At 48.0% G+C, this 116304-nt stretch overlaps 1 protein-coding gene across 1 annotated transcript; it reads left to right on the plus strand.

Annotated features, from left to right (window-relative positions):
- The first annotated feature begins 13644 nt into the window (after positions 1-13644).
- On the plus strand, positions 13645-110049 carry LOC115947376 (collagen alpha-1(VII) chain-like). The gene is made up of 86 exons (XM_034062895.1): positions 13645-13711; positions 17816-17996; positions 19144-19303; positions 19939-20032; positions 21061-21234; positions 22812-22972; positions 24082-24211; positions 25631-25747; positions 26258-26413; positions 26666-26782; positions 29836-29982; positions 30160-30279; positions 30894-31052; positions 31932-32060; positions 32784-32933; positions 33347-33484; positions 33927-34073; positions 35005-35124; positions 38439-38585; positions 38781-38975; positions 39302-39441; positions 40637-40760; positions 41608-41751; positions 42048-42238; positions 42725-42856; positions 43998-44072; positions 44370-44450; positions 44539-44565; positions 44850-44894; positions 45573-45641; positions 45758-45844; positions 46513-46539; positions 46969-47040; positions 47416-47475; positions 47660-47695; positions 50241-50276; positions 51415-51447; positions 52537-52608; positions 53853-53912; positions 54933-54968; positions 56049-56129; positions 56876-56911; positions 57829-57873; positions 58075-58146; positions 58794-58829; positions 58939-58974; positions 59255-59296; positions 59808-59861; positions 61154-61192; positions 61366-61401; positions 61795-61929; positions 64230-64358; positions 64632-64748; positions 70775-70855; positions 70956-71006; positions 71946-71981; positions 72100-72144; positions 72898-72942; positions 73507-73542; positions 74339-74374; positions 74971-75030; positions 75757-75882; positions 76883-76954; positions 77134-77169; positions 77410-77469; positions 79279-79323; positions 80262-80297; positions 81188-81223; positions 84166-84222; positions 84371-84442; positions 86541-86612; positions 87123-87158; positions 93359-93439; positions 94575-94628; positions 95293-95346; positions 96056-96118; positions 96545-96607; positions 98036-98152; positions 100595-100672; positions 101837-101890; positions 103217-103265; positions 104096-104134; positions 105871-106057; positions 108315-108364; positions 109370-109540; positions 110024-110049. The coding sequence occupies exons 1-86, from the start codon at positions 13645-13647 to the stop codon at positions 110047-110049; spliced, it is 7338 nt and encodes a 2445-aa protein (XP_033918786.1).
- Positions 110050-116304: the final 6255 nt, after the last annotated feature.

Raw genomic sequence — 116304 nt, forward strand, 5'->3', positions numbered from 1 at the left:
AGGGGTGATGGCAGAATGGGAAAATTCAATAAGGAAAACAACTGGGAACTTGATTTTGGACAAGAGGAAAAGTGGCTCCATCAATTTTGGGGCTGGGCTTATCAAATGAGAGCATTTATCTTGGAGTAGGAGTGATAAGAACCATCATGGCACAACTGATCTGAATGAGACCTCATGCAGCATCTTTATCCAAGCTCTCCTTTGCTCCAGGGACCATACCCAACCTCTCAGCCCCATGATAGCTCTGCTGTGTCTCTGCACCAGCCCCATCTCTGCTTTCTAGGCCTCAGGCTAATGAAGGACAAAGGTATGAACAGCAAGGGCTGGTTTCCTTTCAATGGTTTCTGAAGGCAGAGGTGGTTGAGGATCAGCAAACACTGCTGAACCTCTCCCTGCTTTTATCTGATGAATTATGTGTTGGGACCCAGACATTTTGCTAAATATTAAGCCTGAAGTTTAGAAAATGGAAAGTCTTTACTCCCCAGGAAGGTTGGCATTGAGGCAAGTGACGACTGCCCATGAATGCTCCTCTTTGTTTGCCTCCCCTTACTCTCCCTTGATTGCTTTAAAGTATTGCTGATTGCTTGAGTAGCTGAGAAGCCTCTCTTGGATAGGTCCCAAATATGCTTCAGCACAGTTTATTTCTATGCTTTGCACTTGGCCTTGTTTGATATTCCCCCCTTTTCTTGGTTGACAATTAAAGAACCAATTTCATTCCCCAGCCCTGCTCCGTCCCTTTGATGGAGGCTGTTTGGCTCTAGGGTTTGGTTAGAACATACAGGGTTGTTCAGCCCCAGGTGTTCCCATCTACTGCTCAACAACTGAGTATAAAACTGCTACGTGAACTGAGAACAGTTCCTTGGGGAAGGATGGCACACAAACAAGTCAGCAGCTAGATGGGTCCCATCTCTATATCCCCACACTGAGAGGGAGATGCTGGACACTTTTGGTTTCTTATTGCTCAGCATGGTCATCCTTGCAGATCAGGACAGAAGAGCTGGATGTGGTCATGATGTAGGTACCTGTAGATATCCCTGAGCTAATGCCAAGCAAATTAGGCTTGAGAATGGGAAATTTCATTTCAGCTGCATTGGCACAGTGCTGTGCTGGGTTATTAACTGAGCAGCACTGCTCTGCCACCCCAGCTAGCTCACTTCTGTACCACATAATCAGGTGTTAAAGGTTTATCACAGAATCCCAGACTGGTTTGTGTTGGAAGGGAGCTTAAAGCTCCTCCAGCTCCAACCCCTGCCACAGGCAGGGACCCCTTCCACTGGAGCAGCTGCTCCAAGCCCCTGTGTCCAACCTGGCCTTGAACACTGCCAGGGATGGGGCAGCCACAGCTTCTCTGGGCACCCTGTGCCAGTGCCTCAGCACCCTCACAGGGAACAGCTTCTGCCTAAGAGCTCAGCTCAGTCTCCCCTCTCTTGGGCAGGTTCAAGCCATTCCCCTTGGCCTGTCCCTACAGGCCCTTGTCCCAAGCCCCTCTCCAGCTTTCCTGCAGCCCCTTTAGGCACTGAGAAGCCAACCAGGATGTCTGGACACATAGGACAGGCAGCCTCATCATCGCTGTGACTCTTGATGCAGGCTGTAGATGAGACTGACCCCCATCATGCTGTGAACTTCCTTATCATTAGTGACCCTAGAGACAGAAAAGGGCAACAGAGCCCCTTGGGTTCCTTCTTGTATTCCTTCAGAATACAGCAAGAAGCCACATATGCCCAGGAGGAGCTCCAGTGGACCTGGATTAAAACCACAACTCCTGACATAGCTTTGGGCACCTCCAAATGGCAATTGCAGCCCTGCTCTGCTGGAAATGCACTTGAGCTGCATGGCACAAGCATCTCCTGATTGCCCCACTCAGGGCTTGTGAAAAGATTCAATTGCTGAATGCAGATACAATTGCAATTAAGCCTATTCAGCCTGATAACGAGGCATTCAGGGCTTTAGGGAGCTTTATATGGTTCAATTAGATTCAGTTGTTAAGCCTGAGCTTTAAGGAGTGCTCCTCTGAAGCCTGGGATCTGCAGGCAATCCTGCTGCTTAAATCCTGGAGAGCTTTGGGTGATGTTTTCAGCCAGGAATGGTCTGAGTAGAGGGAAGAAAATGTGAGTATATATGGTCAGGAAGCAGTTAATTCCTGGGATACTTTGCTGGAGTGGGAAAACATCAGCCTAAGTGTTCTCCCTGCGGGCTCAAGCTGGTGGGGAGGGATGGGAAGAGCTGCACTGCTCTATCCTTACTGTTAAACCTACACACCTGGAAGCAGACACTGATTTATGTCTTCTAGCAGCCGTTTGAGGTTACTCTTATTTACTGATGGGGCTGTGATGGTCCCAGAAGCAGTAATAAAACCTGGAGCCCTGGGGATGCTTTGTACCTCCTCTTCATCTCCCCATCCCCTTTGGCTTCACCAGCACCTCCAGGGTCAGGATTGGGCTGGGATTTCCTCCTGCTTCATATCTCAACCCACTCTGTTCCTGCTCACCCTGGGGGCTCCTGTCTTTCACCCTTCCCTTATGTCTTTGACCTCTTTGGCCTGTTTATTATCACTTGGCCGGAGGCTGGGATGGATAGGACCTCCTGTGATGTGACCTGTTCTTCACTGGATCTGGAGTTCTCAGGACCCCTGGCACTGCAAAACAGCTGCTGGTGTGGGGAACAGCCCCTATTTTGAGCACCAAAATCAGGATTTGGGGATGTGGAGTGCCTGGTTCTTCCTTTGGGTCTTTTCCTGAGCTGAAATCTCTGTGTGGTGTAAGCTCAAGGGGTGGCTGAAGGGGGTTTCACCCCACCACTGGACTGCCGTGGGGTGTATCTGGCTTTGATAGATGTGGGAGGTGGTTGTGGATGGGAATCCCTTATGCTCCATGAAGGTGATATGTTGCATGTGCTCCTCAGGCCCTCTTCATCACTGATCTTCTTCCTAGTAGCATGGAGCTTCATCTTCCAGTCTCGCCCATTTTCAGCCCTGCAAAAAGAGCCTACCCACCTCATCTAGAGCTCTGTGGTCACTGCACCATCCCCATGTGGCACTGGTGTCCTTTTGGGGGTCATTTCTCATATATGGTGAATGTTATGGGGTCATTTCCCATATATCCACCAGGGTTTGCATATCAAATACACCTGCATCCCCTTCACCACCCTGTGCCTCAGTTTCTTAATATCACTGCTAACATCCTCCATCTAAGAGACCATCCCTAAAAAGCTCTTTGCTGTTGTGAGATGAGACAGGTAAAATGAAATCATGATTTACTGTGAGACATCTTCACTCAGGCCCCTCCATATCCTCCCAGCAATGTCAGACCCCTGAATCAGACCCATATACCAGTTTTGCACCCCACTTCTGGCATTTCCCATCCTTTCCTGCTGCTCATATCAACCTGAGCTCTTTGACCTCCTGGAAATAGGGACTTTCCCTCCCCTCCTCCCAACCTTTTCCCCACACTGGCCCCTTCCTCTGCAAACATCCCAGTTATTTTATTACTATCTTGTGCCCACAAGGTAAGGATTTGTATTTTCCCTCCCCTCCTCTTCACTCCAGCATTCCTATGGGGTGGCATCCCCTATCCCAGCCTCCCCTCCACTGCTTCCATCCCAGCTGCTGGCCCTCGGAGAAGGAGTCGGAGGTGGAAGGGGGGGAATGCCCGGAGCAGCCCCTCCTCCTGCCTCATAACTTCTTCTTCCAAGCGTGCAGGGAGTTTCACTGCAGCCCAGCCGATGCTGGTGCCTGTTCCTGGGGCTGTTGGACCCTCTCATCCATAGGGAGAAGCCAACGGCCGGTGGTGTGGGCCAGGTAAGCAGTGCTGTCTGTCTGTCCCTCGCTGTCTGTGTGTCCATCTGCCCTGTTACTGGGTTTTCTATGCTCTGTTGTGTGTGTTTCTGCTCTCCCCATTCTCAGGTTGCAGTGAAATGAACCGTGGCATCAAAGGCGTGAGAATGGGATGGGGGTGATGGGGAGGATGCAAAAAGCTTCCCAGCTTCCCTGTGCATGGCACAAACCCCTCGCTGCTGTTTCAGAAGTGTCTGAGATGCCCCAAACTTGTCTGAAATCTGGATTTCTGGGGTGAATTTGCACTTCCCATGATGGGGGGTGGCTCGGGGCATCAGCTGGTTGTGGAGGCAGGGAGAGAGGTGGTGAAGTGCTGTTGTGTGCAGCACATGGTGGGTTGGTTTGGGGGGGTTGATGTGTTGTGGGAGGAATTGGGTTCCTGTTGCTTTCTTTGATGCACACATGATGTCTGAGCATTGCAATGGGCAGAATCTGGCCCCAGTGAATTTCCCACCAGTGGAATAAGGAGCTATTCCTTAATAAGGAGTTAGTTTTCTTCTAATCTTGTTCAGTTGGATTTTGAGAGGTGGATGGTGGTGAATAGCAAGGGCTGGAAGCAAATCCTGGATCAAAGCTTTAATGGGAATGGAACAGACCCCACTGGGACTGGTTATAACTCCAGACAGAATGGATATTTCAGTAGTTTATGGGAGAAACAGCAGTAAGGGATGGTCTGGGACCATTCCTGTCTGGGGATGAAGGATGATTTCAGGGATGGGATTCTGCTTGCCTATATCTGGCCCAGACTAATGGAGCTTTGCAGTGAATGCAGTGATTGCTTGGGTGCAACCACATGTGTGTAGCTCCTGATTTGAGGGTCTTTACTGACCCAGCATCAAGTCACATAACCCCGGTTTTCCTGCCTCAGTAGTGGTTATGGTGCCTGAGATCCTTCAGCACCACCCCCCCTACATCCCTCTGTAGATGCTGACATGATGTCTCGCAGGGAGCAGCAGTGATTACCAATTCCACTTGGCTGCTCTCCATCATAGGCCCAAAATAATGTGATTTCTGCTTGCAATCAGGGATTACAAGAAAGTGCCTTTCTTCCGGGCAGAGGAAAAAATTGGCCACCAGGCAGATGATTCATGGGGTGTCTGCAGAGTCTTTGTGGCTCTAATAAAGTGATGGAGTCTACAGAAATCGCTCCATTGCATGGATCAGGAGGAGCAGGAACGGAATGGATGATGCTGTTTGGGCTCCCCAATGCTTTGCATGCATCTCTTCTCCTGAATCTAGTTGAAGATGTCCCTGCTCATTGCAGGGGGGTTGGACTAGATGAGCTTTGAAGGTCCCCTCCAACCCAAACCATTCGATGATCATATGATTCAATGATTCCAGTGCCCCAAACAGCATCATGTGCATGGGGAGATGCATTGGGCCAGGTTGTGTTTGTGAATATGAAGTTGGCACATGAATATGGGGCCGTGTCCCCACCTGCAGGTCCTGGCACTGCCCTCAGCCTGGTTTGTACAGTGGGAACTGGTGGGGTGGTATCTCCTCTCCAGAAGCTATTTGGAGCAGCAGCTACTCAGGGCTTTCTCACTGGAACAGCTCTGTCAGCTCTCCCTGGTCTTAAACATCAGTGCACTGGGGCTCATGACTGGAAGTGGGTTTATGTGCATGGAAGTTGGTCTGATTTTTCCACCCAGCTTTCCCAAACATTGCTTATGTTTCAGCAATCCTCAGATCTTCCTGTCCCCAATAGTGTCTCCACACCAGATTTATTCCTCTGACCCTGATAGTGGATAAGGGAAAAAGAGAAGAAAAGCAGCAGGCATCTCCAATTCCTTTGTCTGGCTGCCTGGACCCTTGCTCCTGTTCATGATGTCCCATTTCCCATAGGAAAGGTCACCCTGCCATGGTAGGGAGCAGACCTGCAACCACTGCTGGAGGGAGCCAGAACTAAGATTTGGGGACCTTTCACACCTGTGCTTTGGAATAGAACTTCCCCTGGGGAGACCATTTCATGGCTGGCAGGGACCAGGGCTGCTCAAACAGGGAGCAGTGGTCTGTGTAAATGGGAAAGCTGGGAAAGGATGGCTGAGTGTGACTGTTTGCTGGGATAAATGGTGTTTTGAGCTTGCTGCAGCACCAGGAGGTGGTGCAGGTGGTGGTGAAAGGTGGGTGATGTGTTCCTTGCAGGCTCACCTTCAAATGGAAGGAAGGCAATAAGGAAATGCATGTAAAAAGTGGGAGACATGGGCTAAAACCCTTCCACAGACCCCACTGGCTGGCTCCAGCTCATGGACTGGTTGCTCTTGCCCTGGCTGGGAAGTGGATGCTTCTTTCCAGCTCACTGTCCATAAGTCCTTATTCCCTGTGTCTCGGGGGAGCACAGACCCAGCAGCAACTTGAGAGGAGTGTTCAAAATGGGTTTAGCTGCATCCAAGGGAGCTTTGACTGGAGCATCCTGATGAACAGGATGGACAGTTGGTCCATAAAACCCTGTCTAGATGGATACAGGGAGCTAGTTCTCAGTTCCTCAACCATTAGCACCAGTTTATAGTGGGTATAAAATGTGATTGCATGGAACAGCGAGTTTGTAGAGAGGTAAAATAATGATGTATAGTAAAAAGGGAAAGTTATGCCAGTGCTGTATGATCAGGAAGATGTCAGCCTGTCACAACACACTTGCTTCAATGCCCAGCAACTCAGCCAGCGCTGAACATGAGACCTGGGAGACCAAAATAGTCCAACTCAAGATGTAAATCTAGTGGCACCATCTCAGCAGGATGCAAATGCCAAGGAAATATGGGAAGGTGCATTTGGGAAGGGTTTCACTTGCTTAATAGAAACTGAAGCTGAGATTTTGTGGTGCTTCCATCCCTTTCAGCAGAGACTGTTAACACAGGAGCAGCTGGTACTTGCATTGTGACCATGTCAGGAGACAACAGGGAACATTCAGGGCCCATCCTCATCCTAGGAGGCTTTGTCAAACATAGTCTGTAGGGGTCATCTGTTATGGTGGGTTTGTGGTACCCCACTGAGGTTGTCTCCTGATCAGGGTGTAGATTTAGGCTGTAGGTCCTGCAGGGTGTCTGTGAGGTTGGATGGGGTTGAAAGAGTAGATTGGCAGGGTTAGGCTGCCTGCAGTGGGTCCTGAGCAGAAGATGGGACATGCAAGTCCCATGCACAAGCCCTTCTTCCCTTGCTTGCTCTGACATGGTCCTTGTTGCAGCAAGATGGAATTGAATAGCCTGGAGGCAGTGAAATGGCATCAGCCCAGAGGCAACAGTGATCTGCTTGTGGAATTTATCCAGCCACAAAACCAAGAGGCTCACAGGAGATGCAGGACCTCAGGCTGGGATCTGTGTTTTCTTTGTCCCAGCTCCTAGTCCCCTTGATCCTGCTCAGGAGCACTTTGCAATGTGAATACCATGGAAAAGATCCAGACTAAGTGAGTAACATGAGGAATGCTGCCTGGCTGGCAGCCCAGCAGTCAATCCCTTCATCAATTGACTTCCCAAGCCTTTTTTTCCACCAACATCCCCACCACCATCTATTGATCTCCTTGTCTGGAAGTATTGCCTTTGACTCCATCAATACATAATCCCATGAGACCTTTCACCTTCTTTATGGGAAGACAGAAGCATCATCTCATGAATACCCCTGATGACAACAGGGTGAAAACCCCACAAATACACTTAAAACTGTGATACCCATTCAATGGGCAGCTCCTGTCTCCCACCCACACGTGCTGAGGGGTCTCCCATCACCTCACAGCCAAAAGAAGGGTGTTTCATTTGAAAGCTGAGCATTAAACTGAATGGAGACAGCAGAAAGAAGCTGAAGTTGGTTTCAAGGTGTTCCCCATGTCTGGGAATGCACTCAAGTACTGTTTAACCACCATCACTTACTTCTCTTTCAGGTTTTTCCCTTCCCAGTGTATCACTCGTTTTTAAGTAGGATTCACATTGTGATGCTTCTCAGCTTGTGGATGCCCAGGTGATGCTATTAAAGGCTGTATTAGGATCAGAAGCCCAGTGGGGAGGCCCATGGGGTTGAAGCAGAGCCATTTGTTCCATGTAGACCCCTGATGAGCAGTAAAAACCTTCCTTCAGAGTTACCCATCCCAAACCTTCACTGTGCTCTTGGCATTGCTTGCAAGAAGGGGTGAGCAGCAAACCCTCCATTGCTGTTTCCAAGCAAAACCATCAATCCTCTCCAAAACTGGGTCTCTGGGAGAGGAAGGAAGAAACTTGCTGGAGATGATCTTCACAACCACCATCCAATTGTAACATTCAGCTTGGAAAGGTTTCCAAGTTTAGCTAACAAGGTATTTTTCCTATTGTTAATGTGAAAACCTGACATGTGGGGAGTCACCATGGTGTGGAGGAAAGGAGAGGAGGGTCCAGCTTTCATTTACAGGACTCATAAGGTATTTCTGTGCTTTTCCCCTTGGTGCTTCTAAGCTCCAATGCTCCTGGATGCTGCTTGGATAACTTCTGCAGGAGGAAGATGGCAAAACCAGCCCCAGTTGGACACTACTCTGCAAGTTGTCCCATACTGGGGGAAGAGAACCTGCCAGTTATCTCCACCTGTTTGTCACCTTTCCACTGGCCTCCAGCAACCAACAAGTCAATGCATTCATGTTTCTTTGGAAACAGCTTAAACTTTGTATTAAAGGGATTTAGAGAAAAATCAATTACCATAAAAATCTATTAACTCCATTAAAAAGGAGACTCACAACTTTTGAATCCCTGAGGCCTATTGCGATCAAGCCAGAAACAGCCTGTGTTTAACCAGGCTTCTTCTGCCCTTCAAATCTACCATTGTCCGTGAGGTTCGGAAATGGCTTTAAATCCCCTGGTACCTAATCCCAGGAGAGGAGCTGCAGAGATGCCCTGACCAGGCTTTTCCATGGGAATGTTTCAGAGTGAAAGGAGAGAACCAGCATTTTGTTGGCAGCAAATTGTGATCATATTTGCTTGGACAGACCCTCTAATTGACATCAGCTATTACATCTGCATCCTGCCTCCTGGATTTTCCTTACATTGGGGACAATGTGCTGCTTTTGGATGTGCTGTTGGTACCATTTGGGAGCTGACAGTTATGATCTTTGCTCTCCATCTCTATGAACATCCGTTGCATTTTTGCTGGTGTTTTAAGCCTCAAGCCCTTGGTTTTATACTTCATCTTGCCATCAAAATTCAATGGTTTCAATGTGTCCTCTGTGTCAATCAGTGCAGTCTGTGCCCTGATTTTCCCCATCTAAATGCCATGGAAAATTACATGTAGATGTGCTGGGATCTCGGTGACCTCTTAATGCTGATACCATCAATACCTGGACCATCTCCATACCCTTCTCCTGCCAATCTCTTTGATGTTTCCACATCCTGAAGCTCCCATTAATTCTCCATTCAGGCCAATCTCTAAATTTCAATTATAGATCTTTGCAGGGCTGCTGGGGTCTGTCTCCATAGGGTTAACCATCAAACCCCAGAGTGGTTTGGGTTGAAGGGAGCTTAAAGCTCCTCCAGCTCCAACCCCTGCCACAGGCAGGGACCCCTTCCACTGGAGCAGCTGCTCCAAGCCCCCGTGTCCAACCTGGCCTTGAACACTGCCAGGGATGGGGCAGCCACAGCTTCTCTGGGCACCCTGTGCCAGCGCCTCAGCACCCTCACAGGGAACAGCTTCTGCCTTATCTCCAACCTTACATCTGGTCTTATTTAGTGATGGAGCACAGCAGTGCTCCATGAGCAGGAGCCCTGTGGTGCTAGGTATAGTAAGTTGAGATGTAGCTGTAGCCTTGGCATCAGCTGGAATGTTCATAAGGAGGTGCCCTGTTTATTCTCTGCTGGCTAATATAGGGCTGTGCTCAGCCTGCAGTCTTTCAGAGGGAGCTGCAAACAGGATATCTGTCCAGTCCATCTGTCTGCTTTCAGGAGACTCGTATGAACTCATCTGAGACCTGCTTCCCTATGCCAGATTTAGCTGATATTGCCAAGAACTTGTGCGGCAAAGGAGCTGTCTGCTTGTGCGACGTGCAACATATGGGACAGTGGTGGGACATGGATCTGCACAGATCCTCTAGGAAAGCTCCGCATGCCCAGATGCATCTCTGAAGTGTAGTTCTTGTGTCTGTATGCAACAGGAATAGTATAGTTATTTGGTAGATGGACTTAGCAGCACCTGGTGTGGTGATGCTGGGCAGGAGATGTGTGAGATACAACTGGACCCACAGGCAAATGGGAGGCAGGCACCAGCCAGATGAGGCTGCAAATCCCTTTTAGACAGAGCTTGCTGACAGGGGGTAGTTTTTTTATCCCAAAAGGGTTATTTATTTATCCCAAAATTTGTTGGGAAAATTAAAGGAAGAAGAGTTTATTGCAGACATATGCCTAGGAAGAAGAGATGGAGGGGAACAGCCCAGCTGCTGGCATTACCACAACTGTGTAAGGGCTGATTTTCTTCTCTTACCCTCTTCCATCTTGCCAGCTCTGTCGTCTGATCCAGATGGGGTAAAGGGAGAACCTGGTCCATCAACTTTATGGGATTTGGAGGCAATTTGTTCAGGGAACTGTAAAACCCAGAGAAGTTGCCCTATAAATTATTTACCAGGGACAGTAAAAGATCAAGGGAATTGCTGGGATTCCTTGCAAAACCCTGAGGTTTATGGGGTCATTTCCCTGCCCCTACCAGGTTTCTCTGAAGATCTCTGTAGAGGTCTAAGATGTCTTTGATAGGGACTGATGGCAGCCAGTGTCTGCAAAGAGCAGTTAAGAGCTTCTGGAATGAAGGTTGCCTATGTTTAATGTATAAAGTGAGCATCATGGTGGTACCAATGATGTGAACTGAGCTGTCCCAAGTTGGACAACAATGGTAGAGCAAATGATAGCCCTCCATCAGCCTTATATGCAAGGCTATACCCAAAATATATCCTGAAAAGTGGAAGGAGCAAGCCCGAGTATGATCTTGGCTCACTTGTAGGCTGTGGATGAAGGGCGGTGTTGGAACAAGTATTGGAAGCTGCAGAGGTTATATACCTGTCTCACCTAGGGATATGTCCTCATCTAGGACTGGTGTTTGATATCCAGGTGAACACTTAAATGCAGTGGAATTTGGGAAAGAATAGGGAACAGCTGCGCTCACAGCCCAGAAAGCAACCGTATCCTGGGCTGCATCAAAAGGAACGTGACCAGCAGGTCAAAGGAGGTGATCCTGCCCCTCTACTCTGCTCTCGTGAGACCTCACCTGGAGCATTGTGTGCAGTTCTGGTGTCCTCAACATCAGAAGGACATGGAGCTGTTGGAGCAGTTCCAGAGGAGGCCACGAGGATGATCAGGGGCTGGAGCAGCTCCTGTATGGAGATGGGCTGAGAAAGTCGGGGCTGTTGAGCCTGGAGAAGAGAAGCTGCGTGGAGATCTCAGAGCAGCTTCCAGTGTCTGAAGGGGCCTACAAGGATGCTGGAGAGGGGCTCTTCATTAGGGACTGGGGTGACAGAACAAGCGATAATGAGTTAAAACTTAAGCAGGAGAAGTTCAGATTGGATATAAGGTTCAATATAACCTCTTCCCTGTGATGGTGCTGAGGCCAGGTTGGACACAGGGGCTTGGAGCAGCTGCTCCAGTGGAAGGTGTCCCTGCCCATGGCAGGGGGTTGGAACTGGATGAGCTTTAAGGTCCCTTCCAACACAAACCATTCTATGATTCTAAGGGGAAAAACAAGAGACTCATTTTCAGTTCAGAGCATAGCACCCTTGAATTTGGGATCATCTGTAACACTGATGTGCTGCAGTCATCCATTAAGGACCCACCCTGCCAGCACAGCAGCTGGAGCTGGGTGGGTTTTCACCCAAAGCAAGCATCTGTGCTCAGTGCCAGGAGGCAGAGCCCAGCTCTAACTATACTTTGTAAAGTGCATGTAATAAACAGGAAAACTCAAGATGCTCAAAAATTGAACACGCAGAAGTTCAGCATCCACACACATCCGTCCATGTCTGCCAGGAAATGTGTCGTTTGTGGCATCCAGATTACAAACCCCTTTTGAGTCCTCATCCTCATCTTTGCAATGTGAATTCAAGGGGTGACTGGTTCTGAGCTCCAGCCTTTCTGCATCCACATGGTCTTTGCTTTTTTGTGACTGTTAACACTTACTCACTGATGGCCTGGGGCTACTCTGCTTTCTCTTTGCCTCTTCAGAGCCTTCTAGGATTTATTCCTTATGTGACCATTTTCCTGTTGCCTTCTTAATGTACATTTTGCACTGTAGTTAGACTCATAGAATAAACTAGGGTGGAAAAGACCTTTCAGATCATCAGTTTTCCGTGCTGGAGAGTTGAACAATATGAGAGCTTTTAACCCATTGTTCAGATACCCATTCAAAGGGTTTGCTGCCTTCCTGTTTCATGAAGGGTCAGTTATGGTGCAGGACAGACTCTGCCCTATGGAGCTGAGGATCAGAGTTAGGGAAAAGGATTAGGAAGTAAAAAGGGATGCTGGCAGGTTGGTATTGAAGGATGCTGGGATCTGAGGGGCAATGGGGTCATCTTCCCAAAGCTTTGTAATACAATTCCTGTGAGGGAGGTGGAGGTAAAACCTAGTTTTCTTCAGCTACACACTTTTCCATTACTTTTATTCCTGGAATCATGTTTACTCCTGTTGTTTAAAAGCCTGAATTTGTTTAGTTTGGGGGGAATGGGCTGTTTTTGCTTTGAAGCCATCTCCACAGCAGCTACTAGCAGCACCACATGGAGATCTGGATAGGAGTTATGAGGGAAGGACACAGCACAGGTTCACCACTGCACAGCAGAGATTCTGACTGCATCCAGCAATTAGGAGAAGAGAGAGGGAAAATCAGGATCAGGAAACACATTCAGAGAACTGAAGTCCCGAGGGTCTCAGATGGATGTAGGTCCATGATGGGCAAGGTGACCACAGCCCTGGTGTTCCTGCAGGCTAGGTGCACACAGGCTCCCTTTATTTGTTTGAGGATTCAGTTAGATGTGGTTATTCCAAGCTGTGCACAGGAACTCAGCTTTGTTTTCCAAAGAGGATCTGACCTGTAACACAATGCTATTTCAAGGTTGCATGTTGTTAGCTGGAAGGAGCAACCCAACCCTGGCAAAGAACTGGTTTGGGTGAAGTGAAGCTCCTCTTTTCCCCACATCTGTAATTTCCAGCCTGGAAGCAGTCCATGACTCCCTGAGCAATGTGCTCAGCCCAAGATGAGCAGGGGAACATTTTAATGACCATTAAAAAGGATAAAGCCCCTTCTGGCAATGCCACTTCTGTTACTGTTGTTGCTTCACAGATGTTAATCCCTTCTCCACAGATGGGGACTTATGTAGCAATCTGGGGAAGTCACTAAACCATCCATAGGTGACAACCAGAGCTTTCAGCTCCCTTTGCTCCATGATGGTGGGGTGGACTTCCAAGGGGAGCAGGTATAAGGCAGTTAATCCTGCAGATTAGTTGCAGAACAGGGTAATAAAGACTTGAGTGCAGTGATTGCTGTCTGCAGTGATGATCCTTCCTTCCTGCATCACTGAGGCAGCAGATGCTTCCCTCTTCCCTCACACCACTAGTATTCACACTGAGGTGGTTGTTGCCTGAAGAAGGGTGCTGTTAGGGAAAGGTGCTCTCCCCTGTAGCATCAGCAAAGGGATGAAGGAATTAGTGGGTTTATGGACTTCAGTGCTAATAGTCTAAGCCAAGATGAGCCTTTATAGCTGGAGAAAAGCTTCTCTTGCCTCTGTAGGCAAATGGGATTATCATACTCAGCCTCTCTTCTCCTGCAGATGAATGACTCTCCAGGCTGTGTGCTGACTCCAGGAACCAAGAAGGAACTTCTTCCCAAGGAAAAGGAAAATGTATGCCCACATCCTTGTCCTGGCAGCAGCTGCGGTGCAGTACAGAGCTGTGGCCATCCATGAAGGTATGTGACAAACGGGTTACCATGAATACTGCATCTAGGGGTGATGGTGAGACACATCAGGGAGAAAAAGACCTTTTCCAAGCAGCACTTTCTGCTCATGTCGTGGATACACACACACAAATACTGTAGTGCTGATGCCTTTGACTTCTGCTTAGGGTGCTTTTAGGTTGGGATCATCTGGCTAACAGAGCATCTCATCTGGCCCCAAAAGGCAGGCAGGACCTGACTTGCTGCAGCAGGGTTTATGAGGAAATGAGGGCTTTGTTCAGTGTCCTGCCTTTAATCCTGTTCCACCTCAGCTGCTGCAGAGGAAGGTGGGGAGAAAGGGAAAATGTGTCCCCTCCTGACTCCTCTTCTGATCTCCAAGGCCTGGTACAAGCCACCACACAAAGGATACAAGAGTAAAGACCTCAAGGAAGCCTTGAAACCTCCTGCTACTGTTTAGAGATGGTACCAAGGTTCATTTCCTCCCTGAGAAGCTCATAAGAGTTTTTGGGGAGGAGAGACCAGAGCCAAAAGGCAGAAGGACCCCAGAGAAGAGCCTCATAGAGTTAAAGCATGATCCATGGCTTATCTCTAGCCTTAGGATGGGGAAGATCCTTGTGAGCATCCTATAGAGCTAATCCAGAGCTCCCAGGACTGAGTATGAGCCAGTGGATCTTCCCTTTTCATACTGTTCTGCAGCAAGAAGCCTCCAGGTTTTGAAGGTGTAAATTCACCTGGACTAAGCACAGTCAATGCACCAAGGAGTTAATGGAAGCTGTGGTGTCAGCTACAAAATTAACTTGATTAAGTTCCTGTCCATCAATTAAGCTGATATACTCGACTATAATGCTCTTTAATTCCAAGCTGGGAACAGGGCAATAAATCACCATTTACAGATGTCTCTGGCAAAACTGTGATTGATGGAACTTGGTAATTTGGGAGATGTCTGGAAAACTTCAAATCAAGTCATATCCCTCTGTGATGAATAGAGCTGTCTGTGGTGGTGTTCTCTCCAGAAGGTACCAATCCAAATATGCTTAACATCACATGTTTCCAATGACAGCTTCAGGTACCACATCCAAGCAGCAAACACTCTCAGGGTTCATTGCTAAGCTGGAAAGATGCTGAGCTCCTGACTCAGTATCTTGCAGAATGGGCTCTGGTTTTCCTGGGGTAATTGTTGGACTTGATCATAGAATCAGATTGGTTTGTGTTGGAAGGGACCTTAAGATCATCCAGCTCCAACCCCTGCCACAGGCAGGGACCCCTTCCACTAGAGCAGTTTGCTCCAAGCCCCTGTGTCCAACCTGGCCTTGAACACTGCCAGGGATGGGGCAGCCACAGCTTCTCTGGGCACCCTGTGCCAGTGCCTCAGCACCCTCACAGGGAACAGCTTCTGCCTTATCTCCAACCTGAACTTCCCGTTTCAGTTTGAACCCATCACCCCTTGACCTATCACTACAATCCAAGATCTTAAAGGTCTTTTCCAATCTAGATGATTCTGTGATTTGATGGTTGCCCCTTTATGGAGAAAGGAAACCATCCTGCCCTTCTTAATCCCATGGAGCTCCTGTGTGTTGTCATCTTTCCTCTCATTATCCCTGGGTGCAGATGAGGGTGGGAGCATTGTACATGGTGAGTAAGACTCAGGGGCCAGGCACAGCTGGAGGAGGTTCTCTAGGGATTTGGGATATGGAGAGGAAGGTGTAGCAAAGGTCTTTTGATATCCATGGCATTTTGTGCATGTTCTCCAGAACAGGGCCAGAAATGCAGGTGTTGCATAAAAGCTTTGAGTATCTCCAAGAAATGGGTGATTTGGAATGATCTGAGTGATTTGTACTTGGCAGTGCTAGGTTCATGGCTGGAGGTCAGCAAATTGCTCTCAGCCTTAATGGTTGTATGGTTCTGTGATTTTGGGAGGACTGGTGGATGGTCTTCTCCAACTTATTGAACCTTTATTGGGATTTTCTTGTGGGGATACAGGTTGTGGTTACTCTGAGAAGCTTTTGGATGCTTTACACCAGTTCTGAGCTCAGAGCCAAGAACTGGCATTGCCTCTGTTCCAAGTCCTTCTAAGGGAACAAGGAGATCAAGGTCTAACCTAGGGAAAAGGAGTAGATGCAAAATTGATTTGGCAGTTGGGAAAAGAGCTTGTGCTCTGCTATTAGCAGCTGAGGTGCCTCCAACACATCCTGACAGGGAGATCTCAATAGAGAGCTTTAGGAAGGGCAATTTAAATCATTGTCTCCCATTTTTGTCAAGGGAAAGTGCTTTCTATTCCCAGCTGGGTACGGGTTACACCAAAGTCAGTACCATGGGTTAGTGGTGGTCTTGGCAGCCCTTGAGTAATGGTTGGACTTGATGATCTTAAAGGTCTTTTCCAACCTGGTTGATTCTATGATTCAAAAAGAGCCCAGTCATTATTTTTGTGCAGTAACTGGATTGGTTGAGTCTTCAGGAGTTCAGTGTGAAGAGGCACAAAGAAAGATGAAGAAACCAAAAGCCTTGGGTATAACAAAGACACTTGAACTGCCATCAATCTGCACCCAGCAAATTATCCTCTGCCCCACTGTGTGCCCATAGGGGATTGATCAGGGACACAGCAATGAACAAGAGCACAAAACCTGCGTCTTTCCAAGCACTTTGGGAATCCTGCTTATAGGAGTAGGGTAAGTGTCAGGTAAATTGAAGGGTCAAGCTAAAACAGGCTTTCCATTTGCAGCAGAAGCATTAGAAACCCACCCAACATGTCAGCATAGCAAACTGGAACAAATGCTGCAGCCCAGTTGGGTGCCAGCTGGGTCTCCAGACCTGCAGCTGAAGGTAAAGGCAAGGGCTGGGTAAAACCCAAAGCAACAGTGGCACAAAATGTGAAGGGATTGAGCCCATTCCTGGTGAGCAAGATACAAAAAGCCCTTCTCTAGCAGTCTACGTTTTATCAGCCCTATGGTAATAACTCAGCATCTATCTGCAAAGGAGAGAAACACCAAAGATAATACACATTTTGAACATCCCTGTGGAGCTTTCATCAATTTAAGGTCCCTAAAAATCATCAGATTTCTGACCATGAAATGTATTTCAAAACTAAGGAAAATTACTTTCAATTGAGCCTGAGCACTGTAAAGGGGAATATGCCTTGATGTTTGTTAAGCTCATTTCCAGGTACCTGCCTAATGTCTCTTCCCTGCCAGAAGTCATCAGATAGCACTACTTGTATAGAAAAACACTCAAATTGTTCATTCTTTGCACAAGATACAGGTGATCCTCATGTTTCCAGCATGTCCTACAGACCTGCGTGTTTTGATGGCCGAGTGCAAGGTCCTGCACATGGGTCAGGGCAATCCCAAGCACAACTACAAACTGGGGAGACTGGATGGAGCAGTGCTGAGGAGAAGGACTTGGGGGTGTTGGCTGATGAGAAGCTCCCCATGACCCAGCTTCAGTGTGTGCTTGAGCCCAGAACCCCCCCATGTGCTGGGCTGCACCCCTGGAGAAGAGAAGGCTCCTGAAGGGGAGGCCCCAGAGCAGCTCCAGTGCCTAAAGGGGCTGCAGGAAAGCTGGAGAGGGGCTTGGGACAAGGGCCTGTAGGGACAGGCCAAGGGGAATGGCTTGAACCTGCCCAAGAGAGGGGAGACTGAGCTGAGCTCTTAGGCAGAAGCTGTTCCCTGTGAGGGTGCTGAGGCGCTGGCACAGGGTGCCCAGAGAAGCTGTGGCTGCCCCATCCCTGGCAGTGTTCAAGGCCAGGTTGGACACAGGGGCTTGGAGCAGCTGCTCCAGTGGAAGGTGTCCCTGCCTGTGGCAGGGATTGGAACTGGAGGAGCTTTAAGGTCCCTTCCAACACAAACCAGGCTGTGATAGATCTGGATCTCAGTGTTTGTGCTTCAAATGGGAAACTTCCCCTGAGTGAGAACTACAACATGGGGAATGAGGAGGAAAATAAAGAGACCAAAGCAGCCCGTTGCTCTGGGAAGCCCATCATTACCCACTTCATTGCGCCTAAGCATGGTCTCACTTCTTTAGCTGCTCTATCTTGCGTGTTTACATGACCCATAGGGGTTTATCTCCTGCCTGGCTTGTGGCATGGTTGGGATGAGCCTTCCTGCCCCTCTTCTCCCTCAGCATGCAGGACAGCGGAGGTGGCTGACGTTTTGTTCCTCGTGGGACAGTCACAGGGCACAGGGAAGGAGAGCTCCCAGCTGCTCAAGGACTTCATCAGCAGCGTGGCCCATTCCTTTGAGAACGTGGTGATGGGCAAAGGAGGTGTCCGGCTGGCAGTGGCACTCTATGGGGAGAAACCAAGGTAGGTCCACCAACAGCACCAAGGTTTCTATAGCCCTTTAGTTCTATATGGGCAACCATATCCCTTTGTTAAGGAGCTCTTGCTGCTTTAGTGAACCACTGCAAGAGCAGAGCAAGAGTCTAACCTTCAGCAGTGTCACCAGAACCAAGAGTGCTCAGCCATGGGGAGCAGTTTCAGGACAGGGAGGGTGAGATTTGACACTGCTAACAAGAATTTCCCCCCACCACCCAATGTTTGATGGCAACAGGGAGCTGGGGCTCATACCCTGGACTCCCCTGACCACTCTTGCATCTGGGGAAGAACAACCCCATGTACCAGTACAGGTTGGGGGTTGACCTGCTGGAAAGGAGTGAAGGGGAAAGGGACCTGGGGGTCCTGGTGGACAGGAGGATGACCATGATCCATCAATGTGCCCTTGTGGCCAAGAAGGCAAATGGCACCTAGGGTGCATTAGAAAGGGAGTGGTTAGTAATGCAAGAGTGGTTCTCCTCCCCCTCTACTCTGCCTTGGTGAGGCCGCATCTGGAATATTGCATCCAGTTCTGGGCCCCTCAGTTCAAGAGGGACAGGGAGTTTCTTGAAAGAGTCCAGTGCAGAGCCACAAAGATGATGAAGGGAGTGGAACACCTCCCTTATGAGGAGAGGCTGAGGGAGCTGGGTCTCTTTAGCTTGGAGAAGAGGAGACTGAGGGGTGACCTCATCAGTGTTCACAAATATGTAAAGGGTGGGTGTCAGGATGATGGAGCTAGGCTTTTTTCAGTGATATCCTGCGGTAGGACAAGGGGCAATGGGTGTAAACTGGAGCATAGGAGGTTCCACGTTAACATCAGGAAGAACTTTACTGTAAGAGTGACAGAGCACTGGAACAGGTTGCCCAGGGGGGTTGTGGAGTCTCCTACGTTGGAGATATTCAAGGCTCACCTGGACAAGTTCCTGTGTGATGTACTCTAGGTTACCCTGCTCTTGCAGGGGGGTTGGACTAGATCTTTCAAGGTCCCTTCCAACCCTTGGGATTCTGTGATTCTTACCTATATACAAGCCTAGAGTAACCAGCTGAATTATTGCTGGTTGTTGGCATTACCAGTGCATCCTTCTTGTAATTAAAGTGTTTTCTTGCTCTTCATTCACCCATATTCCCCCATTCCCAGGATGATCATTGAGCTCACAGATTACGTGACCACTGAGGAAATGCTGGTGGCAATTCAGGATATCTCCTTCAAATGCAACACCTTAAAAACAGGGTCAGCCCTGGCATTTGCAGCTCATGCCATGTCTCACCTGGACACAATGAGAGAGGATGCAGCAAAGGTAAGTGACCTTCTGTGGTTGATTCCCCTGGTGTCATCCTCAGTAGAGACCAGACCTCTAACTTATTTCCCCAAAGGCATAAGGAGGCCATAAGGATGATCAGGGCCTGGAGCATCTCCTGTATGGAGACAGGCTGAGAACATTGGGGCTGTTGAGCCTGGAGAAGAGAAGCTGCGTGGAGACCTCAGAGCAGCTTCCAGTGTCTGAAGGGGCTACAAGGATGCTGGAGAGGGGCTCTTCATCAGGGACTGGAGTGATAGGACAAGGGGTGATGGGTTCAAACTGAAACAGGGGAAGTTCAGGTTGGAGATAAGGCAGAAGCTGTTCCCTGTGAGGGTGCTGAGGCGCTGGCACAGGGTGCCCAGAGAAGCTGTGGCTGCCCCATCCCTGGCAGTGTTCAAGGCCAGGTTGGACACAGGGGCTTGGAGCAGCTGCTCCAGTGGAAGGGGTCCCTGCCTGTGGCAGGGGTTGGAACTGGAGGAGCTTTAAGTTCCCTTCCAACCCAATCCTCTGGCCACACTCCTCCCGAGAGGGACTCATCCAAGTTCTGGCTTCTCAGTGTGAATATCCTGCAACTCTTTGTGACCTTCTCGTGTTGTTCTCTTTCATTCTCTGCCTCACATTCATTCGTGTAGGTGGTTGTTTTGATCACGGATGGGAAATCCAGGGACTCATTTGAAGATGAAGCCCAGGTCCTGCAGGATGGAGGGGTGACAGTGTTTGCTGTAGGTATGTATAGACACAGTAAGTTGCATAAAGCATTCCACCAACACACAGTCTATGCACTGGGGATGATTTCTGATGGACAACACCCCCCTCTTCTAAAACTACACCATCCCCAGGCTCAAACAGTAGCAACTACTTCAAGTACAGGAAATCCACATCTGTGCTGTGCTTGGGTATTTTGTGTTGTTGTCAATAGCTGATTTATTCAGTGTAAACCTGCGGTTTTGCACCTGTCAAAACTACTCATAAATCTGGGAGGAGTTCAATAAATAGTCCCATAAAAGTCAAAATGTTTTGATGTGACATTTTCCATGAGTGAAATGTTTTTGCTTTTGAAGGTTTCTCTTAATGGGGTTCAGAGACTGACTTTAGCTACATTAAAAATGTCTATCACAATCATTCTATAGGCAAGGAGAAGTTTCAGCACCCCTCCAAGTCCTAAATACAGACATTTACAAGTCAAATACTTCTCTTCACCAAATATTTCAGTGGGGAAGAAGGGAATGGTGGTGGTGGTTCATTATAGAGAGCTACCAGGTTGGTTTGGACCAATATGAACTGAAAATTAGGGGAGAGTTGGTTTGTTGGGGGGGGTCCTTCTGAAACCCCTGCAATTTCCAGGCAGCCTCCTAAAGTCCTGTTGTCTGCCCATCCATCAGAAAAGCAGAAATGCCTCAGTATCCAATGGGAAGGATGAGGCCAGGTCCTGCCCTGCTCCTTTTCCCTCTCCACATCAAGAGAGCTTTCCACCTCTCAGCCCATAAGCAGCCAAAAACCTTGGGGCAATCTCTCACATAGCTCTGGAGGAAACCTGGACCTCTTTTTCCTGATGGAATAGGCTACATCTGCTTCACCACTGCCTATCCAGCTTGAGACTCCATTCCTTGTTTCATCCTTTGCTGTGGGCAATAGGATTCCAAAGCTGCTGTATATCAGCACATTGCTCCCACTTGCATGTGACAGCCCTTGCCAATGCCTACCCTGCCCTGCCCCATGGTGTTTGATGTCCTACTTTTCTTTTCTTCATCTAGGAATTAAGGATGCTGATAGGAATGAACTGAACAAAATAGCTTCAGAGCCCAGTGCTGAACATGTGCTTTATGTCGAAGATTTTCACCTGCTCAACAACGTGGCCCCCAAACTCTCCCGCAGGCTCTGTTTCACTGCCTCAGAGCCACCACGGCCCATCAAGCAGACAGTGCAAGGTGTGTCAGGATCTCCCTTTATCCTGCTTTCCGAACCAGTCCCTGGATGTGCCAGCCATGGAAACAAACCTCCTATATCCCATCTGTTCATGCCCTTGTGGACACCACTTGCAGCACTCTGTGCAGTTCTGGTGTCCTCAACATCAGAAGGACATGGAGCTGTTGGAGCAAGTCCAGAGGAGGCCACGAGGATGAGAGCACCTCCTGTATGGAGACAGGCTGAGAACATTGGGGCTGTTGAGCCTGGAGAAGGGAAGGCTGCATGGAGACCTCAGAGCAGTTTCCAGTGTGTCTGAAAGGGACTACAAGGATGCTGGAGAGGGACTCTTTGTCAGGGACTATAGCGATAGGACAAAGGGTGATGAGTTCAAACTGAAACAGGGGAAGTTCAGGCTGGAGATAAGGCAGAAGCTCTTCCCTGTGAGGGTGCTGAGGCGCTGGCACAGGGTGCCCAGAGAAGCAGTTGCTGCCCCATCCCTGGCAGTGTTCAAGGCCAGGTTGGACACAGGGGCTTGGAGCAGCTGCTCCAGTGGAAGGTGTCCCTGCCCGTGGCAGGGGTTGGAGCTGGAGGAGCTTTAAAGTTGCTCCAACCTAAACCATTCCATGATTTTATGAAGAATCACAGGGGAGCTTTAGGGGTTGGATGACCCTCGAAGAGCAGCCAGCTCATGGAGCATCTATTGCCTCGGAGCAGTGGTCCTGTGTGTTTGTGTCTGCATCTCTATGGTTTGTCTTGTGATATCAGATCCTGAAAGTCTTGCAGATGGTTCAGACAAAAAGAGCAGCTATGGGCTGAGGCAGCATTCATGCCTCTTGGGAGCTTTCATGGTGGGCTTCTCGCACAAGTCAGGGCCTCAGAATCACAGAATGGTTTGGGTTGGAAAGGGTCTTAGGATCATCCAGGTGCAATTCCCTCCCATGGGCAGGGACACCTTCCACTAGACCAGGTTGTGCAAGGCCCTGTCCAACAGAACTTAATTCCTTACAAAATATGTGAAGAGCAGCCAAAGAGATCTACAAAGAGATCTAGATCTGTCCCCTAAGGGGATATTGATATTGGAGTCAATCTGGAGGTGATGGCAACAAATCCCTGCTCTCCTCTTGGCACACAAAACTCATGAGAAGATGAGTTAAATACTTGTGGCAGAGTCTGGGAGAACTTCATCAGAGTCCTTCAAGGGTCTTCTTTTGCTTTTTCTGTGGTTCTCTTCAGGGCTTCCTGTGGCATCTCATGTAGAGTTCAAGCTTTCTGGTACCCTGGTGGCAGTAAGGAGAAAGGCAGGAAGAACTGATGCCCTATACATTAAACAGGTCTTCACAGGAGGAACGTAGCCAGAGCCAGTTTTGTTTTCCCTTCTTGGGCTGTCAAGCAATTTGCCAAGAGAAAACTTGGTTGTGTGTCTTTGGCCTTGAAACAGATCCCAGTGCCCCTGTGCTCTCAGCCTAAGTGAGTGTCATCTATACCTAAGGCTTTCTCTGCACTGAATGTGTTGATTCCATCCATGATCAGCTTGCATATGTACAACACTGCTACCATCCCAGTCCAAACCAAAGGCTTTTCTTCTCTCTTTTTACAGCTGAGAAGATCACTGGTCCCCAAGATCTGCGTGTCAGTGAGCACAGCCACAGCTCACTGCGCCTCACCTGGATGCCAGCTACAGGGAGGGTGATGGGGTACCATGTCCATCTGCATCCCTTGATGCCTTCGGGACAGCCGGTTTTGGAGGACCAGCAGCAGGTAGAGTTGCATTCCCACTTTTCAAAGCACCAATTACAGGTCCCAGTGTTCAGGTTTAGTCCTCTGGTGAGGCTGCTGGTCGCTAAGCCTGATCAGGAGATGGCATCATGTTCCTCAGCCATCCTTAGTCACAACCCAGTGCATTAGCATGGATTCCTGAAGCTTGAAGTGAAGGTCTATAGATAGACCACTGGATTTACAGATGTATTGATTGCTCTTGTGGTGAGGTGGAGTTTCTTGGAGTGACAGGAAAAGATGGGATGGAAGAAGGATATGGCATGAACTGGCACAAACTCCAGTGGGATTGATAGGAACAGGTCAATGGGGCACTCTCCTTTGTTTACCTCTGTGATACCACCTCTCAAATAAGCCCATCCAGCTTCCCTACCAGCATCCCCTGTTCCTCTGGCTGCCAAAGTTGTTCATCTTGGTAAGATCTCCATGGGTTTTGGGTTTGTCATGTCCTTGTGTAAGGGATGCTGCTGTGTGTGCCAGCTCACTTCAGTATTCAACTTGGCCACAGCACAATGTTTGAGAGCAAGATTGAAGGATAGATGTATGCCTAAGAGCTTTGATTCCTAATAATAGAACAAAGAAATGAAAGCATCAATTATTAAGGTTAAGAATATTTATTCTATTAATTATTAAGATTTAACAAGAATGATCATCTTTGGCTGCTTCAGAAGCACATAAGAATATAGTGAAAACACAGACGTTATGTCTCCACTTCTCTTACCCTCAGGTTACATTGAAATCTCCCTCTATAAGCTTAAAAGAAACTTTCTTTGTTAAAGGTGGTTGTTTTTCCTCCATGATCTTCCAGGGGATTGTGACCACCCTCACCTTTATATCCTTGTCTTTATGGAGTTTTTCAGGGCTATCCCATGAAACCCACTGTTGGCAATGTCCTGTGTCAGTCCTGTGTCCATTGTGAACCTGGATATCCTTTGAGAATCGCAATGTTTCAAGTTAGTGCATTTTAAGAGGCTTATGGTCATGGAACTCACCTTGCACTATATGTGAAGCCTTGTGCTCCTAACCTGTTGCCAACATGGGGCTCTTCTATGGTCATGGAGGTGTAATGATGTCCTTTGTCCCCTCTGTGACAGATTGTGGTGGATGGTGACAAAAGCACCGTGCTTGTGACTGATCTGAAACCCAGCACCAAGTATGTTTTCAAGGTGAGGGCTGTCTATGGAGATGCCCTTGGGGAGTCAGCAACTGTCAAGGGGAAAACAAGTGAGTGTCTCTTCTGCAGTCATCTCCATGTGTTCCTTGTCTGTGGGCACAGGAAAACTCCCTCCCAAAACCGTGTATGCAAAGAGTGAGGGATGGATGGGTAAGGAGGGGTAGGAGGAACATCTGTGTAGATGTCCATGGTGTGGGGTGAAGAGTTGTCAGTGGGTGCAGAGTAACCCATTTTAAAGCAGAGGGTGCAGCCTGCTGGATAGCTCTCATCCTTTCATTAAATCAGGATTTAATGAATCCAGGCTGGGGTTCAGTTCATGTAACAGACATGTACCTGGGATGAGAAAGCTTTTGGAGACCATAAGTTGAGAAACAGAGACATGAGTTTATATGGAGACAAGTATATTCTAAATACCTCATTTCACAAGTGGATGGTCCAAAAGGTTTGGGTTGGCACGATCCATGCTCCTAGAGCTTCATTTCACTCAAGTTAAACACCAAGGTGGTATGATCATGGGCTTTAGGAAATGCCCCAAGCACTGATGTCTGGACCAATGAAAGTGACGTAGGGTTCTTCTGGCTTTTAATCTGCCATGCCAGCTTCCTTTGCTGTCACATGGCTGGCTGTAATGACAGGGTTCTTGGAAGCAAAGGAGCAAATTCATCCTTGGCCAAACCCAGGAGTGTAAAACACTGGGTCCAGTGTGATGGATGGAGCAGGTTTTGTCCCAGAAACCTCTGCACTGATTTGACAGGGTTTAAGAGTAAGGGGTGGCTGATTCCACTCCCTGGTTTGGATGAAGCACCAAATCTGCTTTGCCAGAGGGGTTTTGAAAAGAATTATTCCCTTTTTCCCTTGTCTTTTGTTTCTTCCCCACCTCCTGCAATGTCTTAAGCTGTTTGTCTTCTTGAGGGACAATCTCCAACAGGACGAATAAATAAAGTGTCTGAATGGGGTTGACTCATGTGGACTTGCCAGGAATAAGATTTAATGTCTTTATGGGTGGAAATAAAGTAATTTGATCTCTTCTCTTATTATCCCCAACATGAAGCCAGAGGCAGAAGCTATAAATCTGTCTGCCATGGCTGGCTGGACCAGAATGGGATCCTCATTATAAGAGTGGCATCCATAGGTGCAAGTAGTGTTTGATTCATGTGTCCTTGCTCAGTCTGCATGCAACCACTGCAGAGTTTTCTCTGCTTAGGAGGGAGTGGGTAGATAATTCAGTTCCAAACACCATTCAAAGAGGAAGCATTGTACTTTAGAGGGGTTTTAATCTCACTTCTCAAGTGGACAAGGGTTTGGTAGAGGGGGAATGGTGGCTTTTAAGGAGACCACATGGAGAATTGGTGCTATTCAGCTTTGTATCTCACTTCCCTTGAAGACAAAACATTTCCCAAGGCTCTTTGCCATGGTACTTTATCCCAGCACTGCCATATCCATTTCTGCCATGTTTTTGTACCCCAAAGCCCCTGTGCCTCCAGTCACTAATTTCCGTGTGATAGAAGAAGGACTTTACAGCTTGAAGGTGGCTTGGACACCTCCACTGGGCAAACTGGAGGGCTACAAGATCTACATCCCCAAAGGTGAGTTCAGGTTGGATTCTTTCTCTTGGAGTTTGCTATAAAAGGAGCATTGACCCAAGGACACAAAAGGTGCCACGATGGACCACAAAGCTCCTTAGTCCAGGTTAGGCTCTTCCAGACAGTGTGGTTCCTCCAAAACAGGGTAGAGTTCATTGAAAGACTTTCTGTTGAAGAGCAAGGTAGGGATGATGCTGAGGATGCCTGGTACCCATTTGCACTGTCACATCCAGACCATGGATGTTTTTCATGCTCTAGTGCCTGCTTTGGTGTGGATGGGAGTGAGTTCAAGCCTTTCATATGGTTCACACTTACCTCTGTGTGATCTGGAGGGCTGAAACATAGCCTTCATATATGTTTGGATATAGCTGCAGGCAAATCTCAGCAGCATCACATGGGTTGGGGGACTTAAACCATGCACTTGAACCTGCTCCTATGCATGGTTTTCATAACTATGGGATGTAGAGAGGCAGTGGAAAGGCTTCACTATCACTTTTCTCCTTGACTTTGCAGCCAACAGACCAGGAATGACCTACGAGCAGGTCCTGCTGGGTGATGTCTCTTCCCATGTGCTGGATAACTTGCAGGAGGATAGAGAATACAGCATCAGCATCTATGCAGTGTATCCCCAGGGGCCAAGCAAGCCTGTGGCTGCTGTGGGGAGAACATGTAAGTGGTTGAGGCTGTGGTCCTTTCATGCCCTGGGTGCTGTGAACACCCCTTTGTTGTTGATGAGCACCTTACTATTGGTGAGTGCTGCAGCTACATGTGCATCAAAGGGGCAGTGTTCAACTGATCCCTAACTCCAACCTTCACATGCATAGACCAGGACACCTTTAAACACCATTAACAGCACCACTGTGCTCTTGTGCTTGCCCTCCACAACTCCACTGACAAGTTTGTTCCCTGTCCTCCTTCCAGTGAAGCTGTTGCCTGTGAAAAGCATCTTGCTGCAGAATGAAACCACCAACACTCTCCAGGCAAGGTGGAGCCCTGTCCAGGGAGCAACAGGATACAGGCTCACTTGGACATCAGCAGGTAAAGACACAGGGATGGGGTGCATGCATCAGTGAGCAGGGGGATGAAGAAATGGGAGCTGTGAGGTCCTCAAGGCACTGGATGCACCAACACATTCTTTGTCCAGACACACAGTTAAGAAGCTGGAGGGAAACACATTTTTGGGGGTCCATGAATGAAGGAGTTAGAATCATGGAATCAGCCAGGCTGGAAAAGACCTTTAAGCAAATCCAGTCCAACCCTTACCCCAGCACTGTCAAGGCCACAACTAACCCATGGCACTGAGGGCCTCGTCTACACAGTGTGTGAACACTTCCAGGTTCCAATCCTTACTCCATCCTCCTGGCAGGCACTTGGAGGGAGCCATCAGGTCCCCCCTGAGCCTTCTCCATCTGAACCCCCCGGGTCCCTCAGCTGTTCCCCATCTCTCTTGTGCTCCAGGCTCTGCACCAGCTCCATTGCCCTTCTCTGGCCCCGCTCCAGCCCCTCAAGGTCTCTCTTGTAGTGAGGGGCCCAGAACTGAACACAAAAGCTGTTGTCTGTACATGGGGATAAATCAGCAGCTTGAAAGCAAGAGCTGTGTCATGGATGTAGATGATGAACTCTGCCATGGATGCGAAGATACTGCTCTGGCTCTGCATTAAGGCAGCCTAATGGGTATTGAGCCTTTTAAACATGGAATTAGTGCTGGATTTACTGGACCTGAGCAGTGTTGGAAAGGGTTAACAGATGGATTGAAGCTTGTGAATTGCTCCATAAAGAGCAGCACATTACACAGCCCCTGACCATATGGCTTACCCTGTTTGGAGGGACAGGTATTACATATTATAGACTGGAAGTGCCCATGCTTGTTGCTTTTCCCATAACTCATCCTTACTCTCAGGCACACTTTGCTATTTGAAGGCAAATCTGCCTCTGCAGCTGGAGCTTCTCCCATGCCCTGAACCTAAACATGTTTTCAGTGCTGGTGTGGGGGAGCAGGAGTTAGAAATTCAGGTTTGATGGTGTGTTTTGGCCTTGGGAGATGGATGTTTCTGTGGTTCAAAGAGAAGATGGGATGTCAGGACACCTGGGCTCCATCACAGGCGTTGAATAAACAGCACAAACCCCTCTGGCTCAGCTCCTCTGGTTATGAAATAAGGAGACATCTCCCACCAGGGGAGGGAGGATTAGCTGGAGAACAGCTCCAGAGGACATCAGAAGGGAAAAATGTTTAGAAAGAAGATATAAAACTGCTTTTATTGCTTTGTAATGAATATCATTATTCATTATATGAATATGACAGGGCCTTGAGCAACCTGGACTAGGAGGAGGTGTCCCTGCCCATGGCAGGGGGCTGGAACTGAATGAGCTCTAAGGTCTTTTCCAACCCAAACCACTCTGTGATTCTATCTCTCCAGTAAAACCATAGCACACCCCAAACTTCAGTCCTTGTTTGATACCCCAGCTAGAAATGGAGCACGTGTGCTCATCCTGCCATGTCTTTGCAATAGGGACATCCCTTCTTTGAGGGGACAGTGCGGGACATCCTCAGATGAAGCAGCAAGAACACATCACCCTGTATTTGCTCTTCCTGAGCAGCTCTTTAACCTGGTAGCACTTCACTACAAATCCAGGGGTGGCAAAACCCCAAGGAGCATCCCACCCTGACTGCTGGGCTCTTTGGGGTCCTTCTCCCCTGCTCCATCCCATCCTGGGCCTATGCATTAGGATGCAGTGGTGTTGGGATCCAGGAAGCTTCTGCCCATCCCTCCACAGCTGTCCCAGTCACTGGAGGGGGTTGATTTTTCTTCTCTCACTTTAAAGACAGAGAATGGCTGAACATAAACGGCTGCTGTAGGGAGAAGGCCCATGGCTGGGATGGGAAAGGGGGGATGGGGCTCAGGGTGCTGGTGGAGCAGAAGATGGGGACATGGCACCCTCCAGTGACCAAACTGCAAATGGCAGCTTCTCCCCAAAACCCCAACGTATGCTCCTGCACGTCTCTGCCAGTCTGAAACAGGGTGTGATCACAAGGGATTGGGTTTTAACTCTTTTCCTGCCATACTGAGAGGTTTAGCTGAGTAGTTCCAAGTCCACAACAGGGATATACCGTATGCTAGAGCATCTCCCATGTGAAGACAACCTGGAGAAGAGAAGCTGCATGGAGACCTCAATGCAGCTTCCAGTGTCTGAAGGGGGCTACAAGGATGCTGGAGAGGGGCTCTTCATCAGGGACTGAAGTGATAGGACAAGGGGTGATGGGTTCAAACTGAAACAGGGGAAGTTCAGGTTGGAGATAAGGCAGAAGCTGTTCCCTGTGAGGGTGCTGAGGCGCTGGCACAGGGTGCCCAGAGAAGCTGTGGCTGCCCCATCCCTGGCAGTGTTCAAGGCCAGGTTGGACACAGGGGCTTGGAGCAGCTGCTCCAGTGGAAGGGGTCCCTGTCCGTGCAGGGGGTGGAACTGGATGGGCTTTAAGGTCCCTTCCAATACAAACCAGTCTCAGATTCTAGGATACCAAATGAGAAAATGTCTTTTTGGGCATGAGTTGCCTCCAGTGTTCTGCAGGGAAGGCAAAATAACTCCAGCATTGAGTCATCCAGGGCTGGGCAGGGTGTGGACCCTCTTATGGGACTGCTCACAGACCCCCGTGTGGCCATTTGTGTGCTGCTGCCTGATTTATCATCCTTGGCCTGCAAAGCCCTGAATGGCCTTGATCTATTGGTGATCTGCCCAGGTGGCTGTGGGTTATTTCTACCTGCTTGTACTTTAGCTCTTCTTCCAAGGGTTGTGCTTAGGATCATAGAATCAACTGGGTTGGAAAAGACCTTTGAGATTATCAAGTCAACTGTTACCACAGCACTGCCAAGGCCACCACTAAACCATGTCACTAAGGGCTGCCCTTTCCCCACCATCTTTGGCTTGAGGACCTTGGTGGCACACATGCAACCAGGAGGATGCTATTGAGCTCAGTGCTATTGAGTCTCACACATGGTGTAGTTCTCAAGTGGTTGTTTGCATGATTGCTCATTGCCCTCCCAAAGAGACCCAAATAGGGTGACCCAAAGGAACCCAGATATCGTTTCCCTTTGCAGAGGGCAGCATCCAGGATGTGAACCTCAGCAGCACCTACAACTATTACATGATCCAGGGGCTGCAGCCTGGCACAGAGTACACCATCACCATCAACCCCATCTTTGGGGATGTTGAGGGACCAGTGGTGAGCAGTAAAGCAATGACAGGTGAGTAACAACCCAAGCAGACATGGATGGGGCTGGCAGCATCCAGCTGGCATCATTTGTTGTCACCACTCTGCCTGTCATCTGGTGCAGAAGGAAGTCTGGGTCATTATAACTTTGGGGGGCCACTTAGATGCTGTTGGGACCTTGATGCAACTGGACACCTCTGCTCCCTTGCAGTGGCATCAAGCACAGTCCAGATGCTGAAAGTGAGCGAGATATCCATCAATAGTGCTCTGGTTTCCTGGGACTCAGTTGCTGGGGCCACAGGGTACCGAGTGGCTTGGGGTCCCACACCAGGTAAGATCCAGCTCTCCTCCAGCCTACATCACCTCTATCTCCATCTGTAGCATGAGACATGAGGCACTCAACAGTGGTGGATAAAGGGGCACAGATGCATCTCATAATTGCTCTGAGCAGCCTCTTCCACAACTTCAGGCTATGATCTGAAACCAGAATGGACTTGAGCTACAATGCCAGAGGCAGGGTGCCTGCAGAAACTACATTCAGCTTGATCCTGGCCCAACAAATAGAGTCTTACACCACCTTGCCTGGTCCTCAGGGAACAGGGGGAGCAGATCATCTAGCACAGGAGCTTTGCAATGTCCTGCAGATGCTGAGGAGAGGCAGAGCACATGCCCATGTTAATATGGGCCCTGGATATGGTAGCTGGTTTGGTTCCTTTGGTTCCTCTGAGCTGGTTTTGATCCTTTAGCCGTTCAGATTCCCAAATAAATAGCCATAGGAAAACTCTTGCCCCAGTGCACACATGGGTGCTGTCCTTCAACTAAGGTTCATCTAAGTTGGAGATGGACTGCCAAAGAAAGCATGGTATCTTTCCCAGTGTGCAACAGAGCTGCTCTCCAGACTCTTCAGTCTTCACCCATTCCTATTTCATTTCCTCTCTTCCAAAGAGTTCTTTGGCAAAGACCGTCCTCACCAGCTGGCCCTCAACAAGTCAACCACAGCCTTCACGCTCCGCAACCTGGCCCATGACACCGAGTACGTGATTTCCCTCTATGTGCTTTTTGGCTCAGTGGAGGGACCAGGGATCACAACTTCAGCCAGGACATGTGAGTGTGGGCAGGACCTTCTAGTAGCTACTACAGCACACAACAACTCTTCCATCTCTGGTTCAACCTTGGGTATCCCTTCAAAGGTCTTAGACTGTACTTCCTGCATGCTGCTCCCATCAGCTTCCCATGCCTAAAGGGGCTACAGGAAAGCTGGAGAGGGGCTTGGGACAAGGGCCTGTAGGGACAGGCCAAGGGGAATGGCTTGAACCTGCCCAAGAGAGGGGAGACTGAGCTGAGCTCTTAGGCAGAAGCTGTTCCCTGTGAGGGTGCTGAGGCGCTGGCATAGGGTGGCCAGAGAAGCTGTGGCTGCCCCATCCCTGGCAGTGTTCAAGGCCAGGTTGGACACAGGGGCTTGGAGCAGCTGCTCCAGTGGAAGGGGTCCCTGCCTGTGGCAGGGGTTGGAGCTGGATGATCTTAAGGTCTCTTTCAACACAAACCATTCTAAGTTTTCCTTTCATGTTTAGCAACCCTGGAACACAATACGGAGTTAAGGGGCTGGCCTTCATGAATAAGAGCACAGGCAAACACTGATGTTCAGCACCCGTGGGAGCTCTGGGCAGATGTTTCACCCTGCAGACAGTGTGAGGGCACTGGGGTTTGGATCTCACATCTCCCTGGATCACTGTACTGCCTGTCCTGGGCTTCTAGAGGTGTTCCCATCTGCATCTAGAGCAGAATGTGCTCCTTGATGCCAAGGGAGGCAGGATGTGCATGTGTTCCCCAGCCTTCAAGCAGGGTGTGATGATGAGACACTGAGGACAAGCAAAGATACCACCTTTAACCCTTTTATATCATTTTGGCCTCATTATACTGCCAATGAGGAGCCCCAATTGCACAATAGTCAGGGCACTGTCTAATGCTGTCCTCACCTTGCAGCTCCTCTTGGCTATGTGTCCAATTTCAAGGTGATGTCCTACACCAGCACAAGTCTGTCTATAGCCTGGAGTGCCACAGCAGCGGCCACCAAATTCAAAGTCACCTGGAGCCCTGTTGGGGCAGGCAAAGGTGAGCAGAGAAAGGGTGAACAGAAAGGTTGCATGTGTCTATGGCTGTGGTAGACATCTTTCCAAACTCATTTACTGCCTGGGGTAAGAAAGTGATCTTACTATTGGGAAACATGGGCCTCAGCCTGCACCCACTGGCAATGGCACCTTCTTTCCTTGTATTAATGTTCTTCTATTTATCAAGATAACCCCCAAGTTTCCGAAGCAGTAATACAGCAAGGAATGGATGTTCTCACTACAAGAGAGACTTTGGGGAATGGCTGAGGGACCTGGGGGGTTCAGATGGAGAAGAGAAGGCTCAGGGGGGACCTGATGGCTGCCTACAAGTGCCTGCCAGGAGGATGGAGCCAGGAGGGGCTGGGCTCTGCTCCCAAGGAACAAGGGGTGGGACAAGAGGAAACGGCCTCAAGCTGCACCAGGGCAGCTTTAGATGGAGCTGAGGAACAATTCCTGCCCCACAGGGTGCTCAGGCATTGGAACAGGCTGCCCAGGGCAGGGCTGCAGGCACCGGCCCTGCAAGTGTTCACACAGCGTGGAGACGAGGCCTCAGTGCCATGGGTTAGGGGTGGCCTTGGCAGGGCTGGGAATGGTTGGGCTGGATGAGCTTAAAGGGCTTTTCCAACCCAATTGATTCTATGATTCTTTGATTCTACTTCTTTTGGAGGGGATGCCACTGGCCTCACTGCAGAGCTACGAGGTCTGAAACATCCCTTTTCTTTTACAGAAAACCAGGTTGCCAAGTCTCAATACCTGGGCAGTAATGTGTTGTCTTATCGGATCAACCACTTGCTGCCCAACACCCTGTATAAAGTCAGTGTTCGGGCTGTCTTCAGCAAGGCCGAGGGACCAGAGGTGACCCTGACTCACCGCACAGGTATGTCCTGGTGGAGCAACCCTCTTTGTGCTGCGATGTAGAGGTTGGATTCATGGTCTTGTGCATTGCACACTGATGGTGAAGTGATGGTGGAGCAGCCCTCGTAGCTGGTAGCAGTAATCTATGGCTCTTCCCATGAGCAGGAGTGGACACATCCTTCTGGCATGTTAATCAGGACCCATCCTTGGCAGTGTTCAAGGCCAGGTAGGATGGGGCTTGGAGCAACCTACTCTGGTGGAAGGTATCCCTGCCCATGCCAGGGGCTTGGAACTGGATGATCTTAAGGTGCTTTCCAACCCAAACCAGAAAGTAGGTGTTGCATAAATACCCAAATCTTTCTTCAGGGCCATGAACCTTCTGTTGTGTAACTTGAATGGTTACTTCAAACATCTTACTCTGGATCATTTTTCCAGCATCTTCTGGGGACCTCAACCCCATTCAAACCATCCAGGATCTGAGGATTACTGACACTGGCATAAACAGTTTGAAGCTGTCTTGGAAGAGGCTTCCTGGAGTAACTCACTATAAGATATCCTGGGTGCCATTCAGTGGTAAGCAGCCTGGTCTCTCTGTCAGGTGTGTTATAAGGACAGAGCACAAGGAACTCCAAAAATAGGAGCTTAGATGAGCTCATTCCTTTTCCCACAGATGATCAGGGCAGATGAGAGCCATAGTGTTTGCAGAGGCAGGTTGCAGTTCTGTCACTGAACCAGGTTTTAGTCACTAACAATAATATCCATTAGACATAGGCATAGCTGGGATTTGGGAAGTCAGAGAAGCATATCCCTTCCAGCAGCTCATGTGATGCCTTTGTGACCAAATCTCTTACCTCCCTGTGCCTCAGTTTCCCCATATGCAAAATGAGCTCAGACACTCCTCCATGGCCAAGTCCCATAAGCTCTGTATGAGGAAGCTGCTGTAATAATGATTGTTAATAGGAATTACCTTGTCTTTCCTATGTACACTGTGGGGTTTTGGAACATCTCCTCTCAGGTGGCTTGGAAACCTCTGAGCTGGTTGCAGCAGAGACAAACTCCTTCACGATCTCCAGACTGAAGGAGAACACCACCTACACCATCTGCATGTCTGCAGTGATCAGGGGAAAGGAAGGAAGCCCCACGCTGCTCACAGCCAAAACCTGTGAGTATGGGACCGCTGGATGGGGACAAGAGCACCTCTCACATATCTCTGTGGGGCTGTCTCTTCCTAGGGGCTATGATGGGAGATGAGGATGGAAAAGAGCAATATTGGCTGATAGACACCTTATTACTTCTCAGGTCCTACTAGGAGCATGTTAGAAGACATGCATTGGTCCTTTCTTCTTGTTCCTGAGAAAGCAAGGGGCTTTGCCTGTCTTCCCCTGTCAAAAACCACTGTGAAATGTTACTTCTGTGACCCATTATCTTGGAGTTATCTCTTTAGTCATGATAGCTTGACCATTTCCAGTAGAAAAAGGCAAACGTCATTCATGATGCTGTGGCATCATGCGACCTGCTTGATGCTGCAGATGAGATGGTAGAGAGGGTCAGGGGAGTAGATCCAGTGCTGTGGCATCCAGGAGCATTAACATTTGGCACACATGAGCGGTCAGGATCTTAATTTCCCATCCCAACAGTTCAAATGTCACAATCAGTTTAAAAAACACCCAGGCAAAGATCTGCCAACAGTTACTTACTAAAACCCCACCAGTTCCCACCAGTTGAAGATCTGATTTGATCCAGCTTTCTGGAAAGCACTGAAGTGCTGCAGGGTTCTTCCTCATACCAGCAACGTGGTGTTTTAGGAGGTAGAAGGTCTCCAAAGCTGTTTGCAGGCTAAGATGTGTTTCCTGGCACACACATCTTTGCACTCTAGGGTAAATCATCGAAGATTCACCAACAACTGGAGCTGAGAACAAATGTAGCTGAGATTTGCTTCATGTTCATCATTTCTATCTGGACTTTTTGTCTTTGATTTCAGTGGAGTCAGGATTTGCACCTCCCAAAGGATGAATCAGTTTCTTTCCAGCTCAACCCAGCTTTCAGTGGTAGCTTCTGCTCACCCTAAGCTTTGTTTCTTTCTCTTCCAACAGTGGATTTACCCAAAGTGACTGAGTTCACAGTGCAGGAGGCTGCAGAGACCAGCATTGTGCTGACTTGGAGGGCTGTTCCTGGAGCATCCATGTACATGTTAATGTGGCGCTTGTCCTCAGGTAATGTGGTTTTGGTGGGGGGAAGAAGGGTGGCTTGGAATTTGGTCCCCTCCTGTGTGAGCTTCCCCATGACCCAGGGGGATTTGAGGATGGAGCATGGATGTATCTGGATTGCCCTCTGGTCTGTACCTGGTCTTGGAACCAGCTGATGCTGCAGAAGGTGCAAGTGGCAGGTATTAGCTAGGAAACCTCTTTCCACCACTACCCTTAAGTGGCTGCTGCTACCTTCAAGTCTCATGACTTGTGTCTCCCTGCTACCCAGTTTGACCTGGGATAGATGATCCTGTCATTGTTGGCACCAGTATTGTTCCTTCTTTTGGACCCATCTGGACTTTGTTTAGCAGAAGAACAGAGGGTTGGCCTTGGAGCCTTCCATATATCATGTCCCTTCATCTCAGCTTCTTCATTTGGCTGAAAGAGAAAGAGAAAAATAGATGCTGGCCCATTGAGGAGGCTCAAAAGATGATCCATTTGACCATTGCAAAATCCTCTGTGGAAGAAAAAGGAGACATGAAAATTACTGCTCTAGTGAAACATGTCCCTGCCCATGGCAGGGGGTTGGAATTGGATGAGCTTTAAGGTCCCTTCCAACCCAAACCACCCTGTGATTCTACTTAGGAAAGCTCTGCTGGTGGGCATTATCAGTATCTCAGTATCTCTTCCTCTAGGGTAACTACCTGTCCATCATGGATCATTGCAGTGAACCAAAATGTTGGGCTTTGTCATCCATAGAACCTTAATGCTCTGTTTAAAAGCTTTTCTCTATGGTAAAGAGCTTTCAAAACTTCCTTAATCATTGCTCACAACTTCCAGTGTATCTTTGTTTTTCCCATTGGTTTGCCCTTACAGGGTTTGCCCTTTCCAAGCATCAGCTATATCATTTCTTTCCTGGAATGGGCTTAAATCTCATTGAATATAGCAACTTCCCTGCCATTGCTGCTTCAGCCACTGACTTTTTGCTAGGGATCACTTCATCTTCCCAAGTCAATAAAGAAAAGGAAAACCTGACACAATTCCCCTGTGCTCCCTGCAGTGCTTTTTGAGTTACCGGGTCTTCAGCTTTCATTCTTATTGTAATTCCAAGGACATTTTGGTATTGGCAGCTTAAGACTTGCAGCATATGTCACTCAGGATGAAGTCTCCTGTGGTAGCATCAGTTTGTTGCTCTACATATTATGGGTAAGTGATTAAGGAAGTGAACATTCAGTTCTCGAGGGTGATGTAAGTGATCTAATGCAACTGTTCCCCTCCTCTGCCATGCTGTTAAAGCATCGACTGCTAAGTATCCAAAAATCATTGTTTTCAGCGTTGTCAGGGGCTCAGAAATGGATAACACCATGTCTGACAGTCCCCCTGTGCCCTCACTGGATCAATCCCTCTGAAATAGGTTTATAACTATCGATTTCACATTCCAATCAGATGAATCTTGCCACCACCTTTCAATAGTACCAATGAGATCAGATTTATACTTAGAAGTGGGTAATTCCAGTTTCTCTTGTTTAATTACCTCAGCTGCCAACATTAGTGCATAAAAGCAATTAAGAATTCCTTTCTTTTTGGTCTCTTGGTGTCTTGATTAATTTTCTTGTCCACAACTTGAGTTTTTTCCTAAATGACTATTCATTCATTACCCACATTCCTTACCCCAGATCCCCCCTCCCCCCAGCTTAAGCTCATATAATGCTCTCCTCCCTGCTGGCTGATTCTAGCCAGCCTGACCTATGAAAGATTGGGTCCCCTTCTATGCAGCTTGAGGTTGTTCCAGCTGGAGACCTCCTCTGTCCAGTGTTAAACAAGACCAACCACATGTATGTCAGTAGGGCTCCATCCAGAGCCAGCCTTTCTCTACTGTAAGAATGGAAGGACTTTGAGCTGGACTGGTTCAGCCTGGAGAAGAGAAGGCTCCTTAAGGGGAGACCTGAGAGCAGCTCCAGTGCCTAAAGAGGCTACAGAAAACCTGGAGAAGGGCCTGTAGGGACAGGCCAAGGGGAATGGCTTGAACCTGCCCGAACAGGGGAGACTGAGCTAAGCTCTTAGGCAGAAGCTGTTCCCTGTGAGGGTGCTGAGGCGCTGGCACAGGGTGCGCAGAGAAGCTGTGGCTGCCCCATCCCTGGCAGTGTTCAAGGCCAGGTTGGACACAGGGGCTTGGAGCAGCTGCTCCAGTGGAAGGGGTCCCTGCCCATGGCAGGGGGTAGAACTGAAGGAGCTTTAAGGTCCCTTCCAACACAGACCAGTCTGGGATTCTATGTGAAATCGCTTTTATGTGAATCAAAGGGGTTTAGTGCTGCTCAGTGGCATAGCTGCAAAAGGAAAAGTAGCTGAACTTGCCTGTTTGAGAGTCTAGAGTGGGTGGTGGGCTCCTGTAGATCTGTGCTTCATCAGTGCTGTCAACTTGTGTTTCACATGGCAAATTTCTTTGGGCAAGGTAACAGGCATCTTAAACCAGTTATCATCATTTTAACTGCCCAAAGGGAGAGAAGTAGAATGGTTTGAGTCAAACTCCAAGAAGGAGCAAAATCTCCTTTCCAGAATTTTGGGGAGTAATTGAGAACATTTAATGAAAATGGGATAATCATTTACACTGATTTAATTCCTTTCCATAGGAATTGAACTTTTTCATATTTTTGAAGGGAAAATATTGTTTCAGAAAGAAAAGGTGCAAGTTCCACTTTGAACAGTGCCAAAACTCATCGTTCACTATTTCCAAAATAAGACACTTCTAAAATGTCAAAACATGATTATGACTTTTTTTTGCAGATTTTTCCTATCATTATTTTAAATCCAAACCATCCATTGTATTTCTCAAGTAAGTTTGATTCAACTTTTCATCAGACTTCCCATTCATCAACAAAGAAATCCTGTTTCTAACCATGCCAACCACTGCAAACCGTTGGTCTATCACAGAGCTCAGCCTCAGGCACCACTTAAAGCAAATACCATCTCTAAACACTTGTACACATTCCAATTTTCCTGTTCATGTACTCAAGAATCCCTTTTTGCATGCAAACAAGCTTATTTCATCTGGTTTAGGACCTGACCATTGCAGTTTGCAAACATGTTTTTTATGGTTTAGCGTGAGGTGTCCCTGCACATGGCAGGGGGGTTGGAACTGGATGATCTTAAGGTCCTTTCCAACCCTAACTATTCTATGATTCTATGTTTTACTGAGAGCCTCTGCTCTCAAGCCAAGGACTCAACCAAGCTCCTGTTTGTCCGAGTTGATGTTATTGGAAGATGGATGCTACAGAAATGGAGTTATTTTGAGTTTCTCTGGCTCCCAGTCAATTCATGGTTTCTTTTCCCTTTTTTCACAGCTTCTGATGTTTCCCAGGAGCTGTTATCAGCAGCTTCTAGGTCATATCAAGTGATGGGACTGAGTGCCAAGGAAATGTATTTGTTTTCTATACGACCAATCTTTGGAGATACTGAGGGACCAGAGACAACTCTCCTTGGGCAAACAGGTATGAAGGCTGGAGACTTGTGTAGCAGTTTTATCTAGGTAAAAGCTATTGAGGCTAATTTCCTGGCTTTTTTACCCTTCTGACTCCTGGTAGGTTGTGGCATCATAACTGAAAGAGGCTTAAAACATAACTGAAAGAGGTTTAAAACATAACTAAAAGAGGTTTAAAAACACCTCTTCTGTTTGTCTCTTACAGTGGGACCTCACATAGGGTCACCTGCACTAATCACTCCAAGTGAATTGGATCTGATGAGATCTGCATCCATATCTCCTGGCAATGTGGGGACCACTCCTCTTCCACTGGCCACCACCACAAATCTACCACCAACCCCAGAGACCCCACTATCAACCACTGCAGTGTCTGCACTGCTGACGACTGTCCCTGGGCCAAGTGAGTGTGTATCTGTGTGTGATATGATGATGATGTAGCAGTGGGCCAAAACCACCAGAGACCATGGTCTTCTCTGATCTCAGAAGCCAAAACTAGTCTTTATTCATTGAGTAGTGAGAGGTGACAATATCAGGGAAAGGGAAGACACAAAGCCTGTAAAATGGAATTAAGCTCTCAGCACTATGGGGGTGAAGGTGCTGCCTGCTCACTCACCAGCTCTTGGCATCACAAGAGGTATTTGGTTTGTTTTGTTGCTGTAAACATAAAGAAACATGCTTCTGCTTTAGGACCCCCGAGTTTACAGAGATACCCTCTTCCCTCTGCAGTCTGTGGCAAGCTCAAAGCAGACATTGGGTTCCTGGTGGATGAATCTTCAAGCATTGGCCAGAGCAATTTCAATAAAGTGAAGGATTTCCTCTTCCGGATCATTTCCTATTTCCCTAAGATTGGGCCTGAAGGGACACAGGCAAGATTTTGTTCTTCTCTTTCCTGAAAGTGTTTTCCTTCCAAGTGTTCACCATTTGCTCACCTTTACTATGAGAGCAGTCTGTTTGCTTACATGTTGTGGATCAGAAGGACTAAGTGCTCTGCCTAAAGGCATATATTTGTCCAACAAAGACACAAATAGAAGCCTCCTAAATGTCAGCTTACTCATTTGGATCTATTTCCATTTCTCAGTTATTTTTCCAAGACCAGAAATTCAACAGGAATAAAGCAAATTCCAGACCTACTGAAATGGTGTCTAGGTTAGGGAGTCCAGGGATGCATTAGGGGCATGTACTCCTTTAGTGCCATATTTCTGCCCACATCCACACTGCTAATGGTTAGAGACCCAAGCTGGGGCCCAGATGGGAGACAAGGCACATGCCAGCAGATACCTCCTCTAGACAAGCAGAGGATGAGATCACCAGGCCATGATGTGAAACACCCCAAGGGCAAATGAAGCCTACAGCAAATGACAGCAAAGCCAGTGGGAAGACTCAGTAGATCATTTATTTGGGGTCATTCATACTTAACTAATGTAACATTTGAACTAGCTCTTTAAAAAATGAGACCTATGTAGCTCACTTTCAGTTGATCGGGAGGGGAAAACTTCTTGCACTCTGCTTTGCAGGCAGCTTTGAAGCTTTAGGTACATGATGCAGTTGTCCCACCTTATCATATAGTTCTGGGGAGATGAAAACAATTTAAGTCCTATAATATGAGCTGAGTAGATCCCTGTTGACTGCAAAAGGAAGCCAGCAATGGTTTCATTCAGGAGGGATGGTGATGCCATAGGAAGTACTGCAGCAGGAGATGCTCCCAGCCAGCCATGAGCAGCCCAAAGTGTGCCAGTCTTCTGTCGGTCCTATTCTGTATCCACCAGCCTGTGAAGAAATCTGTGATGCCCTGGAGAGTCAGAAAGAGTATCTTACCCATCCTTAAGCATATGGATTGTGCCCTATGTGCCTGCCAACCTGACAGACATTTTTGTTCCTGGTTTCAGTCTGCAAGAAACGCAATCTCTTGTTTCTGCTCTTTTTCTACCACAAGTAGTTATCATCTAACTAGTATTAACTGTCTAATTAGTGTATTATCTAACTCAAGGCAGTTTACTGAGTGATGGCACATTTGTTATGTGCCTGAGCCCTCCATGTTTTCAACCCCCTTGTCTTTGGCAGGTTGCTGTTGCTCAATACAGTGAGGAGCCCAGGGTAGCCTTCTACTTCAACCAGCACCATGACCGCAACAGTGCCCTGAAAGCCATCAAGGGCCTGCACTATACTGGAGGCAACACAAGAACGGGTGGGTATGGCTGAGCTGCAGACATGGGGTTGACCTAGTCCCAAGACAGACTCTGAAGGCCAGGGAGTGTTTTGAACCCATTTACTTGGTTAGAAAGTTATGGCCCAAAGTTCATTGAAGTTTGAGGACAGAGACTCGAATGTAGTTTGATTGCCAGGGATGGTCTTTCCAAGTAGCCTGAGGTCCTATATCTACGTACCAGTTTTACTGCAGGGTTCCTCTTCTGCACTTGAAGGAAGTTTTTATACCTGGCTTGCAGATAAGCCCCATAGACATTAGGGGAGGAGAGCTGATGCTGAAGCATCTTTATTGCTTACTGTATGCACATTTTCATCAGCAAATTCTGTTATTGCCTTGTATAACCCAAGCAACAAAACTATGTAACCCATCCTATTTTCATCACCTAATGTCCTTTGTTCCCATCTGTTGACAAGTAGCACAGCTCTTCATTAGGGTCTCAGAAATCCAGACACTTTTGGTTTATGTAGTTCAAAAGCTCAGAGACAGGCAGGACTTTCCAAATGCTTATTCCCAGCAGGACAACAGGGTTTACCTGGATCCCTGAAGGTACATGAGCAGTAATTCTAAGTTGAAGGTAGCTTGTTTTAACCTTATCATTTTTAAATGGCCCAAATAATGTTCCCATCAGTCAACATAAAGGGAAACTTTGAGACACCTGTGTGTGTTAACTGAAGGCTTAAATACCTCCTCCTGGCTCAGTAGTATTGGTCAGGAACACAGAAAAATGGGGCTGATCCAAATGCAAGAACAGGTCAGAAAAAGCAGGGGTGAAACTGCAAATTCCAGGGTAATCCCACTTCTAATCCTTCTTTTTATGTTTGCTCAGGTCTTGGTATAACCTACATGCTGAAGGAGTTATTTCAGTCTTCCAAAGGGATGAGACCAGATTTCCCCCACATGATGGTGCTCATGACTGATGGGCAATCCCAGGATGATGTGTTGCCACCAGCCAGAGTAGCCCATGCTTTGGGTAAGAGTTGCCCTGTTGCATTTCCCTGTTCTCCATGGATTTCCAAGGGGTGGAGGGTGGTACACTGTGTGATGTGTGTGTTCTGGCTTTCTTCACTCCTTTATCCTCGCTTCTTTCTGTTCCTAGCTTGTGTCTCTTAGTTTGCTATAGCTCACACATGCTGCTTCGAGTCTGTTCTCATGTTATAGGAGTAACTGATCCCAGCAGAGGATATTAACAGGAAAATGGTGATGATGGGGTTTGTAAACTCTGATCTCAAACACTTTTGCTGCAATTGGGTGATCAATGTGTTTCAGGGATCCGCATCATTGCTGTGGGTATCTCAGGAGCTGACCCCACTGAGCTCAACAGCATCTTGCTGCAGCAGAACCTCCAGAATGTGTTCTATGTCAGCACATTTGATGACCTACCTCATATCCTCAGAGAGCTCATAGAAGTCATTTGTTCTGACCCTCAGCCTTCAGGGACCCAGCTACCATCTGGGGAGGTGAGATCCTTCTTCGAGCTTTGATGACTATGAGCCATCTCTTGGTGTGGGTCATGCACACAAAGGGCAATCTTCTTCCTTAGGCCAAGTTTCAAAGCAAAGTTAAAACAGATTTAGGATACTGGGTCCAGTCCTGACCTCACTGTCCAACCCTAGAGATAAGGAACAAAGTTTGATATCAAGGGGGTGGAACTGGCGAAGCCAGAACGTGGCTTTGGAAGTTATCTTGAATAAAGCCACTACAGAGCACTTGGATGTGTTATAAATTCATTGCCCTCTTCTAACTCCGGTTGATGGGTCATTGGTATGGATGTGAGCTCTTCTGCAGAGTATCTATCTCCAACAGTGATATTTTATGGCTGTTTCAATGGAAAGGTTGCTGATATAAAAGCACAGAGACCTCTTGAGACCTGCTGAAGGTCATTGTTTGATATCTGGTTCCAAAGCCTGCAGGATCATTAATCTAAGCCAACCTCAATGCTGTAGGTTGCCAGACATGAAGCTGACAAGCAGTTGTTGTTTGGTGACACAGAGAGCAAGCCACACATCCCTGATCCATCATCAACCGAACCACATATCCAAAGAGAACAGAAGGCTTGTGGTCCTTGGTGTATAAAGGTGAGGATTAGTTCATTGGTGTCTGCTTAGGGGACTATATTTAAAGAAACACTGATGACTTCTCTGATCAGATCACTTATCCTATCTGTATGATGTGGAATTGTGTCAGTGTCAAGACCCTTAGCTTTGGAAACCATGTCCATGATTGGGAAGGTCATCCTAGAAGCTGCCATTTCAGCATGGGAAATGCAGCAGCCTCCTGTGCTCCTTCCCAGCAAACCAATGAGCTGCAGGTCTTCCATAGAGCCCACATCATATCTGCCCATGCAGATGTCCCAGATGTTCTGTGGCATCTCGGATAGCTCTAGGCTCCATGGGAGCCACTGAAAAGACGAAGCAGCTGCCACTGCTCCTGACTTCAGAAATAAAATGTCAGGAGGCAAATCTACCCACTCCTCCCATCAAGGAGAAAGCCAGAGGACATGAAGAACAGTAGAACAGACCCAGAGCCCGTGTGCTGGTTGAGTGAGTTTACTGATGTGGCTGTAGCCAACAAGATTGAGCAGTCTATGTTAGCTTTACTGGAGAACATGAGGGTTTCTCTAGTAGCTTGGTCAGTGTGGTCAGCCAAGTCTGGTCATGATTCAGTTCATAGGCAGGTGTCTACACTGAAGTGAAGTTTATGCTGTGGCAGTGAGATGCATGTTGTCCATGGATGGTTGAATTAGGGTCTTTATTTCATCTCTGCCAAACTTATTTCTACAGTTTCTTCCATGGTGGGGAGAAGAATTGCATTGACACTATCCTGAAGTCTTGCAGATATGTAACCAAGAATACTTAGAGTGTCACTGAGACAGAAAGAAGATCTTGAACTGTAGATGTGACATGGGCCAAGACTTCTTGAGGCATCAAAATGTTCCCTGACTGCATTTTGTCCTCACACAACTCTGTGTTCTTCATCCCCTTCTCCCAGTTTCAGTGCAAACCAGAGACAAAATAAATAATGCATGACCTCCAAGGGATTTTAAATAGTCTGAGGATGTGAACAGGTCTCCTGGATGGTCAGCTCTGCTTCTTCCTTTTGTTGCATAAGCCAAGCGTACTAGTCTGTGTCTCATGATCACTCTGGTTTGAGTTTATTTGCTGTCCTTTGATGGATAATAATGTCCTCATCATATTCTATTTTCCTTTTCCTTTCCAGAGTTCCAGGGGCTCACCAGCTCATGGCCCCTATGACCCATACAGCTTTACTACAAAGGGAGAGAAAGGAGAGCGGGTGAGTTCACCAGCATGAACCATCCACTCAGTTAATTAATATGTATCTAAGTGGTTAGAACCAAGGAATCATCTTCAGATCTTTCATGTTGGTGTTTTGATATATCCTGCTCCATGCTGGCTTTGAAAATTGGGCAAATGGGAACTCATATGTGTACATACATGTACAGGAAACTGGGGATTCTCACAAGAGGTGCTTTTGGAGAGGCACATCACTTTGGGTTATACCCAAAGCTCTTGAAGCTCTTTGGGTTTGCAGGGCCCATAACCTACATGTTGTTACTTTCCCTGTGTTTAGGGTCTACCTGGGAAGGATGGCATTCCTGGGCTGCCGGGGAGACCAGGGAGAACAGGTCCTCCTGGTCCCCCTGGACTCATGGTATGTATTTGCTTTAACAAGCTTTGTCCAAGTGCCATTGAAGAGAAGAATAAGCATGGCTCTCTACTCTTTCTCTCCTGTTTTGCAGGGTCCTCCTGGCATCCAAGGAGACACTGTAAGTAGAAATGCACAGCATCCATTGGTTCTTGGGCATACTATACTGTTACTACATCAGGTGTCCATCCTACATGCACCCATCACTAGAGAAGGACATACAACACATTGACTCCACAGGTGACAAAGACATGGTTATCATCAATGTTGGGACCAAAATCTATTTTCATATTCACTTTAAAAGCAAATGTAATTTTATTAGAAGCAGATCTGTAACTTGAACATTCCACAATGATCTTATGGGTGCTTTGCTGTTTAATGCAGCAGGATTTGTTTTAATTCCAGGGATCTCCTGGCTATCCAGGACCAGCGGGGCCAAAAGGAGACAGAGTGAGTTTCATTCCTGGGTTTCATGGGCAAAAAGCTATTGTATTGCTCTGATCTCTAATTTCTAGGCATCCACAGTGACCTTGGGTTAATATGAGTTTCTGAGCTCCATTAACAAGCCCTACACAAGTCTCCAGCTTGGGGAGCTGGTCTTCAGCTTTGCTAGGGGAAATCTAATGTCTTTATGGAGAAAAGTGCTCAGTCCTTGTCACAGGCTCTTGGCACATCTTGGCTGTTTGCAGAAGAAGGTAGCCCTGAGTTGGGTCATTCTGCCTTTTTGTGCTTCCAGTATGAACAAGCCTGTTTGCATACATTTAGGACACAGAAAGGTAAGGCTTCACAATCAACTGTAGGTAGATCCCAGCAGCAATTGTTCTGTCTTTCCCAAAGCCCCAGTGCACATTCCTCCTTCTTCCTTGCATCCACCTGTATGGCTACAGATCATGGAACAGATCCTGCTGAAAGCCAACCTTTTATTCTTCCCCTGGGATTAATTCTCTTCCATGCCAGTAAGCAAAGCTCATGTCATGGCCATTCTGGTACCTCTGCTAAGGTGTTGCTGCAAGTAGATGGTTTGAAAAGGGCTGTTTGGCTTTAAAGTTGCTTTTGTACATCAGAAGTCATGATACTGCCTGTCTGCTTGATGAAGCTAAGAATGTATCCTTCTCCCTTTGTGCGCAGGGTGAACCAGGCTATGTCCTGGGAGGAGTGGAGGTGATTCCTGGACGAAATGGGCAGCCTGGACCCCCTGTGAGTATCATATCCAAGGTGTGCTGGGCCCTTTAGCCTCCCAAAGGCTAGCAGAGAAGGGAAGGGAGCTGGGAGAGAGCCCACATCCATCCCTATCCTGGTTTTCACTGTTGCAGGGACAAAAAGGACAGCCGGGGGTTCCTGGGGTAGCAGGACCACCAGGTTTACCAGGGCCACAGGGGCCACCAGGGATCCCCATCAAGGTGAGTGTGGTGATTCGAAGCTTGGCACTGTGATATGCCACAGAAGGGGGAGATCCAGGATAGCCCATAATCTGGATACTCTTCAATCAAAGGCCCTGGAAATGCACATTTCTCCTCTCCATCATGAGATTCTCCCATTGAGATATCAGAGGAGGCATGACAAAGTGTTCCTATCATCAGGGCCCTGCTGTTGAACACAGTGGGAAATGATGATGGAACTTGGGATGGTTACAGTCAGCCTTGTCTAGCATGGACTAGATTCATGGCTGCTAAGCCTTTTCCAGCTCCACATCCCTAGGATGGTTGTTCAGGGATTGGAGTGGAATTCACAGGATCACTTTTGCTGTGCCAAAAGTGGCCTGATTGTCATCACCAAATGTCTCCTTGCACTGGGGATGGGTCAGAGAGACTCAGCAGACACCAGGAGACCTAAACTCCCTTGCTTTACCCAAAGGGGTGAGAGTTTGACACCAGATATTGCAGGTTGAGGTGTCTGGACCATGTAAGATAGCAGAAACCTCTTCTGAAGCTCTGTCTTCCCTTGGGGATGAGGATTTTGGTCTCTGGGTTTGTCAGCCTGCAGGAGCTTTTTACTGGGACTAAGTTTACAGATGACCCCTCTCTAAATTACCACCCTATGGTAATTCACAGTGTCCTTTGTGTTTCAGGGCGAACCAGGGGATTCAGGAATCAGGGTAAGTACTTGAGATCGGCTTTACTTCTGCATGTGATGAGAAGCATTTATCAGTAGTATTTCTAAGCTGGCAATAGGCTTTCATACCTATTAGATGTCCATCAAGACTCATAAAGGGCTGCTGGGACATGCAGTAAGACTGTCCTGTGCTCCATGCATGGCCCTCATAGAAGGAATGCCATCAAGGGTGATAGGGGAGTCATGGGAGAGCTGGTGAGTGGTTCACCAATGGCCAGTTCATAGAATCACAGAATGCTTTGGGTTGGAAAAGACCTTAAGGTCACCCATTTCCAACCCCCTAGATAGGCACATCAGGGTATATATTTCTCTGTTTGTGTTTCTGCAGACTTAAAACTGAACCTTTTCTGTAGTAGGACTGGTAACAACTGGTTTGAAAGAGAAAGATCTGATGCTGCATCTTCCTTTTCAGGGGAAACCTGGCTTGCCAGGCCCTGTGGGGCCGCATGGTGTCCCTGGACTGCCTGGACCAAGGGGAGAAAAGGTCATTACTTAGATATTTGCTGAATCCATCAGCTAGGAATAGCTGAGACAAAGGCATAGTAAGATAGACATGTTGGATGCACACTGGGATCTTCCACCATTCCCTTTCTCTCCCTGCTTATATGGGTTGGCATTTGTGTGTGGTTGAATAGATGCTCCATCTCCATCCAAGTTAATCATCCTCTGCATCCTCTTGTTTCCACTCAGTGGAAGATCTCCTCTGTGGTTCGTGCTCTGAGGAACAGTGTTTCCTCCCAGACATGGCCCAAGCCCTGCATGCTTCCTGTCCCCTGGATATAGGGTTGTTCCATTGAATGCCACATTCTGCAACCTTGGGGACCAGCTTTCCTGAGTGAATATTGTGTTTTCCTTCTAGGGAATGGCAGGAACTGGCATTCCCGGCACTACTGGAATGAAGGGGGAGGAAGGAGAGCAGGTTTGTTGGCAATTTTGAGTGGGATTTGCAGCTAAAATCCCTTTGGAGGGTTCAGTGTTTCCAGAGTCCCCTCCAATACCTCTTATCAAGGTGTTCCTTGGAGGGCCCATCCTGTGGTTACAAACTGAGAAGGGAAGATATTAGGTTTTAAAGTCTAAGTTTTCATTGTTTCTCCTGTTTCTAGGGGGCTATGGGACCTCCAGGAGCACCAGGACCAAAGGTGGGTGCTGAAATGCTGAACCTGAGTCCCTGTGCCTGGTACTTGGGTGCCAAGGAAAGCACCTGGCTCTAACCATCATCATAGACTGCAGGAATATTGTGGCATCCTTAGGTTTGTACATAGCATCATCATAGGCTGTGGGAATATTGACCCTCTACGCAAAAGCTAAGAGGGAATAATTTTCCACATCAGCAGTCCCTGATCTGTGGGAGTCATTGCTGCACAGACCTGGAATGGTAGCAAGATGTGGCTTTTTAATCAAATAATAAATGGCATTTTTGTGGCCAGTGAAACTCTACAGAAATGTGGGAATTCACATTAAACATGTTTTGGGAGGAAGGTGTAAGGAGCAAATTGTCTCACATCTGCATTTTCAACACCTACCTCCAGGCCAGATTCATTCCTAGATTTCCAGTGAAGAAAGCTCAGCCCTGTGAGAGTCGATAGATCCCATCCTGAAGTTTGGTTTTTCTAATGCAAGCACCCATTTTTTTTCCAACTTTTGGAGGAAAAAAGAGCTTTGACCAATTCTCTCACTATACTTAAGAGCCTGGTGTTGGTGGAAAGGAATGGTTTTGGCTTCATGGTGCTCCAGATGAGACTGGACAAATACAGCTCCAGTTCAAATATGGTATCTCTGCTGTGAAGCCGAAGATAACACATGACAAGGAAGGGACTCAAGCAGGAAATAAAGCTGCAAGAAACCTGGAGAGGGGCTTGGGACAAGGGCCTGTAGGGACAGGCCAAGGGGAATGGCTTGAACCTGCCCAAGAGAGGGGAGACTGAGCTGAGCTCTTAGGCAGAAGCTGTTCCCTGTGAGGGTGCTGAGGTGCTGGCACAGGGTGCCCAGAGAAGCTGTGGCTGCCCCATCCCTGGCAGTGTTCAAGGCCAGGTTGGACCCAGGGGCTTGGAGCAGCTGCTCCAGTGGAAGGGGTCCCTGCCTGTGGTAGGGGTTAGAACTGGGTGGACTTTAAGGTCCCTTCCAACACAAACCAGTCTGGGATTCTATGAGATTTTAGCAATCAAGATAAAAAAGCAATATGTAAATAGAGAAGCTGTAATATCATAGACTCAGAGAACTGTAGTAACTGCCCTGGACCAATATCTCACTTTACTCCTTTTGGTTATGCGCAGTCTGATCAAGCTCAGGACAGTCCATACATACATACAGTAATATATGTGTATTATATGGTAGATAATTATGGCATAACTATACAGTAATTATGTATTATAATATGCATGCATTTTAATATTAGGCATTATATATAAAGTAGGTTTGATTATACAAGAAACCTTAATATATTCTAGATACTCTGCAGGTAATTAATATGCAATATAGCATGGAATATATATGTAACATGCTATATATGATATATATGTGATAAACTTGACGTTTTCTTTTATTTCATTTGCTTTCCTTCCTGCTTTCACAGTCTTTAGTGGAGGTAACATGCTCAGTGTGTTCTGCAGCATGGGATCCTCCAGTCTCATCCTGCTCTGCCACTGGGGCTTTGCCTTAACTAAAGCATCTTCTGTTTTCCAGGGTAACAAAGGGCAAGGAGGTGTTAAAGGGGAAAAGGTGAGACTGGCCAGCACTGGAGTGCAGAGTAGGAGGGGAAGGAGCTTTGGCTGGTTTTGGGCTCAGGACAGAGCAGTTGAGGTACCTGGTTGGAGATCCAGAGGGAGGGATTTGAGGTCTCCCCTAAAGGTTCTCCCAGTTTGACCGGATATAACTGGGCCACATAGGTACATGCTGCATAACTGCAGGGTTCAAGGAGCTTGCAGCTTGGGATAGACCTTGTCCCAGTGGTAGATCCCCAGGACAGTCTGCAACAAGCAAACACTGACAAACCAACCTGGAATTCTCTTTGATGGTCCATACTGAGTATCACAGGTTGCTTTTATTGAGCTGTGTTTCAGGTTTACAGCTCCCGCAGCTGCACTTGCATTTGGTTATAACCTCAAAGATCAAAAATCACCTCAAAGATGAAAAGAGACAGCAATATTTCTTCCTAAGAATAGCTACAGCAGTGGAAAACAGAAACAGGCTGAGTCCTCCTTGAGTCAGTGCTCCTTGCAGGAGCAATGCAATGCAAGCACAACAGGTCCATATACTCACAGCTTCCAGTTCTGAGCAGATTCATGGGGCTGGGTTATGGAAAGCACTGACCTGGTCTTGTAGCTCCTATGCATCTCATGAGTATCTCCATACCTTTTCTTGCTTGCAAAGGACCATCTTTGGTAGCTTTACGTGGTGTGAGAGCTTGCAGCTCTCCACTTGGTCTCCTGCTAGATGGCAATAAGGCATCCTGGAGACAGACATCAAATCATAGGATAGGTAGAGTTGGAAAGGATCTTAAGGTCACATGGGGATTTCTGTCTCTTACCCAAGAGTCCTTATAGCCTATCTGTCTTGTAGTTAGTGAAAGATTGGGCTGAAGATCTTCCTTGTGCTCTCTGGCTGGGAGCTTCTCACTGCAAAAGAGACCAAAAGTTGCTGAATCTGATTTCAGCCTGGTGGAAATTCTCTTTTGATGTCTTACAGGGGCTCCCAGGACCTCCAGGGCAGAAAGGAGACCAAGTAAGTCAAGCAATAAGGGCACAATATGTTTCAATAGCTCAGGTGAAGCTATCCTGACTGTCCCAGCTTGTTCCATGTGTGCAGCTTTTGCAACCACTGTCGAGTGTGTTCATACATAGATGAAGCCAGCAGGGATGTGCTTGAGCTCAGCATCTCCTCTCTGTTTTGCTCTTGTGCTTCTGAGATGAGTTTTGAGCTGTTTTAAGGAACAGATGGGGGAAGGCAATGGGCAGATAGTTTTCCTTGCCCCAGATTGTTCATTTTATGTCCTTTTGCCTTGCAGGGAAACCCAGGATTTCCAGGTGCTCCAGCTATGGGGGTAACTATGTGCAAATTACAGCCCTTCTTGTGCTATAGCTATAAGGAATCACCACCAGCAGTGCCCATAGACCACGAGCGATGTGTCCCACTGAACTGCAGGAAGAATGAACCAGACCCTTTCCGTGTCCCTCCAGCCTTCTGCTCCCTTACTCCACTTCTTGTATTCCCAGCCATTGCACCCCAGTTGCCCACTGTTTTCTCAAAGGAGCTTTGCTGCTATTTGGGAAACACAAGGATAAAGCCTCCCACCACTGAAACGCTGTGCTCCAGGCCTGTTCTCCTGCTCTAGCTCCTCATTCCCTATGGGGATGCTTTGGTCCCTGCTGAAGAAGCACTGCTCTTCATGTCCCTCCAAATGCTAGGGCAGCTTTGAGGTGAAACCTTGGTGGTGGCCACCTCTTCGTGCCCCATGGCATTGCTGCAAGGGCTGTGGGAGCATATGGAGGCTGCATTAAGGACTGAGATCCACCACCAGGACGAACTGATGTGTTCTGGAGGATGCTGGAATGAGTAGGGACATTGCTGTCTGAAGGCTGGTGTGTTAGAGAAGGCTACAGCAGTTATCTACCAATAACACACATGAGTGATCATTCAGTCCCATCTCTGGAGCCAAAACCTATTGAAGTTGGTGGGGTTCTTCACAAACTTCACTGGGAATGGGATTTGGCTTGTCTTTTCTAGCCATGAGTGCTGGTCATGGGTTTCCTATCCCATAACAAGGCTGGGATTCTCTTGCTTTGGAAAAGGTAACATGAATAGACCCTCCTTTGAATGTCTTTTTCCTAAATAAGAGAGCATTTCTGTGATTTATCCTCAGGTTTTGGGACCTCCAGGAAAGAAAGGTGTCAGGGTAAGTCCATTAATCAGCACTGCTTGAAACTTAGGTGAGACCTTTGCCTGAAACAGGGGAGGTTGTACCATGTTTCACCATCTGAATCATATCTCCCTTGTGATTGACTAGGAGGAGAGGTTGAAATAGTAGCAACAGTCCTGCCCTGCTGGTATTGCTTTTGCTTTTATTAACATTTTCTGCCTGTCATTCTATTCCTAGCCCCAGTCTGCAGGGAAAACTGGGATTTCCATGTGCTAGTTTTGGAAGGGAGACATCACTCAAGTGCAAATCCAGCCACTCACAGAAGCTGGTTTCCAACCAAGGGAGGCATTGACATAAAATCAAAGCAGAACTGAGGCTAGAAGGGACTTATGGAGGTCTCTAATCCCATCTATTGCTTGAAATAGACCCCACTTCAAAGCTGGGTCAGGTTGCTCAGGACCTTGTGTGCTGAGCATCCCCATGGATGGAGATTTCTCCATGTGTTTAGTCCCCTCAAGCAGCATTTGGCCTCCCCATGACTGAAGGGAATTGAATTTCTCAGCCCAAGGAGATCTTCTTCATACCTCCATTAGTCCATATGGATGAGTTTTGTCCTTTTCCTTGTGCTTGGATGTTGGAGCAATCTCCCTTCATTGGTCTTACTGTCCACACTGCTTAATATTGGTTAGCAAAGTGTCTCTATTCCTTCAGGCTGGCTGCATTAGGAAGTGGACTGGGGTTTTTGCAGTGGCCTCATGATGGAATGTGGCCTGGATTATCTTACATGTTTAAGATAATGATGATTATTAAATGATAATCTCATTGCCAACCTTCAGAGAAATAAAAGATCTGGATTTTATTCTGCTTATACCACTATAAATGTACATTTGGTGCTTTACAGCATACCAGTTGCATGGCTGGGGAGGGTGTAACTCCTGTGATGAGTTTTGTATGGCAGAAGTCCACGTACCACAGAGAAAGCTTCAATGTAAACCCAGAATTAAGTGGATTTGGTGATGGAATGGTTTTCAGAGTGCATTGGAAGCACAAAATGCAGCTCAAGGGAGCCAGATGAACAAGGCTTCCTGCATGGTATTATTAGCTTTGGAATGTCTTTATGCACAGGGAGACATTGGACCAACAGGGGCCTTGGGACCACAAGGAGACAAAGGAATCCAAGGAGACAAAGGAGAGAAGGTAACACACTTGCTTTTCTTGGTGCATCCTTTATGGCTAGAAGGGTTTATTTTATTCACGTCCACAAAGGACCCTGAGGCAGATGGAATTCCTTCCCAAGTCTTGCTACCAAGGAGCACCCATGTGCTGAAAGCCAAGGGGGGACTTGTCCCGTGTAGAAGTCAAAAGCTCCTTGAAAGGATGTCAGCAAGAGATGCAGTTATCAAAGCTCAGCTCAGGCAGCAGCCCAGGGCTGAAAATGAATAGGATCTGCTCTGTCCTTTCCTGCAGCTTCAGATGTGGAGATTTGTGTCCTGAGCTTGGAAGCTGCTCTGGAGAGATGCTGTTATCTCCTTCTGCATCTTGCTTAGCACCAAACACAGTTACAGGAAGGATGGGAAGCAGGCTGACCCTTGAGGGGACTGCAGAATAGTGCTGAGGTTAAGATTGCCAACAGTGAGCATGGCATAGGATGTGTTCCCAAGAGTGCCATAATGAGTAGAGCAGGGTCATGCCACCACATTGTGTGCATGGTGATGGAAGAGTTGCAGCCACGATCTGCAAGATCAGAATGGGGAAAGTGAGGCACGTGCTGGGTTCCTCAAATAGAACTCTAGTGAGTGTTGGATATCCACAACAGCAGCTCTCAGAAGTGGCAAGGAGTGTGGTTAGGAGGGGAAAGGGACTGTGCTGGAGCAAGTCCAGAGGAGGCCACAAGGATGATCAGGGCCTGGAGCAGCTCCCATATGGAGACAGGCTGAGAACACTGGGTCTGTTCAGCCTGGAGAAGAGAAGCTGCTTGGAGACCTCAGAGCAGCTTTCAGTGTCTGAAGGGGACTACAAGGATGCTGGAGAGGGGCTCTTCATCAGGGACTGGAGTGATAGGACAAGGGGTGATGGGTTCAAACTGAAACAGGGGAAGTTCAGGTTGGAGATAAGGCAGAAGCTGTTCCCTGTGAGGGTGCTGAGGCGCTGGCACAGGGTGCCCAGAGAAGCTGTGGCTGCCCCATCCCTGGCAGTGTTCAAGGCCAGGTTGGACACAGGGGCTTGGAGCAGCTGCTCCAGTGGAAGGGGTCCCTGCCCGTATCAGGGGCTGGAACTGGAGGAGCTTTGAGGTCCCTCCCAGCACAAACCAGTCTGGGATTCTATATGGTGGCCATAAAGGTAAACTGAAAGGCAGCACCAGCACAGGCTTTATCTCTTGCTGTGTCTCTGTTGTACATAGAGTTGCATTACACTGATACACACATCATTGATTTTTGCAGGGAAGTCCAGGTTTTGGCATTCCCGGTCAACCTGGTCTAAAGGGAGACCCAGGAGACAGGGTGAGTGGAGCAGGAGGCTGGATGTGGAAAGGGGAGGGCGAAGGAGGCAACTTGGGAGCTTCAGAAATGAAATCTCTCTGTTACTTCCATGTATGTGAATTTGCTGGGGTTCATCCCTAAGGGAGTTAATACTGAGATGGTGACAAGGAGTTGGGCTCTCACCCTGTGTTTGGGGAACCCATGGTGGTCTTGTGTGATGGGGTTTGTCATCCACAAAGGGGTGCAGAGAGAGGATCACTCATGAGCATGCAAGAGAGCACAGATGGCCAGTGCTCAGCTGGTAACTCTGCAAACAGCAGAGCCAAGGAAGCCCCATTTCCAGAGGTTTCATGTCCTAAAAGAGAACTTGACCTTTATCTTCCTCACTTTTGTGTCTAAGAAGGTGCAAGCTTCTGTTTTCTCCCATGTGACTGATACCCAGTAAGGGTTGGGTTAATGCCTCAGTTGTTCCCTCCTACATTGGTATCAATAGTCCCTTCTATTTTAAAGCAACAAAATCTTGCAAAGCTAACTTCTTTGTGGTCCTCAGCCTTCTTAATGGTTTCAGACAGCAGCTTTGCAGCAGTGAGCCTGATGTTCGCACCCTTTAGATACAGCAGAGGGACCTTCACCTGAAATCCAGTACCTAAATTCCAGTACCTAAAGGGGCTGCAGGAAAGCTGGAGAGGGGCTTGGGACAAGGGCCTGTAGGGACAGGCCAAGGGGAATGGCTTGAACCTGCCCAAGAGAGGGGAGACTGAGCTGAGTTCTTAGGCAGAAGCTGTTCCCTGTGAGGGTGCTGAGGCGCTGGCACAGGTTGCCCAGAGAAGCTGTGGCTGCCCCATCCCTGGCAGTGTTCAAGGCCAGGTTGGACACAGGGGCTTGGAGCAGCTGCTCTAGTCCAAGGGGTCCCTGCCCATGGCAGGGGTTGGAGATGGAGGAGCTTTAAGGTCCTTTCCCACACAAACCAGTCTGGGATTCTATGAGATTATTCTACCTGTATCATTCTTTCCATGTGACTAATGGCCTGTATCTCTGCAGGGAAATGTAGGCTTGTCTGGCAGACCAGGGCAGAAGGTGAGTGTGTGCAGTGATTGCAACATCTAAAGCATTGCCTCAGACTGATGTCTGTGTCACCCAAGGCAACTTGAGTCAGTGGTGGTTTATCATGGCCATGGGGCTTGTGTCAAAAATGGGGAGGGTTCAGACACTGAAAGGTCTAAACAGGTCCTGCTTTGCTCAAGTCTCTGTGTGACACACAGAGCCCTGCATAGAATAACAATGAAAAGATGCTCTTCAATCTTTAACAAGGCCTTAAAAAACCTTGCAAATCCTGGATTTTAGGATTCCTCCTTGCAAAGGTTCTAAAACGGTCAAGAGAAACATCCCTAATGTGGTGTTCAGTGAATCTGTCTCACTGTGAGCATTTCTCAAACAGCATCGCTCTCCAGGCTTGGCTGGAGGAGCATATGGATCTGGGAAATGTTACAGCATGATACGTACGTAGCCCAGTGAATAGGATATCCAGTCTGGATCAGCTTCATGGGCATGGAGAAACTGGATGTCAAAAGAAGTAAAGGAGAGACATCCAAGACAGGATGTGTTAATGCAGTTGCAAAGCAGAAAAGGCAACAAAGGGTGTTTTGGGTTGGGATGAGGCATGGTGAGGTGGTTGGGTGATGAGGAAGGTGACTTGTACAAACGTCAATCAGAACAGATGTGTAATTACCCACCAACGAGAGCTTAACTGATTTTACATTGAAATACTTAAAACATGGAGGGGGAACTGATCCTGTGTCCACACCATGCTCTCAAGACATGGCCCATCTCCTGGGTCTCTGCTAATGGGCCCCCTCAGCTGAGCTGCGGAGCTTTCTGGAGGTGGAGAACCTCAAAAAGGTCTGTCCTGCAGTGTCTGCCAAGGCTGGTTGTGTAGTCTGGATGGACTACATTAGAGATGGATGCTTTCCAGCCTAACCCACTGAGCAAGCACCATAAATACAGCCCATCCTAGCAGAGGGTAGTGCTCTGAGCCCACTGGAAGCAGTTGCATGGCTATAGGACCTGGGCATGCTGTCTGAATCTGCCCTGCAGTGTCTGAATATGAGAGCAGTGAAATGCAGAAGAGGAATGTAACAACAGTCTTGTTTTCTTTAGGGGGATACAGGTCTGAAGGGACAGAAAGGTGAACCAGGATTACCTGGGGAACCAGGCAAGACCGGACTAAGAGGTAAAGATGTAAGTAGAAGCTATCAATCCAGTCAGATTGATGTCTTGCTGAAGCCCTTGGTGTACTGCTCTGTACCAAGCACACAACCCCACCTTATGCCCTTGCAGTAGCAAGTAAGAACAATTGACAAGATGGGACCACTCATTCATCTTCTACAGGCTGGGGAAGAGACAGGTCTCAACACAACAGTGGTCAACAAACAGGAGTGGACAAACTACCTCTGATTAGATGTGATGGTTTGCTCATCGAGGGTTCTGATGTCTCCTTTGATCTGCTTGCTCTTCCATTGCCAGTGCGGAGGCAGATCCTTTGCAGGTTGTCATCAGGGTGTGCTTTAGGCCATGTTTATTCATGATGTTATTCAACATCATGTTTTTTCATCATTGAGTCATGGAACTAGGGAACTAGCACAGTGTGAGCCACAACAGCCCTCAAGGGCTTGCTTGTGGTTTGAGGGCATAATAGTTACTTCTTAGGATCAAACAAGGTGGCCCCTCACAAATGCATCATAACTGACTTCTGGAAAGCCTCTGCTAACCACAGGCAGTGAAGACTCCTCTTTAGTTCAAAGGACTGAGTTGATCCCTCAACATCAAGTAGAATGGGATCATCAAGGGAAGCCACGTTTCTGATCCTGAGGCTTCAGTCACTGGTGATGTCAAAGCAAGAGCTCTTAACCTGAGTAGGAAATGAGGGTAAAAAGGACTTGGTCATGGGTGGAAATGAAACCCAGCACTTTTGCATTGTGTTGTAGGGAGAAACAGGGAGGAAAGGCACCTCTGGGACCAAGGTAATCAATGGGGAGCCCACAACTCCCAGAGTTACGTGGGTGCCAAATGCAGCTCAGAGCTGGAGCTGTGGGTATAGTGGTGTAGAGAGGGAATGCACTGAGTCAGAGTGAAGGTCTGTCCAACCCAGCATCCCCAAGAGTGACCAACATCCCTGGACATCTTTAGAACAATACCAAAGCAGGATGTCCTCTGTGAGAGGTGATGTCTCATGGGTTGAATAGCCCTTGGTAGACTTTGTTTCCATTAATCTCCAGCCCACATAAACCTTTATCACCCTCAAAACTATGGGCAAGGCACTGCACAGGTTAATGAAACAGCAGCTGGAAAACAAATCACTTTGGTTTAAAGCTGACCCATGCTCATTATATTCCCTGTTTACTTGTACTTAGTTAGATGAGACCATGAAGAACCCCTTCATCTTGCCCTTGGCTTTTCTTTCTCTTACTTTAGCTTTGGTTTCATCTTCCAAAGCTGCAGGCTGAAAAAGAAAGGCCAAAAAACAACTAAACTGTGCTTCCTTTGGGAGATAGTTCTTTCTGCTCTGCAGCTGATGTAGGAAACAGAGTGCCATGAATAACAGTGGGGTTTGGTGGGAATAACCTCATTCTGTCCCTAAATATGAACACTCTACAGTCACCCTACACCTTCTGCCCCATTTACTTCATTTATGGGACTGCTTTAAAATGCCATCCCAACTTAAGACATCCCATAAACCTGTATTTGTACTGGCTTTCCAAACGTTAAGAATGCCAAAGAGGAGATCTAGCCTGCCTTAGAGCCACTGAATGGTAGGTGTACTCAGTTCTCTCCCATTAAACATTTCCTCCAGGTTTAAGTGTAGTAAAATTAGTTATCACCAATGAAGGTTCAACCTGATGGAAGCAAGCTTTTAAAAGCTATTACTCCTCTCTTTTAGGGAGAAGCTGGCGTCCCTGGAGAGCCAGGAAAGAGAGGAATCAGGGTAATAATGGCTATTACTATCATTTTCTGCCCAGATTCCGGTGGGGCATCAGAGGAGGTTGCTCCTTCCCTCTCCATCCCAGTGAAAGTCCCCACTTAGAAACATCCATGTGCATGCAAAGTCATGGAGGGGGTAACGTTCTTGTTGGATTTACTTTCCTGAGCTGCTGGATGCTCTATTTCTGTTTGCTTCCCCATATAGGGTCCACGAGGGCTCCCAGGACGGCCTGGAGAGAAGGGGATAAAAGGCGATACCGGACAACCTGGAAAGGATGTAAGGCAATCCCTAAAGGAGCAGTTGAGAGAGGATGGACTTGGGATAGTGCAATGCCAATTGAAGAAAACCATATTCTTCTTCTGCCTTACAGCCTGCAAGGCATAGAGATCTCCCTCCCTGTCTTTTGGGGAAGTGCATCTGCTCTTCATAGGGAAGATCAGTGCTGTTTCTCCCTTTTGTTTGATTACCTAGAGCACATATTAAAGAGCAGGATGGGCACTAGGGGGTTCTGAGTGTACAAAACCTTCCCTAGAGCCACACTGTTGGAAATAAAATGCTTCTCATTCAGTCTAGTGGGTAAGGAAAGGAAGTTATGCACTTATGCATTGTCTGATCTCCCTCTAATAGCTTTGGGAAGCACTAAGACCAGCTGCATTGTCAGAGGTCTCAAAGACATGGTGTTTCTGCAAACGCTGTGAAACTGAGTAGAGGAAAGTCCCTGCTGAGCCTTCCCACTGAGGCAGAGGTTCATAATCCCACCCTTTATTACATATCAGAGAACCCTTCACAGGAGAGATGTCGAAACCCAGATTTCATTAGCTCAAAGATGGGCTTATGAATCCATCAAATGCTCAGCTGGCAAGAGACTGCTGTGAGCTCCTGCCGTGGCTTGTTCTCATCCTGTTTCTTTCTCCACCTCCTAGGGAATCACTGGAGAGAAGGGAGACAAGGGTGAATCTGTAGGTTTGCACATTCCCATTGATAACCTTGCATGAGGGTCTGTTTGGGGGCTCAAATGTTGAATTGCACCATTCACTATTGGGTTTTGGGGTGGGGGTGTCTTCATAGGGTGAGCCTGGGCTGCCTGGCACTCCTGGAAGCACTGTAAAACCTACTGCTGTTGACTTATATATTTGTTCAGGGAAGGGATGTACTGGGATTTATCATGAATGGTGGGTACCACAGAGGACACATTGCCAGAATGTATTGCTTTCAACCATGCATGTTATGGAATGCATTTCCTTTCTAGCCTTATCAAAGGTGCAAAGCGATGCAGCTAGCTCCTTTACAGATACATACATGAATCCCTCCACAAGTAGTGTGTTATTGATGCTGCAAGAAGATTGTGACACAGAAAAGCCTAAAAGCTTGCTTTTTTTGGCAGATATCCTCTCTGGAGAACACCCTTACCCTGAAAGGTGACAAGGTAAGAGCTCCTTGCTGCAGACGATGGGTGTTGAAGCTCAATTTGTGATCATTTTCCACATGTTGTGTATTTTGTAGCTTCATTACTTTTATAAGACAGAGTTTGCAAACATAGCCTGAAACTCCCAAGTTCCTTAAGCAAATACTCACTGTTCCCAATGCTAGCAACAAAGATCCTCCAAACACAATGCATCATCTTCATACAGGGGCTTGGAGCAACCTGCTCTAGTGAAAGGTGTCCCTGCCTGTGGCAGGGGTTAGAACTGGATGATCTTAAGGTCCTTTCCAACCCTAACTGTCCTGTGGTTCTAAGAGCAGAGCTGCTCCAAATTTACACTTCATTATGTGAATTAGTGTGATAGTTACAAGTCAAGGCTGGTTGGTTCATCTGAAAAAGGTGTTGTTAGTCTGGGGCCAGCATGCAAGAAATGCCACAATATATGATGAAACCACCATCTCCACTGGTGATTGTAGAGGGATCAAAGAACTAACATGTTCCTTCTGGTTTACAGGGGGATCCTGGGAGGGATGGATTGAAAGGCGAAAGAGGTCCTCCAGGCCCAAAGGTATGTTCAGAATGCATGGAGCATCTTTGTGTTGATGCATTGTGTTGGGGAGGGGTAGAGCGTCCATCTCACATCTCTTCTGGCTCTCTAAAAGGTTGGGTTTTCAAAGCAGTTTCTGAGATGGGCTCAGAAGCATGTGGTCACAGTGATGATGTAGTCCTGCCACTCGATTAAGCAGATACACAATATCCAGGTCAGAAGATGTTGTTCAGGAGTTGAATGGAATAAAGTTCTAAACTGTTCAGGAATGTTTCCTTCCTTTCCTCCCCGCTGCAAGTTGAAGAACACATCAGAAAGAGATGTAAGAAATGACTTCTGATACCACACACATCTAGAGAACTTTACAGATGGAACCAACTCCTTCAGTCAATGGAGAGGAAAACGGTACAGAAAGCATCAGTGGGTACAGGTAGATCTCCTGATTGTCATGAGATCCAGGTCATTGTAAAGGCAAAGACTTATCCAGGAGCCTCAGATGTACACAGTTCAACCAGTGCACCAATCCTGCACCTCATGGAGATGTATCCTTAACCATGGCATGGAGCTGCAGCACCACTGGGGCCTTCCTGGCGCCCTTCATTCCACCGGAATCTGTCAATGCAGACACCAGATTTCAGTGAAATGAAGCCCATCAGAGGGGCAGGTCACCCCCACCTCAGCAGATGTCCCTTGCTGCAGTGCTGGACCTCCCAAGCCATTGCAGCTCATCTGTAGATTCATCTTTGGTGGTGGCCCAGGATCACTCACATGGAGAGTGTCACCCTGAGGGCAAGGAGACATGGACAGCCTGACTATGCCACTTGCTCTTGGGTATCCAACCCATATTTGACCCAGACTGCATGTGAAGTAGGGCCACCAGCACCACTGGCCACATCCAGAAGGGATGTCAACCATGGTGGTACCGTGGCCACCCTTCTCTTTGCTGCTACCTCTGCACTGCTGCCACCACAGTGACAGCATTGGTGGCACCGAGGGGCCTCAACAGCCTTTGCTTCTTGAGCATAGCCAAGAGTTGGAGAAGGGAATATTGCAAAGCTCTGGTCTAAACCTCATTTTGATGATGCTCTTGTCTGTCAGGTCCATGCCTGCCCTATTTTATATCCAATGAAGGAGTGAAGGAGCCCATTGACCAGGGTAGGATTGAGCCTGATGGGGCTTAATCTGGGGTTATAGCATCAGCTGGTAGCAGAGTAAGGGCCACATATGTGACCCTTGCCCCTTCTCAGAGCTTCTCTTCTTGCTGCTCACTGGGATAATGACTTAGTTAATGAGTTGTTCTTGTTCATTTGAAGGGAGAACCGGGTCCACCAGGCAAAGGAGTGGAAATGCAGGTAAATAAGATTTATAGAGCATATTGATGTTGGAAACACCTCCCTCTGTCTGGGGTTAGGGTGCCAGAGGAGACCCCATTTGGGTCCATCAGCTTAGCTGTCAGCCACCCACAGCACCAGCTTCCTGGTCTGGACAAGAGAGGAGAAGTTCTGACCCTTCTTTCCTCTTGCAGGATCTGGAGAGGCTTTTTGAAGCAAATGGTATCAAGGTAGGAACGCTTTGACCTTCTTCTGACAAGGTGATTGTAATTAAGCTTTTCCATCTATTCCCTCTGGTCTGGAGATGATGTGTGCTCATCCCAGTCCAGCACTGCACTCACAAGAAGGCAGGGTTATTGCATGTCCTTTTACAGCTCTGGAGCCAGGCTGAGAGAGCTGGGCTGGGGCAGCCTGGACAAGAGAAGGCTCCTGAAGGGGAGACCCCAGAGCAGCTCCAGTGCCTAAAGGGGCTGCAGGAAAGCTGGAGAGGGGCTTGGGACAAGGGCCTGTAGGGACAGGCCAAGGGGAATGGCTTGAACCTGCCAGAACAAGGGAGACTGAGATGAGCTCTTAGGCAGGAGGGTGCACTGTGCTACTTCCTTAATGGTCTCTACTGGTTGCAGCTGGCACTGCTGAAGGAACTCTCCAATGTGCTCCTGCGGGATGGGCTGGATGTGCTGGTGCAGCAGCTCAGTGGCTCCAGGACAAGCCAGACCTCCAGGAGAAAGCCAGCAGCTCTGCATGTCACTGAGCACAGTGTAAGTATTGTCATCTATCAGCCTTGGGGCACACCGACCTTGGAGGAAATAAGATCCAGAAATGAGTCACTGAAGGATTCAGGGTGACCTCTGTCATTAAGGAGGTTGTGGTGACTTGAAGCCACTTTCAGAAACAGTTAAGCTGGAAGAGGCTAATGGCCTCATATCAGAATTTTGGATCTTCAGGTTAAACTGATGAGATTACAAAATACTCTTTTCAGTGAGAATAAAGCAATCAGTCTACCATTATTGTTGATGGAAGTAGCTAGAAGCCATGGAATCATGCAATGGTTTGTGTTGGAAAAGACCTTAAAGCTCATCCAGTTCCAGCCCCTGTCACAGGCAGGGACCCCTTCCACTGGAGCAGCTGCTCCAAGCCCCTGTGTCCAGCCTGGCCTTGAACACTGCCAGGGATGGGGCAGCCACAGTTTCTCTGGGCACCCTGTGCCAGCGCCTCAGCACCCTCACAGGGAACAGCTTCTGCCTTATCTCCAACCTGAACTTCCCCTGTTTCAGTTTGAACCCATCACCCCTTGTCCTATCGCTACAGTCCCTGATGAAGAGCCCCTCTCCAGCATCCATATGTTCTGCTGTTTATTTTCACCTTAGGGAGTCTGCAGACCCTGGCACCCTAAACTGATGCTCTACCTCCAGGCTCTGTGCTGCTTCTGTCACCTCCATGCTGACTGGGGCATCATGAGTAGCATCAAACACCAGTGAATCCTGCAACATCAAAACAAATGGGTTGATGTGGTGATGACAAACTTGAGCTCCAAGGACTCACATGTGATGAGCTCATTTCAGTGTTTAAAGGGTGACTACAAAGAAAATGGACATAACCTTGGGCGATATGGTCTAGTGTGAGGTGTCCCTGCCCATGGCAGGGGATTGGAACTGGATGGTGTTAAGGTCCTTTCCAACCCAAACCACTCTATGATTCTATGAAGTGTAGATCTATGCTCCATCTGGTCTGGGGCAAAAATAATATTAGTAGATTGCATATCAAATGTGTACAAGCTTCTTGTGAGCTTCCATGTTCCAGTGATGCCTCCTCCTGATCCTCATCCTCCCTTCCTTTCCACCCTTGTCTTCTGAGCTAAAAACCAGCACAGATTGGGCTTGTTTCAAGCCATCCCATGCTGGTTACATGTTGAACTGCAACTTCTCCTCACTTGGAGGCTGTAATCAAGGTGCATCTCTCCTGCCCTGGCAAGAATAAATCCAATCCTGCTGTTAGATTGGATTGAGACTACACAAGAGAAGAGTCCTTGCCATGACTGCACAACCCTCATTTGCTTCAGTAACCAGGCTAACTGCTATAGATGATCTAGTCACCTGCATCCTTTGCAACTTCAAGCAACAGATTGTGTTTATGAGAATTAGGAATTTATTAGCAATTTAAAGGCAAATTCTCCATGCTGGACCCAAACTGCAGCACACCTCCATGAATGACATCAGAGGGCTATATCCAGGTCATCTCATAGCTGCTGGAGGAGTCATGGACCTCAATTTGCTTGATCAAACAGTCCTGATAAGAGATAGTCCAGGAAACAGTGCCTGCAGCAGTGGTGGGGCTTTGCTCATCCTCTTCAGAACAGCCAAGAAGTGACTCACTCTCCATAAGCCCTTGTAGGTCACTGGTAGGAAATGCTGTCTCTAACTGGAGCACAAGAGCTGTTTGGAACCAGCCTCTGATGACTTTATCTTCCTCTGTGGTTGGTTCAGTGATGACCCTGTTGCTCAGGCACTTAGGCAAGGTGAGACAGGCTCATCCCTTCTCAGCTCCAGGCTCCCACTGTGGTCTCAGGTGAGATGTGTTGCTTTTCAGGATCATTGCAACCTGGATGATGGTAGCACTTTAGGAGTTTGAGAGGGCCTGAAGTGCTCACCAGTAGATGTGTTTGCACCAGGAGACACAAACTGGATGTATACCAGCAACACAAACTGCTCAGATTTGAGGTACAGGTAACCAAAACTGTCTCTGTTGGGCTTTAGGAGCCCATCTCAATTGGCAGAAAGGGTTGGGGACCATCTGGGCCAGCCTATCTAGGCTGGTCTTCATCCAGAGAGCAAAGGGGATCAAAGCACCTCTATGACCCCTGGGGGATCCTTGCAGCCCATCCCAGCCCATCCTTGGTGGCACTTGCCAAAGTAAAGTGCAAGAAAGGTCTTGGCATCTTGGTTCTCCAGCCTTGTCCTGCTGGCTCTGAGCATGCTGTTGGATAAATGGCAGTGTTGACAGTGTGTTGTGGATGATGTTTTGGCTTAGGAAAGGCAGTAACCTGCTTTGGTCTCCACAGGGTCCTTCTGCTGGTGGTTCTGAACCTGAGTATCAGTCCCTAGGAGACCCTCCTGAACCCTTGGAGAAAACACCTGAGGAAGGAAGGAAGCAGAGAGACTCAAAAGGGACAAACACTTCTCTCAACAGTGTGAGTAAATGCCTGTTTGGTGGCTTTTAATTAGGTTTTCATTAGTGATGGTTTAATAGATGCAAAAGAATTACTCTTCTCAGAGCTTGATTGGCCAAATCACTGCAATTCTGTGAGTTTTGCTCTATTTTACTGCAGTGAAAAACTAAGTTAGAGAAAGGAAAAGGACCTCTGCATGAATCAGTGTCAGAGCTTGGAAAAGGGTCTGGCTTTCCATTTTCTGCCCTGGTTATTAGTGATACTATGTTGTCACTTATCCATCACCCTCTGCAGAGCTTGGCTGCTCCCCCATCACACCCAGAAGATGATCTACAAGGAAATCAGTCCATGGAGCTTCAGGAGTCCTTGGAGGACAGGGTGGAAGGACAAGCACAGCAGGACACCAGCCATGTAGGTCTTCCCCAGCACTTCTGGGCATTAGACCACTGTGGAGATAAGTGATGGACTGGGAGGGACCGGGATGCACATCTCTCACCCAGTGCTTTGGGGCAGCTCCTCCCACATCCCTGCAGGCTACTACTACTTGGACGTGGGACCTGGGCTGGAAGCTCATGGCCAGCCATGTTCATTGCATACAGACAGAGCCCTTGGCAAATGTTTTGTGGGAAAAAGTAGGAAAATCTCTTTCTAATCCAAATCCATCCGGCCACAGCATCCATCCCATTATCTGGGCTTGGCTGACTGAATACTTGATGATTCTCAATTCTATTTAAACTCAGATTTGTAATTTCCAGAAACAACACAGCCCCCAGATAGTGAAGATATGTCCTGATAAGATATTTCCTTTTCCTTTACCTTCTTACTTCCCATAGGTATCTCAGAATAGTTCATAGACCCTCAGGCTTCTCTGCACAGAGTTAGTGTTTTAGACCCTGGTATGCACCCTCCTGAGCCCAGCCGCAGAATGCAGAGATTGACTCTTAAAGAAGAGGGTTTTAGGGTCTAAGAAGGAATTTGGGACTTTCTCCTTTTTAAGGACTCACCAACAAGGGCAAATTGTGATGTAATGAGCCTTTGTGCATCACCTGAGCCAAGGTGATGTCCCAGTTGAAATCTGATGCAGAGTGATTCACTTTATCTCTTCCTTCAAGGTCTGAAGTGGTTTCTTGCTGCACTTTAGCTACAGGACAGCAGCAAGTAGGTTCTTCCATAGGCAGGAGTTAGAGCTGGTTTACAAGTGTATGTGTAAGAGAGATTATATCATTTTCAGCAAGGTTGGAGGGTGCATCCAAGCTGGTAGCAGCAGTTATCACAGCTCAGCTGATGGGCAGTAAGTTGTGATATTGCTGCAGTGTGGTTGTCTGATCCCTAGCATCCAGTTTCCCTTTTGTTTTCCTCCTTGGCATGCATTTTGTCCCAGACCATGCTCCCCTGCCATGTACCAGACCCAGCACCCTCCACTTTGAACACTATTGTAACCATAAGTACACAGACCCCAACATCAAGTGACACCATCCTCAGTGATGGAGAGGGAAAATGCCTTCATCTGGTGCTGGTTTAACACCTTTGCACAACGATGCACTCCTGTGTGATGGAGGGAATGCTCTTTTTGGGAATACTCAGAGACAGGATCCCAACAGCCTTAAAAAATGAACTGAAAAATCCCTTTGCTCTTTGCTTATAATTACAGCCACAGTTATGGATAGGAACAGCATTAACAAGTGTATAGGCATAGCAATGATGGAGGAGCTCACAGTGGGGAGATGCTGTTGGAGATCTCGCTCTGGTTTAAGTCTGCTGAGCCCTTGCTTCTGCTTCCATCACTTCAGTTGTCTCCAGCTGGTTCTGCATTAACACACATTGAATCACGGAGCTGGAATAAAGGATGTGGCAACAGCCACGAGAGGGCTCCCAGCACAAACACACATACACACACCCCACATGTCTGTATGTGTGTGAGCTGTAGCTCTGGAGACGGTGGCTTGTGCCATGAGCTTTGTTTCTCCTCCTGGATGCACCATTTCCCTTGGCTGGGAATGGTTAAGCTGGAGAAAGACCTGGAAGAACAAATGGATGGAGCCTAAACCCCCTCATTTCTTATGGGATTGGGCTGCACGATGCTGGCTGAAGTGGCAGCTTTTTGGTGTCCTGCTCTTGAAAGCACTTAGCGTTCAGTCCCTGTGGACCTGCACCCATAGACCATGCAATGGGGGTATCCCAGATCTGTTGCTCCATTTAAAACTGTGGACATCCAGCTGTGCTGGATGCTTTTGGGGAGCAGATTCCTAAAGACTTCACATACATCCCTATGTGGAGATGTTTAATAAATCAGACTACCTCACACAGCATCTCCTTCCTCAATGAAATGGGAGTGATCCCTGTTTGTTGGATGTCTGGAAGCTAAGTGCATCTTTGTGCCCAGACACTGTGGCCATTGGCACTGGGAAGGAAAAAGGACGGTGTGGCCCTGTCAAATGTGACATTTGGGCAGAAAGAACCATCCTCATTCATCAGTATAAGCAGTTAATTTAATCCCTGCACCCTAAGGACCAAACCCAATCTCTGTGTCCTGTTTGAAATGCTTTTGCTTTTAAATCCCCATGGGAACTGCAGAGCAGAGCCCCAGAACCGATCTGTAGGCAGCTTTCAGGCTCATTTATCACAAGAGACCCAAGACTGGTCATTTCTTAGCCCAGTTCAGAGTGCCTGAGGTGACTTGATTTCTGCATCAGAGGTTTTCACAGGGAGAGCATCCCGAATGTTAAAGATCTCTTTAATCGTGTGGTGAAAGGCAGAGGAGAGCCAGAGGGAAGAAGCTGAATACTTATAATTCAAATGGGAAATTAGAGCTCAAGTAGCTTAACCCTGGGAGCAGGGTGGAGGGAGATGGGATGAGAAGGTGATTCCCTGTCCATTGCTCCCTGCGTTATCAGGAGCAGAGCAAAGGGGGCTGAGAGAGGGAAAAGTTCTCACTTTGGGTTGGCAGAGATGATCTGCTGCCCTGTTGGGGCTGGTGGCCAATAGCCCTATGGATTAGTGGGTGCAATATCAGTGCTAACCCACAGTGGTGCTGCATCAAGGTGTTTGGCAGTAATCATTGATGTAATCCTGGTGTTACCAAACACCTTTCCCTGAATCCCAGCCCAGAGAATTCCCTGTCAAATGAAGAGCTATTGGAAAGATAGTCAGGTAGCATCACCCTTCATGCTCTTGTGTGTGATGATTATAGCAGCTTCCAGTGTCTGAAGGGGGCTACAAGGATGCTGGAGAGGGGCTCTTCATCAGGGACTGGAGTGATAGGACAAGGGGTGATGGGTTCAAACAGAAACAGGGGAAGTTCAGGTTGGAGATAAGGCAGAAGCTGTTCCCTGTGAGGGTGCTGAGGCGCTGGCACAGGGTGCCCAGAGAAGCTGTGGCTGCCCCATCCCTGGCAGTGTTCAAGGCCAGGTTGGACACAGGGGCTTGGAGCAGCTGCTCCAGTGGAAGGTGTCCCTGTCCATGGCAGGCATTGGAACTGGATGAGATTTGAGGTCCCTTCCAACCTAAACCAATCTGGGATTCTATGATCCCCATTTTGGTAGGGGTGTTTGTAAAAGTGGAAGTGCTGCCACAAGTTTAAGGCACTTCAAACCCCTCCAGCATGATGGGATCTGCACCCCAAGAGTGTTTTCCTCACTTGTAGTTGGTGTAAAATGTCTTTTATCCTCAGGAGGATACAAAAGTGTGGTCCAAAGGCAGGGGGAACAGCAGCAGCCCCTGTCTCCCTGCAGCTCCTGCATCCTCTCAGCTCATTTAGGCTCTCGGAGTGAACCCAGTGATGCAAAGGGAATGGGATAGAACCAGTTGTTTTCCAGTCAGCAGCAGCTGTAATCACAAATTTTACCTGTTAAAAGGTTCATGGGGCTCTGGAGAGAAGCAGCTGTAATAGCACAAGAGCTTCATCTCGGAGGTGCAATTACTGCCTGGCAGGAGTTAATGGGGAAGCAAACTCACTGATAGAGGCAGGATGAGCCCAGGTGCATGTGTCTGTGCAAGGACTGGCGACCGGTTACTCTTTCTATGGGTGAGCCGCTTCTTTGGTGTTCCAGGACCTTAATAGCCAAACTCCATCCCCCATGCAGTAAAGTTAGTTCATTTTCAGACTTAATTCAGATAAATGCCCCTGGTGATGACCCCATAGTCACAATTTTACTACCTGGTATCTACTTGGCCTCTTCTTTTTCCCTCTTTCCTGTGTTTTTTTGCATAATGTTTTATTCCCCTTTTATTGCCATTTTTCTCTTCCCTGTTCTAATTTCATCCATTCCTTTCCTCTTCCTCTCTTTTCCCTTCTTTTTCACACTGTCACCCACCCTCAGTATATCATTCCTTTAGAAAGCAGCCTCCCTCCTTTCCTTGGAGGTGCCTTATTGCTGGCACCTCCAAGCAGGAAACTGCTAAAATTGCAGAGGAATTACAGCAGGAAGACGAGTTATTACTCCCTGCAATTTCCCAGCACCCCAGTAAATGGCAGCTCTATGAGATGAAAGGCACACGGGTCACCTTCAAACCTCAGTAAGGTCTCAGCAGCCCGTTCTTGCTTCACCGCTGCCTTGTGATGCTGTTCAGTGTGTCTGTGAGTTGAACATGGACCCTTGCTAAAGAGAAGCAGCATTTTAGAGCTAAAAGTTCTTTGCTGTAAGTGCAAAGAGTTGATTTTTACAACATTTGAGAGTTAAGGATGAAATATCATGAGAAATCCATGTGGCCTCGTCTAATGGCACCATCTGACCCATCTAAATCACCTCAATGTAAGCACTGGAGATGTTCCTCTTGGTTGTCCCATTGAAAAGCACACCCTGAATGGGCCCTACCCTGAACAAGCTGTACCAGCACATCCCTGACTTGCCTCTTATTCCTCCTTCTGTCACCCTCACCATCTTTCTTAAAGAATTTCCATTTTAATTGGACCAAAATGGTATTTTTTTAATCCTTTACGTATTTTGGTGAGTCAGAAACTTCCTGGGTTCATTTGCCATTAGGTAAAACTCGTATCCGGCCAGTTAATATCTGGCAAAACAGGATATTTTGCTATCATCCCTGAAAACCTGACAGTGTAGTGTCCAGGGCTGCACCGACCAGCATTTCCTGGAAGCCCTTCACTTAGGATTTACTTTCCCTTAACTTTAACCATTGAAAAGCCTCAACACATACTTTTGGGTGAAATTAATTGAGATTAATCCTGCTCTTTGTTTCTGCAGCAGAAAAATGTGGGATTAGTGCTAAATAACTAGTGATTTTTCCCTCTCCTTCATGTCATTCTGGCAGGGCTGAGGTTTGGGTGCAAGGAGATGCCGAGTTTTCATTCATGTATATCTCTCTCATATATATTTAATATATATATAATATGCATTTCATTATGTATATATATATTTATATCTTATATATTAACATATATATTAAGATATTCAAAAGAGCCACACTGCAGTGCTCTCAGTGTCGTTCAGGGAATCACTGCTGTACACAGAGGTATCCAGCAGTGAGGAATATCATCATCTTTACAACAGCAAGTAGATAATTTACCGTTGCTAATATGAAGAAGAACAAACCATGCCAGTAACTATTTGTACAAGCTTTACTCTGTGTGCCTTTAAAGTTTATCAGCCTAAATTATGAGCACTGCAAATATCACCAAGTGGCAGGTTAACATGTAGACATTAATGGGCATTAATAATTGTTTTATTCCAATGAGTTATGTTGAGGTACATTAAGTGTATAGCTGCTGTGTTACTTGGGCACGGCTGGGGCAGGGAGGCATTTGAAATCCAAAGCTGCAATATTTTAGGTGGGGTTTATTTCTTTTAAATAGCAGAAAATGAATTGCTTTAATAATCATAGAATCACAGAATCCCAGCCTGGATTGGGTTGAAGGAACCTTAAAGCTCCTCCAGCTCCAACCCCTGCCACAGGCAGGGACCCCTTCCACTGGAGCAGCTGCTCCAAGCCCCTGTGTCCAACCTGGCCTTGAGCACTGCCAGGGATGGGGCAGCCACAGCTTCTCTGGGCACCCTGTGCCAGCGCCTCAGCACCCTCACAGGGAACAGCTTCTGCCTAAGAGCTCAGCTCAGTCTCCCCTCTCTTGGGCAGGTTCAAGCCATTCCCCTTGGCCTGTCCCTACAGGCCCTTGTCCCCTCTCCAGCTTTCCTGCAGCCCCTTTAGGCACTGGAGCTGCTCTGGGGTCTCCCCTTCAGGAGCCTTCTCTTGTCCAGGCTGCCCCAGCCCAGCTCTCTCAGCCTGGCTCCAGAGCAGAGCTGCTCCAGCCCTCGCAGCATCTCCATGGCCTCCTCTGCACTCGCTCCAACAACTCCACGTCCCTCTTGTGCTGCTGCCCCAGAGCTGGATGCATTGTTATGATCATTATTATTATTGTTGTTGTTATTACTATTGATACTATCTAATGTTAGGTGCTCAGAAGGATGCTGTTTCCCTTCCCACAGGAAGATGTGAATTCAGATGATGCCTCTGTGCTCCCAGGGCATGTTAGAGCCAGGAGATCTGCTGAGCACAAGACACACAAGGTAAGCATCCCATTTCACTGCAGCAGCTTTGGACTTGCCTGTGTGCCATCAGTGTGATCCAGGAGGAAGTGGTGACCTTCCCGTGTTGGTTCCATTACAGATTCATCCTCCTGGTGCCTCAGGAGCTCGGAAATCACTGCCTAGATCTGCGGTGAGTGAAGACCCCATGTAAGGGTGTCATGTACGGACACAAGGGGAATGATGATTGCTCACTTGTGCAAAGTCACAGTGAATGTAGAGGGTGGGATGAAAAGTTAGTGATAGATATGAATAAATAGACCAAGAAAGAGCTATTGCAGAAGCATCTTTCTTGCCAGAGCAGATTGTTCTCCCTGTATCTGGCAAGGGCATTGGAAACAGAAGTAGGGAAAACCAAACTCAGTCAATGAGGGAATGTAATAACCTGGTTCACGGGGAAGGCAGCATAAGTGAAGGGTGTTTTGTGTCCTGAGAGCTTAGATGCTATCTGTATGTGTGTTTAAATGTGTAAAATATGCTTATAAATACATCTCTGATGTACCTGCATCATTACATTGTCAACTTTAACACAATATCCCAGGAATGGGAAGTGCAAAGAGTTGATTTCCACAACATTTAAGAGTTGAGGATGAAAGAGTCTGAATAGATTTCCCCTAAGTTTGAATGAATTCCTTTAAAAGCAGTGAGTGACCCCTCACCCTCCATTCCCAGGGGAATGGCAGCACTGAGCTGAGCTCATCCACACCATCCATCATAGCTCTTCATGAAGGGACAGGGTTAAGATCTATTGCCAAAAGCGTGGTTCTGAGGCATTTACTGGCTCATGATTTCATGGTTCATTTCTTGGTTTCCTGGCAGCCCTTCTGCAATGGGCAACACCAGCTCTTAGATGTCCCATCCATGCTGTAGCAGGTCAGAAGGAATTCACCCCATATCCAACCAGAAGCCTTTCAATGGGGTTCTTGTGATCCTGTAGCTTCCCTGTGAGATGCTTCCAGCCTGTCCACTTGCTGCCTAGCATCTTGCAGCTCAGAAGTGTCTTTACCATGACTCAAGGGCAGAAAGTTTCTCCAACTGCTCTCACACTTTCCTCCTTTCTCTTCCATTCAAGGCATATCTAGGGCCTCATCAGTCAAGGAGAATCAAGGTACAGCATCATGTCATACTCCTCTTATTGCAGCTGCGCACAGTGAGGATGCTGCTGGCCCTTTCTCCTATTACACCCCATCCCAACCCCATTCCATATGTGCATTTTGTCCTAACAGAAGGAGGGAACTGGCCCAGCAGATCCACCCTCCTGTGGCCAAAAGGTCAGTGCTTTTGCTTCACCTTTTAATGCTGATACCAAACAGCACCTGAAGGGAGGCAGGATAGTGATCATCTCCCAGAGCAGATCAATCTGGTGGCTGAGGAATCACTGGTGCCAGTAGGTTCAAGAGGTAGTAATCAACAGTTTTGGCCACTGGCAATGAGCAGACATTCGCTGGGACACTGGCACAGGGTGCCCAGAGAAGCTGTGGCTGCCCCATCCCTGGCAGTGCTCAAGGCCAGGTTGGACACAGGGGCTTGGAGCAGCTGCTCCAGTGGAAGGTGTCCCTGCCCTTGGCAGGGGTTGAAACTGGAGGAGCTTTAAGGACCCTTCCAACCCAAACCATTCCATGACTCCAGGCTTGAACTTTGCATAGATGATCCAAACGTGGGGTTTGTGTTTTGGGGATCCTCAATAGTTTTGTCCTACATGGACTTCTCTGTCTCCCTCAAACTCATGACATCTTTTAACATCTGCAGTATCCTGGGGCAGGGAGACCCTCAGCTTACCACTCATATCTGCAGAATGTATTTTCTCTTCCTGCATTTCCACTGCACAGGATGGAAGGGATGGGTCAGGGACATCCTCAGTCTGGTTGGGGTTACAAGTGGTGGAAATGAGGGGTTCCTCCAAAGTTGTTTGCCAGAAGCTGATGCAGGAGAGAGGGCAGCACCCACCTGGTCTAAAGAGGGAAGGAGAAGTTCCTTGTGGCAATGCATGTTTGCAATTGAAAGAGTTGCCTGTTGTTTTCCAGGGAGAAATGGGAGCTCCAGGAGTCCAGGGAGACAAAGGAGAAAAGGTAGTGATAGTGTTTTCTTGGCCTGAGCCTCTGAGACCAGGAGAAGGCTCTGGGTTTGGAAAGGAGAGGCAGCTGGGAACGTGCTGATGGAGATAACATTCAGGTGTATGGGAAACTGGGCCCATATAAATTGGAATTGCCACAGTTCCACCTTTATCCCTGAATCTGGCTGTGTGTTTCTGTTCCTCCCCTATACAGCAAATGGAAAAATCCAGGAGGTTTTCCTGATGCTCCTTTTCTGCTGGATCAATGAACTAAACCAAGTGACAGGCAAAAGCCAGCCCTGGCACCAGGACAGGGATGCAAGAAGGGCCACACAAAATACTGTTTCATGGACACTTCTAGCAGCAAAGGCTTATAGGGACCTAATGGCAGATGTGGGGTGATGGGACCCAGATATTCAGGAGGAAGACAAGGCAGGTTGTTGTTGAAAAGCACATCCTGATGGGGAAGGGGCACTTTGCATGGGCTACCCTTTAACCACCTCTATAGTGGAGATTCCTGGGTACACAGGCATGAGGAGGGATGGAGGGAGCTGGAAAGTGGATGGTTTTTGTCTTGCAGGGGCAGCCTGGGGAGATGGGAGAACCTGGAGCAAAGGTGAGCTGTGGATCTGCATCAGCAGCTGGAGCAGGACAGAGTTACCAGCTATGGGGTCCAAATCCAGCAGTGGAGATTGCCATAGGAAAGTCCATATTGACTGGGTCAATCCAATTCTCTCTCTCCTTCTCATGAGCAGTGTGGCTCTCTGTGAGGGCATTTGGCTCTTCCCTAGGCACATAGCTACTGCCTATCTCCCTCAGGGAAAAGAGGTGGAGGTCAGAGGGTCTGGTTGCTCTGGCTCTGAGTCTGGAGGAGGCCACGAGGATGATCAGGGGCTGGAGCAGCTCCCATATAGAGACAGGCTGAGAAAGTTGAGTCTGTTCAGCCTGCAGAAGAGAAGCTGTGTGGAGACCTCAGAGCAGCTTCCAATGTCTGAAGGGGGCTACAAGGATGCTGGTGAGGGGCTATTCATCAGAGACTGTAGCAATAGGACAAGGGAGATGGGTTCAGACTGAAACAGGGGAAGTTCCGGTTGGAGATAGGGCAGAAGCTGTTCCCTGTGAGGGTGCTGAGGCGCTGGCACAGGGTGCCCAGAGAAGCTGTGGCTGCCCCATCCCTGGCAGTGTTCAAGGCCAGGTTGGACACAGGGGCTTGGAGCAGCTGCTCCAGTGGAAGGGGTCCCTGCCTGTGGCAGGGGTTGGAGCTGGATGAGCCTTAAGGTCCTTTCCTACTCAAAGCATTCCATGATTCTATGAGTACAGCTGGAAACCTTTGTTCTTGCTCAGGGCTGCACTGAGGTGATACTTCACATGGCTTCTTGCACAAGCTTGGTAACTCTCTGTTTATTTCATAGGGCACCAAAGGAGAAAGAGGTGAAAATGGTCAAAAGGTAAAGAACAAGGCTCGTGCCACAGTCAGGGGGGTCTCTTACACTCTGGGAGCTTGTCTGCTCTTTTTGCCACCCTAATGTTTCTGTCCCAGGGAAGGTGTTCAGGTAACCTCCTGAGATGTGGGATTAGTGGCCAGCCACTCACTAGGGACCTGGTGTCCCGCTGTTGACTAGGGAGGGACTCAGATAACATAGACAGAGCACCTACCTCCTACATGAGTAATGTCAGAAGATGAGAGTCTCGTCCACAGTCTTCTGATACCATCTCCAGTAATACAATAATTCATCCCTGCCCATGGCAGGGGTTGGAACTGGATGAGCTTTAAGGTCCCTTCCAACCTCAACCATTCCATGATTCTATAATATTCCCACAACTCAGTTCCTTCTTTTCTAGAGCTGTTTAAATGCTCTCAGGAGCATTTTCTCTCCAGGTTGGATAAGACTTTACATCATCTAGAGCAGATATGAAGGTCAGTGAGGGCTCTGTAGAAACCCTCAATGTAGGATAAGCTATGAGGGGCTTGAGGGAGCAGTATGAAGCAAGCTCTCATTCTTACGGGCCTACAGTAAAAGGAGTGATCCTAATTTCTTCACAGGGAGAACCAGGAATTGGACTCAGAGGTCCTATTGGTCAGGCTGGGCCACCTGGACTTAAGGTAAGCCTTTCTTCTCTTCTATATAGGATCTCACTTGGGTATTTTCCAGGTCTTTCCCTTTGTAGTCCTTGCTTTCCACCATTGGATGTGGAGCATGGATCTGTCTGTGGCTACAAAGATAAAGCACCACAGCCAGTCCCAGCCTGGGATGGCAAACACCATCATGTCTCTGGGACAGAGTGAGTGCTTTGTGCCCTCCAAAGGGGCATTTTAAAGCAGGTGAGGTCCAGAGGATAAACATTATAGAATCATAGAGTGGTTTGGGTTGGAAGGGACCTTTAAAGGTCATCCAGTTCCACCCCCCTGCAATGGGCAAGAACATCTTCAACTAGATCAGGCTGTGAAATATGGCTGTGAAAAATCCAGGGAATTGTGGTCTCAGCAGATACATGTGTCTGTGATCCCTTGGGATGCTGCAGGTCTGCAGGGCTTGAACTCACTGGAGAGTTCTGGAGGTCTGCAGGTAGGGGCTCCCTGCTTAGAAAGTGAGGATACAGCCCTTTCATAGGATCATAGAATCAATTAGGTTGGAAAAGACCTTTAAGATCATCAAGCCCAAGGACTCCAGCCCTAGGACCTCTCTTATGGACCAGTGATACAGGGGTGTCCTGGTGTTCTATGTATGGTCATGTGAATTCAAGGGGATACCCCCTGGCTTTCTCCAGGACCTTTAGGGGTGCAGTTAATGCCACCTAAGACCCAAATCCCTTGTGATCCACTCAACAGGGTGAGCCAGGGGCCCCAGGATCTCCAGGAGCTCAAGGCATCCAGGGCATTCGTGGCAACCCCAGCATCCCAGGGTCACAGGGAGACAGAGGGGCTCCAGGTCTGCCTGGGATGCCAGGACAGAAGGTAGGTGATGTGAGGTGAGGGGACAACGTGTGTTGTGTCAGCCTCCCTATGGTGAGAACAATGATAACCCTATTGAGAATGTCTGTGCTGGGTGTCCATTGTGGGTCAGGCTCCCACTTATCCAGGTCTCCTGTATATGCCTATATGTAGTGTGTATGTAGTCAGGGAAGCAGGAACAAAGCCTGGTTGCAGAAGGAGAGGTAACAACATTGATTACACCAACTGATGTTGTTAGGGAATGAACAAGCCAAGAGATTTGGTGCAGAGGGATATCCTTCAAGAGGAAAGGAAAGGAAGGGAAGAAAAAGGAAAAATGAAGGGAAAAAAGAAAGGAAAGGAGAGGAGAGGAGAGGAGAGGAGAGGAGAGGAGAGGAGAGGAGAGGAGAGGAGAGGAGAGGAGAGGAGAGGAAAGGAAAGGAAAGGAAAGGAAAGGAAAGGAAAGGAAAGGAAAGGAAAGGAAAGGAAAGGAAAGGAAAGGAAAGGAAAGGAAAGGAAAGGAAAGGAAAGGAAAGGAAAGGAAAGGAAAGGAAAGGAAAGGAAAGGAAAGGAAAGGAAAGGAAAGGAAAGGAAAGGAAAGGAAAGGAAAGGAAAGGAAAGGAAAGGAAAGGAAAGGAAAGGAAAGGAAAGGAAAGGAAAGGAAAGGAAAGGAAAGGAAAGGTAAAAGGGAAGGGAGGGAAAGGAAAAGGGAAAGGAGACTGGGAAGAGGTGATGATAGCACAGAAGATGTCAGCAAGTAGTTTTGGGGTCTTTAGCCCCTGGAAACAGAGGAAGTAATGGGTAAGTCTTATTTCAGGGACATGGAGATTTAGCTGGAGGTGGGATGGTGAACAGCAATTCAGGTCTCCATGTAGCTGGAGTCCACTCTCCTCAACAACAAGAAGCCCACACAATGAGGCTATTCCAGAACAGCTGAGGGCACCAGCTCCTCCTCTGTGTGGATGGGGAAAGCAGAACCTTTCCCATCAGGGTGTTCTCCTCCTTAAAGGGTTTTGTTTTCAAGGGGGAGCGTGGGAAGAGAGGCCGGAATGGATTTACTGGACCCCCAGGACCATCAGGATCCCCAGGAAAGGAGGTGACTTCTGTACCTTGCCCCTGTGTCTTCTGAGCAGCAGAGGGATGGCTGGTGGTGAGGTTGAGTCCCAGCTCTGGGACTGGGCTGAGTGTGCATTCACCCTCTTGAGACACCAGAACAGGAGAGCATTGAGGATTGCGAAGCAAAGCCCTTTCTGTTTTGTTTTTCTTGCCCTACAGGGGATTCCTGGGGCACCCGGACCCAAAGGCAACAAGGTCAGTGCCAATGTGCCACTGCCCTCCCCTGGCTCCTTATCCCTGACCCCATCCAGCCACTTCATCCTTCTTTCTGCTTTGTGCCCTTCTTCCCAATGGTTGCTGGAGCATCTTCCAGAGAGAGCAGCAGCCAGTCAATGGAAGTGACTCTATGACTTAAATCATGGCCAAACTAATCAACAACCATGTGATGTGGTGTCCTTTCTCCAAGTGAGACCTCTGGGCTTCTCTGTTCTGCAGGGAGAAATCGGCTTTGGAGCAGCTGGACCAAGAGGACCTCCTGGACTGCCTGGCCCTCAGGTAAGTCCCTCTATAAATGCTCCTGGCTTGGCTTCTTGCAGCCTACCCTCTTTTGGAGGCAGCTTTATACCATCAGTTCCACTCACCCATCTTAGAAGATGCCTAAAGGGCTGATTTCAGACCCCACAAATTTTCACCAGCCAGATTTGGAGGTGATGGACACTGGTCCATCAGGACCTAGAACTGGCACAGACCAGAATCTGTCTAATAGGTTGCAATTAGCATCTCCTCCACACCCTCAATCACTGCAGGTCACACTGGCCAAGTGAATCCTGCCCCTCTGACTGTGTTGGCTGTGCTCTCACTGGATAGATGGGAGTGCTGAAGGCAATATCTACACCCCAATATCTGCGTGTTTTAATCCCAGTGACTTGTTGAGGAACCACCTTGGGTTTGTGTGCTTTGGGGATGCTATCTGCAAGCTTGTTCCTTCAGAAACCTGCCTCCAGCTTCTTTATGCTCATTCCCATCTTCCCTCCTGTTCTTCTGGCAGAGAGGAACCAGCTCCCATCACTGGGGCAGCAGCATTCCCTTTTCCTCATGCTGCTGAGAAGTTTTGGTCTCCTTCTGGCAAAGCCCCTCTTGAGCTGTAATCCAAAGCCATGTTTCAAGTTGCTCCTTCTGTGGCTGTTGCACAAATAAACTCATTTTATGCTGCAATCCATTTAGACAAACTCCACATCTGCCAGAGGAAGTATTCAATGAGGCCCCTGAGACAAAACACTTACTGGGAATGTCACCAGCTGTGAAAGGTCTGGGGTGAAGCTTCATTACATGGAGGAAATGATGTTTCTGCTCTTCAGACTCCAGTGTAAATCTAAAGTGAATCACAGAATCTCAAACTGCATTGGCTTTGTATGAGATCTAAATGGGCCTCGTAGGACAGTGACAAAGTTTAAGCATCTTAAAGACATGTAAGTCTTGTAGGATTTACCTCGGGTGGTCGTAAAAGGATTTCATAGACCCACCAGCACAGCCGTACCTCGTAGCAAGGTTTATAAGGAGCTAGCAGTACACTTAAAGGAAGGCTCAGGACAAGGTCTAGCATCTGGAAACCACATCTGGGAGTGAAGATGAGCATCATATTGGTCTCCAAAGGTAGGAGTTGGTGTTGAGCAGTTGACTGGTGGCTCTTCTTTCTGAAAGTCAGTGGAATGAGTTTCCAGGTGAATTCCTGGCTGCCTTATTCATTGTGTGAGTCCTGCTGGGATCGTGTTCAACAGGGAGATATCAATGTGCAGAAAAGCTACTGAGCTCTCTAATAGTGGGGGATAAGCCTCTGTATCCCAGGGACATCTCACAGCTCTGTCCCTTGCCTTTGATAGATGTAAGTACATCTTGGGGAGGAACAGGCCAAGTCATCCAGCTTCAGACGGCTTCTTCTGAGCTGGTCCTACCAGGGTCTCTCTATACTGGCATAAGGAAGAGACACCTTTTTGGTGTGATTTATATGATGCCAAATCAGATGCAGATTATCTCAGAAATGCCTGTTTCTCTCAAGGGCTGAGGAGGAGATAAAGCTTGAAGCTTCAACCTGACCAAAGCATTATTCTCTAAACACTGCAGTGTCTACCTGCAGTGACATGTGGCTGATCTCAAGCCCTTTAGGCTCTTAGATCCAGATCCATAGGAGCATTATGGCTCCTAATCCTAATGGAGATACAAGTGAAGAGGTTGGACAACTCCTTTGAGGATCTCAGCTTCTGCTTAATTCCTGTTGTCCCCAGTGAGATGGTTTGCAGAGTTGAGACTCTGTGTGTTGTATTTCTTTTTGCTGATGTCCATTGCTACCCTTCTCCATCCTAACAGGGTGATGAAGGCATCATGGGAATCCGGGGTCCTCCTGGCATAATGGTGAGTGGTGAAATAGAATAAAGGGGGGATTTCTGGTATCCTCAACATAAAAAAGACATGGAGCTGTTGGAGCAAGTCCGGAGGAGGCCATGAGGATGATCAGGGGCTGGAGCAGCTCCCATATGGAGACAGGCTGAGAACACTGGGGCTGTTGAGCCTGGAGAAGGCTGCATGGAGACCTCAGAGCAGCTTCCAGTGTCTGAAGGGGGCTACAGGGATGCTGGGGAGGGGCTCTTCATCAGGGACTGTAGTGATAGGACAAGGGGTGATGGGATCAAACTGAAACAAGGGGAAGTTCAGGTTAGATCTTAGGCAGCTGTTCCCTGTGAGGGTGCTGAGGCGCTGGCACAGGATGCCCAGAGAAGCTGTGGCTGCCCCATCCCTGGCAGTGTTCAAGGCCAGGTTGGACACAGGGGCTTGGAGCAGCTGCTCCAGTGGAAGGTGTCCCTGCCCATGGCAGGGGTTGGAGCTGGAGGAGCTTTAAGGTCCCTTCCAACCCAAACCACTCCATGACTCCATGACTCTATGATTTTGCAAGCCGCATACTGTGATTTTCATACCCTTAATATTAACAGAGGCAGCCTCCACCTCTCAGACACTTAAGGGAAGGGTTGCTCCCAGAGGGCTCTTCCAGTTGGAGGTCATGGGGATCCCCAGATGAGAATCAGCCCTTCAGGGATGAGATCTTGGGGTGAAACCTGGTACTGGAACCACCCTTGGTCTTGTGAGGAATTTCATAAAGGCCCATCCTGTTCATAATAACAGATTCACTCCAATAGAGAAAACAGCCCAGGGAGAGTAGAGGCTCCTGTGCTGATCCTACCAGTAACTTCTCCATGGTGGAGCCCATCCTTGGAGCAGCTCTGCCTTTGTGTGTTGTCTGCTCTTTCCTAACACCTTCCCCATTTATCTTCACATGTTATTTTATGTTCCTGCAGGGTCTGAAGGGCTTGCCGGGTCCAAAAGGCGAAAGAGTAAGTAACAGTCATCTTATCTACACAGTGCCTTGGAGAAAGGCACCATTGTGGGAGCCTTATCTGTAACAGCCCACATTGATGATGTCCCTGTTAAACCAGTGGGGATAATCCAGGCATTTTATGAGTGGACTGGGAGAGGACCTCAATCAGTGCATAGTGACATTAGCAACCCCCTGTAATGGCTGGGCTGGAATGAGGCACATGCTGTCTTTATGCATGCCTAGGTAGTTTTGGGTGTAAATTTGGGAGTTTGGGCAGAAGGTGACCCCAGGTATAATCTGGTTAATCCCAAAATGTAAAGGGTTGGGGGGAGAGGGCTAGAGAGGACAATGAGTGCTCAACAGGCAACTCATAACCTTTCATTCTCACCAATGAGCAGGAGTCTCCTTGGTCTCCTGCTGCATCCCACTTGCAACCCATGGAAAGTGCAGTACTGAGAATTGCATCCCAAATGTAAGGGATTATAAAAAACTCCCAGGAACAGCTACTATTCCATACACTTACAGTGAAGTATGCCAGATTTGAGGTTGAAATGTGGGATACCCTGTATTATATAGGATGCCATCCCACCCTAGATGTAGTGTATGAACATGCCTACAGCGTGGAAGTGCTAATCCCTTTGGGATGTTGAAATCCAGCAACAGCTTCACATTGTGGCTGTGTTGAGTGTAAAGTCAGGCAAATAACTTCAGTTTTCTGGATCTTTATTTGTTGTCAATGCAACAAATTCTAGTTGTATGGATGTAGATTGCTCAGAGGAGCTGTCTTCCAGCATAGATATATGGAGTGTGAATCAGTGGACTGAGCAACACAAGAAGAGTTTTGTTAAGGCATAAAGGTGTGATAAAGGGAATCACTCACTGTCTTCTTTTCTTTCCTGTGCTCAGGGTGATCGGGGACTTCTGGGACCCAAGGGAGAAAGAGTAAGAACATTCCAGATTGTGCCTTTCTGGGACAGATGGGGTAAAAGGTTTCTATTCAGGATTTTATAGTTCCCAGTGATCAGGTGGACAGTGAGCAGTTATTTAAATGAGTCAGACATCATAGAAGGTAAAGATGTAAATAGTAAATAATATTTAGATGTGTTTTCAAATATCACAGAATCCCAGACTGGTTTGGTTTGGAAAGGATCTTAAAGCGCATCCAGTTCCAACCCCTGCCATGGGCAGGGAACCTTCCACTGGAGCAGTTTGCTCCAAGCCCATGTGTCCAACCTGGCCTTGAGCACTGCCAGGGATGGATATCTGGGGTCTTAATGGTTTTATAAATATCATATCATTGCACGTGGATGAGCATAACCCACCCAGTGTAGAGCACTGAGCAAGGTTCCCAGATGATGGGGTGCAAATGGCCTTCACTGAAGAGGACTTTATACTTATTTCCACTTATTTCTACTGGTTTTCGCTTTCGATCCGTGATGTTGTGTGCAGTACCATCCATGTGCCTGGATCAAGATGTCATTGCCAATGATATCTTCAGGATTAGAGGCTCAGGGACTCATGTATGCTTCTGTGTGTCCCTTCCCGGGCATCTGGCCAGCTCTAGTGTGAAGATGATTTTCCTTTTATTAGGATTTTCCCTTGTTGCCACTTGTCCTTTCACTGTGTGCCTCCAAGAAGAGCCTGGAGAAGAGAAGCTGTGTGGAGACCTCAGAGCAGCTTCCAGTGTCTGAAGGGGGCTACAAGGATGCTGGAGAGGGACTCTTCATTAGGGACTGTAGGGATAGGACAAGGGGTGATGGGTTCAAACTGAAACAAGGGAAGTTCAGGTTGGAGATAAGGCAGAAGCTGTTCCCTGTGAGGGTGCTGAGGCGCTGGCACAGGGTGCCCAGAGAAGCTGTGGCTGCCCCATCCCTGGCAGTGTTCAAGGCCAGGTTGGACACAGGGGCTTGGAGCAAACTGCTCCAGTGGAAGGTGTCCCTGCCTGTGGCAGGGGTTGGAACTGAATGAGCTTTAAGGTCCTTTCCTACACAAAGCATTCCATGATTCTATGATCCATCCTCTCTACATTGTACACCCATGTAGGCAGCAGATGACAAGGCATAGATGCCCCACTCCTTTTCATGTCTCCAGCAGTTTCAACCCACTTTATTAATCCCATCCTTGCACTGAACGCTCTGGATTGAGCTTGAATTTTGATGGGATCCTACAAAAAACAGGGGAAAAATGAAGTGATTTTGGCCTCTATTTGCTGGAACACAAAACAGTTTCCTGTGAATTAATGGAGAAAGCAAATTGCCACTGATTCTGGTACAAGCAGCTCACCCAGAGCACCCAGCGATCTTAAACAGCCTGAGCTGGCTCATAGCAGGTAATGTGGAAATAACACCCCGAACACTTCTGGATAATGCAGGGAAACTGCTGAACTCCTGCCCAGTGTTCTGTTAACTTCCTTCCTGGCTGCAATGCCTTGTTAGAAAATGAGGTTTAGGAACCCTACGTGACGATTCTGCCTTTGAGTCACGCAGTATGAAATGATTAAGGCCCATTTGTTTCTGAGGAAGTTACTTGCAAAAGGGGACTTGCTCTAGAGATGAATCAATTCTTAATCTGCTTCATGAAGATGCCCCAAAAACACTTTGCAAGCTGCAGGAAATGTTTAATGCAGTTTTCAATGAATGGTTAATAAAAGATAAAGTGGAGTAGAAGATAGAACAGAAAAGGGGGGGGGAATAACTGGCTTGGGTTTGTTCCACCTGATTGCAGCTTAACTTTCTTTCTGCTTCTCCCTTGATCAATACAGGAGTAACTGTGAAATCCAGGCCCTGTGCTATGTATTGGATTAAGTTACAGGGTCTTTATGCTCCTTTCTGTTCTCAAAACTGATTGAACCCATTCCTGTGTCCTTAAAGACACTCCTGAGCAGGGAGACAGGAGGGTATATTAAGCCAGAATTTAGTCAGGATCCTATGGTGATGGTTGGATAAACTGCAAGAGATTGTCTCAGTCTGGGGAATGTTGGTTGTTTTGTGGTTGTTTAGACACCAGCAGCAAGGCACTGTCACCCTGAATGGGGATGCTTGCAACACTGAAGAGAGCTGGTATAAAGGGAGCCAAATGGGCTATAGTTGCCCATCAGAAGGTGGCTTCAGCCCTTTTCCCTCTGTACTATAGACAGCATCACCACTTTGGAGACACAACCATTTCTTGCATAGGAGTAGCCTTGTCTTCACTCTCTGAGGAGCAAGATGTCCCTCCTCAGCTGCTGGGCTGATAAATAGACTTGGCAATGATGAGTCCATGGGGTTACTGTGTGCCTGTAGCTACTGGATGGCATTTTGTGAGTCTGACCCTCCAAAACATACCTCTGAGGTGTACCCTAAGTGCCAGTCCTGTTCCTTAGCTCCAACTATGTATCTATAAATCAGGACACCATAAGTAGACCCCTTCACCATCCTGCCTATGGCCAGCTCCCACACCTGGGAGGCAATGACATCCTTGACATCCTGAGGGGCACACAGTGACAACAAAGCGAAGCCACCATGTCAGATATGAATCAATCCACCACTGACATCCTCAGATCAGGAACTGAACCTCAAGATCATGCCATGAACAGCTCCATTTACAGCCATGACATTTAGGCTGGGGTAATGCCACTGGATCCCAACAGGTTTCGGAGCAAGAGGTCACTGTCAAACCTCAGGACTTGTTTTCTGTGCACATTCATCATCCAGCTTTTAGTTAAGGACAACTGTGGAGCACAAATGCCTTTCCCAGCATAGGGACCATAGTTTAGGCAGTGCTCACCCATTCCAGATGTTTTAGTGACCATTTTGCCCCTCATAGCAAAGGCAGTTCCATCTAGTGGGACCCATGGGCTCATGTATCACCGGGTGTCTACATCAGCCTGTGTCTCCTTTCTCTAGGGTGAGCCCATGACTAATTTTGGACCCCAGGGCTATAAAGGCAGTAAAGGAGATCCCGTAAGTTTGACTTTTATTGACTATTTAAGTTGTACCTTCCCCACTGTTGGCGTCAGCATCAAGCACAGCTTGAGATAAGCATGGAGAAGTAGCATTTGAGTGCTACTTCTAACTTCTAACACAGACTAATCCCTGTCTTCCCTTTCAGGGGGAACAGGGCCTGCCAGGTTTTGATGGAGACAAAGGAGAGAAGGGAGAGGATGGGCCTGTAGGAGAAAAGGTAAGAACCTCCCGATGCAACTGAGAGACACAAAGGTCACTGGTGGTGGGATAGCTCTGCATCCTCCCTTCCCTTGTGCCTGCTGGAAAACACAGTGCAAGGACACACTCACAATCTCTTACCGAAGAAAGGGAGAGGAGGATGCTGGGCTGGAGCTTGGGAATGGGATACACATCCAGTTTAGCAAGTGACAAGTTTTGGGACCACATCTGCAGTACAGATGTGGTGACCGTTCAATTACTGCAGCACTGTAAGAATCCCACATCTCCCTCCACAAGCTGGCTGTGCTGCTTCAGACCCTGCAGCTCTGGTGGCATTAAGGCTTGGTTGGCTCCTCTGTTCCTCTTCTTCGCACATAGGGGTCCCCTGGGTGGTGGCAGAGCAGGCTGCCGCTCCTCCATCTGCTTTTGCTCCTTGAGGTCTCAACCCATCACCACGATGCTGGGAGGAATCACGTAACTCTCCCACTCTCAGACTGAGTCACGGATTAAATCTCCATGTACTAATCATACCTATTTTCATATTATGTTAATGCTTTTTGCTCCAGAAGCCTGACCCAGGATGGGAACTCTGCTGAATAAATACAACTATTTACAACAGCAGCATCCCTGTCTGAGTTGGACATCCAGCTCCTGGAGGACCTGGAGCACAAGAGAGATGGGGAACGACTGAGGGACCTGGGGGGTTCAGTCTGGAGAAGAGAAGGCTCAGGGGGGACCTGATGGCTCCCTACAAGTGCCTGCCAGGAGGATGGAGCCAGGAGGGGCTGGGCTCTGCTCCCAAGGAACAAGGGATGGGACAAGAGGAAACGGCCTCAAGCTGCACCAGGGCAGCTTTAGATGGAGCTGAGGAACAATTCCTGCCCCACAGGGTGCTCAGGCATTGGAACATGCTGCCCAGGGCAGGGCTGCAGGCACCGTCCCTGCAAGTGTTCACACAGCGTGGAGACGAGGCCTCAGTGCCATGGGTTAGGGGTGGCCTTGGCAGGGCTGGGAATGGTTGGACTGGATGAGCTTAAAGGGCTTTTCCAGCCTGGTTGATTCTGTGATTCTATTTCCCATGGGCACCTGTATAATCAGTGTGGTTCTGAGTGGGAATTGGGTGACCCAGTGTGGGCATCTCCTGTGTGAAAAGGCAGCTCATGTTCTTCCCTCAACTGATGGCACTGGTCAGGTCCCCAGCTACCATGAGGGAAACCCATGGAGATGTTCCCATGGAGGGGGGTGGTATTTGTTTTTTTAAATCTGATGAAAGCCCATGCATGGTATCTGTCAGTTTGCTTTCTAATAAGAAAATACTACATGATCATCTAAGAACATTGGTGCTGTTCAGCCTGGAGAAGAGAAGCTGTGTGGAGACATCAGAGCAGCTTCCAGTGTCTGAAGGGGGCTACAAGGATGCTGGAGAGGGGCTCTTCATCAGGGACTGCAGTGATAGGACAAGGGGTGATGGGTTCAAACTGAAACAGAGGAAGTTCAGGTTGGAGATAAGGCAGAAGCTGTTCCCTGTGAGGGTGCTGAGGCGCTGGCACAGGGTGCCCAGAGAAGCTGTGGCTGCCCCATCCCTGGCAGTGTTCAAGGCCAGGTTGGACCCAGGGGCTTGGAGCAGCTGCTCCAGTGGAAGGGGTCCCTGCCCGTGGCAGGAGTTGGAGCTGGAGGAGCTTTAAGGTCCCTTCTAACCCAAACCATTCCATGATTCTATGATTCTATCTCTTAAAGCAAGAACATCTCTCAGCCAAATATCTGAGTGACTTGGACAGAGCCCCATGATAGTATCTCCACCACCAGGAATTCCAGCAGGGTCTTGTACCTGCTGTTTCCAGGGAGGGAGCTCACCCAGAGGCATTGAGGCCCTTTTCTGCTTGCTTTCCTTCAATGCCCATTTCTGGGCTCCAACTTTCTTACAGGACAATTCACTGGTTTCTGCTGAGCTGGTGGCTTCCTTCCCCAGCAGTGGCTGCTGTGCAGACCTTGAAGTCTGCTATAGAGACAATGCTTTTTGTCATCCTTGCTGTCACCTTCATGGGTTCTTCTTCTGGTCTCCTTTGAAGGGAAACAAATGTATTCAATGTATATTTGACAAGGATTTTATCTTATAGGGAGGCAAGGGTGAAGCTGGCTCCAAGGGAGTGATGGGGCTCTTTGGAGCAAGAGGACCAGTGGGGCAGAAGGTGAGTACAGTGCTAAGGTGTCCCCCCAATAACTGATGTGTAAAATCACACAAGAACTGATGGGTAAGATCCCACCATGGTTTTATTGCAGAATAAACATCTGCATTACCTCTCCAAGTGTTATGGGGCTACCAGAGAGCAGAAGTAGCTGCCCTTTTCCAGCAGAGCCCTAGAGATATCTCCCATTCTGTAAAGCAGCAGAGTGCTCTGGCAGCTTCCCTAGGCTAAAATGGGCATAACGACCCAATGAAATGGCAATATCCAGGTGTGAGGTGTGAACTGTTGTCCAAGCCCCAGTTATAGTCAATGGAGATGTAGGGCTCCATTCAGTTGCCCGGATGAGATGTTTGGGTTATTCCACTTGTCCCCTCCTTCAGCTGCTGCTGCAGAAGGGTCCCCAAAGGTCCCCTTGCCCCTCTTTCATAGTTGTAGGTATCTCCCACAACAGTCCCCATTTCCAGAGGAAATGCAGCTCTTTGCCATGGTCACTCATCTCCACTTTCCTTCCAGGGGGAGCCAGGAGAACCAGGCTGGCCAGGCTCTGCTGTGAGTTGGAGCATGTTTCTCTCTCTGCCTTTTCATTGCTGGTCTTCTCCACACCACCGTGTGTGTGGGTCACAGGGTGGGATGAGGTGATGTTGGTGCTGCTTCACAAAGCCCACTTTCAAAGAGGCTTTGGTGGGAAACCGGCCATGGGCATGGGGTACCACAGCCAGAGATATGCTTTAATAGGTGTTGCATTTTGCATTAAGGAATGAATGAAATATGCATTTATTTACTATTTGTAATGCCTTTAGTGTGTTAGGGGCATTGTCAGATATGAAAACGTGATGTTTCATGTTCCGATAGCTTTAGAATTGCTACTGTAGACTGTATATGCAATGTTGAGATAGCTTTAGAATTGCTACTATAGGCTGTATATCCAATTAGAAACGTGTATGTCCTTAAGAGGCTGGATTAGAAGTGGCTATTCTCAGTTGGTGCATGTTGCTGGCCAGAGGGAACAATTATGTTGGAGGATCTGGATGATCTCTGAGTTCACCTTATTTCATGATGTATTTCAATGGGGAAGACAAAAAGCAAAGCAATTTTGTGTTTCAGAATCATTCACATGCCTTTGAACTTCACCATTTCACCTGGAAGTGAACAAATGATTCCCAAGCTTGTCCAAAGTGAAGAAAGTTCCCCCTGATTTCTTTTTGTCTGGGAAAGGAAGGAATAGGAAAGGAGGGAATACCAATAGGTGCCTGGGACTTTTTCTCAGACCATGATAATAGGAGTCTATGCAATTGTTTGGTTGCAATAGGAAATATCAGTGTTTTCTATTCCCCAGTTATGCCTCTTAGTGTTTGAGTGGGGGATTCTTGACAACCAGCTGTTGCTGTGCAAGTCCACAGCCCTTCAATGCTGCCCACTGATTACTGCTCATGGCTGCGTAACTATTTACAAGCCTATAATTGCAGACTGGCAATTGTTACTGATTAAAAAGCCCTCATTCCATTAAGTATTTCAATCCCTGCCTAATTGCAATCAGCATTTTGCAGAGTGCTGTAAGACCTCAGCATCTGGCAGCACTGCACGTAGGCATTGCACTGAAATTGCTCTGTAGGGAACATCTGAATCCATAGGTGACAACCAGTAGTAGTGCAGGAGTAGGGCAAAGGCATTTGTTGAGGCTGCTGAGTGGAAATGAAGCACAGGGGGAATCCACCATCCAAGGATACTTAGTGATAGGCCAAGGGGAATGGCTTGAACCTGCCTGAGGGGAGACGGAGCTGAGCTCTTAGGCAGAAGCTGTTCCCTGTGAGGGTGCTGAGGCACTGGCACAGGGTGCCCAGAGACGCTGTGGCTGCCCCATCCCTGGCAGTGTTGAAGGCCAGGTTGGACACAGGGGCTTGGAGCAGCTGCTCCAGTGGAATGGGTCCCTGCCTGTGGCAGGGGTTGGAGCTGGAGGAGCTTTAAGGTCCCTTCCAACCCAAACCAGTCTGGGACTTTGTATTCTATGATGTGCTGTTTTCTACTAGCACCCACAGGCATTGACACGTAACACAGTTAACTACCAGCAAGTGGTATCTATCAACCAGTATTTGAGGGAATCCAAGTAATCTTTCTTTTGGAAATATTATGGGATGCTGCTGGTGTAGGTTGATGCTGTCTGTGCTGCGCTTGGAGCTAGATGAGATAATAGAGCTTGGGTTTGGTCCTTCATTGCATTTCTAAAATTGCAAAAGTCAGATCAGAGCTGGGGCCTTGTTGGAAGAGCTGTGATATACGACATCCTGGGTGAAACTCATCTGATGTCTGCTCTGTTCACTGCTCAGACTTGGTTTATTGACAGCTTTAGGGTACCCTTAGTGCATGATTCACATCATCTATTTCAGAAACCTGTGTTAGGATGCAACGTCCTGATGTAACTCTTTCTTCACAAACGGATGTCTCACTTTATCTTCTAAATACTTTATTTTTTCCCCAAGTTATTCTGCAGATCTAGGCTGTCTCATGTATCATTCCCCAAGTCCTCTTCTCCCATTTTCTTGAAGACAGACACTATTTGGTCCAATCTACCTACACCAAATCTGTCCTATGCAAAGTCATAAAGGTAATGGGGTAGCAGCTCTCATTTTCCTTTGACTCCCACTAATTCCCTCTTTCATATCCACAAATTGCCACCAACTCACTGCAAACATTTGCTGGTCCCTTTCTATCCTGTTGGATTCCTTCTGAGTAATTTAACCAGCTTGTAGAAAGCCTCATCCAGTTACTCTTTTGATTTGGTGATCTATAGGAGTTCCCAACCAAGCTGACAGTATTTGTGTCTTCTCCCTGTAGCCATTACAATAGATCTAGTTGACTTTACAAATGGACCTCAAGGCACACGAGTGTATTCATGATATTCAAGACACCTCCTCCTCCTTTTTCCTCCTTTCTAAAAGCACTGCACTATTTTACAGTGACATTCCTGCCATGCTTCACCCTTTTATACTTGTCGCAATCTATGTTATGCCTATTAAATCACCATCTTGATCAGATATTAAGGTTTCCAGCTCCTCTTCTTTATTTCCCATGCTTTGTGGATTAATATACAGGCAGATTAACCTATTATTCTCCCTAAAGCAGTACCCCAGTCCCCCTCTTGCCATTATTCCCTATTTTGTGTTTCCTGGGTCTACAATTGCCAGTGTTCCTTGGCCTTCCCCATCCTGGTTTGCAGTCCTCCTCATTAGGTGTACAAGCTGAAGCTCAGAGATGATCTTCACCTCCTCTTGTGAGCTGGGCTCTGTATTTGGCCAGCAGCCTTATGGCTGCTACAGTGAAAACCAGACAGCATTCTGAAGGGTCTGAAGCCAAGTGATAATCAAGGCCCTACAACCCAGAGTATGGTAGGTGTGAAAATGGCTATAACCATAACTTTACAATAGATATGAAGAGCGTAAGACCTTGAGGTATCCCAGCCCATGGCAGGAGGAATGGAACTGGATTATCCATTGAAAATGGATGAAATCATTCTGTGCTTCTATAACCTCTTGATACAGGTAAGAGTTGTGGATAGACAAATCTGAAAGGTGCCAACAAGAAAGGTCTATCTTCCTCCCTCATCTGCACAAGAACTTGGGTGAATCCATATGGCATCCCAGTTCTCCTGCCTGCTGAGCAGTGGGTTGTTTTGAGACAGAGGAGAGGAAAGGTGCAGAGTGGGGTTCTGCCCCAGGCTTGACAAGAGGTGCATTTGGCCACTCAGAGTGGGAAAAGCCATCTCCTAAGAAGTTATTTCCCTGGGAGGGTGTCTTGATGCCTCCTGAGCACTTCTGTTGAGTCCAGGCTGGCCAAAGGGAAGTTTGTCAGCCAGATCTTGTGGAATCTCTGCCTAGGATACCTTGGAGTCTTTGCAGGAGCATGTCAGGCTGACCCATCTCTGAGATGTAGTGACTGAGAACATATGCACATTATGGCTGTGAGGGCCAATGACATCAAGAAAGGATTCTGGGGGGAGGATGCTCAGAACTGCATCAGATAATTGTGAACAGGACAGGCTAGACAAAAGACACAGCAGGGAAGGGATAAAAACACAGATGGAACTCTGAGGTTGAGACTCCCAGCTCATTCGTATGCATCATCCCATCAAATATTGAGCACCGAAGCCCAGGAGATGGGAAACCTTTAAGCAGAGGTTGCAGCCTACACTGGGGCTTGGGAATGCATTAGTCCTTTGATGTGCATCTTCAAACAGATTGATCCTTTCAGGGCATGCCTGGGGGGGATGTTTCTGCTGATGAGTTTCCCACTTTCCCAGGATGTCCCAGCTAATTCCCCAGCTTGTTCATCTGAGTGGAAGTGAGGAGCCTGGAGACAAGGCAGGCTCCTCCCTGGCTCCAGCCCAAAGCTTCGCAGGAATCTGTGCCTGGAAGCATTGATCCTCGGCTGCTCCAAGACGTCTTTGCGTCAACAGGCAACGCTCAGCACTTATGACTAAGCCTCTGCGTTGCTCTGCCTTCGTGGTACCCGGTGCCTCTGCAGTTAAATGAAGTCTGTTCCAAGCAACACTTTAATAACAGAACCAAATAGCAAGAGCCATTTCCAGTACTCCAGTAATTGCCTTTAAACTACCATTTGACGAGCTTTATTGCCCAGCAGAACATGGAATGTAAATCGGAGGGAACAAATCTTCATTCAGCCTCTTTCTCTTGCTTGGTCTCAGATGTTTTCCTCTTCCTCTGTTAGTTTGGGGTTTTTTTCCTTCTATTCTGTCTTTTTCTTGTCCTTGGTGCAGATGGTCTTGAAAAGCATCACCCCTCTCACCTGCTTCCCCTCCAAGATGAAGCAGGGACAGATCTGCTTTCACGTCCAAGCCTTATGATAAAACCCTTTAACCTGCTTCCCCTCCAAGATGAAGCAGGGACAGATCTGCTTTCACGTCCAAGCCTTATGATAAAACCCTTTAACCTGCTTCCCTTCCCAGCTGAAGCAGGGACAGAGCTGCTGTCATGCCCAAGCCTTATTATAAACCTTCTAGTCCATATGACTATGTATTTTCAGCCCATGATGAGTAGGAGTCCACCTACAGGAAGATAAGACCCAAGTCAAAAACTTGCTTATGATTACTGGACCGAATAGGTATGGCTTAGACCCAGCTGCCTTTCAGGCTACCAGCACATACTGTGAGCTTAACTCTTCCTAAAGCCATTTGAGCTCTTTTCAGGTCAAAGCAGGCAAGAAGCCTCTCATGATCTAAGGCAGACAGAAAGAGCTGGACACACGCAGGTAAAGAAGCACTGAAAAACAAGGAAAGGAAATACCTTTTCACAGTAAGCACAGGAAAACAAGGAAATGTCTTTTCTTTCCTTGATTTCCTTCTCCACAAGACACTGGGGATAACCTAGGGAAATATTAAAGCAAATTTGGAAATCTCTATTTAGTGTCAGGTTCCTTCAGGATCAAGCAGTGCTCAAGAATAAGCTTTTTAGCCCATGCCCTCAAATACAGGTGTATAAATCCCTGGCCAGATGGATCTGTACCCAGTTCACAGCTATCTCAAAACCATGAGGCACTTGAAGGTATCTTGGGCTGGTGAGCTTTAACCATCAAGCCAAAAGGTTTATTACCTTCCTAGCAAACAGAGAAGCTCTGATTAGCTGGGGTTTTATGGTCCATTTACTTCCTCAGATGGAGCAATATATTGATCATGTGAATAAATAGTTACCAGTAAATAAAGAGCTTGCACAAGGTGTTTGTGCCTGATGTGTAGGCAGAGCTTGAGGAACATGGACTTTTATACCTGGGAATGAGAAGGTAATGGCTCTGTCCTTGTGGTCAGGTACAGCACCATCCCACCCGGGTGTCTCTGAGATGTTTGCTTGTCACTGTGGTTGTGTTTGAAGTGTTCATTTGCCACTAAAAGGAGGAGTAATTTGATGCACAAATCTGGCGGCTGATTTTTTTACTGTATTTTTGGGTAATAAATGTGTTTCCTTTCAACAACCAGCTGCAAATGAATCCCAAGTGGAGAACGTCGCTTGTTCATCTCCCAATCAGCTTAAACAGCCAATTCATTCTCTGAATGAGCACAGCCCTGTGCAATCAGTGTCTTAAATGGGGATAAATCCAATTTCATCTCACATCCAGGCTCTGAAAACTACCATGAAAATTGGCCAGAATGGATGAGTAAACTGTGGGAACCTTGCAGAAACACAAAGGGCATTTCCAATAGCTTTCAGTTTGCTACCAAAGCAGTAGGAGACCCTTTGCAAAGAGGCCCCAATGCTGGATGTGGCTCCAGTGTGTGGGCTGGGTGAAGATCTCTCTTTGGGCTCTCAACTACCCAGATGGGAGATCTCTCAACTGCAGCTGTGAGCAACATCACACTTGGGTCCCTCATTCACCAAACCAGATTTCACCACCCAGCGTTGCTTCCCTCGGGTTCAAAGCCATCACCACCTAAATTCTCTTGGCCCAGGACTACTCTTCAGCTGCTACATGCCTCTGTTTCCCAAGCTGTAGTTGTATCAATTCACAGGTTGCATTTGCTAGTGGCTTACAAGCTTGTGAGGAATGGGTTCTAAATCCCAGCCTCGGGTCTTGGTGCTAGTATTAAGGTATTAAGTGTTAGGATTAAGGTATTAAGGTAGCTTCTGACCTCTGACTGCAGGAACATGCAACCCAGGCTATTGAGTCTGCATCCTGATGACTGTCCTCAGCCACCTTCCCTGCAAGAGCTGACACAGAATGCATTTCTCTCCTCTTTCTGGCAGGGTGCAGCAGGTCTCAATGGGCAGAACGGACACAAGGGAGCCAAAGGTGACAGAGGCCTTCAGGGGGAGAAGGGGAAGCCGGTGAGTAGCAGGGAAGGATGTGGTTCATTTGGGAGGTGGAAAGAGGCTCTGTGCCTTTCTTGAATCCATACCTTTCTCCTTCCATACCTTGTGTGTCTCAATACTGGAGCCAAGTTCTTGCTCAGGGTCTTTCCATCACTCCCTAAACATCCTAGAGAAATCTCTAGTGCACATCCTGGCCTGATGTTTAGGAGGAACCATTCTCTGGATGCCAACAGAGAATCCATGTCTCTAGCAGCAGACTTAAGTTTCCCCCTGTTTTCCAGCATGAGTTTTCCTTTGTTACATACCCAGGCCTAAATTTCAAGTTCCTTCATGTACCAGGTCCAGTTCTCCTCGGTTCTGATCTGCCTGATGCAGGGAGCAGTGAGCAAAGCAATCATTTGCTAAAGCCCTTGTGGAAGAGCTGTCTCTGTCTCATGACAAAAGACCTCCCTTGTCCCCAGATAAGTTTCTGCACATGGATGGGACTTAGCCCCCTTATTACTGAAAACACATCTCCAAAGGGATTCCTGGTGGGAATATGCCTTCACTTTCTGGAAACAAGCTGAAATCTGCTGGTGTTTTTCTCCTTTGTTTTCCCATGAGAGAGAAGAAAACAGTAGAAGATTTTGGGAGGGAGCAGGAAAGAAAGACCTCACTGAAAGTAATGAGCATCCTCTAGATCATTCAGGTAGTGCCTGAAGGATCCAGGCTTTGAGTGACAGCCTGTATTTCCACAGGCAGTGACCAACAGAATTGCTGAGTGAGACCATCTTAGCATCCCCATAGTGCAGGTCCTTGTGATTGTAGCCACTCCATTGATCAGTTTGCAAACCTCAGTAACATCCACTCCAACACACAGATCCTCATGGGTCATTGCCTAAATGTTGCCCATTGTAAGCTACAGACCCTGTGGAGACTCATCACAGCACTTGTCCCACTTCACTAGCAGCACTGTCACAGTCATCCATCTTCTGCAAGGTCATTCCCTGTCCCACCACAGAGCTGGTTGCATTGCTGGTATCATCTGCTGATTTTCAAGGACTTCTGGTGATTAAAAGCACGATGTAAGTGCAATGTGATGCTATCACCAGGGCCATATCCTTTACCTTTCAGGCTGTGCATGGTACACATGTCTTCTTTTTTTATGCAGGGAGGAAAAGGTGATGCTGGGACCACTGGTGACATGGGGCAGAAAGGAGCAAAGGTAGGAGATGGGTGAGATCCTGTAAGATCTCCATCCTTGGAGATATTCAAAAGCTGTCTGAACATGGTCCTCAGCAACCAGCTTTATATGGCTCTGCTTGAGCAGGGTGGGTTGGATAAGATAGTGTGAGGTATTCCTGCCCATGGCAGAGGGTTGGAACTGAGTGATCTTAAGGTCCTTTCCAGCCCAAACCATTCTATGAGCCTAAGATGTCCTTCAGAGCTTCCTCCCAACATCAACCATTCCATGATCCTGTGAATCAGAGGTTTGGGCAAGCTGGGAAGAGAGCTCAAGCTGCAAGCTGCAGTGAGGCTGATGAGGAAGGATGCTCTGAGCAAAGGAACAGCTTGAAGCTTGACATAGAGCAATCTGCTCCATTGTGCAGGCACACAGGGGATGCTCTGGGCCTCCAGCATCATCCAGCATCCTACAACTACAGCTAAATCCTACCCAGTGCTGCACCACTGACAGGGTGATTATAGGAAGGACTTCCCCAAGCCTTCCCTGTGGGGTGCAGGTGTAGAAAGACCCTTCAGAACAACGAGTAGCAATAGTAGACCATAGTAGCAACTACATTGGAGTTAACCATGTGTACACATGGAGTCCCTCACTGCTTCCCTCACCTTGACTGAACATCACCACCTATGATCTGCTTTATCCTCAGGGCTTACGAGGGCTTCCAGGACGCCCTGGAGCTCCCGGAGCCAAAGGCATTAAGGTGAGCTAAGCCCAGCTTTCCATCCTGCTTTTGCTGCCCCACTTCCAGCAGTGTTTCCCACTCATCCCAGCATAATGTTATGCATGAAGAAGCCACCCTCACTCTGACACAAGTCCCACTTGGTGGGATATGGTCGTGCAGAGCAGGCAGCAGTGGATGGAGAGGTTTTAAGGCTTGAAGGGAACTTCATGATAATCTGGACTAAAAAAACCCAGACCTTGCCCAAATCCCCTCCTGCCCTGTGGCTTAGCAACTGCCTGGACTCAATTTGCAATCAGTGCTGGGCACATCACTTTGGCTGTCAGCATCATTAGACCTTCCTCTATAAACAGGGATAATGGTCTTTTCATGAAGGGCTTTGGAAAGCTTGATAAGAACTAAGGGAGCTGTTAATAGCTGAGCTGTTGGGATGTGGTGGTGTTATTATTGTTGCTGTTATTAATATTTGCCTTCATTGGCCTATTGGGTAAATGAAGCACTGTTCAGTGGGTTTCTCACCTACTTTATTGTAGGTGGGCTTAGAGTTGGGACAGTCTAGCATTTATACTGGTCTGAAGTAAGGCTTTGCTTATACTTAGGTTTCTGTTACCAGGAGTGTCATTCTGTTCCCCCTCAAGTAGTGCTCAACCTTGGCTTTTTGGGGCCAGTTTTCCCAATGTTGTAGGAGTTGTTTGTGCTTACAGCACATCCTCTGCTGTTTCATCCACAGGGAGAAACTGGCAGTCCTGGAAAACCAGGGATCCCAGGATCAGATGGACCGTATGGACCAAAGGTATGTAAATGAGGCATCTCCTAGAAGTAAGAGGCTTCCAAAAAGCTTTGCAAATGCCACAAATCCACCTCTGCAATGTGCTAATTCCTTTCAAAGGGCACAAATGGGGTTATTCTGGATCTTTTCCTGTAAGCCAACATAGATCTGAGTGAAGGTGCTTCGATACTGAAGTAGGGACCCCTTCACTCACCTCTGCAAGACTCAACCATGTTCATCCACCCCATCCCTGATGCTCCACAGGCATCATTGCACATGTCAAGTAATGGAGCTTCTTAATGTGATTTCCTTGTTTCCTTGGGTACCACCAATGCACAGGCTCAGAGACCCAGTACATAATAGTGTAATCTGAAGAAAAACTCGTTCATGCAGCAATTTGCAACCTTGCCAAGTCCACACTGGTCATGATTTTATCTTGGCTCGTTCCAGGGTGAACAGGGAGCATCAGGGGATGATGGTGCCTCAGGGATTCCTGGAGAGAAAGGAGAAAAGGTCAGTGCTTACCAAACTGTACCAAGCTGCTGTTTATAGAAGGATAAATCTCACATCCATCAGGTGGAGTTAACAGAGTTACACACTTTCTGCATCATAGGTACCCATTCCAGTGGTCAAATGTTAACTGGCTGGAGCATTAAAGGTCCCTTCCAACCCAAACTCTTCTTTGACTCAATGCTTAAGGCTGGAACTGCAGGTGGAAAGGGCAGGAGATGGGAGGTTTCCTTAAAACTCACCTTTGCCCATGTATGAAACCCCAGGAGGAAACCTGCTTAATGTGAGGAAAACCATCCAAACCCCTCTTGGGATCAGTTGTTGGCGTTTATTCAACACCACCAAGCCCAGGATAAAGGGTGTCTGGGATGCTGTGGGGCAGAAAAGCTGGATAATGCTGGACACAGGGATGCAGTAGTGGGAAAGGTCTCCAAGCTGACCTGTTCCTGGTCTCTGCTCTCAACTCCATGAGGAATCCCCACCATGGTTGTCCCCCTCCCATCTTCTTTCTCCACATTGCTTAATTTTCCATTTTCTTCCCTAAAAGATCAAGTCTAAAATGTGTACCTTTCCATGGAGGGAAAAAGTAGGGTTTCAGTTAAAAAAGGAAACTAGACAATAATCCCAGCAGCCTCCATCAAGTGTTCTGGCATTTTCCAGCCCCTCAAGCCCTTCTCCCATTCAGCTCCACCATCTGGTGTCCATCTGATTTGGGATCTTAAAGAATTTACTGCTTTTATTGATAACAACACTTATGGTCATCACTCTGCAATAGTCATCTGTGTTGAACACTAAGGGTTCTTCTGTTGTCAAGCAACCCTTCTAGCTCACTGAGCCTCTGAGCTATGAATGGTTGGAGGCTGGGAGGTCATTTCCTGGGTAATATCACTCCCTTCCTCTCCTGTTCTTCTCCTCTCCCACAAACATCTGCTTTCAGCCACTGCTGCAGGTTGGGTGTTGGGTTAACTGGAGGGCTTTCCTTCTGCTGTGGTTCATGGGAGCCTTTTCCATTCCTGCACATCTGTACCATTCACAGTGGTGCAGGTGATGGGGAAATTCATAGCCCAGCTCATGGTAACTTCCATTCCCCTCCTTGGGAGTCATTGTTTTCCCCAAGTTTACAGACTAAAGGATTCTGCTTACATGTGCAGAGAGAGTTGTGCATTAGATATCATTAAGCAGCATCCCAGAGAGGGGGTGCCTATGTCTCACCAAGCAGTGAGGTGCCTTCGGGACAAGTAAAGGGGAAGAGCAAAGCTAAAGTGATCTCTACCATACAACTGGTGCTCTGTTAATAGCACAACAATAGGAGACAAAGTAGGATACAAGTGGTCTCCTCTTATTGCAATGCCATGGAAGTATTTGGGTGATACTTGGCTGGCCTGTCTCTATAACCAGCTGTGCTTCAACTGCTCTGTTGGTGATTCTTAGGGGACCAAGGGAGTTCCTGGCTTGGGAGGCTTCAAAGGACAAATGGGATGGCCTGGGAAGACTGGAGTCACTGGACCAGAAGGGCCTCAAGGGCCACAGGGTGAGCCAGGGCCACAGGTGAGCATGCCCTGAACCATGGTGAGATCTGCACCTTACATCCTTATGCGGCACAGCACCCCAGATGTGTCCCCATGTCACCATGTCCACATACATCATCCCTCCCCTTACAAGCTGATGTGTCCCACATTGAGATGGCTGTAAAGTCTGTTGTATTTCTGTGGGATCTTGACCAAGTTACTTCATTTATTGGTGCATTTATCACCAGAGATTCATTTCTTTGTCCTTTCCTCTCTTCTTTACCTCTCTGCAGTGTGAGATGTGACCTCTCAGTCAAGAAAGGAAGGCTGATAATTTCATGTTAGCTGGGCATTAAATGCACCTTTCCTGTTGTTAATTATGTGGGATCAGGATGCCAAGGCTTCGGAAGGAGCTAGTGGCTTTCAGCCCCTGTTTGTGGGCCACCCTTAATGAGTGTTTTTGCATGCAAGGCATGCTGTGCACCTTTTAAATGTGACAAAAAGACTTTGAAACAAAACATGTTAATGCTGTTGATGAGCAGGAGCACTCTGCCCCCAGATCCTATGGTAATGAGGAGTGTCCTGCTGCTGCCAGCACAATGCAGAGGGGAAGGTGATAGAGATTAATGCTGAACACCTGCCCTTAGATAGCATCCATTAAGTAATGAAGGACTTGTCAAGTGAAAGAGGACTGGAAATGAAAATACCTTTCTCATCTGTGCTGAGCGTCAGGCTTGGACACGAGAATACATAAATAACATGAAAGAACTGAGAACAAAGGAAAAGCTGGACTTGGGTAACTACCCGAAAGATCACATGCTATCCATAGCGTGAGGATTAGCCCTGGTTTAACTCCTGCCACCCTGAGTCTGGCAGGTATCTGTTGTCCCATGTTTCACCCTTAAGTGATGTATCCCTATAGAAATATGTGTACAGTTTGTAAAATACTTGAGTTTTCCCATTCTAAATGGGAAGTGGAGTGTGCTTTGAAGACAAGGGAAGGAGGTAGAGACTCTGGAAGGATTTCCTGTTATGCCCTGCTGAACTATTCCAGCCAGATACTCCAAACTCTAGTCACCAGTGAATATCCTTCACCAAGTGAGGAGTACATGCAATAACATGGAGAATTTAGGTGATGTGTAACTGCATCTGACAGCTCAGGACTGTGCTGGTAGAGGTACACCAATGAAAATTGCTTTGGCTTTTGAGGATTGAAGTTGGGACCATTCAGACCCAGTTTGAATGAGTCTGGAGCTCATCAGATCAGCTCTCCTGGGTCTCAAAGGTCTCCCTGTCTTCAAGGCATTTGAAGGACTTGGGTGGTGTAAAGGTTCTGTGTAGGCTTTATTGATTCCTAACCTGGTTTTCCCCCATATGGAGAAGAGCATCACGTGTTGGGAAAGCTGTTACCCTGCTCTTTGGAGCCACAAACCAGAATACCCAACACCAGGTTTTAAGTCTTAGGGAAGAAATGATTAAGGAAGAGAAAATGCAGGTGATGCAGCAAGTTGCACTGATGGTCAAACTGAAGGTCTGTATTGTGTCCTGAGACACCATCAAATAAAGGCTTGACCTAGAGCAATCTACTCCATGGTACAAGCGCACAGGGGATGCTCTGGGCCTCCAGCAGCATCCAGCATCCTATAGCTACAGCTGAATCCAACCCAGTGCTTCACAGGTTGATTATAGGAAGGACTGCCCCAAGCCTTCCCCTATAGGGTGCAGGTGTAGAAAGACCTTTCCAGAACAGCAAGAAGTGGACTAGCTCCAGTTTCAGACCATAGCAGCAGCATCATTCTTCTTCCTCTTGCTCCACATGGGGTACCTTGCAATGAAAAATGTATCAAAGGAATCACAGAGAGGAGGAAGGAGTCAAAAGTATGAGATCCCCTCATGCATGTTTAAACAGGCTGGAAGTTTTTCTGTTAGCAGCTACAAGCACTGCATGCTCAGAAAGCTGTGTATGAGATAACAAATGGCTTTTGTTTGGATGCTGATTAAAGAGGGACTGTGAGATGCCACTTCCTACACCCACACTGTTACTGCTCTTCTCCCTAGATTAAAAGAGAAAGTCCGTGGGTCTGAGCTGCAGCAGTGAGGTTACCCTCATTTCTAATGTGGGAGGGGATTATCTCCATCTGCAAGGCCTTCTCCTCCTGCTGAGGCTGTTTCTTGAATCAGTGCTGGGACAAACAGAGTGTAAGAGGGAAAACTGCCTTCTGCACCTGTAGCATCCATCCTTTCTGCAGGGAGGGACCACAGGAAGCACTGTGTGGTTGCCCAAGGTAGAAGGGACAAAGCCCAGGGCTGTGACCCATCATATCTGATCTATCTGGGAAGCATCTGAGATCCAGAGGGCTCTGAGTGTCTTCTGCTACTGATGCCCATGTTGGGCTTTAGGGGGGAGAACCCCAGCTGATCCTGTGGGGTATCTCTAGAGGGTACTTAGACATCGCTAACTGAGCTCTGCTCTTCTCTCTAGGGTCCACGAGGGAAAAGAGGGAAATCTCAGCTCTGCCTTAGGGGACCACCAGGCGTGGATGGGCAGAAAGGAGAAAGGGTCAGTATGGGTATAAGCCTCCCAGTGAGGTTCCTCACAGAGCTCTGCACTGGGGCTGGAGGGACCATGGATGTTCAGGGTTGTGTTTCTTGCAACCACAAAAGCACAGAGAGCATTTTACTCCCAAACACCAGGATACTGGATATCCACCAGGCACTGGATATGGGCAATGCTGACCACACTTCTACCTCCAACAGGGGCAACTGCTGTGAGCTCCATGGGCTGCCTGTTGTTTTATGTAAGACTTCCATAAACCATCATATTTTGGGTCAGCACTATGCTTACTATGGCAGACCAAGATGGTATTCAATGCAGTACCTCACTACAGAAGGGCAATGCTCAACCTTTTAATGCACATCAAAGAATACAAACAAGAGTTTAATCTCCACATCCCAACCTGCAACCCATGTTCTGGGTCAATCCTTACGGGCTGCCAACACTGACTCAAGGGCTTTTTGCATCAGGACATGGCATTGTATTAGCTCCATGGGTTGGTAGAGGGTAATGTGATTTCTCCTCACTCTCCAGCCCTTATAAGCAAGCGTGGATTGAGAAAAATGACCCTCACAGCTTTAATTTAGATCATGCTTCCTGTGCTCCTTTTCCTTTAATGTTTTTTAGTATTTTTAATCAACAAATCCAGTTTTCAGCAGTTCTGAGAGGAAAATTGGCCAAGGTATTTTCTCCTAAGAGGCAAAAAGCCCTATTGGCAAACCTCAGCATCTCCCTCTGTTTCGGTACTGGGACTGCAATCCCAGCCTGGTCTGGTTCCCAAAGGTTCAGATCCTCTCCACACCTCCACCTCAGCCTTTGTGGTCCTTTGTAAATAGCAGAGAAACCTGACTTCAACTGGAGCTGCTTGCATCCTTGTATAGGATGTATAAGGATGCTAACATATCCTTATGGATAAAGCAGCGCTCCCCAAAAACATTGGAGCCTGCATCCAGCTCTCTTGTGTTCATGTTGCCTTGCACATGGATGAGTCCATTCCTTTCTGCTCAGTGAGCTATTCACAGATATCCCTAAAACTTATAGGAAATCATGTAAGCCTTTCTCCCCATCTCCCTCCCCAGCTTATCTTTTCCTCTCTAAGGTGCACTTATTCTTGGAGCATTTAATGGTCAATCTACTGAGCTTTCGTAATGACTTAAGTGTTTTTAACAGGGTGAAAATGGTCCAGCCGGCCAGAAAGGAGAAAAGGGAGGTCCTGGTCTTTCTGTGAGTACTTTAGCTTAAGATCACATCCTATTAGACAGGCTTGAATAGAGAAAATAGGACAAACTGCCCCTAAGAGGTGTAGGGGAGGAGGGAGATGCTGAGAAACAGATTCATTCAGAGAGTATCTGGGAAATGAGAGTGCTGGCCATTACCCAGGACATCAGATGTGCACAGGCTGGGGTGGGAGCAGGGCTGGGCTGGAGGATGCCAAACCCAAGGCACATTTCTCCTCTGCCATCCTCCTTGTGGTGCTTCAAACTCCTTGCAGATAGGATCAGTGCCAATGCCCCAGGGCTGGTAACACAATCCCAGACTGGTTTGGGTTGGAAGGGACCTTAAAGATCATCCGGTTCCAACCCTTTTCCATTGATGAAATACAAAGAAAGAGCAGGAGAGAGAAATGTGCCCCATTTTCAAGATTAGGAAGCTGGTACTGCTGCAAAAGCTGTTGCTTTGCTTATAAATTCTGAAGGAGTGAGTGACCCATATGGGTCAGGACAAAATCTCTGTTGCAGCTCCTCTTAGGGTCCCCATCCTATTGCCTGAGAAAATGTGTTTGGTGCCATTTGACTGATACAACGATGCACTTCCATCTTTCCAGTGTATGAAGGCAAGGCAGCATTAGTTCTAGCATGGGTGTTAGGAGTAAAGATATCCTACATGTGGGCTGATGATGATCCCATATCCCAATGTAGAAAGTGGCCCAAAATTTGACATCTTCCAAAGCATAAGAGGTGGTGACCATGTGAAGTGCAGTAGGACACCAGCCATCGCACATGAAAGATGCTCAGCTGAAACAGGGACCATGAGACTATGCCTCTTTCTATGGGGAATTGTATTAGCTGATAAAGAGGCAGAGAAGAACAAAAGGAGGTGCAGCTACATCTCACCTACATCTAGGGCTACAGCACATTTCCAACCCCTGCCACAGGCAGGGACCCCTTCCACTGGAGCAGCTGCTCCAAGCTCCTGTGTCCAACCTGGCCTTGAACACTGCCAGGGATGGGGCAGCCACAGCTTCTCTGGGCACCCTGTGCCAGCGCCTCAGCACCCTCACAGGGAACAGCTTCTGCCTAAGAGCTCAGCTCAGTCTCCCCTCTCTTGGGCAGGTTCAAGCCATTCCCCTTGGCCTGTCCCTACAGGCCCTTGTCCCAAGCCCCTCTCCAGCTTTCCTGCAGCCCCTTTAGGCACTGGAGCTGCTCTGGGGTCTCCCCTTCAGGAGCCTTCTCTTGTCCAGGCTGCCCCAGCCCAGCTCTCTCAGCCTGGCTCCAGAGCAGAGCTGCTCACTGCTAATCACTGCTAACTCTGCTTTCCCCCATGGCACAGGAGGAAGAGGTGAAGGAGGTGGTGAGGAGCGAGATGAGAGGCAGATGTGGTAAGTTGGCCCCTGAGCTGTGCTTGGGGCCACCCTGTGACACACACCAGCAGCTAAATTGGAGCAATTTGAGTGCTGGCACATGCTGGCTCTGCAGAGCAAATATCACCCATTAGCAGCAAGTGGAGATGCGTCACCTCTCCATGCTCCCAGATGAGTGTGGGCCTCTGGGCTGCCAGGTCTCTGCCATGGTCCTGACTTCCTACTCTAACTCTTAATTCTTTCCCTTTATACCCAGTCTATTCCCACTTATTCCTTTGTTGTTTTGTCAGCAAAGCTTTTCCTCCCTCACCTCCACTTCCCACTGATTGGTGACAGGCATTGAGTTACAGGGGAAGTCTGGAGCTGCATTTTGTCTAATCACAACCTTTCAACTCCTCTCTACTCCTTGACACACAAACCTCTTCATTCTTGTAGTGAAAACTGTCAACCAACACCATAACAGTAACAAACCCCACCACATTAGGGGATCTTTATACCCCAGAATCCCTATATCACAAGGATGGCAGGCTTTGGGGGTCTTGCTTTCCTTGCCCTGCAGAGTCCAGATACCAGGGGGCCATCAGAGAGCTGCCCAACTCCTTGTGGTCTACCTATGGCCAAGGGGTGTTCGGGTTCACCACCACTTGCCATTGAGCTAGTGCCACATTCATTTCTGCCCAGAGATGTTAGGGGTATATCTGAATACTTTGACGAGGGGAAAAAGGATGAAAAGCAGTCCATGAAAGCATGTGATGCCTGTAAAAATGAGGATTTTGTTGGAAAATCTGATTTACATAGGGAAAAAGAAGTAGCAAACAAACTATGTTCTGTATGTTTTATGTTTGCAGATTGTGGAGGTGAGTTGGGAAGGATGCTCATTGAAAGGGGTAAGGCTGCTAATATCTATAGAAATGCATGTGAATTCGTGCAGTAAAGGATATTCTCCTTGTTTCACCAGCCTGAAACTGTAGGTGAAAAGATGTTGCTAAGAACAAGTGTTTTTTCCTGTGATTCAGTGCAGAAGATGACCCTGGATCACCAACTGCTTTTAGACCCTGGCTCTGAAGGGTATTTCTTAGGAGGAATAGGAGAAAACAGGATTGAAAGGGACACCAAGAGGTCTCCTGCTGTTACCCTCTACTTCAAGAGAGGATCAAACTGTTCTTGTCACCCAGCTTTTACAGCTGCACCCATGGGAACACCTCTCCCATACCTGGGATCCTGCCCTTGCCTCAGCCTCCATTTGCTTCTGTGATGTAAATAAATCAGAGCAAGTGAATCCTGCACAGTGAGTGCTCTTGGACACAGCAGCCTCCATGCTCCTGCAAGGAACAACTTTCCTTCATGACTCAGGTGTTACCCAAGGGCCCTGCCTGGTATCTGCCTGGTTGATCCTTCCACCAGGAGCATGTGGTCTTCTCCACCCCTCATGCTCAGAGCATAGAACCACAGAATCCTGGAATGGTTTGGGTTGGAAGGGACCTTAAAGCTCATCCAGTTCAAGCCCTGCCATGGGCAGGGACAACTTCCACTGGAGCAGGTTGTTCCTAATCCCTGTCCAACCTGGCCTTGGACACTGTCAGGGATGGGGCAGCCACAGCTTCTTGCATCATTTAGATAACACAGTGAGTTAACAAAGGAAAGTAAACCCAGATCAAAACCACAGCGGACACACCACAGAACATTAATCTGGGATGGATTCAGTCTGCTGGTCCACAGTGCTTTGAAACAGGTTTCTGGGCTAACTTTGCTTTGCTTTGGATTAACTTTTGGGTGACATGGTCTAGTGTGAGGCATCCCTGCCCATGGCAGGGGGTTGGAACTGGATGATCTTAAGATGCTTTCCAACCCAAACCATTCTATGATTCTATGCAGTCAGGCACCACTGTATCTACTGTCCCGGAGCTGCCAACTCTGTCCATCCACCATAAAGCAGATCTCTTAAAATACCTGCTTTGCTAATGTGCTTCCAGCCTGGTCCACATCATGCTTCTCCCTCAAGACACTGGGCATCAGACGTACCCAGTATGAAGGATGATGGAACCACAGCTTCAAACACATCCAGACATAGAGCTGGATGTGTACAACTCAGCTTACTCTTCTTGTGGACTCCCAACCTTTGGGTAAACAAGTCCTACCTGAGAAGACAGGCAGTGCTCAGCTCTATCCCATGGAGATGCTGATCCAGCAGCATTTCATTATCCATGTAGTTCTGATTATGACTCTATCCCCACTGACACTGAGGTCCATGCAGTCATGGAGGTCCCAAGGAAGCCCAACACACTTCTAGGGAACCAATTCCTCAAAACCAGGTTTTATTATTACTAAGTTTAGCATACCCCTTGCTGCCTTCCTTGAGAAGACACTAGACAGTACAATGTCTCCTTAACTGCTTGCCCTTCTCTATACTGTATGTGATTTAGCAATAGGTTTCCTATTTTGACCACATACCCCAATGGTCTGTAGGCATTGGCCAACCAACCACAGTGCTGTGACTTGTCTCCCACCCTGTGTTATGCAGTGACAGTCACTTTGTTGAGCTACAACCATTTATCACATCATGGTGCCTTTCAAACTATGGCACCAGATCTCATCCTCACTGATCCAGAGATTAAACCCACAGGTCTGGAGGCAGCTGGAATCAACAGGCAGCTCCAAGGGGATTTTCAGCCTTGGGAGCACACCAGAAGGGATGGTGAAAGCCAGGAGGAAATGTTTAACAGACCCCAGAACATGACCACGTTGGTGACCTCCCTGAAGCCCTTCATGAAGCCTTCACTTATTGCAGGTAAGTGCAGCAGAATGACTGTGTGTTCCCCATCATTCCAGTCATGGCAACCAGAATCTTCTGGAGCATTCCATGAACCCAGTGCTAAAGCCTCTTCCCTGGGACTGGGCAGAAATAAGGCTGTGATGGGATTTACAATGGGGGGGTCCTATGCTGTGATTCCCCTGTGCTCATCTGTGCTCAGAGATGAGGTGAGCTGATACCTCTGGAAGGGATGGTAGGTGAGGAAAAGCCAAGTGTGTGGCCTCACCTTCAAAAGGATGCATGTGAAAGGCTGGGAGGAGGCTGCTGTTTTCAGGCTGATTTTGTCCCTCTCTTCCCATTGTGTCCTTCACAATCTCTAGTAAAGCTTCCTATCAGCCAGAAATTACATCTCTGAGACCAAACACTGGAGCTATTACAGACTATTTCTGCCCAGAGCCTCATGAACCCTTTAATGGGTAAAACTACTGATTACAGCTAATGGGAAAACAACCAGCTCTATTTCTGTCCCTTTGTGTTGCCCAAGGGGGGTGGGGGGGGAAGAGAAGGGCCAAGGTCCTGCCCTGAAGACACATGCAGTATAGATACATCTATACATGGACACCAGTGAGCTTGTGGTATTGCTTCACACTGCATCTACATCTGCACCAGGCAACTGGAGAGGGCAAGAGCATGATCCAAGACTGGATTCACATGTATTATCAAGATCCCAGTAAGATCTTGAGCAGCAGCAGGCAGACAAGCTGCAACCATCATTTTGGGAATGAAGGCTGTTCAGCCATAGGGAGGTAATCTATGTCCTGCTATTTGCCCATGGGCTGGAGGGAGGTTCATGGCTCACACTGTAGGCACAGCTGATGCTAGCATAGGAAGATCCAGGACCACCTTGGGATGCAGTGGGTGTCACAGTGGAAAAGCCCAGGAGATGAGCCTAATGGATACAGAGAAATCCCTTAATGCCTGGCTGAAAACAGACATCTTTGCAGGGAGAGGACAGGATGGGGCAGTTTTAGCTGCCTTTCAGATCACCTACCCTTTCTTCTGACCATGAACCATGGTGAGCATTACAATGAGGGAATTCTTGGCCCAGCTTCATGCAGACTTGATGAGCAGTATGATCCCGTTGGCATAGAGGAGCTACCAGTCAGACATCCTCCTTCTTCTGTCCCCATGGGTTAATGGCTTGTGTGTGGTTTTCCCTGGCCCTATGGGCCTGCCCACTACCTGGGATGCTGATGGAGGCAGCAAGCAGCCTTTGGATGCCAGAGAGGGGCTCTTCATCAGGGACTGTAGTGATAGGCCAAGGGGTGATGGGTTCAAACTGAAACAGGGGAAGTTCAGGTTGGAGATAAGGCAGAAGCTGTTCCCTGTGAGGGTGCTGAGGCGCTGGCACAGGGTGCCCAGAGAAGCTGTGGCTGCCCCATCCCTGGCAGTGTTCAAGGCCAGGTTGGACACAGGGGCTTGGAGCAGCTGCTCCAGTGGAAGGTGTCCCTGCCTGTGGCAGGGGTTGGAGCTGGAGGAGCTTTAAGGTCCCTTCAACCCAAACCATTGATGGTTACCTTTCCCAGAGCCTTGGGAAGAGATTTAAGGCAAACTTGTTGATGATGACCTCTACTTTTCTCCCATGTAATCTCCTAAAGACTAAAACAATCCCACAGATCCAGCTAAGCATAGAACTGGTCTGAAATCACCACCACCTTCCTGTCTCCTGATGTCTGTGTCACACATCGAAGACATCATCCGTCTGGATATAACCTCACTTCATACGAAGGCAGCGTTTGGGATCGGGGCGGTTTCAGACCAATGGGATGTACCACATCTGATTGAATCAGAGCTGCAGCCGTCACCATCCGACAATCCCATTACAGCCCAGATCCGAGGCAGGAGGGCTCATAAATCCCTCTGCTAAGTGATGAGCAGGGATAGGAGCTCCAAATGTTAACAGGATTCTGCAATGGGAGCATTATTGCTGCCAGATTACAATCGTTTCTGGCTTCTCCAAGCCAAAAACTCCAGCCTGACATTTATCTCCTGCAAACAACCACAAATACTTCCATTTTCTCTGACTAACACCCAACCTTTCGGGGTTGTTTAACACCATTAAGACTTTTATTGCTGCCCCTTTCTCCCTCCCTTTGCCTATTGCTCTGTGACATTTATTAAGAGGACTTGTTAACTGGTGGGAAGCCAGAGGAGGCTCAAGTGATCTCTATTTAAATGGTGTCTGATTTGCTTGTGTGCCCTCATTACCTGTGGTTCCCATTTGCTTCCCCAGTGGCTCCCTGGCTGCAGCAGAGAACGGGTCCCTCTCAGCACCAGCGCCGAGAAGCCCACACTCAATTACCAGGTGAGATGCACTGAATTAAGTGGCATTTAGGGAAGTCACTTCCCGGTGGGAAGGGTTTGTTGGCATTGACATCAAGGGGATGTGGTGCTGAAGGAGTTACACATGCCAGCAAACTGTTCAACTCAGAACAAGTGGCTTAAAGGAGCTGGTATTGCCCCAGGGTGTTGAGGTGGTGATGAGCAAACAGGAGAGTGTTCAGTCCCACCAGTGAGAGTCCCCCAAGCAACACCCCAAGTACAGCCACCCCTGCAAAGACATCACCCTGCACAGGACACAAGGGTTAATCACCCCCTTGCAAAGGTCAGACACTACCATGATGGGCAGCACAGGGATGGACAGTGCCATGGAGCAACAAGGAGCTGAGGGACCTGGGGGTTCAGACGGAGAAGAGAAGGCTCAGGGGGGACCTGATGGCTCCCTACAAGTGCCTGCCAGGAGGATGGAGCCAGGAGGGGCTGGGCTCTGCTCCCAAGGAACAAGGGATGGGACAAGAGGAAACGGCCTCAAGCTGCACCAGGGCAGGTTTAGATGGAGCTGAGGAACAATTCCTGCCCCACAGGGTGCTCAGGCATTGGAACAGGCTGCCCAGGGCAGGGCTGCAGGCACCGGCCCTGCAAGTGTTCACACAGCGTGGAGACGAGGCCTCAGTGCCATGGGTTAGGGGTGGCCTTGGCAGGGCTGGGAATGGTTGGGCTGGATGAGCTTAAAGGGCTTTTCCAGCCTGGCTGATTCTGTGATTCTATGTTGGGGATTGCACCAGGGACCTTTGAAGGTCCCTTCCAGCCCAAACTATTCCATGATTCTATACTCATCCCCCTATGGAAATCCAGTGCCAGATGCCTCACCTTGGTCCCTGTTAACCCTTTGCTCTGCCAACCCCATTGCTTTGGGGTAAGATGTTGACTGTGTGGCCTTGGACCAGCCAAGGGGGAGGGTGTCAGTGGCGAAGTGTGGCCTTCTTCCTCCTGGGTCCAACACAGGGTGATTGGGGTTGTTTCCCTGCAGAACCCTGCCTGCAACCCATGGACGAGGGCTCCTGCCAGCACTACACCCTGCTCTGGTATTACCACGCAGAGGCAAACGCCTGCCGGCCCTTCCTCTTCGGGGGATGCCAAGGGAACAGCAACCGCTTCGAGACCAAGAGGAGATGTGAGCAGCAGTGCAGAGACTCAGCAGGTAACGCAGCCCTGAGCCCTCCAACCCTCCTCCTCCTCCAGCCAGCAGGAAACCCATCCACAGTGTACCCACCTCCTCTGGACTTGGTCTGTTGCTGTTGGAGCAAGTCCAGAGGAGGCCACAAGGATGATCAGGGACTGGAGCACCTCCCATATGGAGACAGGCTGAGAACATTGGGGCTGTTGAGCCTGGAGAAGAGAAGCTGCATGGAGACCTCAGAGCAGCTTCCAGTGTCTGAAGGGGGCTACAAGGATGCTGGAGAGGGGCTCTTCATCAGGGACTGCAGTGATAGGACAAGGGGTGATGGTTTCAAACTGAAACAGGAGATTTAGGTTTGATCTAAGGCAGAAGTGCTGAGGGTGCTGAGGCGCTGGCACAGGGTTCCCAGAGAAGTGGTAAGTGCTCAGTTGTGTTCCCATTACCAGGTCTATGGGTTGTGAGGTCAGTGTGTGAGGCTCTAACTGATCTCCATGCTCATCACAGGGGAAATGAGCTTCTGCTGGCCCTGACAGTAATGCAAACACTACTGCTGCCAAGCAGGGCACAAGCTGTGGCAGAAACCAGCCTCCCTAGAAAGATGCTCCCTTCTCAGCATGGATACGACCCCTTGGGGCATCAGGACAATTGCATTAGTTCTCCATAATACATTATAAAAAACCCTCTGGTGAGGTTAATTTTCCCTGTTTCTGAAGAATGTTAAGAAATAGAAAGAAATTAAAGGTGGAGATGTATAATTCCAGGTCCATTTCAGGGTTTTCAGGTGGTTGGGTTTCAGACAGGCGCCTGTTATGCATAAAATCAAGACCATTGCACACACTGTTATCATCATCCACTTGAATCTTTCTGATACGTGATGGACTTTGCACAGCCCAGCCCTCCTGTTCTGCAAGAAAGGAGGCTGTGCACATATTCACTGCTCTAAGTCCATGTTAGGACAGACAGTGCCACCCTGGAGAGCTGAAGTGCTCTGTGGGGAGAAGGACAATGCATTGTCTGACTTAGGAAGGAGGGATTTGCTACCCCAGTGCAACCAGCCCAAACTAGGTGCCCTCTTCTGTCCATCCACTGCAAGGGTTAGCATCACCCCTTGGGCTTCATGGGGAGCCCATAGAATCATGGAATGGTTTGGGTTGGAAGGGACCTTAAAGCTCCTCCAGCTCCATCCCCTGCCACAGGCAGGGACCCCTTCCACTGGAGCAGCTGCTCCAAGCCCCTGTGTCCAACCTGGCCTTGAACACTGCCAGGGATGGGGCAGCCACAGCTTCTCTGGGCACCCTGTGCCAGCGCCTCAGCACCCTCACAGGGAACAGCTTCTGCCTTATCTCCAACCTGAACTTCCCCTGTTTCAGTTTGAACCCATCACCCCTTGTCCTGTCGCTAGAGATCCTCTCCAGCATCCTTGTCCTTACTGACCATAAGGGCAGTCGGGGTAGACCAGTTGGCCCAGTTAACCTGGTCAGTGCCCACATTTGGTGACCTGTTTCTTTGCAATGTGCTCTGTGAGGGGAAGCCCCTTGGTGCTTTAAGTCCAGTCCCAACATCACCAGGCAATAACTGACCCTCTTCCCAGCCAACACTTTACCCTTGGGAATGAGCATTAAGAGGTAGTGTAGGCTTCACAAAGCAGCTGTAGATACCTCTAGCACTGTATCTGCACTCTACTGTGGGGTGATGGCACCGCTTGGGAGTGGGAGTCATCCAAACCCAAGACAGGCCTATGTGTCCTCTACATGCCCACTCCTCCTGACTGAGCCTAAATGCTGCCAGGAGCTGGTCTGGATGGGGACATTTGCTTTATGGATATCATGACCTGGCATAAACAATCCTATAGTGTCAAATACCTCCTGAGCCACAGTGATCATGGGAGGTCCAAGAAGAAGCCTAAACTTGAGCCAACCTCCAACATCCCCTTTGTCTTCTCTTTCCTTGCGTATGAAAACCAGTCAGAGGGAGGTGATGAGCTGCAATTGCCTTGTTTAAATCCAAGAGGAATGAAGCTGGGAGAAGCATTACCAGAGGCTGGACAAGCAAGAGAAACTATTTAACATGAAGAGGCAAGGAATGCCTAGAAGGTGATGCTGGAAAACTCATTAAGAGCAGGAAATAGAGTGGTGGGAGGAGAGGAGAGCATCTGATTGCTCAGGAGAGCAGAGATGTCCAGAGGGTCACAGCAGCACCACTCATCCATAGAACTGCTGTGCAAAACACATACCTGGAGTTTATTTTTGTAAAATAAAAGTGGTTTAATGCTGTTGTGTATAATTCCAGTTCATCCTTCACCTGGAAGCAGAAACCCTTTGAGAAAGGCAGAGAGAAAGGTGGGAATGTCTATGTCTCCATGTCAGGATTGGGTTGAGCCACATCCCGTGGCCTTTCAGCTTGAGCCTAAACTCCCTATGGCCTCTAGCAAGTCTCACCTTCTCCTTCACGGGAGCATCCCTGGGTAGGTTAAGAGGAGCCATCCCAAACTGTAGAGCACAGGGTTCAGAACCAGGCTTCTCCATGCAAAATGCCACCCCAGGTCCTCAAGGCATTTGGAGCTGCTGCTTGAAGAGGTGTGGAAATCCAAGAAGTGGGAGGCTGAGCTCCTGGGTTTTGGTGGCCACATGGACCCAGCTGAGAGGAATCGCATCCTATAGGATCTCCTCCAAGTATGCCAGCCCATGGGAATGGTCACAGCAGCTTTGATGGCACCAAAGTCTCTCCTGGCTTTTGAAATACTTGTCATTAGCCAAAGAAGCAGCAGAAGCAAAAGGCTTTGCCTTCCCCTCTTGTGTTGCAACCAGGTAGGAAATATGGTCTCTAAATACGACACCTCTCAGATGTGGTATGTGCTAGCTGACCCTGCCATTGCTGCCCATACTACCAGCTTAGCAGGAATCTCCCCAACATGGGAGCTAGCAGTTTGGGCTCCTTGCCTTTGCCTGGGGTGCCCTGGACAGTTGGGCATCCATGGATGCAAGCTGCGATTCCTCTTACCACAATAGATCCCCAGTAGACAGACCCAAGATGTCTATAAAGGGTCACTCTTCTGCCCCATATAGACAAAAATGCATCTGTTAATGAATGTATGTTGTGTTGCATCTCCAAGGGAATTGCCTTTCCTCCTCATAATGCCGTTGGTGGGAACATAATGATGAGGATCCATGGTGTTGGTTAGGAAACCAGTGGGGTTTATCAGAAGTTTTCTGCACCATTTGGGAAGGTTAAGCTCAGATTTCCCTGGTTTCAGGGTTGCCTCATTGCTACGGGCAATATAAAAGGATTCCTCTTACCCTTAATGGGTAATTCCCACTTAATGTGGTTACCAGAGAGGTGGTGGATGCACCATACATGGAGACATTCAAGGCCAGGTTGGATGTGGCTCTGGGCAACCTGATCTAGTTGAAGATGTCCCTGCTTATTGCAGGAGGGGATGGAACTGGATGATCCCTGAAGATTCCTTCAACCCAAACTATTCCATGGTTCTACCCCCGTGTCCCAGGCACTGAGGAGGGACAAACAGAGATTTGGGGGATTTTTATTCCCCTTCATAGCTAAGAAAAGAGCTTTTTCTTTGCTAAAGAAAGAAAAGATGAATTTGGTCAATGCTGGCAATGAGACAAGTGCCATTTTCAGCCTGATATTTCCAGTCTGTCCTCTCGCAGTAATTCTCTGTATCAAAAGGTACTTCAGCGTGAAAACCACTCAGGTTATGTTTCATGGCAAGCAAAATACTCCCTGAGAAAAGAAACAAGATGTTCCTGGCTGAGCCAAACAACAGAGCAGCAGCATCCAAAGGAAAGTGTTTATTCAATCCCAGGTGAGGCCACAGTGTCAAGAAACAGGGTTTATTGTGAGAAACACCCCGATTTCCACATTCCCCTGGTATCACAGTGATGGGAGCACTTTGGAAGGGAGGTTGCAGGATGCGGATGTCAGCAGAGCCCTGGTTGGGTTAGGGAGCTTCCAGGGTACCCATCTAGGCAGATGCTGCAACCTCTGGCCCTAAGCATCCCAGGACACATGGAATGACTTGAACTTCAGCTCCTGCATCAGCCCAGGATTGTTGACAGCATCCAGGGGAGCAATTGGCAACCAAGAGGGAAAACATCCATTCTGTCATTGATTGATTGAAATAATCACTGTGCACAAGAAATCAGAGACCTAACAGAGTGCATGGCCCACAGGTTCAGTTGTTACCTGGGTATGAAGAGCTTTATTTAGGTGGGACCTTGCCCAGGGTCACAAGTTGTTGGATTCCTACAACTGAGCACAAGAGAGATGGGGAACGGCTGAGGGACCTGGGGGGTTCAGATGGAGAAGAGAAGGCTCAGGGGGGACCTGATGGCTCCCTACAAGTGCCTGCCAGGAGGATGGAGCCAGGAGGGGCTGGGCTCTGCTCCCAAGGAACAAGGGATGGGACAAGAGGAAACGGCCTCAAGCTGCACCAGGGCAGGTTTAGATGGAGCTGAGGAACAATTCCTGCCCCACAGGGTGCTCAGGCATTGGAACAGGCTGCCCAGGGCAGGGCTGCAGGCACCGGCCCTGCAAGTGTTCACACAGCGTGGAGACGAGGCCTCAGTGCCATGGGGCAGTGGTGGCCTTGGCAGGGCTGGGAATGGTTGGACTGGATGAGCTTAAAGGGCTTTTCCAGCCTGGCTGATTCCATGATTGTGCAAAGGAAATGGCATCTCAGAACACTGGAAGAGCAGGGCAAAAGGAACTCAGCCATACAGAGAGCTGGGGATGCCCTTCCAGAAATGTTCACTCAGGTTGATTTGATCTGAGACATCCCTGCTTGCAAACCCCTGTGCCCCATATGATCCTTCCTGATGCAAATCATCCTAAAGCTGGACTGGAGCAGATATATTTGTATGGGAAAAGGGGACATACTGGAAACACACTGCTAAGAAACAACCTGCAGCCCAGTTAACTCATTGACAGTGTCACAGTTATAGGATCATAGAATAGTCAGGGTTGGAAAGGACCTTAAGATCATGCAGTTCCAACCCCCTGCCATGGGCAGGGACACCTCACACTAAACCATATCACCCAAGGCTCTGTCCAACCTGGCCTTGAACACTGCCAGGGATGGAGCATTCACAACCTCCCTGGGCAACCCATTCCAGTGCCTCAGCACCCTTACAGTAAGGAATTTCTTCCTTATATCCAATCTAAACCTCCCCTGTATAAGTTTTAACTCATTACCCCATGAGTTCTCACTGTTTAATTAATAAACACATAAAAACCTCATTAATAACATTGATTATTATAAGAATAACTCTCCTGGCACCTTGCTTCTCTCTGGTACCACCAGCATCCCTCCAGTGAAGGCACCAATGGCTTCTAGCAGAAATATGGGGTTATCATACTCAAGAGGCCACCACTACCTGACCAAAGGTATAAAGTCATGTTAAAGCCTCGAGTGTTTTATTAGCAATGGCGATAAATATATCTATATATACACAAACATATATATATTATTTTATATATCTATGTAATGCATACGCATATTTATGGGGCTGCAGTAACTCTGGACAATAGTGAGTTTCCACCATGACAATGGAGATAGATAACCCCAGGAGCCTTTCTCCAGTTGAGGGTGCACAGCATCACCTCCTGGGGACCATTGCCACCAACCAGGTCAATAATAACTCAAAGTGGCACTTATTTACCAAAAACCAATAGGAGAAAGAGACTTTCTTCATCTTCTGGAGGTTGTTTCCCCAAGGAGCTCAGCCCCACATTTCATTGACCCACATCAGCTATCAGCTGCATCAAGGCATTAGGGAATAGGAGGTTGTATTGCTCTGAGCTGGTGAATCCATTCATGCAGTCATGTTAAGTTGACATCAACTCTAAGGAGACAGTGACTGCAGTAACTGCATGAAGATTGGTTTTATAGCTGTGAATCACAGCACAGTGAGGGTCTGGAGCCAGCAGTAGGTGAGCAAATGGACCTGGGGGACCTGAGACCTGCCTGAGAACATGAGGGATTCACCCTTCTGCCTCCCTGTTCCCAGACACCAAAGAGACAGGATGACACCTTCATATTTTCCTTTCAAATCACTTAAAATAGGCATTACCCTCACAGCAGGCACAGCTTCTTGACAGCTTTTGGCTCCAAAAGCTTAGTAAGGAATGCAGGAACCCCAAAGCCAAACCAAGGGGACAAATTCATCCACTGTTATGATGAAGATATAGCCAAAGGAGAAGGGAAGAGTCTCTTGAGAGGTGATTTGACTCAAGACCCCTCTCCATAGACCAACCCAAAGCAGCATCTCACCAGGGAGTCACCAAGTGACTTAATTCAGATGCAAAGCATCTGTATGACTTAAGTGAAACCCAATACTGCGGTCAAGTATCCCAGCTCGACCTGTGCAGGGCTCTGGGAGGTGTGTTAAACACAGCTTGAATTTCCCATCAGTGCTCTGGGAGCTTTGGCCTAATGGGGAATGGATAACTTGATTGGTTTTTAATACATCTACCATTAAACGTTCGCTATTGATTTGCCATCTGAACTGCTTTGGCAGGGCCAAAATATTCCCGGAATGCATCCTCGGAGCTTCCTTGGAAATGTCATGTCAGTCTAATTGGGTTTCTTGATGTGATTTGATTTCAGGGCAGGGAGGGGGGTGACTTTTAGGACTTGGCAAGCCGGATGCTTTCCAGGCGCAGGGAACTGGGGATGCTCCAAACCAGACTGAAACCAGAAGATTCCTGAATACACATTGCATTAGAAAGCAAAGGACATGGCTATGAGCATGTGGAAAGCTGAGGCT

Source organism: Melopsittacus undulatus, chromosome 5 (genome assembly GCF_012275295.1).
Source record: "Melopsittacus undulatus isolate bMelUnd1 chromosome 5, bMelUnd1.mat.Z, whole genome shotgun sequence".
Lineage (NCBI taxonomy): Eukaryota > Metazoa > Chordata > Aves > Psittaciformes > Psittaculidae > Melopsittacus > Melopsittacus undulatus.

What these genes read in the sequence shown, in the direction of transcription:
- LOC115947376 (XM_034062895.1), top strand. Translation starts at nt 13,645, where the DNA reads ATGTATGCCCACATCCTTGTCCTGGCAGCAGCTGCGGTGCAGTACAGA. An exon ending in CAGAGTAGCCCATGCTTTGG is followed by an intron (nt 41,752 to 42,047) that starts GTAAGAGTTGCC and finishes AATGTGTTTCAG; the next exon opens with GGATCCGCATCATTGCTGTG. An exon ending in CTGGTCCCCCTGGACTCATG is followed by an intron (nt 44,451 to 44,538) that starts GTATGTATTTGC and finishes CCTGTTTTGCAG; the next exon opens with GGTCCTCCTGGCATCCAAGG.